This window comes from Rhinopithecus roxellana, chromosome 6 (assembly GCF_007565055.1).
Source record: "Rhinopithecus roxellana isolate Shanxi Qingling chromosome 6, ASM756505v1, whole genome shotgun sequence".
In the NCBI taxonomy this organism is placed as follows: domain Eukaryota; kingdom Metazoa; phylum Chordata; class Mammalia; order Primates; family Cercopithecidae; genus Rhinopithecus; species Rhinopithecus roxellana.
Window position 1 is genome coordinate 63,202,593 of NC_044554.1, and position 105,355 is coordinate 63,307,947.

The 105,355-nt window shown below is 43.0% G+C and overlaps 2 protein-coding genes and 1 long non-coding RNA gene across 8 annotated transcripts; 1 reads left to right on the top strand and 2 right to left on the bottom strand.

Moving 5' to 3' along the window:
• Positions 1 to 8,664: 8,664 nt before the first annotated feature.
• On the bottom strand, positions 8,665 to 9,550 carry LOC115898134. The gene is made up of 2 exons (XR_004057849.1): positions 9,509 to 9,550; positions 8,665 to 9,120 (listed from the first exon to the last, which is right to left on the bottom strand). It is a non-coding gene; the product is annotated as an uncharacterized LOC115898134 (long non-coding RNA).
• A 6,283-nt stretch (positions 9,551 to 15,833) lies between these two features.
• Positions 15,834 to 85,827, bottom strand: KLHDC10 (kelch domain containing 10). 6 transcript variants are annotated; one of them, XM_030931833.1, is made up of 11 exons: positions 85,623 to 85,784; positions 55,326 to 55,412; positions 40,933 to 40,956; positions 34,796 to 35,017; positions 30,550 to 30,704; positions 29,255 to 29,403; positions 26,955 to 27,039; positions 25,550 to 25,616; positions 24,051 to 24,098; positions 21,975 to 22,114; positions 15,834 to 21,022 (listed from the first exon to the last, which is right to left on the bottom strand). In XM_030931833.1, the coding sequence occupies exons 1-11, from the start codon at positions 85,690 to 85,692 to the stop codon at positions 20,813 to 20,815; spliced, it is 1,257 nt and encodes a 418-aa protein (XP_030787693.1). In that variant the 5' UTR covers positions 85,693 to 85,784; the 3' UTR covers positions 15,834 to 20,812. The 6 variants fall into 6 exon arrangements, with proteins under 6 accessions (XP_030787693.1, XP_030787691.1, XP_010377082.1 ...); XM_030931831.1 differs by having other exon boundaries at positions 85,527 to 85,784; XM_010378780.2 differs by lacking the exon at positions 40,933 to 40,956 and having other exon boundaries at positions 85,527 to 85,827.
• Positions 85,828 to 100,128: 14,301 nt separating this feature from the next.
• LOC104674456 (elongin-B) lies at positions 100,129 to 100,570 on the top strand. Its single transcript, XM_010378779.2, has one exon. The coding sequence runs from the start codon at positions 100,153 to 100,155 to the stop codon at positions 100,507 to 100,509; it is 357 nt and encodes a 118-aa protein (XP_010377081.1). The 5' UTR covers positions 100,129 to 100,152; the 3' UTR covers positions 100,510 to 100,570.
• The last annotated feature ends 4,785 nt before the right edge of the window (positions 100,571 to 105,355 follow it).

The following is a 105,355-nucleotide window of genomic DNA, read 5'->3' on the forward strand; positions in this document are numbered from 1 at the left end:
CCCAGGAAGCAGAGGCTGCAGTGAGCAGAGATCACGCCACTGCACTCCAGCCTGGGAGACAGAGAGAGACTCAAAAAAAAAAAAAAAAAAAAGTGTGGTTTCAGTCCTTCCTACAGCACAGCTACGTGTGGCCCTTCCTTAAAATGCAGGTCTGGGCCCACGCTGATTTACTGAATCAGAACCTGTGGGCCTGGGGCCTCCTAACCTGCCCTTTTTAGCAAGCTTTCCCATAACTGCAGCTGGTGAGTTCACACAGCACAACCTCGGGGAGCCATGGCCCAGTCTTCCTCAGTACCTGCTGAGGCACCTTTCCAGGGTGGTGGGGCCCTGCAGTATACTTGGTAGCAAACGTCTCCCAGGGTCGCAGTTGTTCTTGCATGCTAGTGTCCTTGAACATTTAATGTCACCTCTGATTAGCCCCCTCAGCCCCACTGCACTGTGCCCATTCGAAGCCTTCTGGTTTAAGTAGCGTGAATATCACAACCACTGGGTGTGTTTTGTTCTCAGGCCATTTCGTGGGTAGATTTGTGTTTTCTCACCATTTTAATAATATCCTTGAGAGCAGACACATTTCCTGTTTTTGTTTCCTTTTCGCTCCCCAGGGTCTAATGTGTGTTCCGTACATAGCCCATGCCCAACTGCGGGCAGAAATGAAATGGTGACAACCTGGAGAGACTCTAAGAGCCCGTGGGAGTTCCTGGAGTCAGGGCAGGGCCCCTGGCTGCAGTGGTCCCACACCTGCGGCTACGTCTTCCACACCCACACCTGCCTGGGGTGACCATCTCCCCCCACCTCACTAGATGAACATGAGGATGAGGGCTGAGCTCCTCCTGGCAGACCCAGAGCAGAAATGGGCGCAGCCGAGGCTGCGGGTCAGGTGGTGGCAGCAGGCAGAGCACCCACCTCTCCATCTGCTTGACTGACAGTGAAGTGGGACAGGCGCCAGCCTGAGCCAGTCACCTCCTCCCATCACCTCACCAGGTCTCTCTCTGTGCCCAGCCCTTTGCAGCCACCACCCCCGCAGCCTCCTCCTCTAGCCCAGCAAGACTGAGAGTGCCCTGCAGGGAGAAGGCCTCACTGCTGGTCCCCAGGCAGCAGGATCTGGGAAGGAGACAGCACATCTTCAATACCGCTTTCCATAACGGTATGCCCAGCCGCCCCTCGGGAAGCAGGCTTTAGGACTTGCAGGATCAAACGTCTTCACAGGGCTTTAGTCTCTCCACCCACAAGCTGAGTCCAATTTTAATTGAAGCCTATGAAGTGCACGGTCCTACAGAAACCATTATAAGAATCTTCTGGAAAAATAGGGGCAATACTCCCTGTAGGAAGGAGGATGAAAGTACTTACGGCTTGCCAAGCCCTCTGGCCAATAGGTCCCAGGGTACCCAGCAGATGGCTTCACCATCTCAGGTCTCTCCCAAACCTGATCTCATTATAAGAAAACCAAAAGGGTCATATTATTTGGCTCCCATATGGTCTCTGGAAATTTCAAAACTTTAATCAGTAAAACATTAAAAAACAATTAGGCCAGGCTCAGTGGCTCACACCTGTAATCCCAACACTTTGGGAGGCCGAGGCGGGTGGATCACCTGAGGTCAGGAGTTCAAGACCAGCCTGGCCAACATGGCGAAACCCCTTCTCTACTAAAAATACAAAAACTAGCTGGGCACACTGGTGCATGCGTGTAATCTCAGCTACTCAGGAGGCTGAGGCAGGAGAATTGCTTAAACCCGGGAGGTGGAGGTTGCAATGAGTTAAGATGGTGCCGTTGCACTCCAGCCTGGCGACAGAGCAAGACTCCTCAAAAAAAAATTAAATAACTTTACAATAACAAGGAAGCCACCAGCTGGCCCTTCCTGTGATCTTGCCAGACTGGATGGGAAAGGGATGACACCATCTGGGCCTGACTTTCCTCCCAGGGAAGAGTGAGCAATTCCACCATTCGAGGACCCAAGTTTAAAAAAAAAAACCTTTCCAAATGAGGAAGAGTTATGCCCCTAAGCAGCTTAGGTTTAAAATATTGTTTGCTTCCTGCATCCCACTGCCGCCACCCCAAGCCAGCCCTCTGTTCCCTATTCCAGGCCAAACATGACGACGCAGCATCTTCAGGAAGGGCTGGCAGGTCAAGGTCAAGGTACCACAGGAGGCCCCCAGTGCAGAAATGTGCAGAAGTCTGGGAGCAGGAGATAAATTATGCTGGCAGAAAACAAAATAAAAGGGGGGAGTGGGGGGTCTAATTCTTCCTACAAGCCCAAGTATATGATTTATACTTCTTCTTCCTGGAGCCACCTTGCTGTCACCAGGGACAGCCTAAACCTAAGTCCCTGGTGGTGGAAAGGCGGGGAAGAGGCACACTGCCCATGGTGACATTCAAGCAGAGGAGAGAGCTCTGGTGGCTCATGCTGGCTGTCCCTTTTTCAAGGAGCCACTGAAAGGGAGACTAGGCTTCTGGAGTCAGGAGGGCAGTGCCTCCACGGAAGGTTCCCATATATTCTCTTGCAGTAGTGGAGTGGCCGCTGCCCCATCTGGTATGGCCCTGGGAAAAAGAGACCAAGGCAGGTGGGAAGACTGGACGGGGCGGCAGAGTGGAAACCACAGCTGGGGCTTGGGCTCCGCTCTTGGAAGCACACCGAGAGAGCAGCTGGGCTCTTGTTCCCCAAGAGGGCTGTTGAGGAGGAGGCTGTTGGAGGTAGATCTCCCCACTGAAGGGCTCGCTGGCAGCCTTGAGCCACTAGGCTGGCTCCTCTTACACCCTGCTGCCAGCCTCAGACTCCTATGGAAGCTCCTCAGCCGTGGAAGCTTCACCCTGGGTACTGGTTGGGTGTCACACGCAGGCCCCAGGGGTCATTGGCCTCTTGGGCACCGGTGCCCTTCCTGAAGGGACTAGCTGTCATCCTACCAGGGAGCACTCCTGACTACAAAGGCCGGGGAGGCCAAACTGGTGGGAAGAGGTAGTGTTGAGGAGACAGCCTGCTCCCCGAAGGGTGAGAAGAGCACCCTGGGAAACGCTCCTCGGCAGTGAGGGCTGGAGGCGCCTGGGTGGGTGGTGCCGCTCAGGAGGCTGGCACCACGGTTCCTTTCAGGCTGTTAAATGTGGCATCAGTGGCCCCTGGGGTATCTAATCAGACACCTACCATTGGTCTGGCACTTTCCTGGTCACCCTGACTTTTTCCTTGTGCTTGATTTGCACAACCTTTTGAGGGTGGATTTTCTCTTTGGTGAGCAGGTAGGCAAAGACCAAAATATTTCTTTTTTTTTTTTTTTCTTGAGACAGGGCCTCACTCCGTTGCCCACACTGAAGTGCAGTGGTGTCGTCTCAGCTCATCGCAGCCTCTGCCTCCCAGGCTCAAGCAATCCTCCCGCCTCAGCCCCCTAGCAGCTGGGATTACAGGAGCATACCACTGCACCCAGCTAATTATTATATTTTTTTTGTAGAGATGGCTTTTTGCCATGTTGCCCAGGCTGCTCTTGAACTCCTGGGCTCAAGTGATCCGCCTGCCTCAGCCTCCCAAAGTGCTGGGATTACAGGCGTGAGTCACCATACCAGGCCAGAATACGACATTTCTTTTTTTTTTTTTTTTTGAGACGGAGTCTCGCTCTGTCGCCCAGGCTGGAGCGCAGTGGCCGGATCTCACCTCACTGCAAGCTCCGCCTCCCGGGTTTACGCCATTCTCCTGCCTCAGCCTCCCGAGTAGCTGGGACTACAGGCGCCCGCCACCTCGCCCGGCTAGTTTTTTGTATTTTTTAGTAGAGACGGGGTTTTCACCGTATTAGCCAGGATGGTCTCGATCTCCTGACCTTGTGATCCGCCCGTCTCGGCCTCCCAAAGTGCTGGGATTACAGGCTTGAGCCACCGTGCCCGGCCTCAGAATATGACATTTCTAAGCAGAATTGCTGAGACCCAAACCCGTGTACTGTTTAAAGTCAAGGAGGCTTTTCTGCAGAGCTCGTGCAGCTAAAACACCTGGCCAAGTGTGTGCATCCAGGTGTGCATGTGTCACCAGAATCCACTCTGCCTTGCTGCCTTGTTCTCTTTAGGGCAGGCTGTCCCCAGGCAGAAGTCACAGGGCTCCCATCAGCTCCAGGCTCAGAGCCTTAGGTCAGCAACCCCAGGAGAAAGCATCTGAGTCTTCTCTTTAGGTCTCACTCATGCCACCCAGGCTGGAGTGCAGTGGAGTGATCTTGGCTCACTGCAGCCTTGACCTCTCAGGCTCAAGTGATTCTCCCACCTCAGCCTCCCAAGTAGCTGGGATTACAGGAGTGCACCACCAGGCCCAGCAAACTCTTTTGTATTTTTTTTATAGAGATGGGGTATCACCATGTTACCCAGGCTGGCTTCGAACTCCTGGGCTCAAATGATCCGCCAGCATGTCTCCCTAAGTGCTGGGTGTGAACCACCGCACCCTTTTTCAGTTCTTTAGGAAAAAGTATAGTGGGCAAGGTGCAGTGACTCATGCCTGTAATTCCAGCACTTTGGGAGGCCGATTTGGGCAGATTACCAGAGATCAGGACTTCAAGACCAGCTTGGCCAACATGATGAAACCCCATCTCTACTAAAAATTAAAAAAAAATTAAAAAAAAATAAAAAAAAAGAAATTAGCCGGGCATGGTGGCAGGCGCCTGTAATCCCAGCTACTCGGGAGGCTGAGGCAGGAGAATCGTTTGAACCCAGGAGGGGGAGGTTGCAGTGAGCCAAGATTACACCACTGCACTCCATCCTGGGTGACAGAGCAAGCCTCTGTCTCAATTAAAAAAAAAAAAAAAGGAAGAAAAAAGAAAAGGAAGAAAAAGAAATAGTGATTAACATAGAGAATACGCTTGCACCTACTGAGATGCGTCATATCTTCACATTCTGCCCCGAGCCTGTGTATAAAAAAAGGTTAGAAAAACATAGGAACATTAAGAACAAAGACACTCAAGTTGATTCTTTCCATGAGGCCCCACTGTCTGAGTTCCCCAGGGCTACAAAAACAAAGTATCACACACTGAGTGACCTAACCAAGAGAGATGTATTATTTCACAGTTCAGGGCTCTGGCCGTTGAGGTAAAGGTGCCAGCAGAGTCGACTGTGAGGAAGAATCTGCTATACTTCCCTCCTGGCTCTGGTGGTCTAGTGGCAAGCCTTGGTGATTCTCGGCTTATAGACAGACCTGTCAGCCAGATCGCTGCCTTCATCTTCATGTGGTATTCTGTGTGTGTGTGTCTTGGTTCAAATTTCCCCTTTTCATAGGGACACCAGTCGTATTAGATTAACGCCTATTCTAATAACCTCATTTTGTTTTTGTTTTTGTTTTTGTTTTGAGACAGAGTTTTGCTCTGTTGCCCAGGCTGGAGTACAGTGGCACAATCTCAGCTCACTGCAACCTCTGCCTCCCAGGTTCAAGCAGTTCTTCTGCCTCAGCCTCCCAAGTGGCAGGGATTACAGGCACACACCACCACGCCTGGCTAATTTTCGTATTTTAGTAGAGACGGGTTTTCGCCATGTTGGCCAGGTTGGTCTTGAACTCCCGACCTCGGGTGATCCGCCCGCCTTGGCCTCCCAAAGTGCGGGGATTATAGGCGTGAACCTTACTTTAATTTACCTCTGTAAAGAGCCTATTTCCAAATAAGGTTACATTCTGAGGTTCTGTAGGCTAGAATTCCAACATATATGTTTTCTGGGGGAATGGGGGGGGACACAATTCAATCCATAGCCTCCACTAAGAACACAGCCCTGCCCTGCCATGTGGCAGCTGATTGGAGTGGTATTGCTATGAAACAGGGAGGGCTGTGTTTATAACCAGCCCAGGCGTTGACTGTATTCTACCTCGAAGCACCCATGGGTAATTTCACAAGCGGACTGCAGTTCACACCTGGATCTCCCATTAGAGCAACCTGTCAGTGGCTTGCTTGGTTAGACACGTTTTCCAGGTGTCACAGGACAATTCAACATGGGGCAGGTCAGCTTTCGCTCTTCGGGTATAGACAAGCCCCCAGCAGTCACGTCCCAAGGCTCTTCGGGAGACCTGGGCACACCAAGAGCTTTTCACTTTCTGGTTTTGTCTCTGTGCCAATGAGCTCACGCCTGACATTCCACCAGTGTAATTCCAAGAAGAATTCTCTCAAGATCGATTGCCCAAAACATACTTACTGTCTGACACAGCCATTTGTATTCCTTTTAGAGTCCTTTCTTGCATTGCTGACTTCAAGAAAGCTAATTAATTATTTGAGACACTGCTATTAAATTGACATAGTGATTAATCTGATAATCCTTTTTATGAAATTACCTCTAAAATGCTAACTTTTCATCTTTTGAAACTCACTGTGTAAATTACTCTGAAGATTACATTGTACCAGCTTTTGGCTCTGTAAATCTTAATGGCAGTTTTTCGCCAAAAGCAATAAAAGCTGTCCTGAATTTATCAGGTCAATCAGGAAAGAGGCAGGCGGGCAGGAAATTGAAGGTGACTCACTCTGCAAGTGGGGGTTTCGAGGGATGGAACTGTGAAAACTTGTTGTTGCTGGTTACACACAGCGAGGAACAGGAAGCAGAAAGGCGCACGGAGCCCCCAGTGCAGGTGTCAGGGCTGCCTGTCTGAGAGAAGCACTAGTGTGGTTCTAAGAGGGTCTTCTCCCCTCTTTCCTCTACCCCAGCCCCTCCCAATGCGCTGCCAGGCTGAGAACATTGGTAGTGGTGAAGGCCTCCAGCACATCCCACTTGGGCTGAACCCACAGAGAGCTGCCTCATTGCCACCACCCCTGCACAATCCCCACAGTCCTTGGTGTGGGGTAGGGGCAGGGAGCACACCTGGGCTATTGCCCTCCACCCTGCTTTTCCCAGCGGGCAGAGTCTTGGCCTCGGGATGAATTTAATTTCTCCAATTGTGCTAGCAGTTTTCATGTAGAAGGACTCTTTTTTTTTTCCTCTTTGAGACAGAGTCTCTCTGTGTCACCCAGTCTGAAGTGCAGTGGCCTGATCTCGGCTCACTGCAACCTCCGCCTCCTGGGTTCAATCAATTCTCCTGCCTCAACCTCCCAAGTAGCTGGAATTACAGGTGTGCACCACCGCACCTGGCTAATTTTTTTTTTTTGGTAGTTTTAGTAGAGATGGGGTTTTGTCTTGTTGGCTAGGCTGGTCTTGAACTCCTGACTCAAGTGATCTGCCCACCTCGGCCTCCCAAAGTGCTGGGATGACAGGCATGAACCACCTCACCGGGTAGATGTAGAAGGACTCTTAAAGCTGGCTGGGGCTACTGGGCCTGGTGGAAGTAGCAGCATCCACCTTCGTTATTTTTTTAAGGCCAGTCTGTTTTTCTTTTTAGTTGTAACCACTGTACCTCACATTGTGTGCCTCACCAGGAGTGCATTACGCCACTCTGCCAGCCTCTTCTAAGGCCGCAGCACACTTCCCACTTGTTGGAAGGGGAACTGGGGAAGGACACAGCCTACTGACCCCATGGCCCCATTTATCCCTCCATCCACCCCTCCATCTGACAGTGTGCACTGAGCACCTACTATGTGCTAGGCTCTGAAGAATACAGACAGAACAAGAACAAGGCAGAGACGATTCCAGTTCTCATGGCACTTCCATTCTAACGGAGAAAGCCTGGCAATAAACAACGCGCCTACTAAACAAGATGGTGCTCCATTCTTTGGGAAGAGGAGGGGGAGTGGAGAGTCCTGAGCAGAGGGGAGAGTATACAGTTTTAACAAGAGAGGGCAGGAAAGCCCTTGCTGCCTCACTTGCCTCACCCTAGCCCCGGCTCTGCCTCAGTGAGAAGACCACATTAAAAAACTGAAGAAGGCCAGGCATGGAGCCACGTGGATACTGGAGGAGGAGACTTCCAGAAAGAGGGAGCATGCGCTCAAGGAGCAGCAAGGAAGCCACCGTGGCTGGTCAAGAGTAAGCAAAGGCACAGTGGTAGAAGTTGAGGCCAGAGAAGTTTGGACTGTGCAGGCCCTGGAGAGAGCTGGGTAAATGGGGCATTTCAGGGTGTTCTGCAGGCGAAAGCAGGCCCTCCCACCCTCAGTTCTCTTCTGTCTCTGGGCAGTCCACAAGCACCTGAGGGCCCCCGTGAGAAGAGGCCTGGGTTCTCCCCGTCTGGAAGCTCCACTGCCAGAAGCATTCACCCCCTGGCCCAGCGAAACCAAGGTCAGAGGGCACCTCCACCCAGGTTCCCACAGGCGTCCCTGCCGCTGCTTCACTGGGCGGAAGCTACCCACATTTCATTCAGCTTTGCCAGGGCAGGATGCTTACCCTTTACAACCTCTCTCTGTGCCGTTTTCTCCTATCCCTGGGCACGCAGGTGAAAGCTAAATGAGCAGAGACCCGCCCCACACCGGAGTGGCCAGGCTGACTCCTGTGGTGGAACGAGTTGTTTTTTTTTGTTTTTTTTTTTTTTTGAGGCGGAGTCTCGCTCTGTCGCCCGGTCTGGAGTGCAGTGGCCAGATCTCAGCTCACTGCAAGCTCCGCCTCCCGGGTTTACGCCATTCTCCTGCCTCAGCCTCCCGAGTAGCTGGGACTACAGGCGCCCGCCACCTCGCCCGGCTAGTTTTTGTATTTTTAGTAGAGACGGGGTTTCACCGTGTTAGCCAGGATGGTCTCGATCTCCTGACCTCGTGATCCGCCCGTCTCGGCCTCCCAAAGTGCTGGGATTACAGGCTTGAGCCACCGCGCCCGGCCTCGGAACGAGTTTTTAATGAATCCAGAAGAACTGCCCAATTCCACGCCTCACTGCAGTCTCTTCACGTTGCTACAGAGGGAAGACCCGTAATGTGGCAGGGCTGTGGTCAGCGAGGGCTTCGGTGAGCAGCTGGAGAGTGCCGTAGTGACACGGTGACAGTCCTTGGCCTCCAGGAGGGGCGGGGCCACCCCTCTGGGACCCCCAGCCCTAGAATCCTATGCAGGAGTGACTCTGCTGTCCCATCACACTCACAGCTGCGGCAAGGATGCCTTTCCAGCAGTCACACTCCCACGCACGGGTCAACCTTCCTCCCAGCGGGGGCACGGTGGAGCAGGAGCTGGTCCTCCCAGCATACTGCAGCCGGACAACAGTGGCCTGTTTCAGGTGACACCTGTCTTCGGGCCCAGATCCCACCTCTGTGGTTGTCCCCAGGTTGAGCTGCCCCTGGAAGGGTTTTCTGGAAAGGATCAGGGAGGTGTGGATTTCGGAAGCTCTGAGCCCTCTGGCACCTCTTTTCTGCTCCCTGGGTTGAGTGGTCAGGAGAGGGTGTGCGCTTGCATTTTCGGTGTGACCCCTGGCCCTTATGTGTCTCTGTGTCCCCAGGGCCCTGCTCAATTCTCCACTTCACCGAGGGTGCCTGACCCCTCTCCTTTTCCCTCCATCCCCTACTTGGCAACGCACCCCACCGTGTGCATGGGAGGGTCCTTCCTCCCTGTGGCTTTTCCAGGGAGCCTTTTCTTCTCCCCGAAGTCACCCCCGCACATCCCGGAGAACCACAGCGCCTGCCCTCTGGGTTCTGGGTTGCCATGGAAACAGAGCCTTCTTTCCTCCTCCCTCCTGTTTACCTTGGTCAGAGACTGCGGCAAAAACCAGCCTGTCGCTGAAGGAGAGGGAGAGCAGTGGGCGGGGAAGCAGAGAGGGAGCCAACCCGCTCCAAACCAGATCATTCCGGTTCAGAGCGGCTTCCCCTCCGGTCCTAGGAGCCTCTCCGGCAAGCCGCGCTGGGCTGCGCAGGGAGGCCCTGGGTCGAGCTGACTTTAGTGGGGAGGGCCTGAGACCACCCTGGCCAGCGCCCCCTCCCCAGTTCCGTCCGACCTCCATGCGTCCCTCCTGCCAGTGCTGGCACTAGCAGGGCCTGGGGCGCTGTCCCTGATTGCTGGCTGTTCCCCAAACAGGGGCGCCCTGCTGGGGCGGGGGTGATGGGAGCGGAAGTGTCCCGGCCCCAAGGTGCTTTTTGCCCTGCTGGGAACCCCGCGCACTCTCCTGCGGCAGCTACAGGGATGCTCTGTGTGGCTCTGGTTTAAAACTTCCCGCTGCGTTTAGAGAAGCCAAACGCTTTGTCCCAGCCCCTGATGATCTGTGCGGGGCCGCCTCTTCCCCGGGATTCCCCTGGCTCCCACCACAGGGCTTCTTCCCCTTGCAGAAGACACCAGAAGCTGGGTTTTGTCCCTGCCCCGAACAGTATGGCCACACTTTCTAACTCCCCGTGCACACCGGGCGGGAGGCTTTCCTTGTTTGTAGGCCACACTGCTCCTCGTCCCCCTCCGTGGGCCACTGTGGTCATCTTGCTCGTTTTGCTGTGGTCTGATCGATCGCCTCCTCCCCTATGGAAGCTTCCCGAAGGGCAGGGCCCGCTCCCGCAGCACCCCATCACCAACGGCATGTCCCAGATGTTCGGTGAGCGACGGTGGCCTCCAGGATGGGACGTGCGGCGGCGGGCTGCGAGGGCCACTTCCTGGCGGAGTCCCCTCCCCGCTAGCGGGCGGCAGCTTCTTAATCATCTGGGCGCACAGACTGAAATCCACGGCTCTTCCTCCCCAGCAATGTGCGCTGCATGCGGCCAGGCCATGGCCAGCGGGGCGGGCAGCCCAGCGCACCGGGCCTTGGGGAGCCGCCCGCAGCACGGACCGCCCTGGCCTCTGGCTTCACCGCTCCAGGGCGGCTGCTCCCAACCCCAAATCCCGCAAAGCCAGGGGTGACTTCACGTCCCCGAAAGCCCTTCTGAAAGAATTTTCTCAGTAACCACCCAGGCCCACGTGCCTGCCGCCGGGTCACAGGAGGATGAAAGTTCTCATGAACGCGATCTTGCAGGCTTGCAGACTTGGGCTCCCTTCTCTGGCCCTTGGGTCTTGTCTTAGCCTGCCAATCTGTGAAACGGGGATAAGACTTCTAGGCCTGCGATTCAATACAGGCTTGCCAACGAGAAAATGAACTGAAAATGCTTGGTTGACATGGCAGGGGGTGCAGAGGCTGGGCTCTGAGGTAGTGTGTGTGTTTCGGGTCTGGGGTTAGATCTGGTGTAAAGCTGGAGTTCTCATCCTGGATGCCCTAGTATGCAAGTAGCTCTGAGATACCCCCGTGCCTACTGTTCTTATAAACCGCATCTTTGTGGACAGCAAGCCTGTACGGTGCAGGGTGAGCCCACGCAGGGGCCGACATCCTGAACCATGACCTGATCTTAGCTGTTTCAAGGTGAGGTTTGGGTAGTAAATAACCCAGGTGCAGAAGATGCCTGGATGGCCCGGATGTATTTTTCTGGGGCTGGGAGACTAAGTTTGCTCCCTGACAGTGGGGTGGGGATTTTGAACACATCCTTGGTGGTCATGGTGAAAGCCTCCTCAGCCTGGTGGTTCTAGGTGGCAGGTTCGAGGAGGATAAACTGAGCAGTCTGACCCCTCTAAGGTGACACAGGCTGCATGGCAGCTGCTTTTTCTTTTCATGGATGTCATTTGCAATACTCTAAAGCTCCCGGCCTGCTGTGGGGCCCCCAAATAGTAAGTGGTCAGAGCTCCTGGCTGTCTCTGCCCTCTCTTCCCAAGTCCTGGAGCTGGGCTGGGGTGGCTCCTGACCTCCCTGAGCGGTGTGTGGCACCTGCCTTCCTGCATGGGCTGCTGAGGTCCCCCTGCTGAGCTGTCTGCTGGAGAATCTGAGAAGCCTCTTGCGTTTGCATTTGAGGCTGCAAGGCCAGTGCAAGGTGAGCAGATCGGCTGGGTCAGCTTTGTATGTCACTCAAAACTACCTCCTCTCCCCTGGCTGTGGATGAAAGAAAAAACCTCTGCTCTACAATAATGTTCTTGCTTGATTTTATTAATGGAGAGGATGGTAAGGAATAGGCTTTGGGCAACAGGATAAAATCACAGCTAAGCCAGGTGTGGTGGTACATGCCTGTGGTCCGAGCTACTTAAGAGGCTGAGGTAAGAGGATCACTTGAGCCGGGGCACTGTGATCGAGCCACTGCACTCCAGCCGGGGCTCAAATAAAACAAAGCGAAAACAAACAAAACCCCACATCTAAAACTTGACAGAGTGTGTATTTTTTAAAAACCTCCTCCCTCACCTCCATTTTTTCCTTCCACTAGCCTCTAGGATTGGCTTTTAAATCAAAGATTCTCAAGTACCAGTGAGGCTGCAGCTGAATCAGGGAGGAACTTGAAAATATGAATACCCTAGCTGCATGCTTTGAATCACCCCGTCTTATGTGGTCAGAAGAGACTCAGACTTGCCATATTCTGAAGAAGAGCTAGACTGAAAGAGCCACAGAAGGTTCTGCTTTAGGAAGGCAGAAAAAGTAAAAAAAAAAAACCAAAAAAAAAAAAACCAGGATCACACTCGAAAACCAGCAGTCACTGCCACAGCCCCTCTGCCTCGTCACCTGTCTTACTACCATGAGCTCTGTGAGCTCTTGTGGCTGCTTTTTGGATACCCACCTTTTTTTTTTTTTTTTTTTTTTGAGATGGAGTCTTGCTCTGTCGCCCAGGCTGGAGTGCAATGACGCAATCTCGGCTCACTGCAACCTTCACCTCCCAGGTTCAAGCAATTCTCCTGCCTCAACCTCCTGAGTAGCTGAGATTACAGGCACCTACCACCATGCCCGGCTAATTTTTGTTTTTTTTTAGTAGAGACAGGGTTTTGCCAGGTTGGCCAGGCTGGTCTCAAACTCCTAACCTCAGGTGATCTGCCCATCTCAGCCTCTCAAAGTGCTGGGATCACAGGCGTAAGCCACCATGCCTGGCCTGATACCCACCTTTACATCTCTAATTTACATGTGTACCCAGCTATTGCTTCAATCTAAGACATTCTGTTTATCCCCTTCCTGCTATGGAGAGCAGAACTCAGCTCACTTGCATCACCACCCTCCCTCCCTTGTCCTACATTTAGTTTCTTCTTTATTGGTTAACTTTGTAATTTTTAGTAAACATTTTTCTTTTTTTCCCCGAGATGGAGTTTCACTCTTATTGCCCAGGCTGGAGTGCAATGGTGCAATCTTGGCTCCCTGCAACCTCCGCCTCCTGGGTTCAAGCTATTCTTCTGCCTCAGCCTCCCGAGTAGCTGGGATTACAGGCATGCACCACCACGCCTGGCTAATTTTGTATTTTTAGTAGAGATGGGGTTTCTCCATGTTGGTCAGGCTGGTCTCGAACTCCCGACCTCGGGTGATCGGCCCGCCTCAGCCTCCCAAAGTGCTGGGATTACAGGCATGAGCCACCACGCCCAGCCTTCACTTTTATTTCTTACTCCATCAACTAGAGAGCAATCACAGTCAATATCTCCATAATGCTTACTATATGCCAGGTGTCATTTGAAGCACTCTACCCATATCTACTTATTTCAGCCACACAGTAGTATGGAGAGAGGCTACTATTATTAGCCCCATTTCAGAGAAAAGGAAACTAGGGCCACTTTGTTATTTTAGTGGTTCTCCAAGAAGGAGTGGAGAATACTTGTGTACTCAGTCTGCCACTGAGTTCTAATGGGGCAAGGATTGGGAAACGTTCATTCTGGCCTTTGCAATGAAGTCCCCTGCTGGACAATGAAATATGACAGTAAAAAGTAAAGTAACAAAGTCTCTCATCTTGGCCAGCATTGGCCAGTTAGTTCAGCTGTGGGTCAGTGGTTCCCAAACATCTTAAACCAGCTGAATTGGAATCAACAAAAGAGTTTATTAAAATTACACACCTATTAAAATCTAATCCTTGGGGTTTGGGCCCAGGAATCTGTATTGTTAACAAGTATGGATCATGACTTTTTTTTTTTTTTTTTTGAGACGGAGTCTGGCTCTGTCGCCCAGGCTGGAGTGCAGTGGCGCGATCTCGGCTCACTGCAAGCTCCGCCTCCCGGGTTTACGCCATTCTCCTGCCTCAGCCTCCCGAGTAGCTGGGACTACAGGCGCCCGCCATCTCGCCTGGCTAATTTTTTGTATTTTTTAGTAGAGACGAGGTTTCACTGTGTTAGCCAGGATGGTCTCGATCTCCTGACCTCGTGATCCACCCGTCTCGGCCTCCCAAAGTGCTGGGATTACAGGCTTGAGCCACCACGCCCGGCCTGGATCATGATTTTGAAACCAGTGGGTTACAGGTGGCCTGGCAGTGGCTGTGTTCTAGTCCCTACTCTATTTCCAATACTTTTTCTTGGAGCCTGCACTGTGCAAGTGGAAATCCTGACTGTGCCACCCACAAAGGAACCACCTGGAGCAGGCAGTAGACCTCCCACCATGATGAGATCAGTGATCTTAAGATCAGGATCAAGTTTAAGAGGTAACTCTAGTCCTAGCGCTGTACACCTATGGTACTCACCACTATGCTCCAGGCTTTTGGCCAAACATCCTAAATAAAGAATGTTAGATATGGGGATTATCTAGCTAACCTCCTCACATTTGACAGATGAGTAAACCAAGACCCAAAGAAAAGCAAGTTGCATACAGAACAGGGCTATTATGGACTCAGCCAAGAGCAGAGCCCTCATCTCCTAACCCCGCAGGTCATCTTTTTCTAGAACAGCACTAAGAGGTAGCCACTAGCCATGTGTGGTTATTTCCATATAAATACATGAAAATTAAATCAAATTAAAAATTCAGTTCCTCAGCCATACTAGCCACATTTGAAGTACTCAAAAGCCCCATGTGGCTTGTGGCTACCACCATATTGGATGGTGCAGATACAAAACATTTCCACCATTGCACAAAGCTCTATTGCTCTAGCACTGGGCTAGAACCTGGCCTTTCATTTGAAGGCAGTAGGGAAACTGGATGGTTTTACCAGTGTTTTCTTCCCTCAAGCAATTACTGCAGAAGATTAACTACAAGAGAATGTGGTTGTTCAATTACAGTAGCTTAACAATTATCATTTTGACAAACTAGAATTGTATACACATAAAGGCCACTGAAACCCCTCCCACTAGGCCAAGATGGGTCTTAGATGCCTTATATTAAGAACCAAATCAGATGCACATAAGAGTCCATTTCAAAGCTCTGGCTGGTCTAAAGACTGAAAGGTATAGGGTCCATTACTTATATCTGGTAGGTTGGAGAGGAGTATAGTTAAGAGGTAGGAGAAATAAACCCAAGGAAAGAAGACTGCTCTGCATAATAAAGTATTAACTGTAAGGTGGATGAATGGGTAGAAACTGTTTCTCTTCTTCCTTGTAGATGTATATTGTAATAGCTAAGATTACTTGTCCATGGAAGGTATGCTCAATCCAATAGTTAACCAATGGAAACACTGAAAAATAAGAGGCATTTGTGCAATTCTTGAAGGCAGACCTGAAAAATGATCAGACTTGGGAGTATCCTTGCCTACTTACTCTGGACTAAACAGACATGGAGGAAAGTACTGCATGGAGAAGGGTTAGAGGATTAGAGATGGCAGTATCATAAAACAGAGGTTTTGGTGAAGGAAGCATCTGGAAGGCCAAGGGCAGAGCTAGTTTCACCCCCAGAGAACCCCTGCACAGGGCTCAGCAGCTCCTGGGGCTCTTCCCTCGGATCATAAAGACAGTCATATGACTGTATATGCAGGTTCACATTTTCCCTTTGAATTCTCTTCCAGCCATTCAGAAAAGTCTTGATATACCTATACAAACTTGTCTCACGGTGGTTTGGGGAACATGGGGTGGGGCGGTGAGAGGGAGTATGGGCTGCCCGGCAGTTGCTCCCTTGCTGATGTCTTTGTGGAGGGAGCAGTGTACTGGTGAGGGAACTCTTGTGTGTCCAGGAGTTCCAGACAGTGAGCAGATAAAGAACCCACAGCGGAGTGGGGGTGGAAGGCAGATGACTCACAGATATTACAGAGAAAAGCTGAGCCTGATGGGGGTGGTGGAGGTGGGCAGGACTGACGCTTCTGTCATACAGGTGCGCTCACGTACACACAAATTACCATCAGACAATCAAGGTGGCCTTGAACCAAATTGATTTGGATAAGATTTATTGATCAGATTGTTTTAGAAAACCAACAGCAAAACACTGACAAGGTACATAAATACAGATTGGACATTTTAGGGTAAATTCACTATATTTCCTACTTGCTTGTAGGAAACCAAGTAAAGTGGAAAAGCTGTCCTGATCATATGGCATGCACACCAGACTGCAAAAGGACGTCCACACTATTTAACAGGACTGTGGCAAAATAGCTTTAAAGTAAGGCGAGCATTGTGTATGGCCCAAGCATACCCTGTAGGAAGAGCAAAGCTAGGCTCACCTCCCAGAGACTGCGTCTCAGAAAGAGGCTTCCTTTCTTGCCTAGGTTCTTCCAGGAAATTCGTCATTGGCAGGTGCTTTTCCAGGGAGATGCCTGTGCTCTCCCTGTGCAGACTCTGTGCACAAGGAAGTGGCTTTAGAGAGTGTGTTTTCTGATGCCTCCTTTATATTCTAAATGTATAACTAGTAAAATAACAATTACTACCGCTTGGTGAAATTGTTTTTTGTTTTTTGTTTTTTTTTTCCTGAAAATTGCCTCTGACTCCATCCTGTACACTGACTAAGCAGGGCCCTTAAAAAACCTTATAAAAAGTTTTTTTATTTTTTCAAATTAAAAACATGAAAATTACAATAAAAAGATGGAACTACTTTTGTAGCACAACTCAGAACTTATGTTCATAACACCAGACTAGGGAAGAGGTCGCTTTTGGCTGAATCTAATGACCTTAGAAGGGAAAGGCCATTGCTAGATGGGATCTGGTGGCAACGCACACAGAGGTCCTAGAACTATGCAACCTACCTCAGGCCCTGCGGGTGCGTCTGGAGTCCCAAGGCATTTGGGGAACCAGAGCAATTTCAGCCAACAGTGACCAGTTTTTAGAATGGAGCTGATGATCAGAGGACCATAAACCTTCATCCACCCTAGAGCTCAATGCCAGAAAAATTAATACAAAAAAAAAAAAGGAAAATAGCTTTTTGTGCTACATCAGAATGCTGGCAGGTAGACAATTTAGTAACCTGTGCCACTTTCTAAACATCTGTAAGACCACAAAAAAAAAAAAAAAAAAATTTGGTTTTACAGAATACTAAGACCAACACAGTCTTAGAGGATCATTCAACCTTTCCTACATGCCAAGTTGTGTGATTGGAAAATGGAGGAAATCTTGCAAGATTAGAGGAAAAGCAAGTATTTGTCAAGAGCCAAATAAATGTGTTCAAATAATGGAATTTTCTCTGTGTTGCACACAGCTTTTCCTTCCCATAGGTACTAAGAGTTCTTTGGTGGTTAGAGGAGAGATGGCCTGGAGCTCAGGGCAGGAGATGATGCTGAAGAGTTACATCTACTCAGGATTACCACCTGTGGTTCCTAATTTCAGCATTCAACTCTAATTGTTCAGACTGACTAATTACAGGCAATCAGCTGCTTATATGGTCACTGGTTGTCAGCTCCTACTGATTGTTCCTTTTCCTTTTCTAACTACTCATTAGCCCCATTCCATGGAAAAACAGGTGCTTAGAGGGAAGGATAGAGAGGAAAAAGAAATGTAAATGAATCTATTGTTTGATAGAAAAGTTGATTCGCTGATTATCTATGGATTTCAATGATCTGTGCTTTACTCTTGCTACTGGTGGATAACCAAAGGTCACTGTTAACCTATCTTTTGCTTAAAAATGTTAATATGCTTATTATACTTTAAAATCTAGCTATGTAAGGACATGAATGGTTTAAAGCAAATTTTTACATCGTGTCATTATGGCCCTGTAAAAAGGAGATTCTGCCAATGGAAAGGGTTTTGTTTAGCCCCTGAAGGATAGTTAAGATTTCAATTTATTCTGTGTCAGTTTATAGTTTTTCCAGGACGTGGAAAATATTAAATGAAGAAAGCATCATTTTCTTCATTTAATAAAGTGTTACATTCCCAGATAAATTAGTATATACATGGGAGAACGGATAGTGTTAAATACTAGGTTTTAATTCTCCATTTAGGAAACTCCTTACAGACGGACTTCCTTGTTCTCGGGCAACAAAATGTAAGACATGCAAACATGAGCTAGTGCAAAGATGACAGGGAGAAAAAAAATCTCAACTCTAACACACTTAAGGAACAGTGAGTCTCTAAGAGTTCCATCTTGGAGTAAGAAAACATAGACTTGAAAATCCAGCTTTACCATGAGTTGGCTTAAGCCAGCTGATCACATCTAAAATTCTTGGCATAATTTGACCCTAAAGTAATAAGCTCACTTCCCCAAGACGCAAAAAAGTAGTCTACCTGCTTTATAGTTACACCCTATATATAATCTGTATATATCCATATGTTTCTATATATTGCACTTAAATTTACAGGACTGTAGTAAGACGGCTGGGAGTACCTCAAAGAGGCAGAGAAGCAGCAGGCATAAACTTTCCTAAATCAAGTAAACAGTGTCCGGAATTTCGAGTGCTGGTTATAGGTATACTGAAATGCCTGATGACCCCTATCTAATTTCTAGTTATCTACACTTAGTCATTCACACACAGTCATTTGGCATCCAGAACATGTGCACATGTGTGGTTCTATAGCACTCAGTGCTGGTCATACCACGTCATTTTTACTAGTGTTATATTAAAAGAAGACACTTTGGACCAAGGATATATACTTTTATGAAAATAAAACACACAGGTCTTCGATGTCAGGCCTCCAAGGTCTACCTCAAAGAAGACTGCCCTCAGGAGGCTTAACAAAGGATGCCAGCAAGTGTGGATGGAACCAGACCACATCTCTCTTCAGCTCTCTGGTGTAGCAGGGCTAGAGACTCGCTTCTATCCTAAGGATCATGAAAGTCTAAGCACAGAGGCTGAGCATTCAGTCTTTGGTCCCTGTATAAATCCAGGTCAAAAATCCTCTTACCACCCTAGACAGCCTGGCTTGTTCAATTGGGATATATTTCCACCAAATATCCAGAGGCCAGGCTGGAGCCATGCAGCAAAGCTCTGTTTTGGACTAATGGAGCTGCTCAGACTGGCTTGCTCTGGGAGAGCACAAAGAAGCAAGCCTGGCAGTGGTGGCAGGAGGTTAAGGGCTACATAGACTGGTAATGGCAAGATGTGGGAGGATGGGCCCCTAGAGGAGCTGCTCCTTTTCCTGCCTCTCTCCCACATTCCTCACTCCCCAGAAAGGACCCAAGTTCACAGGTGCGTGGTTATTATAAGACTTCCCAGAATACAGGCTCCATGAACTCAACCCGTCACAGAGGGGATGGTATGATAAGGCCTAGAAATCAGGAGCATGTCTGGAGGCTGTGGTTTTCTCTTTTCCAGAACTGAACACCAGATGGTAACTTTTTAACCATAGCACAAAGGTCATTTTAAATCCACACATAAGCTAAAGAGATCCCTTCTGAGATGAAGGAAAAAGAATAACTTTAAAAGCTAGGTGAAAAAAGAGGCACTTAAAGGAAAGGTGTGTTCCAATTCTCCCATGCAAGTCTCCTGCTGTGAGGTGGCCCCGGGAGGACCAGCGCTGCCCCTTGCACGCCTTCAGCACCTTGAGTACACCTGCGGCTTACACATGCGAATGGTGAGCCTCTTGCTCAGCTCCCCTAGCAGCCTGATGGCAAAGCAAGTGAAAATTTATGTCATTCTTTTTAGAATTAAAAAAAACAAATCAAACAAACCAGAATTGAAATTTCACACACAAAAAATGAATGCTACTCAGTTTCATTCCTTCCTCATGCTAGATTTTAAATGATACTTGGTTCTTCAGGAAGGATGACCTGTGGCTTTACCCCCAAGACCTTGTATCCAATAACTAGACAATTACTCACAGCACCATGCACATTAAAGCAGACAGAAAAGAAGGCAACAAGCTAAGGAAAAAATCAAGGACCAACTGCCTGAGAAAATGGCAGGTACCTGGCCCAGAGATTAGAAAAGAAACAAGTTCTCAAAAGGAAATGGCCAAGATGATAGCCAAAGACCATAGCCTGAGCGGAAGCCAAGTTAACAAGCCCAGAGGATGCAGGTTTTCTCTGCCTGGCTCTTCCCTGGCCTCCCTCGGGAACTTGTGTTCATGTTACACGGCATTTACACCACGTATTTAGGGTCTGCAATTCCCCATGAAGAAGTCAAAGAGATATTTAAAACCATTCATAAGCATAAGAGAGTTTCAAAACCGCCAGAATGAAGAACTTTGGCCACCACAAGTGTTTCCATTTGAAACATTCTTGATGCTATAATTTCTAAGAGCAACAACAAAGAGCACAACCACGACACACACATGAGTCCTTTGACAGCCAACTCTACCCACTGCTGGCACTGTGAGGATGAGAAAGAAATCACTAACCATGAGGTGCTGGGCTGCTTAACCTTCCTTCAAAGCCAAAGTAGTAGGTTTGAGTTATCTATGCAACAAGATGGCAACCACTGCTGCCATCAGACCCAGCTACTAGTCAATTAGACGCATCTTGAAAACACTAAGTTAAACATCTAGGTTTAAGTATAACCTGCAAGATTCCCAAGGTTAGCCTTCTCAGCTTCCCCTAAACTTGTGGTTGTTGCTGTTGCTAGATGTAAAAATTTTTTAATTTCATTTTTGTTTATGTTGATGATGTTTTAATTTCTAGAACATTGTATGACATGGAACTGTTCAGAATTCCTTTAAAAATGAATCTGTCTTGATTAAAAACATTATTAAGGTACTTTCAGGCTTTCCCTTAACTCCATCGAGAAGGAAGAGGGAGTATGTGAATACATGTGCATGTAATGGGTCAGGAGGAAGAGAAGCAAAGAAGGAAGCACATGGGAAAGTGAGATGTCCATAAACTGAAAAACCAATTTACAGAAAGGCATCTGATGTATTTTCTAAATAAGGCCTTGATCAGGGTAACCAATCCTCTTTGTAGCACATTCTACACTGCCCATAAATAAAGGAGTCTCTTTAAATTAACATTTCCAGTATCAATGAACAGTCCAGAAATCCTCATTTCAAGCGTTCGATGAGTCCCTGTGTGAGTCCAAGATGCAGAAGCTGTGTTCGGGAGAGGTTTGCAAGGTTAGGGAAGGCCGCAAGCAGCTTCTCCCATGCCAGTTCCAGCAGGCTAGGTACGACCAGCCAGATCTTAAACAATGACCCAGTCCGTTTGTTTTCATGGATGTTCACCACTCCTCCATGAATGTACATGCAACCAGCCTATGAGTGGTCAAAACAGGACAAATTCAAATGGGAGAGAAACATACAAGGCTGAAGACTCAGTGGGGAAAGAGCACAGTAGATGGAATCAAACTGAAATGAGACAAGAATTCCTCACTGATCCCAATATCATGTGGAGATCAAGAGGGTTTAAATAACGAATTACTAAGGGAAAAACTATATATATATATATATGATTTTTTTTTTTTTTTTGAGACAGAGTCTCGCTCTGTCGCCCAGGCTGGAGTGCAGTGGCACGATTTCGGCTCACTGCAAGCTCTGCCTCCAAGGTTCACGCCATTCTCTTGCCTCAGCCTCCTGAGTAGCTGGGAACACAGGCACCCACCACCACATCTGGCTAATTTTTTTTTTGTATTTTTAGTAGAGACGGGGTTTCACCGTGTTCACCAGGATGGTCTCAATCTCCTGACCTCGGGATCCACCCGCCTTGGCCTCCCAAAGTGCTGGGATTACAGGCGTGAGCCACTGCACCCAGCCTATAAATATGAATTTTTTTTACTTCAACAACAAACAATTTCACTATTAACTAACATTAAACTAAAACTATATTAAGTATCCAAAATGCCAAATGTTGGTAATACAAAGATGAAAATAAAGGCCATCGCTTCAAGAAATGAGCAGGACCTTCAATAATATGGTATCAAGGGGTTAAAACGATTCTACCCTCTCAGGAAACAACTTTGACATCATGGTCAGGGCCGGAATGCCACAGGTAGCATTTCTCTTACATCTGTTATTCTCTCAAATTTGGGTGTGATGATTTTTCTCCTCTTTTCTCAGAGGATGGCCTAGCTTTGGGAGGAAGTTTTAAAAATACATTATTAATAATCTAAGGTTTGCCCATATCTGAGTTTTTTTCTTGCTAATATCTCTAAAAAGATTTCTTTATCATCTGTAACTACATAAGGAAGATATGAAAATAAAAACTTACTGGTGTAACTGCTGCACAGTGAAAATAAACCGGCTCTGGCATGGTAGCTGGGAGCTTCACCCATTGGAAAGTCTGCAGATTCAACTTCCAGATATCTCCCAGGATCACCTCTCCATTATAGCCCCCACAAATAAAAACATCTATGAAGAAAAGAGAAAGCCAAGATCACACAAAGGAAAAGAGCCAAAACTATGGAGTGTTTTAGGGTAGGTCACACAGCCAGCTGACATGTGGCCAGTGAAGTGGATTGCCCCATGACACAGACGACTTCTGCTGTGCAGCCTCTCATGCTGTTGTCTTGTGCCTCAATAGAACTGAGATGCTACGTCAGGGTATTCACTGGGACTAAGGATGCAAGCCTCTAGGGAGCCTTCATGTCAAAGTTTCCAAACTCAGACACATACCTACAGATGCCAGGCACAGAAAGTGAAAGAGCAAGGGGTCTAGGGAAGATAAACAGAAGGCTCCGGAAAACAGACAGGAATGCTCATGCTCTAAAAGAGGTGACAGCTATGCAGCCCCAGCTGTTCGTTACCATAAGAGACTTAAGGTTGGCAATTGCCAGATTGCCCATTTTTTTTCAAGGCAAGCTTGGAAATCTGGATATGTTTTTAAAAATGAAATATTTTGATTTTTAAGTTTTGGCTACTATTTTTTTTTTTTTTTTTAAAGAGACAAGGTCTCACTATGTTACCCAGCCTGGTCTTGAACTCCTGGGCTCAAGTGACCCTCCCGCTTCAGCCTCCCAAAGTGCTAAGATTATAGGCATGAGCCACCACCCCAGCCTCAAAACAATTTTTAATACACATATGAGCCAAACAAAACACATATGCAGGCCACCAGTTTGCAAACTCTTCTTTAAATAATGTCCTGGAAAGAACATACATTTATCTGTTCATAGACTCTAAAGTCTCTGAGGAGGAACGTTCACTGCAGTGTTCAGTTTAGGAACACAAGAGAGGCTCTTCCAAGCTTTCTTCAGCTAAAAGAGGACAAACTGAAGCTCTGTTTGATCTGTACAGTTATTAGGAATAATTTTCCCAAAATGAGAGGTGTGGGTTTTCTGGTAAAATCAGTTAGTTATAACTGATTAGACAACTTGTAACAAAGGCTATGTGAACCTTCAAATGAAATGCCTAGAACTAAGGTTGAATTCTATTTGTATGGTGCTTGGCCTCAAAGAATTAAATGAATAAATTTCTTAACTCAGGTCTAGACCAAGTTTAAGCTAATACTTAAGCTATAAAATGCACTGGAAACTTTTTTGGCTAGGATTCAAGGAAAATCTAAAGTACAGTTCCATTCTGAGAGAGAGAAATGTGAGCAATGTCATTATCTATAAATTTTATCCAGAAAGCAGGAGCACAATAAAAAATCCCTCTGAACTAGAGATGGCAGAATAATCCTAGTTATATCTGAACTAAGTTGCTAAAAGCATACAGGCTATCTAACTCATTTATATATACTTTCCTCCCAGAAAAAAATTAAGAGCTATATCAAACGATGAAATAAGTTGTAAATTAAAAGACAGGAAGGTTATCCAGAGAGGAGTCACTTATCACATTTAGTTAAAGTAGCTGCAGCTGCTTTCTGAAGCCATACAATGCCTTTGTTGTAATATAGCCAAAGAATGAGCTAAGAGTTCCATTTGGCATCAGAGAGAGAACAGAATCAACTTCATGAAATATCACTCTGAAGGAGTTATTACAATTTTAATATAATGTTTGCTGAGGTCTCTACAGTATAAACAGTCAAAATTATTAGTATTAGTCACCATAACCACAGACATCTGTTGAGGTGTGGGATGCTGGAAGATCAAGTGCTAAAATAAAAGATTATTTATCACCATTTTCTGAGTTCTCTAATAACTGAGGGAACCCAAACACCATACTAGTTTACATGACGAAAATGGCTGAGAGAGGCATAACTACTAATTTCCCTTTAAGTTTAAACTACCAGAAATAGACTTTTCTCAAAGTTATGAGCCTCTTTTGAGGGGGCTATCTTTAGGAAATAAGATATTTTCAGAAGATACAATTACAGAAATGGAAGCAAAATGTTATTTAGAATCCTTACCATTTTTTATTTGAACACAACTGTGACACCTTCGGGCTGCAGGAAAGCCTGCCAAACACACAAACACAGAAGTTCCATTACTTACAGAAAGACTGGGAATCACACTGATACAACACAGTGAAAGACATACTATGTGTAACTCAAAACAATCCCTTTGTTGCATGTTAAGCAAACACTGAATAGTCCTTTCACTCCCTCCGTATTTCAAAAGCCATCAGGAGTCTCATCGTAACAGTACAATGCTAAGGTGCCAGAAACAAAGAGGGAAAGGACAGGAGTTGCTAGTGGCTTTCCCAAGCCCTTTTACCCACACAGAGATAGGTAGATCTTCATTATTTATTTAATTTAGAGACAGGGTCTCACTCTGTTGCCCAGGCTGGAATGCAGCAGTGCTATCTTGGCTCACTGCAGCCTCCACCTCCTCGGCTCAAGTGATCCTCCCACTTCAGCCTCCTCAGTAGCTGGGACTACAGGTGCATACCACCATACCCAGATAATTTTTTGTATTTTTAGTGGAGACAGGGTTTCACCATGTTGCCCAGGCTGGTCTCGAACTCCTGGGCTCAGCCTCCCAAAGTACTGGGATTATAGGCATGAGCCACCACACCCAGCTGGTAGATCTTTATTTAGGCTCCAATTTCTTATATCACCCATATTTCTCAGCTTCTGCCAAATAATTCAATAAAGAGGATTAAAAGTCTCTTTCCTCAATCACTAAGGATAATTACTGTGTGGGGGAAGGGGGGGTTTGTTTGTTTGTTTTGTTTTGTTTTGTTTTGTTTGACAGCAAGACTCTGTCTCCCAGGCTGGAGTGCAGTGACGTGATCTTGGCTCACTGCAATCTCTGCCTCTGGGATTAGCACATACCACCACACCCAGCTAATTTTTACATTTTTAGTAGAGATGAGGTTTCACCATGTTGGCCAGGCTGGTCTCAAATTCCTGACCTCATGATCCGCCCACCTCGGCCTCCCAAAGGGCTGGGATTATAGGTGTGAGCCACCACGCCCAGCCCTAAGGAATAATTATAATTGGACTAAGGAATACAAGTATTTTCTAATACCAGTTCAACAGATTTTTCTTTTCTTTTTTTTTTTTTTTTGAGATAGGGTCTCACTCTGATGCCCAGGCCGGAATGTAGTGGCTCAATCATGGCTCACTACATCCTCTATTTCCCAAGCTCAGGTGATTCTCCCACCTCAGCCTCCCGAGTACCTGGGACTATAGGTGTACACCACCATGACCAGCAAATGTTTTTGTATCTTTGGTAGAGACAGGGTCTCACCATGTTGCTCAGGCTGGTCTCAAACTCCTGGGCTCAAGCGATCTGCCCACCTTGGCCTCCCAAAGTGCCGAGATGAAAGGCGTGAGCCACTGCACCCGGCCCAACAGATACTTAACTTGCCATATAACTCAGTAAAATTACTTTTTCCTTCCAAAATGAGTAAAAGTGTAATATATGTTTGTTAAAGATAAGTTAAGCAATACTTTAAATTTACCTATTTTTTCATGGGGTTTTGTTGCAATTTCCTCCCATGCATTCGTTTCAAGGTTGTATGCATGGATCTTAGAGAAAAAAAAAGAACATATACACATACATAAATAACTGTAATTTTAGCTAGCCTGAAAATGGATTCTTTTAAAAACAGACTTTGTTTTTTAAAGCAGTTTTAGGTTCACAGCAAAACTGAGCAGAAGGTACAGTGATTTTCCATATAGAAAACTGGACTTTTAACAGCAGCAGCCTGCGTAAACATATATTCTTAGTTGAAAAGTCTTTCTTCTTTTCTTTTGCTTTTTTCTGATCTTTCCAAATATATGGGAAAACATTAAATGGGGCAGTTGAAAATTAAACACATATATGATTTTGCTTTTTATTTTATTTTTTATTTTTTTTGAGATGGAGTCTCTGTCACCCAGGCTGGAGTGCAATGGCACGATCTCGGCTCACTGCAACCTCCACCTCGTAGGTTCAAGCGACTCTCCTGCCTCAGCCTCCCGAGTACCTGGGATTACAGGTGCCTGCCACCATGCCCAGCTAATGTTTGTACTTTTAGCAGAGACGGGGTTTCATCATGTTGGCCAGGCTGGTCTCAAACTTCTGACCTCAGGTGATCCGCCCACCTCAGCCTCCCAAAGTGCTGGGATTACAGGTGTGAGCCACCACACCCAGCCCACTTTTTTAAATTCACAGAAAAAAATGAAGAAAAAGGTTGGAATGAGAAGCTGCAGTGCATGTGATTCTTGATTTTCTTCTATATGTTGTTTGCAACTTCCACATTTTCTACAAGGGGCATGTATCATTTTTACAACAGAAAAAAGCAAGTGTTTGTAAGGGAATGTGGGAATTCAGTTTTGACAAAAGTTGAAAAAGACCATTAAGGTTCCAAGCAGTCCAGGAGCTCTACAGCCTAATGTAGGTTTCCCCTGGGATGTGTGACTATGACATTTTAGAAATGCCACAGGGATGGATGAATAACAGCCCTTCAGAGCTCAGCTTTCTCAAGTTCGTGACGTGCAACCCTAAACAAGCCTGTTCTTTTTAGATACACAGCAGTGATGATGATGCGGATGTGACATTCTGAGAATGCTGCTTCCAATTCTAATTAGTTGCTCCATTCAAGCTACTATGCCTTCCTTTTAGTCACTTTCCTCATCCAGCATAAGTGGATAATTTTCACAAAGTATTTTCAGTGTGTGATAAATAACACCTGTCAACTGAAAGCATTTTGGGGTACAGGGTTCAACCTTATAATATAAAGTGCATCCAACACAAAATAGGCGTTAATGAGGAATGTGCTCAAAAATTAAAATATCTAAAGTAACAGAATTATCTTGCTTAGTTGACACATGCCTCTTTCTAGCCTTCTCCCTCTCCCTTTTTTTCTTTTTTAAAAAATATACCTTGTTTAAGGAATATGCTGTCCAGGACGTACCACCTCCCAAGATGTAAATCCTCTGCCCGTCATGTGCGATTTCATGTCGGTATCTGAAAATTTACAATAAAATTCACTTATAATTAAGTGAAAAATGATCTACCTAAGATTTAGCTATAAGGTTTTATATTACATCATTATTTATAATAATAAATTATTGGAAATAACCTAAGTGTTTAACAATAGTGAATTGGTTATATGACTTACAGAATATACATAAAATGGATTAGTATGCAACCAATAACAGAGTAGGTACCAGATAGTGGTTAATGCATTGAGAACTTTTTTGTGTCATTTTTTAAAATAAATTGCATTAAAACTTTATAGATACATAAATATATATAGAAAATGGCTATTAGGATATAATCCAAAACATTAAACCTGGTTATCTTTGAGTTTAGACTTGGATTTTTATTTTCTTCATTTTGCTAATTTGTATTTTGTAGATTTTTCTATAACCTTTTGTGATAATTTTGTATAAAGGGGAAAATATTACATAGTTTTAAAAAGTGATCTGCCTACATTTAGAGACCTTAGACTATGAGTTTGCAAATTAAGATACTTATTTAGCAGAAAATTATGCTACATAGAACTGTGGATATAATATAAAACACCTCAGAACTTTCATCCAGGCAGTCTAGCTAAAAGCTAAAATAATTTCTAATATGTCCAAAATGACTCAAAGAAAGCAACCATGTGAAAATGCTTTGAAAACTTAATCTATTTCCTTCTTTACCTGAAGTCTTTGTTGCTGATAAAATAAACTACATCAAAATCATTCCAGTAAGAGGCCAACTCCCAAGTCCTCTTATGTTAGTTTTACAATGATCAGCCCACTAACAGGCTACAATTAAGATAAATTCTTCCTTAGCACCTATATGCTATTTTGTTTAGAGGCAACAAAGAGACACTGGATTCATCTAAACAGAGTTAATAAAAAATGTTTTACTGTCTTTGCTTTCAAACTGGAGGGGAAAAAAATCTCTTCAAGTGTTTCAGTGAGTTTAATTCTTTTTTCTGTTCTTTTTTTTTTTCAAGACAGAGTCTTGCTCTGTCGCCTAGGCTAGAGTGCAGTGGCGCGATCTCAGCTCACTGCAACCTCTGCCTCCCAGGTTCAAGCAATTCTCCTGCCTCAGCCTCCTGAGTAGCTGGGATTACAGATGCCCACCACCATGCCCTGCTAATTTTTGTATTTTTAGTAGAGACGGGGTTTCACCATGTTGGCCGGGCTGGTCTCGAACTCCTGACTTCATGATCCACCCACCTCAGCCTCCCAAAGTGCAGGGATTACAGGCCACGCCCAGCCACAGTGAGTTTAATTCTATGAAGAGGCAACTGCTATTAGCAAAGAAAAGTGAAAGATACAGATCTGCTACTAGAAGGCAACTAGAGAAAACCATGTGATGTTTAACACGGCACTTAAAATGAATGACCTTTCCATCCATCCATCCATCCATCCATCCATCCATCATTCATCACCGATCCACCCATGCAAGCTTCCTTCCATCTATCCAATCAACATTCACATTCACTGTGGGGATGGCCCTGTGCCCTGTACTGATGATATGTCTGTGAGAGAATGAGGCAAAGAATTCTAATATGCAAGTTAAGAAGGGAAATCAGGCGTGGCATGGTGGCTCACACCTGTAATCCCAACACTCTGGGAGGCCAAGGGCAGGCAGATTGCTTGAGCCTAGGAATTTGAGAAGCAGCCTGGGCAACATGGTGAGACCACATCTGTACAAAAAATTAGCCAGATGTGGTGGCACATGCCTGTAGTCCCAGCTACTTGGGCGGAGGGCTGAGATGGGAGAATGCCTTGAGCCCAGGAGGTCAAGGTTGCAGTGAGCCATGATTATGTCACTGTGCTCCAGCCTAGGTGACAGAATGAGACCCTTTCTCAAAAAAAAGGGAAATCAAAAAGTAACTGGACAGTAATTGTTTTGCCTGTAATATGAAATTTGGCTATAGTTGCTACCACTGGTTTCTTCTTCAAAGTGTTACTACTATCTTCCTAATGCAGAAAGACTAAATATAAGAGGAAATGACATGGAAAAAATTCGGTAGTTTAGAAGGAAATACTATTTCCTCACCAGAAGAACTTTTTTTACTATAGACCTTTCTTTACTACTTACCTGAGATCTAACATCTAACAGCCAGTTAGTTACTCTAACTGGAGCCAAAGGGTTTTCTTCATATTGCCAATACTCTGAAAGAGGTCAAATGTTAGCACAAAAGAATACATATGCTTGAATCCTAGAACCTCACCTCTCTTCTGGTAGATCACAGGATAGGTTATTTGGTTTCAGTTGTGTCCACTCTCTGGTATTGAGATCTAACTTGTGCAGGTCTGTGCTGTATATATAGCCGGTTGTCCCTCCAAAGACATAAAGGGAGCCATTGATGATGGCCATAGCCTGGATAACAATGAAAGGTGAGTAAGACCAACTTGTTAACACTTGATTAAAGAATGTAAACTTACCAGACACCTCCAAATCAGGTTTTATGAAATTCTCTTGTACTTCTTAATCTTTTAATGTATCAGACTCTTAAAAGAAGATTTTAGAGAACCCAGAGATTATTTTAAGAACCTGGAAAACACCTTTGGAAAGGAAAGCTTTACTCAACTGGAAAGCAAGTCCTACCTGCCAAGATGATTCTTAAGGGTCCTGGCCGACCAAATAATTTCTAGCCCATGGGCACATACAAGCACTTCCGTTGAAAGCTGCTTCTCCCTATAAGCAGTCTGAAGTAAAATGCTCTCAAGAAGCAGCAGATATGAAAATAAGCCACCGCAATCTCCTAAGTAGAAACCCTACTTAGCAGTTCAAGGAACCTGACGTTTTCCAAAGGACTCTTTTCAATGAAAGTTTCAGCTATTGTTATGGCCACTTCTTATAGTTTAAATGCCTCCTGTGGAAGCAACAAAGTTGTCTAGTATGTGCTCCTTTGAAGTCAAGCTCAGAAGCTGTTTATCAGTACTAATGCCGGCAAGTCAAGAAAGAAGTCAAAGCTTGGTTGTTTTAAGCTTAGACTCTCAGAGTCTCTGATGTATGGGGGGTTGCTCCCTATCTTTCTGGATATAACTTTTCAGACCTAAGGTTTGAAGTGCTGGAACCTAAACTAATCTCTACAAAATGTATGTATGTTTTAGCTCAGATCCATGTAAAAGTTTCTTCACCAAGTGCTTTCTCATCTACTCAAGAATCACTCTAAAAATGACCAGGACCCAGGCCATAGTGGAGCCCAATCTCTCACTGGGGGTGAGGGTGGAGGTGGAGGTGGGGTTCTAACACTTAAAGGAACTTCCATACAGGTCTATATCCTGACCCTAAGTTGAATTAGAAAGTGAAAAAAAAAAAGGAAAGGAAAGAAAAGAACAGAACATGCCAAGTAACCAGATTTACAAATTATAATTTCATATCAGAACTAAAAAATCAAGTACTAACCACAAATAACTCTTCTCCATTAAAATAAAATGGTAACAATTACAAATATTCTAACACCATCCCCAGACTAGAAAAATATGAACAAATACACCATGACTGGCCACAGATTGGTACCTGTCCATATATACGACTGGGTTTCTTCCCCCGACAGCTGAGCAAAGCCCATCTCTTATACTTCACATTACACACATGGACGTCATTGCCGTTGCTCTCTCCAAATGGGATGCCCGTACCTCCAAACACTAACAGGTTGTTTCCATGCAGCACAACTGAGGAAGGAGAAGCACAAGTTCCATTCACAAATGGCTACCTGCAATGTGTTCCCACATAAACCCAGAATATCTGAGAAGCTAACACATATCTGCTTTAATGATCTCATATGATAGCTCAAATCACTGACATCTAACTAGTAGCTGAGCATACCAAATCTGAAAATCTGAAATCTAAAATACTTCAAAATCCGAAACTTTTTGCGCACCAACAATGATGCTTAAAGGAAATGCTCACTGGAACATGTTGGATTTCAAAGTTTTGGATTTGGGATGCTAAGTACAATGCAAATATTAAAAAAAAAAAAATCTGGAATGTAAAACACTTCTGGTCCCAAGCATTTCAGATAAGGGGTACATGGCCTATACTACAAAGTTCTGCAGAAAAAGATCGAATATCACTATATGGGCTCTATCATATAGTTCATTGGTAGGCATATATGACGTATTCAATACATATTTATGGAATTCACTAAATACTCTGTATAACAATATTGAGTTGTATGAACTACAACCTACCCAGTATACCACTGCTGCTCAAGACAGTTCAAGTATGCAGCAAAGCAGAGAAAAATGAAGCATCATCTTTGCCTTAGCAAAGACCCAAGGGGACTCCAAATAAAGGGATTAAAGGGACATTCTGTTTTTGCCAGGAAAATGATCTCTACATTTAAAATTATGATTTCTGTCATTTTAATGCTCTACCAGATAAAACAAAACACACCAATATCCAGCAGGCAACTTTGGTGTTCTTCCTCCTGTAGCTCTTTTGTTCCTGCCACCACACACATACACACACACACACGTACCCACGTATTCTCTTCACTCATACATATGCTCGCTCGCTCTCTCTCGCTCTCTCTCTCTCTCTCGAAACAGTGCTCCTATGTTATTTCAGTGGCTTTTTTTTTTTTTTTTTTTTTGACAGAGTCTTGATCTGTCGCCCGGGCTGGAGTATAGTGGCATGATCTCAGCTCACTGCAACCTCCACCTCCCAGGTTCAAGCGATTCTCCTGCCTCAGCCTCCCTAGTAGCTGGGATTACAGGTGCCCACCACCAAGCCCAGCTAATTTTTGTATTTTTAGTAGAGACGGGGTTTCGTCACATTGACCAGGCTGGTCTCAAACTCCTGACCCAAAGTGCTGGGATTACAGGCGTGAGCCACCACGCCCGGCCGGCTTTTTTTTTTTTTTGTAACTCTTTTTTTGTTTGTTTGTTTGTTTGAGAGGCAGGGTCTCGCTCTGTCACCCAGGCTGGAGTGGAGTGACACGATCACAGCTTACTGCGCCTTGACCTCCGGGACTCAAGTTATCCTCCTGCCTCAGTTTCCCAAGTAGCTGGGACTACAGGTCTGTGCCACCACGCCTGACTAACTTTTGTATTTTTTTGTAGAGATGGGGTTTTGCTATTGTTGGCCAGACTAGTCTTGAACTCCTGGGCTCAAGCAATCCACCCACGTCAGCCTCCCAAAGTGCTGGGATTATAGGGGTGAGGCACCACACCTAGCCTTTATTTATTATTTGTTTGAGTCAGAGTCTTGCTGTGTTGCCTAGCTGGAGTGCAGTGGCATGAACATGGCTCACTGCAGCCTTGAATTCCTGGGCTTAAGTGATCCTCCCACCTCAGATGTCCAGGTAGCTGGGACTATATGTACAGGCCACTATGCCCAGCTAATTTTTTTTTTTTTTTAAGAGGCAGGGTCTTGCTACATTGCCCACGCTGGTCTTGAACTCCTGGCCTCAAGTGGTCCTCCTGCCTTGGCCTCCTAAATTGCTGGATTACAGGCCTGAGCCACCACGCCAGCACTGATCAGTGATCTTTGACGTTACTATTGTAACTGTTTTGAGGCGCCATGAACCACGCCCGTATAAGACAGTGAACTTAATCAATAAATGCTGTGAGTTTTGACTGCACCAATCAGCCATTCCCTCATCTTTTTCCCCTCTCCTCCGGCCTCCCTATTCCCTGAGACACAACAAGATTGAAATTAGGCCAGTGAATAATCTTATCTCTGAGTAATAAAGTGAAAAGAAGAGTCTACCGTATCTAACTTTAAATCAAAAGCTAGAATTGACTAAGCTTAGTGAGGAAGGCATGTGGAGAGCAAAGAGGCCGAAAGCTAGGCCTCTTGCACCCAACAGTTAGTGCCAAGTTGTGAATGCAAAGAAAAGCTCTTGATGGAAATTAAAAGTGCTACTCCAGTGAACACACGAATGATAAGGAAGCAAAACAGCCTTATTGCTGATAGTGCAGAAAGTTTAAGTGGACAGATGATCAACTACAACATTCCCTTCAGGCAAAGCCTAATTCAGAGGAAGGCCCTGACTCTCTTCAACTCTATGAAGGTGGGGAGAGGTAAGGAAGCTGCAGAAGAAATGTTGGAAGCTAGCAGAGGTTGGTTCAAGAGGTTTAAGGAAAGAAGCCATCTCCAATACATAAAAGTACAAAGTGAAGCAGCAAGTGCTGATGTAGAAGCTGCAGCAAGTTATCCAAAAGATCCAGCTAAGTGGCTACACTAAACAACAGATTTTTAATTTTTTTTAAAATTTTTTTGAAACGGAGTCTCACTCTTATTGCCCAGGCTGGAGTGCAGTGGGGCGATCTTGGCTTATTGCAACCTCTTCCTTCCCGGGTTCAAGCGATTCTCCTGCCTCAGCCTCCCGAGTAGCTGGGATTACTGGCGCCTGCCACCGTGCCCAGCTAATTTTTTTTTTTTTTTTTTTTTTTTGGTATTTTTTGTAGAGATAGGGTTTCACCATGTTGGCCAGGCTGGGTCTCAAACTCTTGACCTTGTGATCCACCCACCTCAGCCTCCCAAAGTGCTGGGATTACAGGTATGAGCCACCATGCCCGGCCTCTTTTTCTTTTCTTTTCTTTTTTTTTTTTTTTGAGACAGGGTCTTACTCTGTCACTCAGGCTGGAATGCAGTGGCATGATCACAGCTTCTGCAGCCTCAACCTCCTGGGGTCCAGCCATCCTCCCACCTCAGCCTCCCAAGTAGCTGGGAATATAGTCGTGCAGCACCACGCCTGGTTAATTTTTATATTTTTTGTAGAGAAAAGGTCTCACTATGTTGCCCAAGCTGGTCTTCAACTCCTGGGCTCCAGTGATCCTCCTGCCTCAGCCTCCCAAAGTGCTGGGATTACAGGCATGAGTCACTGTGCTCAGTGAAAGTGGTTTCCTGAGATAGAATCTACTCCTAATGAAGATGCTGGGAACACTGCTGAAATGACAAGAAAGGATTTAGAATATCACTTAAACTTAGTCGATTAAGCAGTAGCAGGGTTTGAGAGGATTTGACTCCAATTTCGAAAGAAGTTCTGCTCTGGGTAAAATGCTATCAAACAGCATTACATGCTACAGAGAAATCTTTTGTGAAAGGAAGAGCCAGTTGATACAGCAAACTTCTGTGTTGTCTTAAGAAACTGCCACAGTCACCCCAACCTTTAGCAATGACCACCCTGATAAGTCAGCTGCCTCCGACATCGAGACAAAACCCTCCACCAGCAAAAAGATTACAACTTGCTGAAGACTCGGTTGGTTGTCAGCACTTTTTAGCAATAAAGTATTTTTAATTAAGGTATGTACTTTTTTAGATATAATGCTATTGCACACTAAAGAGACTAGTGCATAGTGTAAACATAACTTTATATGCACTACGAAACCAAAAACGTTGTGTGACTCGCTTTATTGTGGTGGTTTGGCACTAAACCCACAATATCTCTGAGGTATGCCTGTACTTTGCTCAATAGCTATTAACTGTCATTGTCCTAAGCCCCATTTGTTGACCTTCTACTACATTTTGCCTAGCATATACATGATACTTTATATTGAACCCTCTAGGATATTATTAATCCCATTTTACAAGTTAGGAAATTAAAGCTAAAACTCACCTGACAAGCTGAATTCAAACTCAGGACCCAAATAGTTTAGAATCACCATGCTATGTTATTACCCTAGTAAAAAGCCTATCCACCCACAGGACGAAATCACAATATGGTGTTATAAATTATTAACAAGGAATATGGGACAGTGAACCTGGCTTCTCAGACATTTCATAAAGTCAGGAGTTACGAACTGCTTGTACTCACGTGACATAGATGCCAATTCCCGGGGCATGTAGCCATCTGTGCCCATCTGGTGCCATACTCCTGTAGCAAAATGATACCTCCAGAGTTCCCTGAAGAGAGGATAGTCTTCATTATCAGGCCCTCCCGATTCATCATAATCTGGGTTATAACCTCCAAACACATATAGGTTGGTATTATCTGCCACGCAGCGATGTCCACTTCGTGCTGGTGGAGGTCTGTGGCCTAGGAGAGAAGAGGACAGTTTTCCACAGGTGTCCTACCAGTTTAAAAGCACAAACAAAATTAGGTAACAATCATTTTAGCCTTAAAAGGGGATCAGGAAAGATGTATAACATGGATATACTTCTTATTTGTTTAGATTTATAACATGGATATACTTCTTAATAATACTTCTTATTCACACATACTACTTAAGATTTTAAGGAGCTAGTCTCTACTTCTATTTTTTATGATTACCTTCAGATTTTGATAACTGTAAAAAGCATGATAAATTCAAGAAAATGGCTGATAACTTGAAATTTTCAAGAAAAGAAGGAGGAAGGGTTTAATAATCCAAAAGCTAACAGGACAAATTTTCTAATTTCCTCAGAGGAGAAAAAAACACAGGCCAACTAAATTAAACTGTGAACATTAGAGAACTAAATAAATATAATCACGAATGTGAATGAGTCATGTATAAATAAAAATACACACACATAAAATCTATGATTTTTCCACAAGATATAATTATACACTTAAAATGGAAACTGGCTGTTAAGGAGTTACAGTAAAATTTTGACTTTAACATCCTGGATTTATGGTGGTTAACAAAGAATCTCCTTATATTTATCTCAGAGAGCATCTTTCATCCTATTAAGAGCTTTACTAAGAAAAGCTGTTTCTACAATTTATATTTGAAAGTGTCCTGAAGTCTAAATTATATCAACTACTTTTTTTTTTTTTTGAGACCAAGTCTCACTCTGTCACCCAGGCTGGAGTACAGTGGTGCGATCTCAGTTCACTGCAACCTCTGCCTCCCAGGTTTAAGTGATTGTCCTGCCTCAGCCTCCCAAGTAGCTGGGATTACAGGTGCCCGCCACCATGCCTGGCTAATTTTTGTGTTTTCAGTAGAGACGGGGTTTCACTATGTTGGCCAGGCTGGTCTCGAACTGCTGACCTCAGGTGATCCGCCTGCCTTGGCCTCCCAAAGTGCTGGGATTACAGGCGTAAGCTACCACGCCCAGCCTCAACTAGTTTACTAAAAATTACTTCAAGGTTGTTTTAGAGTAAAAAAAAAAAACAAAAAAAGTTTATTATAATTTCTGTTATCCTTAAAATGTTTATACCAATCTATACAAACCCTTGCCTAACTTCAGAAACAAAGATGCTTAAATACATAGTGGATGGAATAAGAAGCTACTATAGTTGTGACCCTAAAGATGAACGTACTTTTATATGTTGGTAATAGATACTAGTATAAAGTTAATATTTAGGACAACACTAGACACCTAATAAACATGTTATACAAACATTTATTACCAACCTAACATAGGCCTTCTATATTTACTTTTTAAAATCAAAATCCCACTTTCTAAGGTTATATTTTTAAACAAGAGCTGAAACTGTGCACAGATTGAGAGCAACTAAAAAACAGTGAATCACTGAGTCACTGACATCTAACCTGTTAGTCGTGTTTGAAAGTCTTTGATGGTTCCTCACCACTCAAGTACCAAGTCCCCTGCCCAACATGTTAGAGCTTTTCTCCTACTAACCTTGTCCTACTGTCAACTTCTCACACTTCTCTCTGCCTGAAAAGCCCAGAGTTCCTCCCCTATACCTTGGCCTAGTCTACCTACCTACCCATGAATCCCTACTTGTGGAAATACCTAAGTCTAGTGCACACCACCCTTCTCATCGATAAAACCCTAGGACCCTTCCAGTTCAATACCATACTACTCATATATTAGTGTATACATATACAATTAATAAGATCACACCTTAACTATGTAAATACATGAATATCAGACAAACTATAATCAGTTTGTCTGATTTACTGAGCTATGATTTACCTTAAATGACGAACTCAATTTCTCTTTTTAGGACTCTTGAAACAGAAAGTGTGGTGTGGAAGAAAAAATAAGAGCTCCTATAAATGTCTAAGTTTGAATCCAGATTCTTTCTAACTGCTACTTTGAGCAAGTCACTGACTTAGTCTCAGCTTCCTCATTTGCATATTGGGATATTATTACTGCACTTCAAAGATTTCTTAGATTTGTCATGTTGAAAAGTTTATTGGCTTACGCATGTAACTTTCTAGGAGGCTTTGAGCTATTTGAGGGAAAAGGAATACATTTGTATTCACCTTTCTATAACCAAGCCTCGGGCACACAGCAAACACTAGATAAACGGGAAATCAACTTATTTGGCATTTACTTTTCTCTATGCATTTTGTCAGTTTGTTTTTCTTTTCCAAATGGATTATAAGCTCCTCAAGGGCAAAGATCATATATAATAATTATCCTGTATCACCCACAACACCTAAATAGTTGGAGATCTGTAACAGGTACTAAAAGTTTGATTGACTTCAACATCAGGCCAAAGTAAACAGTGACAGGGATGATTAAAACAGTGTCCAACTCTCAGTGGACTTTGATATTATTTATGTCTAAGAGATACATGGTTTAGGGAATGGGTGTTGGATTACGCAATCTTCTTCTCAAGACACAAATGCTTCTTTCTAAGAATTAGCGAGACAAATTTAAAGAAGAAATCTAACAGAGTTGCTATGGTCAGCAGACAGCAACTCTAAAAATCTCTGTCATTTACTGTATTACCTGAAGCCAACAAATAATTTTTAAAGCTGCTTTTGGGCAAATATGAAAAGAAATGCAGTCTATTCTACATTTTTCTCTAAATGGCTGTATAGCAGGGAAGGTAATGTTACAAGTTTACTGCCAACTATTTCCGTGACAAATATAATTCACATGGATTACACAGTTGAGGGGTCTGTGAAAAGATGGTTTCGGGCCGGGCCGGGTGGCTCACGCCTGTAATCCCAGCACTGTGGGAGGCCGAGGCAGGTGGATCATGAGGTCAGGAGATCGAGACCATCCTAACACGATGAAACCCCGTCTCTACTAAAAATACAAAAAATTAGCCAGGCGTGGTGGCGGGCACCTGTAGTCCCAGCTACTCGGGAGGCTGAGGCAGGAGAACAGCGTGAACCCGGGAGGCAGAGCGTGCAGTGAGCCAAGGCTGTGCCACTGCACTCCAGCCCGGGCAACAGAGCGAGACTCCATCTCAAGAAAAAAAAAAGAAAAAGAAAAGAAATTATGATTTCATATTTTTCTACTCACTCATTCAGGTCAAAAATATTGGGCCAGGCATGGTGGCTCACACCTGTAATCCAAGCACTTTGGGAGGCCAAGGTGGGTGGATGACCCGAGGTCAGGATTTTGAGACCAGTCTGGTCAACATAGTAAAACCCCATCTCTACTAAAAATACGAGAACTAGCCAGGTGTGGTGGCGGGCAGCTGTAGTCCCAGCTATTCGGGAGGCTGAGGTAGGAGAGTTGCTTGAACCCGGGAGGCGGAGCTTGCAGTGAGCCGAGACTGCGCCACTATACTCCAGCCTGGGCGACAAAGCGAGATTCCATCTCAAAAAAAAAAAAAGTTATTATTGGACGCTGGCTATGTAGTAAGTACCATGTACTGTGCTAGGTGCTGGGGATACAATGATAAGGCAATGACTACCTCTGTCCTTGGGAGCTTACAGTCCAGCCTGCACAGCCCACGTCAGTAGCCATGAGCCATGCCATAACACGTGGCTTCCGAGCACTTGAAATGTGGGTGGTCCAAACTGAGCTGTGCTTTACATGGAAAATACTCACTGGATTTCAAAGACTTAGTACCCAAAAATGAATGTAAAATTATTAGTTTTTATATTGATTATATGTTGAAATGGTATTTTTAATATACTGAGTTAAATAAAAATATTAAAATTAATGTTACCTGTGTTTTACTTTTTTAAATGTGGATACTGGAGGAATTTTAATTTTGTGGTTCACCTATTTCTGACACAGTGCTGATCCAGCCCAACTGTTGGCTTCTGTTAATAATTTCACGATCTCTGCAAATCACATTTTTGGGTAAAGCGTGTCTAATCAATATTTGATAAATATTAAACATCTTGTCAAGGAATCTCATAGCTGAGAGTAAAAAGGCAACTCCTCTTTCTCTCTCGCCAGTAACTACAGATTTCTTTCTCATATTTATAGCCCAAGAGTGACTAACATATTAAAAAGTCATTTCATTTTGGATAAACCATGGGAATTTGTCTGGGTTAATGCCACGGAGACTAAGCATTAATTTTTATTAGGTGAAATATAGCATAGGCTCCTCAACCTTGACAAAACTGAAATTGTGTTTCAGGGTCTAAAGTAGCTCTCTAAATCCTCCCCCAAATTCTCCATGTGCAAATCCCATTTTCCTAAAAATTACTTGCTGCTAATAAAATCTACCATAGAATTTGGTTTACCTGATTCAGGAACTCCCAGTGGAAAACGTAAAAGCAAAAAATTAAAACAGAACCTGTATTCACAGGTAAACATTTAATATCCAGAAGGGAACATGAAGCTAAAGGATTATGTCCCTGTGAAGTCTGACCCATCCTCTCTTCCATGTCACAAGAAGTTGCTCTTTACCCCAGGGAGAAAGCAGGAACTTATAGTAACCAGGGAAACGGGTTTTAGTTTCTAGTCCAAAGGCAGAAAGAAGCTAGCTGTCTGAGATAATGCGACAGAAGGGTGTTTCCAAGGTTTTCACTATTACAAATAATATTGTAACAAAGCTTCCTCTACATATATTTGTATGCAAATGTATGAGAATTACTGGAAGTAGAATTTCTAGGTCAAAGGAATATGCATTTAAAATTTTTATAGAAAAAATAAAAAATACAAAACAAAAAAATTTGTATAGATATAATACTGTTATAGGGCCACACTGCTCTCCAAATAGAATGGACCAATTTCTATTCCCAGCAATGTTATGCGAGTGCCTACTTCTTCATACTCTTTAACCTTCTCAAATTTGTGCCAATCTGATGGGTACAAACTGGTGTCAGGTTAATTTGCATTTCCCTTATTGTACTAGTTCACATGTTTATTGGCCCATTTGTATTTCTTCTTTTTGGAACTCCCCGATCACCTCCTTTGCCTACTTTTTAGATCTATTAGATTGTCTTCTCACCATTGTGGAAGTTTTTTTTCTTTTTCTTTTGAGACAGGGTCTTACTCTGTCACTCAGGCTGAGTGAGACCCTGTAGTGGCATAATCACAGCACACTACAGCTTCAACCTCTCTTCCTCAAGTGATCCTTCCACCTCAGCATCTAAAGTAGCTGGGACTACACGCATGAGCCACTATTAAAAAGTAGCTAACATCTAGCTACTTTTTAAATTTTTTTTGTAGAGATTAGGTATCATTATGTTGCCCAGGCTGGTCTTGAACATCTAATCTAAGCTCAAATGATCCTCCTGCCCCAGCCGTCCAAAGTGCTGGGATCACAGGCATAAGCCACCTTGCCCGACTCCAAATTCTTTATTTATATTTATTTCTTCCAGCTTGCTCCTTGTCTTTTGTTTATGGCATCTATTAACATACAGAAGTTTTGAGTCTCTCTATCTTGTCTTTTTCAGCTCCCTTGTTCTATATTTCATTCACCTCTGCATCATTATAAAATGAGTAAGATATTCTCATTTATTCTGAATAATTTCAGGTTTTGATTTTTTATATTCAGAATTTGAATACATCAGAATTAATATTTTTGTGTGTTGTATAAGGTAGGGCTCTAATTTTTCCTCCCAAAATAAACAGGCTACTGTTCCCAAAGGACTTAAAGAAGCCCACCCCTCCTATACTTATTTGAAATGCCATCTTTGTCATATTCTAAATCGATAGGTTCTAGAGTAGAATTAGGAAAATCCCAATATTCGGGTCTAATCCCCTTGGACACAAAATTTCTTGCCTTTAACAATATATGAATGGAAATATATATAAACAATATGTAAATATATAAAAGAACATCACAGAAGCTTAAATGCAAAAGCTTGTAAATAAAGTAGTACATAACATTTATTGCTTAATAAGTCTATTACTTACAAGATGTAGCCACCTCCAGATGTGCTAATGAACATTTGTGGTGACGCCATTTAAAAAAAAAAAAAAAACTTATTGTTAAAAGTATTCATTAGTTATAAATATCAAACAGCCTAAATGATAAATCAATGTAACTGGTTACTTCTTTCCAAATATAAAGGCCACAATTACCTCTACCACAAGACAGGTCTTCTGTTGGACCTAGAAGTCTCAAGGAAAGCCAAGGAAGTCTGATCCAGTTAGCTCTCCCATATCCCCCAAACGGCAGGTAGAACTTTTTACTACTCCCAGAGCCCAAGTTGCTCAGACCAAAGTAATCCATTCACACCAACCCACAATATTACTTGTTGGTTATATAAGCATCTCCTACCACAGGGCCTCCCAAAGTGCTGGGATTACAGGTGTGAGTCACCATGCCTGGCCCTCATTACCACATTGTTTTAATTATTATAGCTTTGAACTATCTTTCAATATTTAGAACAAATTCCCTTTTGTATTACTTTTTCCCAAAAACGTCCAGCTATTTTTCTCCATTTACTTTTGCAATTAATTTTAGAATGAGTTTGTTAAGTCTATAAAAAGTCCCATGGACAGACAGCATCTTATCCAGGTGATCAAAATTAACATCACCAGTAATGGGACAAATCAATCAACATCATGTGCAATGAGATGACCACAATATTCTTTCAGTGGTAGTCCTGCCAAAGATACATAAGCTGAATGTAACTATGAGAAAATGGGGAGAAACCCAAAGGGACATTTTACAATGTACCTAGTCTGCAACTGTTCAAAAATATCAGTGTCAAAAAAAAAAAAGGCTGAGAAACTGTTCAACACTGAAGGAGGCTAAAGACACATGACAACAGAATGCAACACACAATCTTGGATTTTTTACTGCTATAAAAGAACATTATGGCCGGGCGTGGTGGCTCAAGCCTGTAATCCCAGCACTTTGGGAGGCCAAGACGGGCGAATCACGAGGTCAGGAGATCGAGACCATCCTGGCTAACATGGTGAAACCCCGTCTCTACTAAAAAATACAAAAAACTAGCCGGGCGAAGTGGCGGGCACCTGTAGTCCCAGCTACTCGGGAGGCTGAGGCAGGAGAATGGCGTAAACTCGGGAGGCGGAGCTTGCAGTGAGCTGAGATCCGGCCACTGCACTCCAGCCCGGGCGACAGAGCGAGACTCTGTCTCAAAAAAAAAAAAAAAAAAAAAAGAACATTATTGGCCCAGCACGGTGGCTCATGCCTGTAGTCCCAGCACTTTGGGAGGCCGAGGCAGGCAGGTTGCCTGAGGGCAGGAGTTCGAGACCAGCCTGACTAACATGGTGAAACCCTATCTCTACTAAAAATACAAAAATTAGCTGGGAGTGGTGGTGGGCGCCTGTGATCCCAGCTACTCGGGAGGCTGAGGCATGAGAATTACTTGAAACCGAGAGGTGGAAGTTGCAGTGAGCCGGGATTGTACCATTGCACTCCACCCTGGGTGACAGAGCGAGACTCCATCTCAAAACAAACAAACAAACCAAAAGAACAATATTAGGATAGTGGCAAAATAATAATGGCAAAATCTGAAACAAGGTCTGTAACTTATATACTAGTATTAATTTTACCCATTATTTATAGGGTTAATAATCAGTGTTGACGCCTAATTTTCATACAGGTTCTGCAGTTATGGAAGAGAATGTCTGTTTTTCAGGTGCAAACACGTTGCTACACAGACATAAAGAGATACGGCAAAATAGTGAAACCCTATCTCTACTGACCCCGCTAAAATAAAATTAGCCTGGCATGGTGGTGCATTCCTGTAGTCCCAGCTACATGGGTGGCTGAGGTGGACTGGAGGATCGCTTGAGTGCAGTAAGCTATGATTGCACCCCTGCACTTCAGCCGGGGTGATAGAACAAAACTTCACCTCTAAAAAAAAAAAAAAGAGACATCTGCTGGGCTCGGTGGCTCACATCTGTAATTCCAGCACTGTGGGAGGCCAAGGCAGGTAGATCACTTGAGGTTAGGAGTTCGAGATCAGCCTGGTCAACATGGTGAAACTCTGACCCTACTAAAAAAATATAGGGTGTGGTGGCGCACACCTGCAGTCTCAACTACTCGGGGAGGCTGAGGCAGAACAATCACCTGGACCTGGGAGGCGGAGGCTGCAATGAGTTGAGATTGCGCTGTTGCACTTCAGCCTGGGCGACAGGGCGAGACCCTGTCTCAAAAAAAAAAAAAAAAGAGAGAGAGAGGAAGACATCATGTCTGCAATTTTCAAATGGTTGAAACAGAAAAATATGCATATACGTATTGTGTATAAACGGGGGAAGGGAGAGAGGAGAGGGAGCAGGATAAAGTAAAAGACAAAATAACATTTGGGGAATCTGGGCAGATACAGGATAAAATTTTTTCCTTTTTTTCTTTTTTTCTTTTTTTTGAGATGGGGTCTTGCTCTGTCGCCCAGGCTGGAGTGCCATGGCGCAATTTCAGCTCACTGCAACCTCCACCTCTGGAGCTCAAGCAATCCTTCCACCTCAGCATCCTGATGAGTAGCTGGGACCACAGGCGCGCACCACCACGTCCAGCTATTTTTTTTGTATTTTTGGTAGAGATGGCATTTCGCCTCGTTGCCCAGGCTGGTCTTGAGGCTGGTAACTCCTGAGCTTAAGCAATCCACCTGCCTCGGCCTCCAAAAGTGCTGGGATTACAGGCGTGAGCCGCCGTGCCCGGCCAGGATACGGGAGAATTTCCACCATTTTTGCAATTTTTCTGTTAAACCGGAAGTTCTACGGGATTTAAAATTGAATTTTTAAAAAGTCCCTTGAGGATTTTATCTGGGATAACCCATTAAGGAACATAATCCCTAGCCATTTATTCTTGTCTTTTTTGATGTCCGTGAGTATAGTTTCTTTCGTTTTTTTTTTTGAGACGAGTCTCACTCTGTCGCCCAGGCTGGTGTACAGTGGCGCGATCTCCGCTCACTGCAACTTCCGCCTCCGGGTTCAGGCGATTCTCTCACCTCAGCCTCTGGCGTAGCTGGGACTGCAGGCGCACGCGAATTCAACCAGCTATTTTTCTTTTTCGGGGAGGGGGTTGTTGTTCTGTTTTGGAGACGGAGTCTTGCTCTGTCCCCCGGCTGGGGTGCAGTGGTGTGATCTCACCTCACTGCAACCTCCGCCTCTCGGGTTCCAGCCGTTCTCCAGTCTCAGCCTCCAGAGTACCTGGGACTACAGGCAGGGGCCACTGCATCTGGCTTTTTTTTTTTTTTTTTTTTTTTTGAGACGGAGTCCCACTCTTGGCGCCCAGGCTGGAGTGTAAGTGGCGCTATCTTGGCTCACTGCAACCTCCGCCTCCTGGGTTCAAGCAATTTTCCTGCCTCAGCCTCCCGAGTAGCTGGGATTACAGGCGAACGCCACGATGCCCAGCTAATTTTTGTATTTTTAGTAGAGGCTGGGTTTCGTCATGCTGGCCAGGCTGATCTTGAACTCTTGACCCCAGGTGATCCGCCCACCTCAGCCTCCCAAAGCGCTGGGATTACAGGCATGAACTATGGCACCTGGTCGCCCAAGCTAGTTTTTGTATTTCATCAATAGTTTCATTGTTTTCTTGTTTTTTTATTTCTAAGTACTTCATAAATTTCCATACAATTGTAACTAAATACCTCTTTTATTTTCTAATTGGTTGCTGTTAATATATAAGAAGGTGGTTTTTACAAGTTTTTGTCTAGTCAATTTTCTGAACTCTAGTATTAGTTACCATGAAATATCTTGAATTTAATAGGTAGACAATCAGATAATCTGTTATTAATGCCAACTTTAACTCTTCCTTTCCAATATGTGTACTTTTTTCTTTTTTCTTTTTTTTTCCTGGTTTTCTACTGTATTGGCTGAAAACTCCAGAACAAAGTTGAATAGTGGAGATGACAGTTGACATCTTTGTCTTGTTTTTTTACTTTAATGAGGATACTGGTAAGGTTTTGCCATTATATATTATGTTTGCTATTGGTTTCTTACCAATAAATGATAAATCATATATGATATTTACTACTTGTTTTCTATAGTATTCTGTCATAAATATTTTATCCCTGGATGCATAAGAATGTTTTCCCTTACCAGGAATGGATGTGGGGTTTGTTTGTTTGTTTTTGAGACAGGGTCTTGCTCTGTTGCCCAGGCTGGAATGTAGTGGTGCAATCACTGCTCACTGTAGCCTTGACCTCCCAGGTTCAAGCAATCCTCTCATCTCAGCCTCCCAAGTAGCTGGGACCACAGGTGTGTGCCACCATACCCAGCTAATTTTTCAGTTTTTTTTTTTAGAGACAGAGTGTTGCCCAGGCTGGTCTCCAACTCTTGGGCTCAAGAGATCCTCCTGCCTCAGCCTCCCAAAGGGCTGGGATTACAGGCATGAGCCACTGCGCACCCAACACAAAGTTTGTATTCAAATGTAACATACAGAAAAGCATATATGTCATAAGGGTACTGGATGCATTTTAACAAAATGAGCACATTAAATATCAAATTTTATTAAATGCTTTATTTAATACAGCAAAGTCACACTTTTTCTTTAAGCCTATTAAAGTAGTAAAATAAATACATTCCACAGATAAGGTCCATTTGATCTTGATTTCTTCTTATTTAGATTTGTCCCTGCAATCTTATGTATTTTTTATTTACCACTCTTTCTTGATTTTCCCACTTTTCTGATTTTATTGAAATAAGCTTTCTTTTTTCCCCTACAAAGATCTGTATCTTATTACCCCTAATACTTTCTGGAAAACAAACTTTTATTTTTTTAACACTCTTCAGAAAGAACCACATCTGGAAAGACTGGCCTGTTAATGGTGGTTGAGTGAAGATGTGAGGCAGGATCTTTGCTTTTTAAATTTAACTCCTTTTATTGTTAAATATGGCATGCATTAGAATTTACACAAATATAAATGTACAAATTATTATTATTAATTAATTAATTAATTTTTTTGAGATGGAGTTTCACTGTTGCGCAGGCTGGAGTGCAATGGTGTGATCTTGGCTTACCGCCTTAATCTCCTGGGTTCAAGCGATTTTCCTGCCTCAACTTCCCGAGTAGCTGGGATTACAGGCTTGCGCCACCACGCCCAGCTAATTTTGTATTTTTAGTAGAGGCAGGGTTTCACCATGTTGGTCAGGCTAGTATCAGACTTCCAACCTCAGGTGATCTGGCCTCCCAAAGTGCTGGGATTACAGGCGTGAGCCATCGCACCCGGCCTTAAATGTACAAATCATTAAAAAGAGAACACGTAACCACCATCCAGCTCAAGTAACCACCATCCAGCTCAAGAAACAGAATACTGCATAAAGAGCTTAACAAATTATTAAAATAGGTCAAATAACCATCATCCAGGTCAAGAAACAGAATACTGCCAGCACCCAGAAACCCTCTGCCTGCCCATCTTGATCACACCCTCCAACCTCCCTTCACTTCTAGAGTATCCTGCTTCCTGATTTTTAGGGCAATCATAAAAATCTGTTGTCTTTTTATAGTTTTATTATACCTAGGTATGCATCTCTAAACAATACTGTTTATTTTGGCCTGGTTTTAAAGTGTATTTGAATAGAACAGTATGTAGAATAATTCAGTGTATTTTCTTTCCTGGCTCTTTTATTCACAATTAAGTTTTTGAGATTCATCCCTGTTCTAGGGGAGCAGAGGTGGTCTGTTCATTTCCCTTGCCAAATATTATTTATTTGTATGAATATATATCACAATGTATTTATCCAGTCTAAGTTGTGTGAAGAGGCATTTTGGGTTGTTTCAAATTTGTGGTTAATGTTGCTCCGAACATTTTTGCACACGCTGCAAGTTCACAGGGGCTCGCATTTCTGTTGGCTATAAATCTGAACATGGAATTTCTGAATCTTAATGTATGTAAATCTTCACCTTCATTTGGTAAAGCCAAAATGGTTTTCAAAATGGCTGTACCAATTTACATATCCAAGGGCAGCATGTGAGAATTCCTGTTGCTCCACATCCTTGCCAATATTTGGTATCGCCATTGTCAGTCTTTTTAATTTAGCAATTCCTGTGAGTTTGTAGAGCTCTCGTGGTTTTAATATTCATTTCTCTCATTACAATGAGGGTGAGCACCTTTTCACGTTTATTGGCCATTTGAATTTTTCTTTTGGGAAATGCCTGCTGATATGGTTTGGATCTGTGTCCCCACCCAAATCTCATGTACAATTGTAATCCCCAGTGTTGGAGATGGGGCATGGTGGGAGGTGACTGGATCATGGGGGCGAAGTTCTCGTGAATGGTTTAGCACCATACCTCCTTGGTACTGTATAGTGACTGAGTTCTCACAAGATCTGGTTGTTTAAAAGTGTGTAGCACCTCCCCCCACCGCCTCTTGGTCCTGCTCCTGCTATGTAAGACACCTGCTCCCACTTTGCCTCTTGCCATGAGTAAAAGCTTTCTGAGGCCTCTCCAGAAGCAGATGCTACCATGCTTCCTATACAGCCTGCAGAACCGTGAGTCAATTAAACCTCTTCTTTATAAAGTACTCAGTCTCAGGTATTTATTTATACCAGTGCAAGAACAGATTAAGAACACCTGCTCAAGCATCTAACACATTCTCATTGAACTGTCTTTTTTGAACTTGATTTGTAGAAATGTTATATATGCTTACAATAAGGATCTTTGCACCCTATGTATTTCTGTATTATTTGAATTTTTCTTTTAGTAGATAATATTACACCTGTAAATTTTAAAACAAAAAATTCTAGGACCTTTAGCACTACTCTCAATTTGTTTAATTTTAGTTACAGAATGTTATATAGTTAACCCTTGAACAATATGAATTTGAACTGCACAAGTCTATTTATATGCAAATTTTCCTCTGCCTCTGCCACCCCTGAGACGGCAAGCCCAAGTCCTCCTTTTCGTCTTCCTCCTCAGCTTTCTCGATGTAAAAACAATAAGGATGAAGACCTTTATGATGATCCACTTCCACTTAATGAATGGTAAGTGTATTTTATTTTTCTTATGTCTTTTTTTTTTGAGATGCAGTCTTGCTCTGTTGCCCAGGCTGGAGTGCAGTGGTGTGATCTTGGTTCACTACAACCTCCGCCTCCTGGGTTTAAGCGATTCTCCTGCCTCAGCCTCTTGAGTAGCTGGGATTACAGATGCCCACCACCATGCCCGGCTAATTTTTGTATTTTTAGTAGAGACGGGGTTTCACCATGTTGGCCAGGCTGGTCTTGAACTCCTGACCTCGTGATCCGCCTGCCTCAGCCTCCCAAAGTGCTGGGATTACAGGCGTGAGCTACCACTCCCAGGCTGGATTTTTCATTTTACCAGAGTGTATCTTCAAGTAATTTGGGGTATGTCACAAAATGGGGGTATGTCACAAACTTTCAGATATCTTATTTTGACTCCCCCCCTTAAACATTAGTGAGGCTGGGTACAGAATTCTTTCTTGAGAATAATTTCCCCTCAGAACACTGAAGGCATTTATCTTCTAGCAAACCATGCTGCAGGTGAGAAATCCATGCCAGTCTGATTTTCAGTTTTGAGTCTACATAACTTGTTTTCCACCTCTGAAATAGTAAGTACTTTAGTAACGTATAGGGAGGTACTTTTTGTTGGTTTGTTTTTGCATTTTTTCCTGTTTGGTCCTTGGCATGCCCTTTATACGTGAAAACTCAGATTTTTTTTTTTTTTTTTGAGTCTTGCACTGTCACCCAGGCTGGAGTGCAATGACGTGATTGTGGCTCACTGCAACCTCTGCCTCCCGGGTTCAAGCAATTCTCTGCCTCAGCCTCCCAAGTAGCTGGGATTACAGGCACCTGCCATGCCTGGCTAATTTTTTTCTATTTTTTAATAGAGACGGGGGTTTCACCATCTTGGCCAGGCTGGTCTTGAACTCCAGATCTCGTGATCCACCCGCCTCGGCCTCCCAAAGTGCTAGGATTACAGGTGTGAGCCACTGGCCGGGCCAAAACTCAGATTTCTAAATTTTCTCCATTCTATTGTCTGATCTTTCCTTCTGTAACTCCTGTGAAATGGGTACTTGATCACTCAGATCTATCCTTAAAGGATGAATTTTCCTCATGTACTTTCTATCTGTAGGTCTTCTTTATAGTCTGCAAATTTCCTCTATTTTATTTTTATGAAAAGTAACTGGTCTTAAGTGTATTGTTTAACCCTCCAACTGAATTTTAATGTCAGCAATCAATTCAATATAAAACTAATTCATTAATCATTACTTTTTATCCATGGAAACGTTTTTTGTTTTGTTTTGAGAGAGTCTCGCTCTGTTGCCCAGGCTGGAGTGCAATGGCACAATCTCATCTCCCTGCAACCACTGCCTCCCAGGTTCAAGTGATTCTCATGCCTCAGCCTCCCGAAATAGCTGGGATTATAGGTGTGTGCCACAGGTGTGTGCCACCATGACCAGCTAACTTTCGTATTTTTAGTAGAGATGGGGCTTCACCATGTTGGCCAGGCTGGTCTTGAACTCCTGGCCTCAAGTGATTCACCTACCTTGGCTCCCAAAGTGCTGGGATTACAGGTGTAAGCCACCACGCCCAGCCAGGAAGCTGGTTTTTTAAATTTATGAATCTAATTCACTCTTGGCTCTGTAACGATACATCCTGTGATTAGAACTTCCTCAAGTTCCACTCTACTTCTTCATTATCTCTGTTTCTACCACAGGCAGCTGTTTTATTTGTTTATTTTAGTCTCTTCTAAGTCTAGTTTCCCTCAAATGTAGATGAGCCTTTATCACCTACTCATATTATAAATGAAGGACTACATTGTTTAGTTATTATAAGAAACATGTGTTTCCTCAACAGTTGTATTAATCTGCCTCCAAAACCCAAACGGAGGGATGGAAGGTCTGAGTGTGGGTCTCTGCAGGTAAATGGCACACTGACAAACAGGTTTCCCTTTACAAGTGGAGAAAAGAAAGCAGTTTGACCTTATTAATGCCAAAATTGGCAGGCTGTATTTTGACGGTATTGTCCTTTAATGCATATGGATCCTTGACAGAGCTGTTTTTCTTGTTCTCTCATTCTACTCTTCTCATCCATCTACTACAGAAGTCCATTCGCTAAGGCTCTGCTTTGTGCACTCTTCCTCCAGTATCTTTTTTTTTTTTTTTTGAGACGGAGTCTTGCTCTGTCGCCCAGGCTGGAGTGCAGTGGCGCGATCTTGGCTCACTGCAAGCTCCGCCTCCCGGGTTCACGCCATTCTCCTGCCTCAGCCTCCTGAGTAGCTGGGACCACAGGCACCCGCCACCATGCCCAGCTAATTTTTTGTATTTTTAGTAGAGATGGGTTTTCACCATGTTAGCTAGGATGGTCTCGATCTCCTGACCTTGTGATCCGCCCACCTCGGCTTCCCAAAATGCTGGAATTACAGGCGTGAGCCACCACGCCCCGCCTTCTTCCTCCAGTCTTAATCCAGTGCCTGCCCAATCCTCCCCAAGGCAAATCTACTTTCCTTGAACTGTTCTCATGGCCTTATCCTGGAACTAATGCCACTGCTAGGGCGCTTTATATGAAGGGAGAGAAGGAGTAGGGGAAGTAACTGTTTTGAAGGCAATTTTTTCATTACCTGCCCTGATATTCCACTTTCCCCCCAAACTGCTCCATGTTCCTATACTTGCTGCCTCTATGCTTAGAGTTTAAGAAAAGAGCCCTATTAAGACACTCTCTGACCTCTACCATGCAACAGGAGCATCTATTCTGGGTTGCACTTTATTCTGTGATGGTTCCTCCATCGATATAATTCCAATTGTTTTCCAGTACCCTAAAATTTCTAAAAACTTCTGGCATTATAACAATAACAATAATGATAGCGAACATTAATTCAACATTTGCTATATATAAAGAAACTCTCCTAAGTGCTCTGGACATACTGTCTCTCTTGATCTTCACAGTAACTCTAGGAGGCAGATACTATTATCATCATTCTAATTTTACAGATGAGGCAACTGAGGCAAAAAAAGAATAAGCAACTTGCCCAAGGTCATACGGTTGCTAAAGGGCAGAGCCTGGATTCAGACACAAGTAATCTCGTTTCAAAGTCTCCCTTTTCTTTTCTTTTTTTTTTAAATTACAATGACTTATTCTCTGTCTTATGTTTGTTTTGTCATTTCCAATGACATCTGAGAAGTAGGGGAAGGTAAATGGGTATGTTAAGTCTACCATTTTATAATAAAAACCATTGTTTTCATTACACCATTACTGTTTTCACTACACCACAATTTTAATTGGTAGAAATATGTTTTAGAGAAGATGTAGGACCTAGTGAAGGAATCTAGTGACAGAAAATGGGCCCTATGACATAAACTGTCTACAATCTGAACCAAGAGAGGTGATATAAAGAATTCCAAAATATGAGGCTTGAAAGTGGCTATTTCAAAAGTATAATTAAAAACAAACAAACAAAACCAGACAACCTACTGAAGCATTAAACAATAGCATTTTCATGTTCTCAACAATTCATTAGTTCACTGTCACCAATACCATAGAGAAGTTGAGAACAAAATAAAATGTTAGTCCCATCCTATTTTCTGACAGTGGCCTTTACAATACTTTAATTCAACTCAAATACATATGGTATAACTGCTACATGCACTATCCTACAAACTGGAGTAAAGATATGAAAGGCACTGTCCGATTGTCCCTGCCCTTACAGAGCTTACAGTCTAATGGGAGGCAGAGCCAAGTAAACAACTACAGTTCAGTGCAATAAGTGCTATGATATAGGTAGGTACACGGAGGCTGCCATTACAACAAAGAGGGGAGAGGCCTGCCAAGGAAGATTCCCTGGAAATACTCTTGGACCGAGTGTTCAAGGATATGCTATTAATGCTATTATTGGTTGGTTGAAGAGACTAAACTGAATTTACTATCCTTTGCCTAAAATCTACATCTAATTTCATTTCCACTTCCTTATATGTCAAATCAATTCTCTACTTTTTTTTTTTTTTTTTTTTTTTAATGAGACAGGGCCTCACTCTTTCACCCAGACTGGAATGCAGTGGCATGATTATAGCTCACTGCAGCCTCAAACTCCTAGGTGCAAGCAATCCTCCTGCCTCAGCCTCCCGAGCAGCTGGGACTACAGGCATGCCCCCACCACACCTGGCTAATTGTACGTGCGTGCGTGTGTGTGTATGTAGAGAGACAGGGTTTCACTCTGCTAGGATTGCAGGTGCAGGCCACCATGCCCAGCCCCTACTCTCCATTCCTGTTACAACTACCTCATTTCAGTCTCTATCATTTTGCATACTGATAACTGTAATAATCTCATAACTAGCCTTTAATTAAATTTCTTCACTAGCTAAAAAACCAAATCTGATCCTGAAAACCCCACCTGGGTGGTGCCCACTTGGTCTGGGCCCTCTCCAGCCTCTTTTGTCTACCCCTTTCCCACTGTGCTGAACTTTCTCTAGATCTCTAAAAGCACCGTGGCCTGTTTTGCCTAAATGCCTTTACTCAAGCTGCCTGATCCCCACAGTTTGAGAGGATCCAACCCTCCTTTGCTGATACCTACTCAGCCTTTAAGCACATTCCTTCTGATGTCATCCTCATGGCCACTCCTCTGTCACCCTCCTCCAGCCAAGTTGAGTCAGGTACCTCTCCTGTGTGCTCCCATAGCATGCTACCTCATCAGAACACTTACCACAAATAATTATACTCAAATTATTCTGTAATTGCCTGTTTACCTGATTCTCTATTACTCAGATCATCAGGCTAGCACAGTACATAGGAAGCAATCAAGAAATACTGAAAGAATGAAAGAATGAACGAACAAACAAACAAAGAGAGTTAAGCCTGTGAAAGTTGATGAGACAACTAAAAGAGATAATGGAGAGAACAGAACACTGGAGCAATACCCACCTTGAGGGGGCAGGAAGAAAGAAGCTAGTGAAGGAAACAGAATGAACAATCAAAGAGGCAGGAAGAAAACATCTAGAACTATACAGTACAGCAACCCAAAAAAATAGAAAAATTTAAGAAGGGCAAGTAGTCAACAGCCTCAAACACTACTTAGAGGTTAAAGAAGGTGAGAACTAAAAGAAGGCCACTAGTGATCCTGATGTTGCTGATGCTGAGTTAACTCCCACCTCAATTCCAGTACTGTCAGGGGCCACCTTTCTCAACCACTGATTGAGGCTATTGAGGGCTTACAAATAACCAATGCTATAAAACTTACCTGTGCAATCTTTTTTTCCACAATCAAAAAATTGAAAAACAAACACCATACGAAAGAAAATAAAATCCCCACCATACAGAAACAACCTGTTATGTCACTATTTGTTTTTTATGTTTACATGTTCTATATCATTATGTTGAATTATATATCCTAAACAATTCCTTAATTATGCTTATATTTAGTATGCATAATTATTATTAATATAATTAAATGAAGTTTAATTTATGCTTTATTAGGCACAAGTTAGATTTCTCATTGGAAATTGGGAAATTGGCATTCTAATTTATAAATAGAAAAAATAAAAAATGCTATAGAATTAGACATGCCTGCTTGGCCATGTGTGTACAATGGCTTTCCTGTCATATAATACTAAACTCACCTAATTTTTTTCTTTTTTTTCGAGAAAAGTCTCACTTTTATCGCTCAGGCTGGAATGCAGTGGCGCAATCATGGCTCACTGCAACCTCTGCGTCCTGGGCTCAAGTGATCCTCCCACCTCAGCCTCCCAAGTAGCTGGGGCTGTAAGTGTGCACCACCATGCCCGGCTAATTTTTGTATTTTTTATAGAGACAGGGTTTCACCATGTTGTCCAGGCTGGTCTTGAACTCCTGGACTCAAGCAATCTGCCCACCTTGGCCTCCCAAAGAGATGGGATTACAGGTATGAGCCACCCAGCCTGGCCCTTAATTTTTACTAACAAAATTTACTCATGCTAAAAGGTGGTACACCATCTTCAGGATCTTATCTTGACCCATTTTACGGCTGATTTTATGCATGATCTGGAGCTCGGGTGCCAAAAATAGGTTAGGAACTAGATATAGAAACATTTATAGCAGTTGCAGGATTTTTTCCTAGGTTAAAAAAAAAAAAAAAACTCCAGTTAAAATTAGATACACTGGGTTGTAAATAATTTAATATAGTCTAAATTACAACATTAAGTATGCTTGTGTGACAATTTGTTGTATCTAGAAAAATAGTGTGAATCAGTTTTCAACCCTCTTTTGAGATTTTCTTTTTTCAGTATGGAGTATGTTTTAGTAGAAAAAATAAAAAGTAGAAGGAATGCAACATTTCTAAAAGTAAAAACTGCTAGGTCAAAGGGTATGAACATTTCTAAGGTTTTTAATACATATTACCAAACTGGTTTTAGAAAAGCTGTATAAAATTTACACTTCCTTCAATATATGAGCTTTATCTTCCCATACCCTTGCCAATATTGGATATTCTTATTTTTGGTCTTTGCTCATCTAATAGGTAAAAATATCTTATTGTTTTAATTGTTGTGTTTATTTTATTTTATTTTATTTTATTTTATTTTATTTTATTTTGAGACGGAGTCTCGCTCTGTCGCCCAGGCTGGAGTGCAGTGGCCGGATCTCAGCTCACTGCAAGCTCCGCCTCCCAGGTTTATGCCATTCTCCTGCCTCAGCCTCCCGAGTAGCTGGGACTACAGGCGCCCGCCACCTCGCCCGGCTAGGTTTTGTATTTTTTAGTAGAGACGGGGTTTCACCACGTTAGCCAGGATGGTCTTGATCTCCTGACCTCGTGATCCGCCCGTCTCGGCCTCCCAAAGTGCTGGGATTACAGGCTTGAGCCACCGCGCCCGGCCTGTTGTGTTTATAATAATAGTAAAAATATTTGTTCGTAATTATTGGCACTTCTTTTTAACAAACTGATAATTCTATATCCTTTTACCTATTTTTCTAGTGGGCATTTGTTTTTACCCTATTGGTTTATAAGAACTCTTTATACATTCATATTACCCCTTTGTTACAAATAATTCTCTTTTTATCTTTTAATATATGACATTTGACATAAGAGGTTTTTTAGTTTATACCATCACATAATCTTTTACTTCTTCCTTAGAATCATATTTAGAAAATTCTTTCCCCCATCCATATTTTATAGATTATTCACTCAAAATTCTTTCTAATATGGCTACTGTGGAATACCATTTTTATCAGAGAGATGATTTATCTCTACTATCTAATAATACAGTAAGTGATTCTAACTCCCTGACACTTACAATTACAAGCCCAATCGTGGCCAACAACAGGTTTAAAATTAAGTTCTAGATTTTTCTTATTCCAATTGTTTCATTAGCTAGATGATTTTTGAAAACCAGAGTTTTGAGTTTAGAAAATTCATTCAAAGTTCCCTTTAACCCATATGAAGCACAGATCTCTTGCTAGTTATCACCCACCTCTCAAAAACCTGTTAGGGATCCTTATGATGGGACAGGACTGAATGAAGCGCCTCCTAACTGGGTCCCATCGTATTTTCTTCTTACCTGTTACCACAATTATCAGCAATAAGTCAGACACATACAACACATGGCAAATAATACATAGTCACTGTAGTTATAAAGACAGAAAAACAGGAAACAAAACAATACTTGAATACAGAAAGAAAGTGATGTAAAGTAGCATTTAACCCTGTTTTGGAAGTCAAAATTAAATTAACATATAAGCAGTGATGAAGGTTTTCAACTCTTACCCCCAAAAGAATACAATTTTGTGCACCGTTTTTCGGAATTCTGGTTCAATAGTATGTGCACTCAATAATCACCAATGCCATCTTGTGGCAAAAATTCACCAGGAGCTTTATGAACAGATTAGAAATGATGACATTTTTAAGTCAGTTAATTTCAAAATGGAGCTCTGAAACTAACTGGACATAACAGAGGCTCCTGTTCCCTTCAAGGTTATATTAATTATATGGTTAAGAAGATAAAGCAATGGGCACCATTCTTTAAATATGAAATAAGCTGACCCTACTATAATTAAATTTTAAAACAGCAACTAAATTAAACAAACATTTAATATCTTGGCACTTCCACAGGGGAAAGGAGGGAAGGTGCTCATCTGCCTTCCCAGGAAGCAAATTACCTCCATGTTAACCTCAATTAAAATATGTTTTCTTATAAAATAGAAGAAAAACCTAATAAATTAATGGAACTGTTAAATGGGGTAATTTTCTCTTTTCCCAAAGTTTTGATAGCTCTCAAAGATAGCTGTTATTGACAATAAAAACAATTAACACTTGTATAATGTTTAGGGTTTACAAAGAGCTTTCACATATATTACCTCATATAATTCTCACAACAATCCTGTATTGATTCAACAATCATTTTATTTAGCATCTGCTATGCCTGAAGCCCTATGCTAGGACCTGAGATTGCAAAACAAGGACATGACTCCTGCTCTTCGGAGCCCATGGTCTCATGAGGAAGGCAGATGTGTAAAAAAATAATTACATGATAGTGAAGGAACTGCTGTAATAGGAGCTACCAAAACACTTTGAAGAAGATAGTATCATCCTAATGTTTCAAGCAAGGAAGCTAAAGGAAAATTAAATGACTTAATGCTAGAGCCAGGATTCAAGCAAGGCCTTCTGACTCTAAAAACTTGCCTCTTTCCACTACACCATATTTATCCTGTCTTAAATTCCCTACAAAAAGAACAGTTTTTATTTTTGGCAACTGGAAATATATATTCAGATGTCCATCAGCAGGGTCTAGTTTGCTTACTACAGAACTTGTACATAGATATATACCAATTCTGTATAATGAAATGGCATCACCTGCACATTTGTACTTGATTTTGTAGAGAATACAGACTCATGGAGAAGGGGAAGAATTATTTATTTTGCAAAAGGATTTATCTTTTAATATTCTAAGTCTTTTAAATCAGTGATTCCCTAATGTTGGTCTACTGACAACTGCTAGGCTAAGGTGAAGATTCACCAGTCCAACACAAAATGAGAAAAATATGGACAAGGCAGTAAGTTTTTCAAAAAGCTAAAATGTTCCGTTTAAAGGCCTGCCCTTTTTTCAGAGATTAGAACCTTTTTGTTGTTAAATATTTACTTTATGAAATGATGCTGATAAGAAAATGGTAGTTGGTTTTCTTTTTAATATTCTCTCGTGGAAAAACTGAAAATTTGCAAGCCTATCTCTACTCTAAATATACACATATGGATAAATATAAGTACATATATATTTTAGTGTACAAGTTTATGACATTCAACAGTCTAGAGAAACACTGTTTTAAATCAATACAGTATGTGTTGAGATGACTCCAGAGTCCAAAATTGTAAACCACACTGTCAAAGGATACATTAAATATATAAGAAACCTCCCTTGCCATTAAGCTTACATTCTAATTAGGGAGACAAGACAGACACATAAAATAATTAGCAATACAGGACAGAATATAACAAGTGATTAGCTTAAAATTTGACATTTTTATGTATCAAAAGCGTTAAAATGTACATACCCTTTGACCCAGCTATTCCACTTCTAGGAATCTATTCCTAAAGAAACAATCATAGATGCATGGAAAGATGTATGGACAAAGATATTAACTATGGTATTATTTATAATGGTAAAAAATTAGAAACACTTTCAATGTCCAGTGACAGGGGATGGTTAAGTATGCTAAATAAACATACTTAAATATGCTCATATTCTACACACCACTAAAGAGTATATACAAAACTATTAACATGACAAAACATTCACAATATATTGCAAATGAAAAATACAATGTACAAAGTAGTATTAAGTATGACACCATTTTAGTAAAGAAAAAAGTATTTTTATATATTCAGAAAAAATACAGGAAAGATTACATCAAATTAATGTATTTGACTGTAGTTATCTTTGGATGGTTCTAATACATTATTTTTGTTTTTTCCCCTTTATGATGGTCTTTATTTTCCAAGCTCTCTGAGTAGGCATTACTTTTAGACTGGAAGAAAAACAATACTGTATTATTTTAATTTTTTTAAGAAGGGATTATAAAAAAATACTGGAAAGAAACATACCAAAGTCTTAACACTGGTTATGATTGGGCTTGAGGTTATTACCCCTTTTATGTTATCCATAAATTCTAGGATATATGATTTTACAATGGAAAAATACAAAAAACTACTTTGGAGTAACACTGAAGGAATAACATTAAAAATTACCAAACCAGGCCTGGCGTGGTGGCTCACGCCTGTAATCCCAGCGCTTTAAGAGGCCAAGGCAGGCAGATCACTTGAGGGCAGGAGTTTGAGATCAGCCTGGCCAATATGCCAAAATCCCATCTCTACTAAAAATATATGAAAATTAGTCAGGCATGGTGGCAGGTGCCTGGTAAATCCAGCTACTCAGGAGGCTGAGACAGGAGAATCGCTGGAACCTAAGAGACGGAGGTTGTGGTGAGCCAAGATCGCGCCACTCCACTCCAGCCAGCCTGGGTGACAGAGCGAGACTCTGTCTCAAAAAAAAAACCAAAAATAATTAACAAACCAAAACTGTAATAAAAAACCCTTTTTATGTTTTCTCAGGACTTCTGTCAAACATCTTTGGCATGTCTCTCTCTCAGCAACCAGCATAAGTTTGTATGCATAGACTCCTGTTGACTCTGCTGAGGTTATTCAATCAAGGCAGGCACTGACTTCAGAACCCGTTTTATTCTTTCACCCAAAGAGCAGAAAAAAGAGAAACAAGCAACATAACAGTGTTACGCCAACACAAATGTACTTATTAAATTTTTAAATAAATATATGCCTCTCCAGTTCCATATAAATATATTATTGGTCTGAACTTTCATTCATTGAAGTTTTAATTTTTATATATGCAAAGTGCCAACCTTCCTAAGTGATAGCTTAGACTCTTCAAAACAAAAACATAGGCCAGGTGTGGTGGCTCACACCTGTAATCCCAGCACTTTGGGAGGCTGAGACAGGCAGATCACCTGAGGTCAGGAGTTCGAGACCAGCCTGGCCAACATGGTGAAACCCCGTCTCTACTAAAATACAAAAAAAATTAGCTGGGCATGGTGTCGTGCGCCTGTAGTCCCGGCTACTTGGGAGGCTGAGGCAGGAGAAGTGCTTGAGCCCAGGAGGCGGAGGTTGCAGTAAACCAAGATCATGCCACTGCACTCCAGCCTGGGCGACAGAGCGAGATTCTGTCTCCACAAAAATAATAATTTCTTCAATGATTTCATCAATATTTTATTTTCTGCTAGTTTTTAATTTTTTTCTCTTTTTACTATGTTTACTTTGCTATAAATATAACATAGTCATTGGCTGAATTAAAATGGTAGGCTGAGCACACTGTGAGCAAGCTCACCTTCCCTTAAAATCTCCCAAATAACAAAAAAAGTCATTAAAAAAAAACCATAATTAAAAGAAAACAAGAAATGCCCTTAGTGGACTAATACTATGAGGAATCACTGGACGATGAAAAGCGGGTATAATCAGACTAAAGAAGACACCACAGTCCTACACACCAAGAGCAGAGGACCAGGGCAAGTGGAGGGACCAACTCTCAGAGTCAACTAAACCCCAAGGTAAAAGACAGCAGGAAGATGTGAAACCATTTTAAACATTTACTGCCTAAGTGATTGGAGCGTAGCACAGAAGTTACATAGCAGGTTAACCCCTCCCAGCCATTTACCTCTTTGAGTCAAGCACTATAGAACAGAGGTGTTTGTTCCCAGATGGGAACAGTGGCAAAAACAACAAAGGTGTCACTGTTCAGCTAGAACAATGAGTGTGAACACTGGGATCAGAGAGAGAAGGTAGAACCCTGTGGGGATATTAACACCCAGGCAGAAGAGGGGACAGTCACACTGAAGAAGCCTGGCAACTACTACACTTCATCTCATTGCTTATTCCATCCCTATCCACAATCCATGGAGACATGCTGCAATAAACAGATGTAACACTCACAGCAAAGCTAACTAGGACTCACAGATAAAGATGAATGAGCATAAAACTAAGACCCAAGCATGAAGAAGTATTATAGAAAAGTATATTAAAAAGTTAAGACACAAAAGAGAATCGAACAATATTAAAATTTCAACTACATTTTTGTTTTGCCAAAATGAACAAGCTAATTCTATACTTCAGAGGGAAAAAAGCAAGAAACCCAGAATACCAAAACAATCTTGAAAAAGAAGTGAAAGAAGACTCATACTTCCTAATTTCAAAACTTTCTGCAAAGATACAGTATTCAAAAACTGTGGTACTGGCATATGGATGGACATACAGATTAAATGAATGGAATTGAGAGTCCAAAAGTAAACCCTAACATCCATAGTCAATTGATTTTTTTGACAAGGGTGACAAGGCTATTCGGTGGGGAATAGTCTTTTCAACGAATTGTCCTGGGACACTTGGATATACTTTTACATTTAGAATTCTATGCCTACTCCAACTCCTGCTCAAGAAGGGGAGTGAAATAAAGACTTTTTTTATATGCAAGGACCCAAAAAGTTTGCTTCCTTCAGACTTCTGATGAAAGAATTACTCAAAGATATATATCTGGATTGTTTTTTAAAACAATTAATGGAAGAATAACAAACAAGGCACAAGCAAAGAGTAAGCAAAGAAACCAGCAAAACTTTTAAGTCTAAATATGCACTGACTGGGGAAAAACATTACTAACATTCAAAACTATAATCTCAGATGCTATCAACAGGAATATTTATAAGGGTAGGAAGAGAGGCTGAGAGAAGGAAAACCAGAAGAACATTAAAGTATCTGTCTTATTCAGATGAAGGATATAGAAAATGATTAATATAGATATTGATGGAAAAATATAAATTGAAGTATTGTGTAAAAGATTTAAGAATACTAGATGGCTTCACTGGTGAAGTCCTCCAAATATTTAAGGGCCAATTGCCAAGTCAAACTGATATAAGTAACCAAAGGTCTCATTCTAGAGAACCTGAAGATACATGTAAGAAGTCAATCAGTTCTGATTTTCTTAAAATGAGAGAGACTAGTTAACAGTAGTTGCCAAAGTTACCAAGACTGATCATGGTGGCAAGGATGCAGAGGACCTGGATGAGTTATACTTTGCTGGGAGGAATGTAACATGATACACACATACTCTGAGAGACGGTATGGCAGTTTCCTACAAAGCTAAACATATGCTTACCATACAACTCAACAATTACATTCTTGGCTATTTACCACAGAGAAATGAAAACTTACGTCCACACAAAAACCTGTACACAAACGTTCCTAACAGCTTTATTCACAATAGCCAAAACATGGAAACAATTCCAATGTCCTTCAGCGAAATGAATGGTTAAACCTGTGGTACAACCATGAACTACTGATTCATGCAACCAATAGGGAAAAAAAAAGTGTCAAAAGGTTACATACTGTATGATTTTACTCACATAACATTCTTGAAATGACAAAATTTTAGAGAACAGATTAGTGGTCACCAGGGGTTTGCCAGGGAAGGTGGCTGTGGCTGTATCAGGGTACCACCAGGGAGCCTTGTGATGGAACTGTTCTGTATCTTGACTGTGGTGGCCACACGAATCTAACACGAAATAAAATTGTACAGAATATGATACACACACACACACATACACAAGTACATGTAAAACTGATGAAATCTGAGTAAGGTCACTGGATGGTATCAAAGTCAATCTCCTAGTTGTGTTATTGTACAATAGTAATAGGATGTTATCATTCCAAGAAACTGCCTGGGGAAGGGTATATGGATCTCTCAGTATTATTTATTTTCCTTTTTTTTTTTTTTTTTTTTTTTAAAGACAGTGTCTTACTCTGTCACCCAGGCTGGAGTGCAGTGGCATGATCTTGGCTCAATGCAACCTCCACCTCCTGGGCTCAAGCAATCCTCCTACCTCAGCCTCCCAAGTAGCTGGGACTACAGGTGTGTGCCACCACACCTGGCTAATTTTTGTGTTTTTTGTAGAGATAGGGTCTCACCATGTTGCCCAGGCTGGTCTCAAACTCCTGGGCTCAAATGATCCGCCTGCCTCGATCTCCCAAGTGCTGGGATCACAGGCATGAGCCACAGAACCCAGCGAATATTATTTCTTAAAACTGCAAATGAATCTACAGTTCTCAAAGCAAAAGGTATAAAAATTAAATAAAAATCGAAATGAAGAAAAAAAAGATGGTGCAAATATGGAACAGATTACATTCAAAAATGATATATCTAAAACAATTATGAATATTTAACAATTAGAACTACTGAATCAGAGAAAATGATCCAAGAATTCTGACTTAGGTGGCTACAACATGTGGTACAGTCCTACTCCTATATACAATTCAGGATCTGTAAGAATTTCAAAAGAGAAGCAAATTAATACTGTATTTGGAATTGCTGCACAGCTGTACAGATTGCTTACTGCACAAGAGCTCCAGGCAAAGTGTCTAAGGGAGGCTAAATCCAGCCTTCACTCTATTCTCCAATGTACCCATGGGACTATGTCTACCTGGAAGAGGAATCTTTTTAAAATTTCACAATGGCACACTTTGAGCTAACAGTGACTTACTTGTTAAGTAAACAACTTCCTTTTAAATTTAGGATAACCAACATTTATTATCTACTCTATGCCAAACAACTTTATATACTGAGTATCTACTCTATGCTTAGCACTTATAAATACTCTTTTTGGCCGGGCGCGGTGGCTCAAGCCTGTAATCCCAGCACTTTGGGAGGCCGAGACGGGCAGATCACGAGGTCAGGAGATCGAGACCATCCTGGCTAACACGGTGAAACCCCATCTCTACTAAAAATACAAAAAACTAGCCGGGCGAGGTGGCGGGCGCCTGTAGTCCCAGCTACTCGGGAGGCTGAGGCAGGAGAATGGCGGGAACCTGGGAGGCGGAGCTTGCAGTGAGCTGAGATCCGGCCACTGCACTCCAGCCTGGGCGACAGAGCGAGACTATGTCTCAAAAAAAAAAAAAAAAAAAAAAAAATACTCTTTTTTTTTTGGCAGGGCATGGGAGAAGCAGACACAGGGTCTAGCCATGTTGCCCAAGCTGGTCTTGAACTCCTGGACTCAAGAAATCCTCCTGCTTCTGTCTCCCAACAGGGAGACAACAGGCATGTGCCATCATACTCGGCTAATTTTTGTTTATTTTGTAGAGATGTGGCCAGGGTTTCACCACGTTACCCAGGCTAGTCTCAAACTCCTGAGATTACAGACATGAGCCACCATGCCCAGCAGTCTTTTTCAATTTTAACATTTTATGATTCTAAGAAGTTTCAGACAAGGGGAAAAATTTAAAAGATAAAAGTTCAGGCCGGGCGCGGTGGCTCAAGCCTGTAATCCCAGCACTTTGGGAGGCCGAGACGGGCGGATCACGAGGTCAGGAGATCGAGACCATCCTGGCTAACACGGTGAAACCCCGTCTCTACTAAAAATACAAAAACTAGCCGGGCGAGGTGGCGGGCGCCTGTAGTCCCAGCTACTCGGGAGGCTGAGGCAGGAGAATGGCGTGAACCCGGGAGGCGGAGCTTGCAGTGAGCTGAGATCTGGCCACTGCACTCCAGTCCGGGCGACAGAGCGAGACTCCGCCTCAAAAAAAAAAAAAAAAAAAAAAAAAGTTCATTTTAAAATCTTTTTTTTTTTTTTTTACTGTACACGGTTTTTTTCTGTAAGATTTACCAAAAATCCTGCCTGCATTTGTACTTTATATGTATCAGTGTGAATGTGCCTATCTTGAAATATTAACTATAGCCAGAGATTGTTTTTCTTAATTGAGTATTACCCTCCTTCCTTTTTATCTCCAGCAAAACTTCACCACTTAGAAAAATAAACTGAGGCCAGGGGCGGTGGCTCAGGCCTGTAATCCCAGCATTTTGGGAGGCCGAGGCAGGCGGATCACTTGAGGTCAGGAGTTCAAGACCAGCCTGGCAAACATGGTGATACCTGTTTCTACTAAAATAGCTGGGTGTGGCGGCAGGTCCCTGTAATCCCAGCTACTCAGGAGGCTGAGGCAGGAGAATCACTTGAACCTGGGAGGCAGAGGTTTCAGTGAGTTGAGATTGTGCCACTGCACTCTAGTCTGGGTCACAGAGTGAGACTCTGTCTCAAAAACAAAAAACAAAAAACACACACAAAAAAACAAACTAGAGAAGCAATCAGTTTTGAAAGTGAAGACACGGCTGGGGCTGGTGGCTCAGGCCTGTAATCCCCAGCACTTTGGGAAGCTGAGGAAGGTGGGTCACTTGAGGTCAGGAGTTCGAGACCAGCCTGGCCAACATGGTAAAACCCCCATATCTACTAAAAATACAAAAATTAGCCAGGCGTGGTTGTGCACACCTGTAATCCCAACTACTCAGGAGGCTGAGGCAATTCTGCTTGAACCCAGGAGGCAGAGGTTGCAGTGAGCCAAGATTGCACCACTGCACCCCAGCCTGGGGACAGAGCCAGACTAAGTCTCAAAAAAAAAAAAAAAAAGTGAAGACATAATTTTTCTTTATGAACTCACTTTCCATTCTCTCAGGTCATTTTCTGTTGACAAATGCAATGCCTTCCAAGAAAATACTTAGATCTGACGGAAGGATATAAAAGCTTATATTGGACTAAATCCAGCAAAAAGCAAATAATAGTCACTAATTAGCAAATTTTTAATATCTAATATCTGATATTTTTAAAGTTGCTTTAAAAAGTATAATATGGCCAGGCGCAGTGGCTCACACCTGTAATCCCAGCACTTTGGGAGGCTGAGGCGGGTGGATCACTTGAGGTCAGGAGTTTGAGACCAGCCTGGCAAACATGGTGATACCCCGTCACTACTAAAAATACAAAAATTAGCCAGGCGTGGTGGTGGGCACCTGTAATCCCAGCTACTCAGGAGGCTGAGGCAGGAGAATCACTTGAACCCGGGAGGTGGACGTTGCAGTGAGCCAAGACAGCACCACTGCACTCCAGCCTGGGCAACAAGAGCAAGACTCCATCTCAAAAAAAAAAAAAAAAGAAAGAAATTACATATTTCTGTTTTAGGTTTGTGTGTATGTGTGTGTTTTAAGGAATTTGTTTTATGTGACACTAAAATATCTGTGGTTAGCATTTGATCAATTACACATCTGACTGAAATTAACTGAGTTGACAGTTTGTTGATGAAACCATATGGCAGGAGCTACTATGGGTAAAAAGGGAAATAACTCAAAGAAAAAACACCATTCAACTCCAAAGATCACTTACTTCATTTTTTTGCGAGTCATAATACTTCTAATTTCACTTCACTATCTAGTCTTATTTTGTCTTATGATGCTTTAATGCTCACATCCTAGATAAAGCTTGGAACAAATTCAGGGACATATAGCAAATATAAAAGGGAAGAGCATGAGATTGGGCTGGATTCTAAATGCAGCAGGAAGCTACTGAAGGATTCTGATCTGGGAAGCAACATAACCATAGCTGTGCATTAGGAAGATTAATCTTGTTTCAATATAGAGAACGGGGTAGGAAAGTAAGACTAGGAATAGCAAAAAAAAAAATTTTTAGTGTAGTCCAGTTCACAGCAGTGAGGGCCTGAATTACAGTACTAGTAACAAAATAACAGGGAAGGACAGGAAGCAGAGGGGAGTGCAGCATGGTGCATAGACTTTTGAACCACATTGCCTGGGTCTAAATCCTAGCTCTGTCCCTTGCTAGCTATATGTCCTTGGACAAGGTCTTGTCCTGGGTACCCCAGCTTCCTTAACTATAAAAAAGGGACAGCAATAGTATCTATTCCCTTACTGAGTTATGAGTAAATGTTTATATAAATCCCTGGCTAATATTACTGTAGAGTTATGAGTAAATGTTTATATAAATCCCTGGCTAATATTATTGTAGGGATAAAACATAAGGAGTAAAAGACTAGCTGAATGGGAAAGTGGAGTAAAATAAGGGGATAAGTGTGAGTTTTTAAGTTCTATAACTTGAGGAAAACTTTTAAAACACAGACATTAAAAGGCAAGTTAGCAATATTTATCACTATGCATTGCAGTGATGTTCTTAAATAACAGAAACCAGAAACAAGCTAAATATCTATCAATTGGGTGGCTGGTAAATTACAGCACATTCACACAACACAACACTTTCAGCCATGAAGAAGCATGAGATAAGTCTAAATGTGCTAACACAGAACAATCCCCAAAATATATTTTTAAGTGAAAAAAAAAGACAGATGCAGAAAGAATACTTTGTTGTTGCACTCTGTTTTAATATAAAGATAACATACACCTATATGCACACATATGCAAATTCTACTTCTAGAAAGACACACCAGAAACTCTAGGGAGATGACACTGCTAGGGAGACAGAATGCAAAACGTGGGATCTCAAGTGGAAGGGACACTTTCTCCTCTTGCATACTGTTTGATTTTACCAAGTTTACATGTTTTCCCATTTAAAAAATTAATAAAACAAACAAAAAAGACTTTTAGGAGGAAAGCTGGATGCATTCAATCATAGGAAATCATACTTACATATTTTAAGTAAGCATAACCTTTATGTGTTCTACAAGCTTGCCCAATACTGATACTGGTAAAAGTCTAATGATACGGAGTGTTCAAAACCACTTAATAAATGGGCAAGAAGACTATAGAACTCTTGAAAGTGAGAAGGAAAGGAGAAGCAAAGAAGGTCAATAAAGTAGGAGGAAGACAAGGACTGCTTACTTTAAAAAGTAAGGGAATGACCTTAAAAATAGTTTGGGGAGCCGGGCGCGGTGGCTCAAGCCTGTAATCCCAGCACTTTGGGAGGCCGAGACGGGCGGATCACGAGGTCAGGAGATTGAGATTATCCTGGCTAACACGGTGAAACCCCGTCTCTACTAAAAAATACAAAAAAGTAGCCGGGCGACGCAGCAGGCGCCTGTAGTCCCAGCTACTCGGGAGGCTGAGGCAGGAGAATGGCGTAAACCCGGGAGGCGGAGCTTGCAGTGAGCTGAGATCCAGCCAATGCACTCCAGCCTGGGCGGCAGAGCGAGACTCTGTCTCAAAAAAAAAAAAAAAAAAAATAGTTTGGGGAAAATAAAGCCTTAAAAAATATGCAGGCTAATAAAAATTAGGCTGCACCTGAAAATTCTAAGTAATTATGTCAATTTGTCATTTGAAATTCTTAATATATTTTCCAATGTTATAAGTAGTTAATAGGTCAGTCCCTATTCAGCCCACAAAGGCCTACTATACCCTATTAGATTACTTATAATACTGTACTAATGGTAGTACAGATTCCACCATTTTATTTTGTTTTGTTGTTGCTGTTAAATTTTTTGGTTTTTTTGAGAAAGAGTCTCACTCTGTCACCCAGGCTGGAGTAGAGTGGTGCAAGGTCAGCTCACTGCAACCTCCACCTCCTGGGTTCAAGCGATTCTGATGTCTCAGCCTCCCAAGTAGCTGGGACTACAGGCACCAGCCACCACGCCTGGCTAATTTTTTGTATTTTTAGTAGAGATGGGGTTTTGCCATGTTGACCAGGATGGTCTCAAACTCCTGACCTCAGGTGATCCACCCACCGCGGCCTCCCAAAGTACTGGCATTACAGGCATGAGTCACTGCACCCGGCTGGGTCTACCATTTTAAAACCTTATCCTACTCAAGCTCTCAGGTACATTTGACAAGGTAACCTCTCCCTCCTTCTTGAAACATGTTTTTCTCTTGACTCTTGTGAAACCAAGTAGTCCTGGTCTTCCTCCTACCTCACTAACCTTCTTTGCTTGCTTCTCCTTTCCTTCTCACTTTCAAGAGTTATATAGTCTTTTGACCAGTTTGTAAAAATATTCTTTGTTTTTTTTTCTGAGATGAAGTCTTGCTCTGTCCCCCAAGCTAGAGTGCAGTGGCATGATCTCGGCTCACTGCAACCTCTGCCTCCTGGGTTCGAGCAATTCTCCTGCCTCAGCCTCCCCAGTAGCTGGAATTACAGGCACCCACCACCACATCTGGCTAATTTTTGTATTTTTAGTAAAGATGGGGTTTCACCATGTTGGCCAGGCTGGTCTCAAACTCCCAACCTCAGGTGATCCACCCGTCTCGGCCTCCCAAAGTGCTGGGATTACAGGTGTGAGCCACCACACATGGCTAAAAATATTCTTTGGTGAACTCATCCAGTCCAAAGGCTTGTTAATAATTCCAAAAAACATTGTGAGCCTCACCATCTCCCTTAAGTTTGATTTTTTTTTTTTTTGAGACGGAGTCTCGCTCTGTCACCCAGGCTGGAGTGCAGTGGCCGGATCTCAGCTCACTGCAAGCTCTGCCTCCTGGGTTTACGTCATTCTCCTGCCTCAGCCTCCCGAGTAGCTGGGACTACAGGCGCCCGCCACATCACCCAGCTAGTTTTTTGGTTTTTTTTTTTAGTAAAGATGGGGTTTCACCGTGTTAGCCAGGATGGTCTCGATCTCCTGACCTCGTGATCCGCCCGTCTCGGCCTCCCAAAGTGCTGGGATTACAGGCTTGAGCCACCGCGCCCGGCCGCTAGGTTTGATTTTTTTAATGTAAAGATTATTTACTGTATATCCTTACTTGGAGGTCAAATAGGCATCTCAAGCTTAACACTGCCAAAACAAAACTCTTGATTTGCCCCCTGCCATCCTGCTGCTTCAGATCTGCTCCATCACATTTGATGAGATCGTCATCTATCCAATCGCTCAAGACAAAAACTTAGGAGTCTTTTTTTTTCTTTTCCCAACTCACTGCAACCTCTGCCTCCTGGGTTCAAGCAATTCTTGTGCCTCAAGCCTCCCAAGTAGCTGGGACTAAAGGCACGCGCCATCACGCCCGGCTAATTTTTGTATTTTTAGTAGAGATGGGGTTTTGCCATGTTGGCCAGGCTGGCCTCAAACTCCTGACCTCAAGTGATCCGCCTGCCTTGGCCTCCCAAAGTGCTGGGATTACAGGAGTGAACCACCGCATCTAGCCTTGTTAGCAATCATCTTGATTCTTCTCTCTCTTTCACACCTCACAGCAAATCCTATTAATGCTACTTTCGAAATACATCTCGTATTCAACCACCTCCAACCACTGATATACCACCATACCCTAGTCTAAGCCACCACAATCTTTTTAGCAAAGTACTTCTATAGTCTTCTAAATGACCTCAATGTGTCCTTATTACCATGTCCCACTAGCCATTCTCCAACCAGCAGCTAGAAGGAGCTTTAGAAAATAATAAATCATATCACATCACTCCTCTGCTTAAAATTACCCAATAGTTACCCTTTAATTTTATAATAAAGATCATAAATTCAGTTTTAGGCTTGCTAAGCTTGAGAAATGTGAAGCATGTAATTATAGATATGGAGAAAACAAGGAAATGGCCCTCAAAAGAGATTTGGGCTGAAATTACAAACTGGCATAACTTATTGGCATATGCATAGATACTAAAAATCACAGATTTGGAAGAGAACACCTCAAGTAAGTTGAAAAGAGAAGGGTGGGAACACAGAACCAAGAATTGAGAACTCTCATACGTAAAGTCCTGGTGGAAGGGAAAGAGTTGACAAAGACGACTAAGGATGAGGCCAGACACATAAATGGAAAACGAGACCTGACGCCCAGGAAGCCAAAAGGGAAAAGGATGTTTAAAAATGAAGGGAGATCAAGGCAGATTGAGATTTTAAAATGTTCCTTTGACTTGACACACATAAGTCATTTGTGGGTTTGTTTTTTGTTTTTGAGATGGAGTCTCACTGTCGCCCAGGTTGGAGTGCAGTGACACAATCTCAGCTCACTACAACCTCCGCCTCCCGGGTTCAAGTGATTCTCCTCCCTCAGCCTCCCAAAGTGCTGGGATTAAAAGAGAGAATAGGAAAAAATGCTATGTAGATTAAAGTATACATGGGTGGGTCTAAAAAGATGACTAGGAGAATGGCACTTTAGAAAGAAGAAATGGTATGTACAAAATCAAGAAACAGTGTAGCACAGGAAATTCCAAGTTTTTAAAAAATCTCTCCTCTCAACCTACCTTGTTCCAAGAATTTAACGCAACTAACTGAAAATACTTCTGCATAGCTGAAATATAAAATGAAAGACATAAATGGGGAGGGTAAAGAGGTAGAAAGAGACAAACAGAGTGAGGGTAAGGAGGAAGAATCAACAACACAATTCCTTATCGAATTGTGACCAATTCGATAAGGAATGAGTAAAAGGAAAGAATCTCATGTGATTCCCACATTTCTGGCTTGACTCACTAAATTGATGATATAGCCATTAAATCAGTAAGGATAAGAAGCACAGGATGAAGTAACAGGTTTGGCAGGAAAAAAGATGAAATTGTTTTTTGAAAATGTTGTATTTGAGGTACTCATCAGTCAGTTGGTAGAAACATCTAGAAGCTGTTGGCAAACAGGCCAGAAAGAGAGATGTGGGTTAGACATAGATGTAGGTTTAGTCAGGACATTAATGGTATCTTACTAAGAGTAAGAAGGGGAAACAAACAGATATACTCTTGAATACCAATATTAAGGGGCAGATGAAAACTAACAGGAAGTTTAAGAGATAAAAGAATAAGAGCTCTTTAGGAATAGGAACTTTATTTAATTATGTATTCCCAGGGTCTAGCATAGGAGACAGTTAAAACCAAATTCTAGAGAAGCTGGGTATGATAAAAACTAAGAGCTAGCTACTGGAGTTAGCAATTAGAACATTATTACCTTAGTAAGAGCACTTGAGTAGAACAATGGAGGCAGAAGTGAGACTGCAAAAGACTGAAGAGAAGAAAAAAAAAGAAATTAAAATAAACAACAGAGTCTATTCTTTCTGAAAGCCTGGTTGTGACAGAGAGAAGTAAAACAGGCCACCAGCTAGGAAAAAACCTAAAATGTTACTCATATGGTAAACTGAGGAGAGATTCCACCTAATAAAATAACAGAAAACATAAACAAGCCTTGTGAGTCAACATTTAAATATAGAACGGTTTTAAGAGAATCCCAAATTCCTACAGGTGATAAGTTATTACGCAGTATTAAATGAAACACTTGATAAAGAATTAAAAGGAAAGTAAAATATTAAAACGTTGATATAGCTGTCTTTAAGTGGAATCACTATAGATGATTTTCTCCTTGTCTCAATTTTTCTACATTTTCCAATTTGGGGGGTTTTTTTGAGGCAGGGTCTCACTCTGTTGCCCAGGCTAGAGTGCAGTGGCATGATCTCAGCTCACTACAGCCTCAACCTTCTGGGCTCAGACAATCCTCCTGCCTCAGTGTCCCAAGTAGGTGGGATTAGCTGGGATTACAGGCACGTGCCCCGACAGCTGGCTAATTTTGTTTATTTTTTGTAAAGACAAGGTCTAACTATGTTACCCATGCTGGTCTCAAACTCCTGAACTTAAGCCATTTGCCCGCCTTGGCCTTCCAAAGTGCTGGGATTATAGGTGTGAGCCACCACACCCAGCCCATTATCCAAATTTTAATTAATGAGTTTGTATTCCTTTCATATAGTGGTTGTGGTAGGGGGTGGGAGACAACAGGTTTTACAAAAACTAATGTCTCAAGTCCAGAAAAGAAAAGAGATTCTAGCTCTAGAAAGGCAGAAATAGAGAGAAATATAAACAGAGAACAGAAAAGAAATGGAAGGGAAAAATAAAACCAACACAGAAATGAAATCTTCATTGGAAGTAGCACAAAGGAGCACAGACACTGCTGAAAACATAGTAAGGGACATATTAATAGACGACAGAATTGAGAAAGGCAGGCAAAACATAAATGACCTGTGAGAACCACAAAACACTGTTGACATAAACTCAAGATCTAAATAAATGGAAATACATCTCATGTTCACAGACTAGAAGACTTAACATCATCAAAATGCCAGGTGCGGTGGCTCATGCCTGTAATCCCAGCACTTTGGGAGGCCAAGGCAGGTGGATTGCCTGAGCTCAAGAGTTCGAGACCAGCCTGGGCAACATGGTAAAACCCTGTCTCTACTAAAATACAAAAAATTAGCGGGGCGTGGCAGCGTGCACCTGTAATCCCAGCTACTGGGGAGGCTGAGACAGAAGAATCACTTGAACCCAGGAGGCAGAGGTTGCAGTGAGCCAAGATCGCACCACTGCACTCCAGCCTGGGTGACAGAGCGAGATTCCATCTCAAAAAAATAAATAAATAAACAATATCAAAATGACAACACTGCCTAAATTGATCTACAGACTCAATGCAATCCCTATCAGAACCCCAGCTGATAAAATGACAATCCCTTGTACAAAGTGAATCCCTTGTACAAAATGACAAGCTGACTCTCAAATTTATATGGCATTGCAAGGGACCCAGAATGGCCAAAATAACCCTAAAAGGGAGGAATAAATTAGGGGGACTCGAACTGTCCTGTCAAAACTTACTGCAGGCTGGGCACAGTGGCTCACACCTGTAATCCCAGCATTTTGGGAGACCAAGGCGGGCCGATCACCTGAGGTCAGGAGTTTGAGACCAGCCTCACCAACATGGAGAAACCCCATCTCTACTAAAAATACAAAATTAGCTGGGCGTGGTGGTGCAAGGCTGTAATCCCAGCTACTTGGGAGGCTGAGGCAGGAGAACTGCTTGAACCCGGGAGGCGGAGGTTGCAGTGAGCTGAGATTGCGCCGCTGCACTACAGCATGGGCAATAAGAGCGAAACTCCAACTCAAAAACAAAAAAAAAAACACAAACCTTACTGCAAAGCAACAATAATTGAAGCAGGTGTTGGTACATGAACAGACATATAGATCAATGGAATGGAACTCAGAGTCCAGAAATAAACCCATACATTTATGGTCAATTGATTTTCAACAAGAGTGCCAAAACCTGTTCAGTGGGGAAAGAACAGTCTTTCAACAGATAGTGCTGGGACAATTGGATAGGCAGTTGAGATAATCCTTATCTCATACCAAATACAAAAGTTAACTCAAAATGGATCAAAGACATAAATATAAGAGCAAAACTATGAAGCTCTTAGAGAAAACAGGAACAAGTCTTCATGATCTTGGATTTGGCAAAAGATTCTAAGATATGACACTGAAACAAAACCAACAAAACAAATTAGACTCCATCAAGATTGAAAACTTTTGTGCTTTAAAGAGCACAATCAAGAAAATGAAAAGACAATCACAGAATGGGAGAAAATATATGCAAATCACATACACGACAATGGATTTGTATCTAGAATATATAAAGAACTCCTATAACAACAATAAAAAGACAACCCAATTAAAAATTGGGCAAAAGATCTGAATAAATATTTTTCCAAAGAGGAAATGGCCAACACATACAAATAACCAACAATCACATGAAACAATGCTCAATATCATTACTCATCAGGGAAATACAAACCAAAAACCACAATGAGATGCCACCTTACACTCACTAGGACTGTTAGAATAAAAAAGAATAAAAATCTCATAGGCCAGGTGCGGTGGCTCACGCCGGTAATCCCAGCACTTTGGGAGGCTAAGGTGGGCAGATCACCTGAGGTCAGGAGTTCAAGGGCAGCCTGGCCAACATGGTGAAACCCCATCTCTACTAAAAATACAAAAATTAGTCAGGTGTAGTGGTGGGCACCTGTAATCCCAGCTACTCGGGAGGCTGAGCCAGGAGAATCGCTTGAACCCGGGAGGCGGAGGTTGCAGTGAGCCAAGATCACACTACTGCACTCCAGCCTGGGCGACAGAGCAAGACTCCATCTCAAAAAAAAAAAAAAAAAAAAAGTAGCCGGGTGTGATGGTGCACACCTGTAATACCAGCTCTCAGGAGGCTGAGGCAAGAAAATCGCTTAAACCCAGGAAGTGGAGGTTGCAGTGAGCCAAGATCGCACCATTGCTCTCCAGCCTGGGTGACAGAGTGAGGCTCTGTCTCAAAAAGAAAAAAAAGAGAATAAAAATTTCATATATAGCAAATGTTGGCAAGGATGTGGAGAAATCAGAACCATCATACAGTGCAGGTGGGAAAGTAAAATTCCAGCCACTTTGGAAAACAGTCTGGCAGTTCTTCAACTGATTGAACGTAGAACACAGAATTACCACATGACTCAACAATTCTACTTGTACATACAGACTTAAGAGAAACAAAAATATATGTCCATAGAAACTTATATGTCAACGTTTACAGCAGCATTATTCATAATAGCCAAAAAGGAAAAACAACCTAAATATCCATCAATAGATGAATGGATAAACAAAATGGGTCTACCCATATAATGGAATATTATTTCATCATAAAATGCAATGATGTACTGATACCTTCTACAACATGCATGAACCTTGAAAATATTACGCAAAGTAAAAGAAGCCAGACACAAAAGGCCACATACTATTACTATATGATTCCGTTCATATGAGAAAGTTTGTAACAGGGAAATCTATAGAGACAAAAAATAGATGAATAATTGCTTAGGGCTAGGGTGAGGGAATGGGGGAGGGGAACAGGAGGATAAGGGGATGATGGCTAAAGGATAAAGAGCTTACTCTTGAGGTGATGAATTGTTCTGGAATTGACTGCAGTGATGGCTGTGCATATCTGTGAATATACTAGAAACCACTGACTTTCACACTTCAAATGTATGAATTGCATGACATGTGAATTATATCTCCATAAAGCTGTTAAAATATATAGAAATGGAATGTTTTTTAAAAAAACTTAAGGGCCAGGCATGATAGCGCACATCTCTAATCCCAGTATTTTGGGAGGCCAAGGTAGAAGGATGGCTTGAGGCCAGGAGTTCAAGACCAGCCTGGGTAACACAGCAAGACCCCCATCTCTACAAAAAATTTAAAAATTAGCTGGGTTTGGTGGGCACATACCTGTCATCCCAGCTACTTGGGAGGCTGAGGTGGGAGGATCGCTTCAGCCTGGGAGGATGAGGCTGCAGTGAGTCATGACTGTACCACTGCACTCAAGCCTGGGTGAGAGAATGAGATCCTGTCTCTAAACAAAACAAAAAATAAAACAAAACAACACTTGAAAAGGATAAACTACTCTGTGTTTAAAAAAATTCAAAATGGAATGACAAAATATTCAGAAAATAATTACAAAGAGAAGCCTACAATCAACAGTACACAACTAAAGCAGGGCTCAGAAGAAATTGCATTTAAACATATGGGAAGAATGAAAGAAATATTAAGCATCCAACATAAGAAGATAGAAATACAAACCACAAAATACAGTGTGGAAAGCTAAAGGGAGGATTTAAAACTAAAAGAAAAAAATTAATAAAAAAAAGAAAATAGTGGAACTAAGTTTTAAAAATCCAAGAGCAGGTTATGAACAAGGGCAAAGCCTCACATAATACAAAATAAGAAATGATAATGAGTAGTCGCAAACCCAGGAAATAACTGTTTAATCAAAGAATACCTTGGTCAATTCACACAAATAATTTTGAAAATCTAGATGAACTGATTTTCTAGGTTAACATAAATTATCAAAGCTACCCCCAAAAGATATAAATTGTAAGAAGCCAACTATCAGAGAAGAATGATATTATTGGTCCGCACACGGTAGCTCACACCTATAACCCCAGCACTTTGGGAGGCCGAGGCAGGAGGATTGCTTGAGCTTGGGAATTCAAGACCAGCTGGGGCAACAATGAGACCCCACTGCTACAAAAAAAAATTTTTTTTTAATTAGCCAGGTGTGGTGGTGTACACCTGTAGTCCCAGCTGCTCAGACGGCTGAGGAAGAAGGATCCCTTGAGCCCAGGAGGTTGAGGCTGCAGTGACCCATCATTGTGCCACTACATTCCAGCCTGGGCAACAGTATGAGACCCTGTCTCAAAAAAACTAAGAAGTATGATATAATTGGACAATATAATTGTCTAAGAGCTACTTCTACCCCCTAAAAAAGAGGAGGTCCAAATGACTTCATGGGGAATTCAACAAAACCTTTAACTTCAATGCCATTTAACCATAGAGGGGAAAAAAATGCATAGAAAAAGAAAGGAGGGCTAGGCACAGTGGCTCACACCTGTAATCCCAGTACTTTGGGAGGCTGAGGTGAGAGGATGACTACAGGCCAGCAGTTTGCAACCAGCCTAGGCAACATAGCAAGGCCTTATCTCTACAAAAAAATTTTAAAATAAGCTGAGTGTGCTGGTGCACACCTGTAGTCCTAGCTACTTGGGAGGCTAAAGCAAGAGGTTGGCTTGTGCCCAGGAGTTCAAGGCTGCAGTGAGCTATGATTGCACCACTGCACTCTAGCCTGGGCGACAGCAGGAGGGAGGGAGGGGGGAAGGGAGGGAGGGAGAAAGGGAGGAAGGGAGGGAAGGAGGAAGGGAGAAAGGGAGGCAGGGAGCAAGGGAGGAAGGAAGGGAAGGAGGCAGGAAAGGAGGGAGGAGGGGTGGGAACGGAGGGAGAGAGAGGGGAAAGGGGAGGAAGGTAGGGGAGAGGGAGGGAGGGAAAGAAGAAGGAAGGAAGGCAGGCAGGCAGGCAAGCTTTGAAATAGTTTTATAAAAGTAGAAACAAAATAACATAGTTAAAAAAAAACAGAAAGGAAAATGAAAATGCCTATGAGGAGTGATGCAAAATTTCTAAGTAAAGTTCAGCAAACAGAACCCAGCAGTACGTTTAAAATACTAATAAACCACGACAAAGTAAGTTAATTCAGGAATACAAGAATGGTTCAGTAACAATAAATCCATTAGTACAATCTACCACAATAATAGATCAAAGGAGAAAAATTACATTATAATTCCCATAGATGCTGAACAGGCATTAGCAACATTACTTCCATTTATTAAAAAAATACTTTAGGCCTGGCATGGTGACTCACACCTGTAATCCCAGCACTTTGGGAGGCTGAGGTGGGCGAATCACTTGAGGACAGGAGTTCAAGGCCAGCCTGGCCAACATGGTGAAACCCTGTCTCTATTAAAAATACAAAAGTTGGCCGGGCGCAGTGGCTCAAGCCTGTAATCCCAGCACTTTGGGAGGCCGAGACGGGCGGATCACGAGGTCAGGAGATCGAGACCATCCTGGCTAACACAGTGAAACCCCGTCTCTACTAAAAAATGCAAAAAAGAAAAACTAGCCGGGCGAGGTGGCGGGCGCCTGTAGTCCCAGCTACTCCGGAGGCTGAGGCAGGAGAATGGCGTAAACCTGGGAGGCGGAGCTTGCAGTGAGCTGAGATCCGGCCACTGCACTCCAGCCCTGGAGACAGAGCGAGACTCCGTCTCAAAAAAAAAAAAAATACAAAAGTTAGCAGGACGTTGTGGCGGGTGCCTATAGCCCCAGCTACCCGGGAGGCTGAGCCAGGAGAATCACTTGAACCCAGGAGGCAAATGTTGCAGTGAGCTGAGATCGAGCGACTGCACTCCAGCCTGGGCAACAGAGTGAGACTCTGGCTCAAAAAAAAAAAAAAAAAAAAAAAAAAAATGGGCCAAGACGGACAGATCACGAGGTCAGGAGATCGAGACCATCCTGGGCTAACATGGTGAAACCCAGTCTCTACTAAAAATACAAAAAAAAAAAAAAAATTAGCCAGGCGTAGTGGCGGGCACCTGTAGTCTTAGCTACTCGGGAGGCTGAGGCAGGAGAATGGCGTGAACCCGGGAGGCAGAGGTTGCAGTTAGCCGAGACCGCAGTATTACACTCCAGCCTGGGCAGCAAAGCAAGACTCTGTCTCAACAACAACAACAAAAAAAAGTGAAAAGGAGGGCAGGGCGTGGAGGCTTATATCTGTAATCCCAGCACTTTGGGAGGCCAAGACAGAATGATCACTTGAGCCCAGGAGTTTGAGATCAGCCTGGGCAACATAGCAAGACTCCATCTCTATTCTATTTTATTTTAATTTTATTTATTTATTTTTTTTGGAGATGGGAGTCTTGCTCTGTCACCCAGGCTGAAGTGCAGTAGCGCAATCTTCACTCACTGCAATCTCTGCCTCCAGGGTTCAAGCGATTCTCCTGCCTCAGCCTCCTGAGCAGCTGAGACTACAGGCATGAACTACCACCACGCCCAGCTAGTTTTTGTGTGTGTGTTTTCAGTAGAGACGGGGTTTCACCATATTGGCCAGGCTGATCTCAAACTCCTGACCTCAAGTGATCTGCCTGCCGTAGCCTCTCAAAGTACTGGGATTACGGGCATGAGCCAACACACTCAGCCTATTTTAAAAAAAGAAAAAACAATGAAAAGGAGAAGATAAAATTATCATTATTCAGCAATTATATAATTATTTAGCTATACCTGTTATTCTATAGAAAAACAACTGGGAAACTATTATAGATAATATTAGAATTCTTAAGGTGGCTAGGTATAAAATTAATACTCAAAATTTAATACATAATTCAAATAATAATAATAATTCAAACAACCACATAAAAGTTAAAAAAGAAAGCAGAAAGCCCAGCAGGGCATGGTGGCTCACGCCTGTAATCCCAGCTCTTTGGGAGGCTGAGGTGGGTGGATCACAAGGTCAGGAAATCAAGACCATCCTGGCTAACGAGGTGAAACCCCATCTCTACTAAAAATACAAAAAATTAGCCAGGCGTGGTGGCGGGCGCCTGTAGTCCCAGCTACTCGGGAAACTGAGGGAGGAGAATGGCATGAAACCAGGAGGCGGAGCTTGCAGTGAGCCGAGATCGCACCACTGCACTCCAGCCACCACTGCACTCCAGCCTGGGTGACAGAGCGAGACTCCGTCTCAAAAACAAGAAAAAAAGAAAGTAGAAACCCCGTTTACAATAGCAACAAACAAGATAAACACCAAGGAATAAACATAAGAAATGTGGCCGGGCGTGGTGGCTCAAGCCTGTAATCCCAGCACTTTGGGAGGCCGAGACGGGCGGATCACGAGGTCAGGAGATCGAGACCATCCTGGCTAACATGGTGAAACCCTGTCTCTACTAAAAATACAAAAAAACTAGCCAGGCGACGTGGCAGGCACCTGTAGTCCCAGCTACTCGGGAGGCTGAGGCAGGAGAATGGCGTGAACCCGGGAGGCGGAGCTTGCAGTGAGCTGAGATCCGGCCACTGCACTCCAGCCTGGGTGGCAGAGCGAAACTCCGTCTCAAAAAAAAAAAAAAAAAAAAAAAAAAAATGTGAGAGGTCTATATGAAAAAAACTTCTTAATATTGATAGATGCAAAACAAGACTTGAACGACAATAAATACATGTACTGTTCTTTTTTTTTTTTTTTTTTTGAGACAGAGTCTCGTTCTGTCACCTAGGCTGGAGTGCAGTGGCACAATCTTGGCTCACTGCAACCTCAGCCTCCCGGGTTCAAGCGATTCTCCTGCCTCAGCCTCCCCAGTAGCTGGGATTACAGGCACCTGCCACCAAGAACAGCTAAGTTTTATATTTTTAGCAGAGACGGGGTTTCCCCATGTTGCCAGACTGGTCTCGAACTCCAGGCCTCAAATGATCCACCTGCCTCAGCATCCCAAAGTGTTGGGATTAAAGGCGTGAGCCACCGTGCCTGGTCACATATACTGTTCTTGAACATAAAGAAATGAATATAGACCCTGTTCTTGAACCTCAAAACGATGTCAATTATCTCTAAATTAATCTATAAACATAATACAATACCAACAAAAATACCAACAGGACAGAGGAGCAGGACTTGGTTAGCTAATTCTAAGTCATACAGAAAAATAAACAAAGAAAACTTCCCAGGAAAACTCTGGGAAGTAGAATGAGGAAGACGATAACCAAGGAATGGGGTCATTAGGTATAAAAAGGTAATCTGATCAATGAAACAGAATAAAAGTCCAGTAATAACCTCAAATTATATGTAGGAACTAAGTACACCTATAGACAACATTTCAATCAGTAGGGCAAAGTTGAACTAAATGAAGGAAACTGCCATAACTGGGCAGCCATCCGGAAGAAAAGTAAAGTTGGATTCCTACCTCGACACCTTATTCAACTTACATTTTGTGTGGGTAAGTGTATTTAACTTAAAAATAAAATTACAGAAGTACCTGGAGAAAACACAAGAATATTTAATTCGAATTAGAAATAATAATAAAATAGGAAAGGCCTTTCTTATGACACAAAACCTAGACTCTGAAAAGACTGATAAATTTAACAACAAAACATTTAATTTCTGATGAAAAAATATACCATGAACAAAGTCAAAAGGCAAATGAAAAACTGTGAAAAATATCTGTGACATGTATCAAAGGTCAAGAACTGATTTCATTAAAATACAGAGTTTCTATAAACCAGGGGTCAGCAACCCGCAGGCCATGGACCCCCAGTACCGGTCCATGGCCTGTTAGGAACCTGGCCACACAGCAGGAGGTGAGTGGTGGACGAATGAGCATTCCTGCCAGAGCTCGGCCTCCTGTCAGATAAGGTATTAGATTCTCATAGGAGTGCTACCTCTGCAGTGAACTGTGCATGCAAGGGATCTAGGCTGTGCGCTTCTTATGAGTCTCTAGTGCCTGATGACCTGAAGTGGAACAGTTTCATCCCGAAACCATTCCCCCTACTCCTCCACCCCGCCATCCCTATCCATGGAAAAATTGTCTTCCACAAAACCGGTCCCTGGTGCCAAAAAGGTTGGGGACCGCCTTTATAAACAATATGAACCACCCCAAAAGAAAAATGAACAAAAAATATAAATGGGTCTATAAATAAAGGAAACAAATAAATGGCTCTTATATCTACCTACTGAAAAGACGCTTAAGAAAAATATTCCTATTAAACTGACAATTTAAAAAACATTTGATAACCCACTCCGTTACCAAGAGAACAAGGAAGACAGCACTTGAACACCAACAGGAAAACACAAACTTGAAATCCAACAGTATCTATCAAAGTTTAAGCAGTAAACATATATCCTTTGACCCAGAAACTGTACTTCTACAAATGTATCCTAAAGAGAGACTCTCTCATGTGCAAAAATTATATATGTATAGGGATATTCATTGTATCACTATTTGTATTAGCAAGACTGTAAACATCTTAAATATCCATCCAAACAAAGGAATACTACCATCTCCACAAAGTCCTTCCCGTCCCCTCATGCCTGGAAATAATACACAAGAAATGTATCATTGGTTGCTTCTAGGGAAGGAAGTCAATTAGCTGGGGTCAAAGGAAGAAGAAAAACTTGTCTTTTACCATATACCTTTTTGTACCATTTGGATTTTATACACATTACTTACTTAAGATGTTTAAGACTACAGTATTATTTTTACCCAGCTTTACCAACTGTCACATTTTTCCTTCTTTTTCTTTGTCAGTTTTCCAGTTCTCACGTTAGTAACGCTTAACTATTTTCCCAGTTAATCATGGTATTTAATCAAACTCACACAGTTAAATCACAAGTTACCTGAATTCCACTGTCCCATGAGCCCCTTGCTCCTGAGCTCTCTCTGCATACTTATTCTACAAAAAGCACAATTCCCTGCTCGTTACTGGGTGTATAGAAATTATGAGTTAGTAAAAATCCAGGAGTAAAAAGCTATTAATTTCTTGGCCTATGAGGCAAATACATAATCACTACCGAACTTTAGAAACAGCAGAAAGGCAAGTGCTCAAAAAAAAGGTTTCACAAACTATCGTTTGTGCTGTCGCAATGGATGCAGACTCTAATCCACTACTTTACATTAAAGAACCTGATTTTGGTCCGGCACGGTGGCTCATGCCTGTAATCCCAACACTTTGGGAGGCCAAGGTGGGTGGATCACAAGATCAGGAGTTCGAGACCAGCCTGGCCAACATGATGAAACCCCGTCTCTACTAAAAATACAAAAATTAGCACAGTGACACACACCTATAATCCCAACTACTCAGGAGGCTGAGGCAGGAGAATTGCTTGAACCCGGGAAGCAGAGGTTGCAGTGAGCCGACACTGTGCCACTGCACTCTAGCCTGGGTGACAGAGCAAGACTCCATCTCAGAAAAAAAAAAAAAGAGAGAGAAACTGATTTTAACCACCTATTCAGAGTCAATGTGGCTAGAGAGGATTGAACCACACTAATCAAACTCACTAGACATTAATGCGTTATATATAATGCCAATGTATTAATTTAGAATTTTAAAAATATATGTATATGTGTATGGTATATATGTATATGTGTATATATGTACACACACATACATCTCAAGAGTATCAAATCATGCATATCAAGGAATCACATACAAATGGTAAAGTATGCACAAGGAGAGCCACATGATGCTATGAGTGTTACAGAGAGAAGAGACCAAGTCAGAAAGGTCAGGGAAGGCTTCTGTGTAAAAAACATTTTGATCAAACTGAGATCTAACAGAATAGAAGTTAAAATAAGAGAATGGAATGAGGAGTAAGAAGGTTCTTGGATGATGGAAAATCTTATGCAATGGATCTGGGGCAGGAGGAAGCATGATACATCTAAGGGGGCAGAAAAAGATCAACGACCAAGAGAACATAACACAGGATTAACTGTAGAGTTAGAGAGGAGTCAGACGACACAGTGCCTTTGAGGCCATGTTAAAGATTTTTGCCTTATCCTAAGAGCAATAAAAAGGTTGTGAGCAGGGATGAGAATGTATTTGGGCTTGCAAAAAGACTGGTGTGCTATATGAACTGGAGGGCAGGAGTAGAAGCAGGAATACTGCTTAAAAAGCTGCTGCAGGAGATCTAAGTGAGGGATGGTGGCACCGTGGATTGGAGTTACGGCAGGAGTAAAAAAAACAGGACTTGGTAAATGATTACACCTGAAGTGCAAGGGAGACGAAAATATTGACGAGGATGCCCAAGTTTCAAGTTTGCACAACTGGATGCATAAAGAAGCTATCACTGAAAGAGGGTGAGAACACTCCAGGAAGACCAGGTTGTTTTGTTTGGTTTCATTGGGGGCTGGATGGAGGGTTGAGACGTAAAAAGTAAGAAAAGGTTCTAAGTGTCAGTAACTGGAAGTCTTGGCAGACAAGGATGAAAAATGGAACACCGGGCTGGCTGGGCACCGTGACTCACGCCTGTAATCCCAGCACTTTGGGAGGCTGAAGTGGGAGGATCACTTGAGGCCAGGAGTTCGAGCCCAGTCTGGCCAACATGGCAAAACCCCATCTCTACCAAAAATACAAAAAATTAGCCGGATGTGGTGGCCCGCACCTCTAATCTACTTGGGAGACTGAGACAGAAGAATTGCTAGATTTTGGGAGGCAAAGGTTGCCAAGACCATGCCACTGCACTCCAGCCTGGGCCACAGAGTGAGACTGTCTCAAAAAAAAAAAAAAAAAAAAAAAAGACAAATGGGATTTAGAGGTCAAAAGAGAGAGTGAGCTATAGCAGAGTTGGGTTTTTTTGTTTGTTTTTTTGTTTTTAATTTTTAACTTGAGATGCGGTATTGCTTTGCTGCCCAGGCTGGCCTTGAACTCCTAGGCTCAAGCAATCCTCCCACCTTGGCTTGTCAAAGTGCTGGGGTTACAGACGTGAGCCATCATGACCAGTTGCTATAGTACACTTTAAAAAAAATTTTTTTTTGGCTAGGCAAGGTGGCTCACGCCTGTAATCCCAGCACTTTGGGAGGCTGAGACAGGCAGATCACCTGAGTTCAAGAGTTCAAGACCAGCCTGGCCAACATGATAAAACCCTGTCTCTACTAAAAATACAAAAACTAGCCGGGCGTGGTGGTGGGTGCCTATAATTTCAGCTACTCAGGAAGCTGAGGCAGTAGAATAGCTTGAACCCAGGAAGCAGAGGTTGCAATGAGCCGAGATGGCGACACTGCACTCCAGCCTGGAGGACAGAGCAAGACTCCATCTCAATAAATAAATTAATTAATTTTTTTAAAAAAAGGTTTTATCTCCAAGGCCCGTCAACCAAGCCTAGACATCCTACTCCTCCCCATCACCTAAAATCTTTTAAAATCTATCAAAATACAAGAAAAGGGAGAGGCTTAAAATGCAATACCTAGGAGAATAAAGAATTGGTATGAAAGAATTTCAAACTATATAATACACTGAGATATCAGATGTGTCCCAGTTTTGAGAATGAGTAAAGGAGCAATGAAGTGTCAGTCAAGAGAAAAGGGAAGCAGAAAAAAGAGACTGATGACCCCACTTTACAAATTTTCACAGTTTAGACACGTTTATCTTTACCTCCGGATAAATGGCTGTTCTTGGTCTTGTGTGCTAAGGGAATGCAGAAATAGCTCCACACTGAAGCCCCTTAGCAGAAATCATGGCTTCCACTGCCATCACGTGGTGGCAGTGAGGAAGTACACCAACCAGGTTCTAGGAACCTAGGAATGCCTACATGAAGCCCATGGTATAATTAATCCGTGATCAAAGACCTAAAGATTACGGTAGTAGAGGGCAAACTGGTGACAGTGCTTGCTAAGACATCCATCTTCTAAGCTGTCAATACACAAAAATCTAAGTTTGTATTGTTAATTGGGAGTAAGAAAAAAGATTGCTCCTTTTTTCTTTTTCATGTTAAGGATCATATATTGGGAAATTCTAGGGTGCCCAGTCTGATATTAACATCTCAAACCCAACTTCTGGTATATTATATGATTACTTACAAATGCCTCGATTTAATTTTAATGGTGCATATAAATGGTGTAATGTACGTTTCTAGCACACATCAATAACCTCATCACAAACATAAGCAATTGTCTCATTAAATGTGCTAAATTCCCTTTGTCATCTTCAATTTAATCAAATAATAATTTTTGACTACTTAGAAGTATAAGGCACAGTCATAAGTACAATTCAAAAAAATCAATTCATCATGTTCTCAAAACTCATCAGCTAAACAAACATATCACTAATATAATCAATATTATTCACAAAAAAACACGATGAATAATTAACACATCATTCCTGATAGTTCTTTTCATAGTAAAAACAGGCTTGCCCAGTGGGATATTTGACATTCTGAGCATTATTTAATTCCCTACCTTCCTTCTACTAGATTGAATATTCGATTACAAACGTACCTCTTTAAACTTGTCTACACATACACATCCACTTGATTTTATTTTGTTTTCAAAAGCATCTGAACTCAAGACTACAGCACTGTAGACCAAAATGTGAAATAATTGTATTGGGTACATTTTTCCAATTCTTAGTTGTTTTTATATCGTAAACACAGCATAATTTTGTCACTAAGTATATTTTTGATCTTCACTTTCTCCCCTAAAACCTAGACCCCATTATCCATTCTGTCTCTGGACATTCCAAAATAATAATAATTCAACTAGTTTTCCCTAATCCTGTAGGTTCTCTTTCCCATACACTCCCCAACCAACACTCCCCCACCCCTTTCTTCTGTTTCAGAATGCCTCTTACACACACACCCCGGGTAGTTTTTACAAAATCACTCCTTGGAATGCGCTTCCCTCTTCTCTCCTTAACTTGGCACCCTTTTTGAAATAATTTCCCACAGCTAGGCGCCAACGTCTTTCATTTACAAGATCAAACTGCGGAAGGGAAGAGATTGGGAACCGAGTAACCGAAACATTTGGAAATGTCAATGAGACAGTGGCCTCTCCTTTGAAAAGAAAACAGAACTCTCAGTACAGAGCTTTCAACAGAGCAAAGATACTTTTCTTCGCTGTGCTCCTGTTCCCTCCCTGACCTCAAAGACACCTTCCCTTTTCTCTGATACCCAGTCCCTCTGCCATGCGTGGGGCCTGCCTTTCCTCCTCCCAAGGAAAAGAAAGCCAGGGAGAAAAAGAAAAGGTAGCAGTCACCTTCCCGCCCGCCGCGCCCGCAAGCGGTCAGGACCCTGTCCCACGACTCACCTGGCAGGTGCGGCCGCCCGGAGAGTTGCACGAAGCGGTTGAGCTGGCCAGTCCCCCGACCCCCGCTGCCCCCACTGCCCCCGCCGGCCCCGCTACCTCCGCCACCAGCGCCGGCGGCGCCTCCTCCCCTCCGGCGGTTCCTGTCCCAGCCCTGGGCGGCCGACATGACCCGCTAACGATTGCCGCAGCCTGGTCCCGTCAGCGCCTGACCCGGCGGCACCAGCGGAACCTCCTTCCTGGGCTCCTTCAGAGACCCAGGAGAGAGGGGAAGGGGGCAGCGCCCGGTCCCACCAGAGACCAATGACTTACCGCCTTGGTGAAAGACAGCCAATGGTCAGTCGTTTTCTTGGCAGGTGGAGGGAGGCGGAGAGAAACGTGGTAACCATAGCTATGGCTAAAAAAAAAGTGAGGAGAGAGAAAGGCAGAAGCAGCCACTCCTCGCTCTCATCGTCCGCGCTGGGCTGGCCGGCGTCACCCCGACTCCTGCGGGACCAGGCGGGCCAATCGAAGGTCGAGTGTCAGAAGCCGCGCCTGCGGAAAGACTCACGGCGACGGCCAGTGCCTCAGGTTTGGTTAGCATTCAGGAACTCTTTCCTGTAAACATTGCAATCGGACACTGGATATAAGCATAATACACATATTTGGGGGGCAATACGGTATTCTGCCAGCTTTTCAGACTGAGATCCCATTCCCTGACAGTTGACACAAAGGGCTTGCTTGGGGTCGGGGTGGGTGAGGGGACCCAGGGGCGGAGTCAAAGCTAAAATGTAAGAACCAGATATTCCTGGGTTTCATTTGTCTTTCAGTCGGATTAACTGCACTCGTCCCTGTATAAGCCACGTCCCAATCAAACAGTTTTAAACCTGGTTAACAAATACGGGAAAATGCTCACTCTCACCAGTAATCTTAGAAATACAAAATAAAACCCCAATGAGAAACCATTTTTGGCTTATTACATCAGTAAAGGTTTTTCAAATAACACCCGGCAGTGTGTGGAATGCCAAGAAAAAGGTATTCTCGTAAATGGTTGATGGCTCTGTAAATATTTTTGTTCACTCAAACTCCTTTTGGCTAGTAGAAAATTTTAATCAGCTTGGAAGATATATAATCAAAAGGAAATGTAAAATTAAATAAAAGGCAGTAACGGGTATGGAAGATCAAGATCAAAGAAAACTTTAGATGTGCCGATCAGGAGTTCCTATTGTTCCAAAATTAAACAGAAATTTTGGCTTGAAACTTACTGGGCGCATTGCAAACTGGGAAAACAGACTACACACTGATGTTTCTAAATGATGAGGAAAAAGCATATCAAATTCCTCAAGGGAAACAAAACTTTTCGAGGTCCTTAGATGTGACAGATTTTTTTTTCTTTTGCATTAGAAGAACCTTTCATGGTTTCAGAGAAAAAAAGAAATTCTGCTGGAGCTGAGGACAAATACCATTTGGTCCTGGTGTGCAAATTTCTGGTCACCACTGGCCCTGCCTCCTTGTTTTCCTACTTCCAGTCCCTGTAGGCAGAGATGTTTTAGCTACTAGCACCATAGCACACTACTTATGAAATGTTTGAGACTTAAAAAAAAAAAAAAAAAAAAAAGCCTGTGGTTCTAAAATATGAAAAACAAAATTAATATATGTTAACTTTTTTTTTTTTTTTGAGACGGAGTCTTGCTCTGTCGCAGAGACTGGAGTGCAAAGGCATGATCTCGGTTCACTGCAACCTCTGCCTCTCAGGTTCAAACAATTCTCCTGCCTCAGCCTCCCAAGTAGCTGGGATTACAGACATGTACCACCACACCCGGCTAATTTTTATGTTTTTAGTAGAGATGGGTTTCCACCATGTCGGCCATGCTGGTCTCCACCTCCTGATCTCAGGTGATCCACCTGCCTCTGCCTTCCAAAGTGATGGGATTACAGGTGCGAGCCACTGCATCCAGCCCGTGTTAACTTTTCTAAAGAACCTATACCTTTGAGTAACCAAATAGTAAATGAGGGAAACTTTCTCTTTAAAAGAGTAGTCCAATTAATAAATAAGGAATGATAGGATGTCACCATTTTGCAACCCCTAATGAATTAAGAGATCTACCCATTGAGCATCAACCACTGTTAGTGTCACAAAATAAGAGGTGAGACATTATGTGCCACTCTGGGGCAGGGAAGCAGTTGAACAATTCTGCCTGAGATGACACTGAAAAGGTAAACCTCATCAAGGAGCTTAAATTGAATCCTAATGGAGTGAGGAGCATTGAAGGGTTTAAGCAGAGAGGTGACACGATCAGATTTATGTTTTCAAAGATCACTCCAGCTACAGTGAACTCAGTTGGGTAGATTTTGGGGAATTTTGTTGCTTTTGTTTTTTTTGTTTTTTGAGATGGAATTTCACTCTTGTTGCCCGGGCTGGCGTGCAATGGCACAATCTCGGCTCACCGCAACCTCTGCCTCCTGGATTCAAGCAATTCTCCCGCCTCAGCCCCGTGAGTAGCTGGCATTACAGGCATGCGCCACCACGCCCGTCTAATTTTGTATCTTTCGTAGAGATGGGGTTTTTCCATGTTGGTCAGGCTGGTCTCGAACTCCCGACCTTAGGTGATCTGACTTCCTCAGCCTCCCAAAGTGCTGGGATTACAGGCGTGAGCCACCACACCCCAGAGTTTGGTGTTTATACTAGAGAATGGAGGTGCCTATAAGCAGCAGCCTCAGGGAAAAGACCTCTGCTCCCAAATATCTTCTAACTGCCACACTAAATATCTACCTATCACATTATGTGTGTTTGAGAGCAATATAACTAAAGATTAAAATTCCCGTTTAGACTATGATTTAATTGCAATACAGTACTACCACTAGGTCACATGGTTTTATAACCATCAATTATAAAGGCAATGTTCTTGTAGCATTGTTTTGTAACCCAAAGACTAAAACGGAATGAAATTTTAGTTTTTTAAGGTACTAAATTTGTTTTTCTTTATTTATTTTTCTTTCTTTATTTATTTAATAATTTTGTTGTTGTTTAGAGACAGAGTCTTGCTATGTTGCCCAGGCTGGAGTACAGTAGCGTGACCTTGGCTCACTGCAACCTCTGCCTCCCAGGTTCAAGTGATTCTCATGCCTCAGCCTCCCAGGTAGCTGGAATTACAGGTGCCCGCCACCACACCCAGCTAATTTTTGTATTTTCAGTAGAGATGAGGCTTCACCGTGTTGCCCAGGCTGGTCTCAACCTCCTGATCTCAGGTGGTCCACCCGCCTCACCCTCCCAGTGTTGGAATTACACGTGTGAGCTACTGCTATTTATTTATTTTTGAGATAGGGTCTCACTTTTCAATCTTCTAGGCTCAAGGGATCCTCCTACCTCAACCTCCCAAGTAGCTGGGTCTACGGGTGCACACCACCTGTAGCTAATTTTTTTTTCTTTTTGTAGAGGTAGGGTTTCACCATATTGCCCAAGCTGATTCTGAACTCCTAGGCTCAATCAATCCACCTGCCTCAGCCACCCAAAGTGCTGGGGTTACAGGTGTGAACCACTGAGCCCAACCTGAATAAGTTTAGTTTTGTACTTGACATTATGAAAATGACATAATGTAATGCAGCAGCATATTACTTTAGCTGTTGTAGGCTAATTAGAAGAGCGGGGGTCCCCAACCCCTGGGGCCAGTCCCATGGCCTATTAGGAATAGGGCTGCACAGCAGGAGGTGAGCGGCTGGTGGGCAAGCAAAGCTTCATCTATATTTACAGGCAGTTCCCCATCACTTGCATTACCACCCAAGCTCCGCCTCCTGTCAGATCAGCAGCAGCATTAGATTCTCATAGGAGCAGGAATTCTACTGTGAACTGTGCATGTGAGGGATCTAGGTTGACAGATCCTTGAGAATCTAATGCCTGATACCTGTCACTGTCTCCCATCTCTCCAGATGGAACCATCTAGTTGCAGAAAAACAAGCTCAGGGCTCCCACTGATTCTAAATTATGGTGAGTTGTATAATTACTTCATTATATATGACAATGTAATAATGATAGAAATAAAGTGCACAATAAATGTAATGTGCTTGAATCATCCCAAAACCATATCCACCCCGCCACCCCTTCCAATAAACCGGTCCCTGGTGCCGAAAAGGTTGGGGACCACTGGAAAAGAGGATACACACAGGCTGCCGTATGCAGGTAAATGAAGCCTGCATGACATCACAGTGAAAAGTATAAAACCAAGCTTAGCAGTGGTCCTAATGTTCCAAGTCCAGTAAAAACTGGATGTTTGGGGGGAAAAAAAACTGGGCTCACACCTGTAATCCTAGCACTTTGGGAGGCCGAGGTGGGTGGATCACCTGAGGTCAGGAGTTCGCGACCAGCCTGGCCAATATGGTGAAATTCCATCTCTACTAAAAATACAAAAATTAGCTTGGTGTGGCGGCATGCACCTGTAATCCCGGCTACTCAGGGGGCGAGGAGGGAGAATCACTGGAACCTGGGAGGCGGAGTCTGCAGTGAGCTGAGATCGTGCCATTGCACTCTCACCTGGGTGACAGAGCGAAACTCTGTCTCAAAAGAAAGAAAAAAGAAAAAAAAATTGATTAATGGTCAGTCATTTTAAAAATTATGTGAGTAAGTCATTGGAGTACTTACCTCCTTCAACAATCTAACAGAAACTTCTGGGCTAAAACTAGACACTTTTTCAACATCTGCAGTGATTGGACTTGAAGTCCAGATATTATTTCCTATTCCCTATTCCAACAATAATTGGCTTAGATACTCATTTAATGCAGATTTGAGTAACACTAACTTAACTACAAGGGAACAAGTCTGTTTTAATGAAGATATCAAGTCACATCTCATTAAATTGACATTAAAGAAATGCTTTCTTGCAAAATCTTTTGTGACTTATTAAGTTCAATTATTTTGAATAAGTAAATAAAGCCTTGAAATTATGAATATCATTTTGTATTTCTGGTATGACAAACTTATGTGAACAGGCATTCTCTGCATGTGTTAATATATTAAAACGAAATTAAGCAAATTAAATAAACTAAAATAGAGCTATATTTTTCTGCTTTGTTCCAACATTGGTAATTGTATTTCAGCAAAGCAACATCACTCATCAGAGTAAATGAATGCCATTAATGTGAATTGTTTTGAGTTTGCGGTTATTTAATTAATAAATTTATTCTTTTTAAATTTTTATTGATTTATTTTTTTGAGATGGAGGCTCACTCTGTTGCCCAGGCTGCGGTGCAGTAGCATGATCTTGACTCACTGCAACCTCTGCCTCCCGAGGTCAAGCAATTCTTCTGCCTCAGCCTCCCGAGTAGCTGGGATTACAAGCGACCGCCACCATGCCCGGCTAATTTTTGTATTTTTAATAGAGACAGGGTTTTGTTATGTTGGGCAGGCTGGTCTCAAACGCCTGGCCTCAACTGATCCACCAGCCTCAACTTCCCAAAGCACTGGGATTACAGGCATGAGCCACCATGCCAACCTATTTAATTAATAAATTTATTCTGATTTCATATTCTGATTTCAAATTTGTTTTGAGAAAAACAAATTTACTTATATGCATGCTCCTTATGCTTATAGGAGCTTATAAATAATTTATGCATATAAGTAAATGTGTTTTGTTTTTTTTGCTGAGATCTCACATATAACTAAATTTGGATAAAATAACTTGCTAACATTGAGGAAGGGGTTTCTTTTTCTTTAGAATAGGAAGAACAAAATTAAAAGGTGGAGGGAACATTCCTCAATTTTAAGAAATGCTGTTAATAACTATTAAGTTTTCCTTCTTGCTTAGATTAAATTGGATTTTTACCTGAAGCCAATAAAATTATAATTAATACACTACCTCTAGAGCCGTGAGAAATAGATTCAAACCATAAAGTGCAATGGAATCAGATATTTACCATACAGAGAGAGAGAGAGAGAGAGGGAGTGTGTGTGTTTTGTGAGATAACATCTCCTCTGTCACACAGGCTGGAGTGCAGTGGCACAGTCATAGCTCATGGCAACCTTCAACTCCTGGGCTCAAAGGCTCCTCCTGCCTCCACCTCCTAAGTACAGGCACCTGGCTAATTTTTTAATTTCTTGTAGAGATAGGGCAGTGTGGGGGAGGTAGTCTTACCTAGTTGCTCCAGCTAGTCTAGAACTTCTGGCCTCAAGCCATCCTCCTGCCTTGGCCTTCTAAAGCATTTGTAATTTATAGGCATGAGCCACCATGCCCAGCCAAAGTAGATTCTTAAGTAACACTTCTTAATTAATCAACTGGGAGAGATGAAATAAGAAAATAAGATATAAACTTTTGGCTGCGCGCAAATGGCTCACGCCTGTAATCCCAACACTTTCTGTAATCCCAATACTTTGGGAGGCCAAGGTGGGCAGATCACCGGAGGTCAGGAGTTCAAGACCCACCTGGCCAACATGGTGAAACTCTGTCTCTACTAAAAATTGAAAAAAATTAGCCAAGCATAGTGGTGGGTGCCTATAATCCCAGCTACTTGGGAGGCTGAGGCACGAGAATTGCTTGAACCCAGGAGGCAGAGGTTGCAGTGAGCCGAGATCGTGCCATTGCACTCCAGCATGGGTGACAGAGCAAGACTCTGTCTCAAAAATAAAAAAATAAAAAAAAAAATTTTTAAAGGGCCTGGGTGCGGTGGCTCACACCTGTAATCTCAGCACTTTGGGAGGTCGAGGGGGGTGGATCATGAGGTCTGGAGATGGAGACCATCCTGGCTAACACGGTGAAACCCCATCTCTACTAAAAATATTAAAAAAAAAAAAAAATTAGCCAGATGTGGTGGCAGGCGCCTGTAGTCTCAGCTACTCAGGAGGCTGAGACAGGGGAATCGCTTGAACCTGGGAGGCGGAGGTTGCAGAGAGTCGAGACCACACTGCAACACTCTGGCCTGGGCAACAGAGTGAGACATCCAAGAAAGAAAGGAAAGAGAAGGGAGGAAGGGAGGAAGGAAAGGAGGGAGGGAGGGAGGGAGGGAGGGAGGGGGAAGGGAGGCAGGCAGGCAACATATAAAGTTTTAGTAGTCCCAAGGTTTGGCTCAATAGCTATATGGGTAACTGCTATGATTCTAATGTGTCCCCCACAGTTCCATGTGTTGGAAACTTACTCCCCAATGCAACAATCTGGAGAACGAACCCTTGAGAGTGATTAGGACCTGAGGGTTCCGCCCTCATGAATGGATTAATGCTGTAATGGCAGGAATGGGTTAGTTATCTCAGGAGTGTGTTCCCAATAAAAGGATAACTTTGGTGCCTCTCTCTCACTCTCCCTCTCTCTCTCCCTTTCTCTCTCTCTCCCTTTCTCTCTCTCTCTTCCTCCTTCCCTCTGCCTTTCCCTTTCACTCTCTCTCATCCAATGTGATGCTTTTTCTGCCATGTTAAGATGCAGCAAGAAGGCCCTTTTCAGATGTGGCTCCAGGATCTTGAACTTCTAAGCGTCTAGAACCATGAGCCTAATAAATTTCTGTTCATTATAAATCATCCAGTCTGTGGGCATTCTCTTATAGCAGTACAAAATGGACTAAGACAGTAACTCTACTGTCTTTAAATTTAATCCTAATGTTCAAAATAATAGCCAGGCACGGTGGCTCACACCTGTAATCCCAGCACTTTGGGAGGCCAAGGAGGGCAGATCACCTGAGGTCAGGAGTCTGAGACCAGCCTGACCAACATGGAGAAACCCCCTCTCTACTTAAAATACAAAATTAGCTGGCATCGTGGTGCATGCCTGTAGTCCCAGCTACTCAGGAGGCTGAGGCAGGAGAATTGCTTGAACCCAGGAAGCGGAAGTTACAGTGAGCCAAGATCCCACCATTGCACTCCAGCCTGGGCAACAAGAGTGAGACTCGATCTCAAAAAAAAAAAAAAAAAAGAGTACATCCTTATTTTATAATCTTAAATAAACAGAGGAATATAGAGAAAAAGTGAAACTTTCCACTTCACCCTTCCCCCAATCTTATTCGCCTCTTCAAAAGACTATTAGCAGTTTGATGGCTGGGCTCAGTGGCTCATGCCAGTAATCCTAGCACTTTGGGAGGCTGAGGCGGACAGACGGCTTGAGGTCAGGAGTTCCAGACCAGCCTGGGGAACATAGTGAAATCCCGCCTGTACAAAAATTAGCCAGGCATGGTGGCACATGACTGTGGTCCCAGCTACTCGGGAGGCAGAGGTAGGAGGATTGCTTGAGCCCAGGAAGTAGAGGCTGCAGTGAGCCGATATCACACCACTGCACTCCAGCCTGGGTGTCAGAATGAGACCCTGTCTCAAAAAAAAAAAAAAAAAAAAAAAAAGACTATTAATAATTTGATATAGGCCAGTCGCAGTGGCTCACACCTGTAATCCCAGCACTTTGGAGGCTGAGGCAGGTGGATCACCTGAGGTCAGGAGTTTGAGACCAGCCTGGCCAACATGATGAAACCCCATCTCTACCAAAAGTACAAACATTAGCTGGGCATGGTGGCAGGCACCTGTAATCCCAGCTACTTGGGAGGCTAAGGCAGGAGAGTCGCTGGAACCCAGGAGGCGGAGGTTGCAGTGAGCTAAGATCGTGCCATTGCACTCCAGCCTGGGCGACAAGAGTGAAACTCCATCTCAAAATAAAAAAGAAAAAAACACAGTTTGATATAGTTTTAGTTCTCTTTCTATGTAAACACATACACATTTGTAGACCTATGCAGGTACTCTGTTTTCGCTTATTACATAAATAGGATTGGGGATTGTACAGAATGTATTCAGCAGATAGGTTTTTGTTCTTTTATACAATATGTCTTAGAGAGCTTTATACATTGTTTTTTGTGGGTTTTGTTTTGGTTTGGTTTTTGTTTGTTTTTTGAGACAGGGTTTCATCTGTCACCCAGGCTGGAGTGCAGTGATGCAATCTTGGCTCACTGCAGCCTTGACCTCCTGGACTCAAGCCATCCTTTCACCTCAACCTCCCAAGTAGCTGGCATGCCAAGTAGCTGGCATGATCATGCCCAGTCAATTTTGTTTATTTTTTATAGAGATGGAGTTTCACTGTGTTTCATTTTTATGTTTTTTTTTTTTTTTTGAGACGGGGTCTCACTGTATTGCCCAGGCTGGAGTGCAGTGGCACGATCTTGGCTCACTGCAACCTCCATCTCCCAGGTTCAAGTAATTCTTCTGCCTCAGCTTCCTGAGTACCTGGAATTACAGGCATGTACCACCACACCCAGCTAACGTTTTTTGTACTTTTAGTAGAGACAAGGTTTCACCATGTTGGCCAGGCTGGTCTCAAACTCCTGACCTCAAGTGGGCCGGGCTCGGTGGCTCACGCCTGTCATCCCAACACTTTGGGAGGTCAAGGCAGGCGGATCACCTGAGGCCAGAGTTCAAGACCAGCCTGGCCAACATGTTGAAACCCTGTCTTTACTAAAAGTAAAAAAAAAAAAGACCCAGGTATGGTGGTACACACCTGTAATCCCAGCTACTCAGAAGGCTGAGGCAGGAGAATCACTTGAACCTGGGAGGCAGAGGTTGCAGTGAGCCGAGATTGCGCCATTGCACTCTGGCCTGGGTGACAGAGCAAGTCTCTATGTCAAATTAATTAATTAACTAATTAATTTTAAAAGTAAATAAATAAAATCTGCCACCATTCTTTTTTCACCATTGGTGAAAACAACTAGTAAAGAGTTCTCCAAAAAAAAAAAAAAAATGAGGCCAGCCACAGTGGATCACGCCTGTAATCCCAACACTTTGAGAGGCCGAGGTGGGTTGATCATGAGGTCAGGAGTTCAAGACTAGCCTGGCCAAGATGGCGAAACCCGTCTCTACTAAAAATAGAAAAATTAGCTGAGTGCAGTGGCCGGTGCCTGTAATTCCAGCTACTCGGGAGGCTGAGGCAGGAGAATCACTTGAACCCGGGGGGCAAAGGTTGCAGTGAGCCGAGATTGTGCCACTGCACTCCAGAGACTCTGTCTCAAAAAAAAAAAAAAAAAAAAAAAAAAACCTCCTAAGCCCCAAATCAGCACATTGGAAGTTTAAAATGTAAGTTTAAGGCCAGGGGCAGTGGCTCATATCTATAATCCCAGTTCTTTGGGAGGCTGAGGTAGGAGGATCCCTTAAGCCCAGTTCAAGACCAGCCTGGGCAATATAGTGAGACCCCCATTTCTTTTTTATAGAGCCCATGCCTGTAGTCCCAGCTACTTGGAAGGAGCGGGTAGGAGGATCCCTTGAGCCCTAGAGCTCCAGGCTGCAATGAGCTATGATCTCATTGTTGCACTCCAGCCTGGGTGATAGAGCAAGCAAGACCCTGTCTCAAAAATCAATAAATTAAATTTTTTAAAATACAGAAAAAATTAAACAAAAGATGTTAAAATCATTCAAAGACTCCAAATAAATAAAAGCAAAGTTGAAGTTGTCTTCAGCATATTAACAATCTTTCCTTTCAAAAAATATTAAGGGTAGGCTTGGGATTTCTCTAAACAGGAAGGATAATTCATCAAGATCTGAGTGAATCTGAGGATATCCTTGTACAGTAGGTTCAACAAGTTTGACCAGGTGGGGCAGCCCATACCTGCAATTCCAGCACTTTAGGAGGCGTAGGTGGGCGGGTTGTTTGAAACCAGGAGTTTGAGACCAGCCTATACAACAGGTGAAACCCCATCACTATAAAAATAATACAAAAATTAGCCCGGCGTGGTGGTGCCCGCCTGTGGTCCCAGATGCTGCTCTGGAGGCTGAGACAGGAGGATCACCTAAGCTGGGGCAGTTGAGGCTGTAGTGAGCTGTGTGCATGCCACTGCACTCCAGGCTTGGCGCCAGCGTGAGATCTTGTCTCAAAAAGAGGAAGAAGAAGGAGGACACGAGGGAGGGGGAGGGGGGGAAAACCAGGCACGGTGGCTCACACCTGTAATTTCAGCACTTTGGGAGGCCAAGGCGGGTGGATCACTTGAAGTCAGGAGTTCATGCCTGGCCAATATGGTGAAACCCTGTCTCTGCTAAAAATAAAAAAATTAGCCAGGCATGGTGGCAGGTGCCTGTAATCCCAGCTACTCAGGAGACTGAGGCATGAGAATCGCTTGAACCTGGGAGGTGGAGGTTGCAGTGAGCTGAGATCATGCCACTGTCGACAGGGCAAGACTATGTCTCAAAAAAAAAAAAATAGTTCTACTGAGTTTCATCTCCCCTGAGAGAATTTGTTCATAGGACACTGTTCTGGTTTCTCCATGCAGATATTGCTCCTTAAATCAGGAGTTCCTGGCTGGGTGAAGCAGCTGACACCTGTAATCCCAGTAATTTGGCAGGCTGAGGCACGAGGATTGCTGGAGGCCAAGAGTTCAAGACCTGCCTTTAGCAAGACCCCCGTCTCTACTAAAAATTTTAAAATTATCAGAATGTAATGGCGCCCCCTTGTGGTCCCAGTACTCAGGGGACTGAAGTGGGAGGATCACTTGAGCCCAGGAGCTCTTTCAAGCCTGAGAGATAGAGTAAAGCATCGTCTCAAAAAAAAAAAAAAAAAAAAAATCAGAGTTTTTTAACCTCTATCAACCTGGCAGAGCCTATGAACACTTTTTCAGAAAAAATGTTTTTAACGCATAAAATGAGATGTGTAGGATTACAAAGAAAACCAATTATACTGAAATATAGATATCAAATATCAAAATAATCAAATTTGTAACATAGTAAATTTTTTTTGAGACAGGGTCTCACTCTCGTCTAGGTTAGAGTGCAGTGGAGCAATCACAGTTTACTGCAGCTGCAACCTCCTGGGCTCAGGTGTTCCTCCCGTCTCAGCCTCCCAAGTAGCTGAGACTACAGGCATGGACCACCACACCTGGCTAATTTTTGTAATTTTTTTAGAGACAGGGTTTCATCATGTTGCCCAGGCTGGTCGCAAACTCCTGGGCTCAAGCGATCTGCTCATCTCAGCCTCCCAAAGTGCTGGCATTACAGGAGGGAGCCACTGCACCCAGTTGTGATAATGTAATTAATGTGTCTCTAACATATTAAATAACAAGTCAAGACCGGGTGCAGTGCCTCATGCCTGTTATTACAGCACTTGGGGAGGCCAAGGAAGGTGGATCACCTGAGGTCAGGAGTTCGAGACCAGCCTGGCCAACATGGTGAAACCCTATCTCTACTAAAAATACAAAAATTATCCGGGCACAGGGGCACACTCCTATAATCCCAGCTACTCAGGAGGCTGAGGCAAGAGAATTGCTTGAACCTGGGAGGCGGAGGTTGCAGTGAGCTGAAATCATGCCGTTGCACTCCAGCCTGGGCAACAAGAGCGAAACTCCATCTCAAAAAATAAATAAATAACAAGTTAAGTGGTAGTCTAATAACTATTATAGGGAATAAATAATATTTCGCTGGGTGTAGTGGCTCATGCCTATAATCTTAGCACTTTGGGAGGCTGAGGCAGGCAGATCACCTGAGGTCAGCAGTTCGAGACCAGGCTGACCAACATCAAGGAACCCTGTCTCTATTAAAAATACAAAACTAACCGGGTGTGGTGGCACATGCCTGTAAGCCCAGCTACTCAGGAAGCTGAGGCAGGAGAATCACCTGAACCCAGGAAGCAGAGGTTACAATGAGCCGAGATTGCACCATTGCACTCCAGCCTGGGCAACAAGAGCAAAACTCCATCTAAAAAAAAAAAAAACCCAAAATGTTTCAAAAAAAATCGCAATAACTATAATGGGATATGAAAATATCTGGATTTCTATTGGTGACAAACTCACAGTACAGTTAATACCACTGTGGCTTGCTGACTACATTTATCATAGATGGAAATGCCAAATTTCAGTTGGAAGATTATGAAAACAGTGGTACTTTTTTCCTATTTATATTAATCTCCCAAGTGTATTAGTTGGCTAAGACTGCCATAACAGAATACCACAGTCTACTTAAACAATAGAAATTTATTTTCTTACAATTCCAGAAGCTAGAAGTCCAAAATCAAGACATCAGCCAGATGTCTTGATGTTTGATCCGATGCCTGTCTCCTTGACTTGCTGACAGCCACTGGCATGCCACCACGCCCGGCTAATTTTTGTATTTTTAGTAGAGCCGGCGTTTCACCGTGTTGGTCAGGCTGGTCTGGAACTCCTGACCTCCTGATCCGCCTCTGCCTTCCCAAAGTGCTAGGATTACAGGCGTGAGCCACTGCACCTGGACCTTTTTTTTTTTTTTTTTTTTTAAAGAGACTAGGTGTTGCTCTGTTACCCAGGCTGGAGTGCAGTGGCGTGATCACAGCTCACTACAGCCTCAACCTCCCAGGCTCAGGTGATCCTCTGACCTCAGCCTCCCAAGTAGCTGGGACTACAGGTGAGCACCATACCCAGCTAATTTTTTGTAGAGTCACTATGTTGCCTGGACTGGTCTCAAAACTCTGGGGGCTCAAGCAATCCTCCCACTTCGGTCTCCCAAAGTGCTGGGATTACAGATGTGAGCCACCACACCCAGCCTGCTAGGTATTTTTTTAAACCATAATTTAAAAAAGAGATAAGGAATGAAAAAAAAAGGAAAAGGATGCCAGAAGAAGACTGAACCCATTCAGTAATATATATATATATATATGTATCTTTTTTTTTGAGACAGAGTCTCGCTCTTCACTCTGTCACCCAGGCTGGAGTGCAGTGGTGCGATCTTGGCTCACTGCAAGCTCCGCCTGCCAGATTCACCCTGTTCTCCTGCCTCAGCCTCCCGAGTAGCTGGGACTACAGGTGCCCACCACCACGCCCAGCTAATTTTTTGTATGTTTAGTAGAGATGAGGTTTCACCCTGTTAGCCAGGATGGTCTTGATCTTCTAACCTCATGATCCACCCACCTCGGCCTCTCAAAGTCTGGGATTACAGGTGTGAGCCACTGCGCCCAGCCCCTATTTAGTAATATTCTATTCTACCAAAAACATTCTATTCAACTTGGCTTCCTTTGGACTCAAAATGTGAAAATGTGAACAGTATTTCAAAGGAATTTTTATGATAATTATCTTATTCTTATCAGTAATGTTCTTGTATTTACCAGATAATAAACTCAGAAGTGGCTGGATGGGGTTGCTCTTGCCTGTAATCCCAGCACTTTAGGAGGTCGAGGTGGGAGAATCACTTGAGGCCAGCAAGCCCAGCCTAGGCAACAAAGTAAAACTCCATATCTACAAAAAAATTTTAAATCAGCCAGGCATCGTGGAGTATGCCTCTAGTTCTAACTACTTGAGAGGCTGAGGCAGGAGGATCCCTTGAGCTCAGGGTTTGAGGTTGCAGTGAGCCGAGATCCCACTGTACTCCAGCCTGGGTGACAGAGTGAGACTCTGTCTCAATAAATAAATAAATTAATTAATTAATTCCTAAAACTCTACAACAAGAAGACAACCCATTTAAAAAATGGCCAAAAAAGCACAAATAGCTATTTCTGCAAAGAAGATATACAAATGGCCAATAAACACAGGAGAAGATGTTCAACATCATTAGTCATTAGGGAAATGCAAATTGAAACCACAGCGAGATACCACTTCACACTCACTAGAATGGCTAAAATATAAAAGACAGACAATTATAAGTGTTGACAAGGATGTGGAGGAAGGGAATCCCTCATACATTGCTAGTGGGAAGGTAAAACGGTGGAGTCATTTTGAAAAACATTTTGACGCGTCGAGGGGAGAGGCAGCCGCCGCGATGGACGTGTTCCTCATGATCCGGTGCCACAAGACCACCATCTTCACGGACGCCAAGGAATCCAGCACGGTGTTCGAGCTGAAGCGCATCGTCGAGGGCATCCTCAAGCGGCCTCCTGACGAGCAGCGGCTGTACAAGGATGACCAACTCTTGGATGATGGCAAGACCCTGGGCGAGTGTGGCTTCACCAGTCAAACAGCACGGCCACAGGCCCCAGCCACAGTGGGGCTGGCCTTCCGGGCAGATGACACCTTTGAGGCCCTGTGCATCGAGCCGTTCTCCAGCCCACCTGAGCTGCCCGATGTGATGAAGCCCCAGGACTCGGGAAGCAGTGCCAATGAACAAGCCGTGCAGTGAGGATCCCCAAGAGGCCCATTCCCCCCAATAAAAGAGATTTGGGAGTCAAAAAAAAAAAAAAGAAAAAAAAAAAAGAAAAACATTTTGACAGTTTCTCTAAATGTTAAATATACAATTACCATATGATCCAGAAATTTTGCTCCTTAATATATGCCCAACAGAATTGAAAATGTATGCCCTTACAAAAACCTCTGTATGAATATTCATGGTAGTATTTTTCATAATAGCCAAAAGTGTAAACAACCCAAAGATTCATCAATGGATGAATTGAGAAACAACATATGATATGCCTATACAGTGAAATATTGTTCAACCATACAAAGGAAGTATAGTAGTAATACATGCTACAACATGGATGAACCTTGAAAACATGATGCTAAGTGAAAGAAGTAAGACACAAAAATCCACATATTGTATGACACCATTTATATTAAACGTCCAGAATAGGCAAATCCATAGTGACCAAAAGTAGATTAGTGGTTGCCAGGGAGGGAGAGGAGGGATGGCAGTAACTGCTAATGGTTACTGGGTTTCTCTTAGGGGGTGATAAAATGTTCTGGAATCAGTGGCAATAATTGCACATATCTGCAAATATACTAAAAACCACTGACTTGTACACTTTAAAGGGTAAATTTTATGTTACGTGAGATCTACATCAATAAAAAGCAGCCCAAAAGAAATGAAATGTTTTGACTCAGCAAAGTGCCTCATGCCTGTATTTCCAGCACCTTGGGAGGGTGAGGCGGGTGGCTCACTTAAGGTCAGGAGTTCAAGACCTGCCTGGCCAACATGATGAAACTTCGTCTCTACTAAAAATACAAAAAATTAGCCAGGCATGATGGCACACACCTGTAGTCCCAGATCCTGGGGAGGCTGAGGCCTGAGAATTGCATGAACCCAGGAGGTGGAGGCTGTAGTGAGCTAAGATCATACCACTGCACTCAAGCCTGGGTGACAGCAAGACTCCATCTCAAAAAAGAAAAAAAGAAATGAAAATGTTTAATAAATGTATACTCACTTTGGCCGGGCGCGGTGGCTCAAGCCTGTAATCCCAGCACTTTGGGAGGCCGAGACGGGTGGATCACGAGGTCAGGAGATCGAGACCCTCCTGGCTAACACGGTGAAACCCCGTCTCTACTAAAAATACAAACAATTAGCCGGGCGAGGTGGCGGCGCCTGTAGTCCCAGCTACTCGGGAGGCTGAGGCAGGAGAATGGCGGGAACCTGGGAGGCGGAGCTTGCAGTGAGCTGAGATCCGGCCACTGCACTCCAGCCTGGGTGACAGAGCAGGACTCCGTCTCAAAATAAATAAATAAATAAATAAATAAATAAATAAATAAATAAATAAATAAATAAATGTATACTCACTTAAAAACCTGTGTCACCTTTTATATAAATTAAATTTTCACTAAAAATAAAAATTTTGCTTTTTTTTTTTTTGAGACAGGGTCTCACTCTGACACTGTCTAGAAATCAGTGAGGCAGTCATGGCTCACTGCAGCCTTGACCTCCACGGCTCAAGCAATCCTTCTGTATCAGCCTCCTGAGTAGCTGGGACTACAGGTGCATACCACCAAGTCTGGCTAATTTTTAAATTTTTTGTAGAGACAGCATTTCACCATGTTGCCCAGGCTGGTCTCAAACTCCAGGCTTCAAGCCATCCACCCACCTAGGATTCCCAAAGTGTTGGGATTAAAGATATGAGCACAGAGCCTGGCTAAATTTTGCTAGTTGACACATTTTTCTACTTCATGAAAGAATTATATTCACAAATACAGTATGTTTGATTTATTCCTAAGAGGAGAGGTCCTATGAAGTATTAAAAGCTTCTCAGTTTAAATGTCTGTGTGTTCTTCTTTTTTTTTCTTTTTTTTTGAGACAGAGTCTTGCTCTGTCACACAGGCTAGAGTCCAGTGGCGTGATCTCAGTTCACTGCAACCTCCGCCTCCCCGTTTCAAGCAATTCTTATGCCTCAGCCTCCCGAGTAGCTGGGATTACAGGTGCATGACACCACGCCCACCTAATTTTTGTATTTTTAGGAGCGGCAAGGTTTGACCATTTTGGCCAGGCTGGTCTCGAACTCCTGACCTCAAGTGATCCACCCATTGGGCCACCACACCTGGCCAAATGTTTTGTGTTCTCCCATTAAAAACCACACATACGGCTGGCCGGGCAGGGTGGCTCATGCCTGTAATCCCAACACTTTGGGAGGCCGAGGCGGGCAGATCACGAGGTCAGAGGATCAAGACCATCCTAGCTAATACGGTGAAACCCCATCTCTACTAAAGAAAAATATAAAAAATTAGCCGGGCATGGTGGCAGCTGCCTGTAGTCCCAGCTACTCGGGAGGCCGAGGCAGGAGAATGGGGTGAATCCGGCAGGCAGAGCTTGCAGTGAGCCAAGATCATGCCACTGCACTCCAGCCTGGCCGACAGAGAGAGACTCTGTCTCAAAAAAACAAACCAGCAAACAAAAAAACTCACAGAAAACAAAGAAACATACATACGACTGGGTACAGTGGCTCATACCTATAATCCCAACACTTTGGAAGGCCAACGTGGGCAGATCACAAGGTCAGGGGATAGAGACCATCCTGGCCAACATGGTGAAACCCCATCTCTACTAAAAATACAAGAATTAGCTAGGCGTGTTGGCGTGCACCTGTGGTCCCAGCTACTTGGGAGGCTGAGGCAGGAGAATTGCTTGAACCTGGGAGCAGAGATCGCGCCACTGCACTCTAGCCTGGTGACAGAGTGAGACTCTGTCTCAAAACAAAGCAAAAAACCATACGTACAGTAAAGACAGTCTGACAGCTGGAGCAATCGGCAGAACTGTCTACTTCCCCAGTATAAACAAAATGGATAAGCAGCTCCTGAGAGGGAGATTAGCATGCAGGAGGTTTTTGGGGAGGACTCTTGGGGTCAACACCATGGAAAGGATGGGAAGGAAGCTGGTCTGGGCAGGGGGAGAAGCTGGGCTACGATGCAGTCTCAAGGGAGACCCTCCAGGAAACCCTGAGACTGGATGGCCCTTCAGCATTATCCTGAGTTAGGACACACGGCTGGGCCTTTTATAACTGTCTGGATTAGTTAGTGGATGCCCTAAGGAAGGGAGTGGAGGTGACCTCAGGAGAAATGCCTTCCTTCAGTGAAGTAGATATCAAAGGAGATGACAGCCAAGGACAGCAGGGCTTCCTGCTGCTGCTATGCCTAGCGGCTGGGGAGATTAGTTCTTTATTCCTGTAAGGATGTGGGATAATGCATCACTAAAATGCTTAGGAAGAAAACTAGCACTTACCAAGAACCTACTACGTACCAAACATTTTCACATACATTATTTCATTTAGTCTCAAATCCAGAAGTTATTTGACCCCAAGGCCACATGGCTAGTGATGGAAGCAGAACAAGAGACCATCTCTGTCTTCAAAACACTTTTCTTCACATCACACTGGCCAAGTGACTATCTGAAACTTGGAAAGTTTTTATTGATTCCTGTCTTAAAATTGACATCTTCTGGCTGGGCGTGGTGGCTCACACCTGTAATCCCAGCACTTTGGGAGGCCAAGGCGAGCAGATTATGAGGTCAAATGATCAAGACCATCCTGGTCAACATGGTGAAACCCTGTCTCTACCAAAAATACAAAAATTAGCTGGGCATGGTGGCACACGCTTGTAGTCCCAGGTAATCGCTTGAACCCAGGAGGCAGAGGTTGCAGTGAGCCGAGATGGCGCCACCGCACTCCGGCCTGACAACAGAGCAAGACTCTGTCTCAAAAAACAAAAAAAATTGACATCTTCTGAACATCTACTATACGCCAGATGCTGGAGAATTAAGGGGAAAAAAACTGAAATACACACACACACACACACACACACTATATATACATTATACATAATAGATATAAATAAATAAATATCTATACATCAATATACATATAGTTGTCCCTGCATCTCCTCAAGGGATTAGTTCAGGACTCCTCTTCAATACCAACATCCACAGATGCTCAAGTCCCTTATATAAAATGGTGTAGTATTTGCATATAACCCATATACATCCTTCCATATGTGTATCTGTTAAATCATCTCTAGATTACTTACAATACCTAATACAATGTAAATGTTATATAAATAGTTGTTATACTGTATTGTTAAAAGAATAACAAGGAAAAAAGTCTGTATGTGTTCAATACTCATGCAACCATCCATTAAAAAAAATATTTTCTAGGCTGGGCATGGTGACTTATGCCTGTAATGCCATCACTTTGGGAGGCTGAGGCGGGCGGATTACAAAGTCAGTAGATCAGGAGCATCCTGGCTAACATGGTGAAATCCAGTCTCTACTAAAAAAATACAAAAAATTAGCCGTGCGTGGTGATGGGTGCCTGTAGTCCCAGCTACTCGGGAGGCTGAGGCAGGCGAATGGAGTGAACCCGGGAGGTGGAGCTTGCAGTGAGCTGAGATGCACCACTGCACTCCAGCGTGGGTAACGGAGCGAGACTCCGTCTCAAAAAAAAAAAAAAAAAAAAAAACCCACAAAGCCAAATTTCTTGCTTACTATAAACAGTAAGAGCCATGCAGGTGAGGCACAGTCTTCAAGCAGACCAGACTACTAATCTTCTATCAGGCTTTGAGAAAGTGAGGAGTTCAGCGATGGGCAAACTTTCAAAGGTGTAAGTGTGTTGGCATCATTTGTAGAAGTGATAACTTGGGTGAAACTATTGTTGAGTGGCTGGTACTCAGAGGAGTGCTTATTGAAGTGAGTCTTTGTGATTGGTTGAATCAAGAAGTTGTCATTGATTGCGTTTACAAAAGCGCGTTCACTGTGATGAGTAATCATGGGTCAATTG

Excerpts from the sequence above, each read along its gene's own strand:
- KLHDC10 (XM_030931831.1), bottom strand. The coding sequence starts at position 85,692 with ATGTCGGCCGCCCAGGGCTGGGACAGGAACCGCCGGAGGGGAGGAGGC. Across the intron at positions 30,705-34,795 it reads GGAATTGGCATCTATGTCAC|TTGTGCTGCATGGAAACAAC; the intron begins GTGAGTACAAGC and ends CTCCTTCCTCAG. Across the intron at positions 21,023-21,974 it reads ACTGTGCAGCAGTTACACCA|GCTGGTTGCATGTACATTCA; the intron begins GTAAGTTTTTAT and ends GACCACTCATAG.
- LOC104674456 (XM_010378779.2), top strand. The coding sequence starts at position 100,153 with ATGGACGTGTTCCTCATGATCCGGTGCCACAAGACCACCATCTTCACG.